Source organism: Adelges cooleyi, unplaced genomic scaffold (genome assembly GCF_023614345.1).
Source record: "Adelges cooleyi isolate 19-005CV unplaced genomic scaffold, UGA_ACOO_1.1 ACOO_flye_CR_arks_rails_tigmint_CR_PRNA_40, whole genome shotgun sequence".
NCBI lineage: Eukaryota > Metazoa > Arthropoda > Insecta > Hemiptera > Adelgidae > Adelges > Adelges cooleyi.
Genome location: NW_026096079.1, coordinates 638,492 through 778,825, shown reverse-complemented (window position 1 = coordinate 778,825; position 140,334 = coordinate 638,492). Strand labels below are relative to the sequence as shown.

The following is a 140,334-nucleotide window of genomic DNA, read 5'->3' as shown; positions in this document are numbered from 1 at the left end:
AAAACCGAACGCCAATATTTTTGCCTTTCTGGTTTATATTTATCCTACTTGGCCCTGTTTGATGGCCTCGACAAACTTATTTTTATATCCGGTATGATAGCAGTGTTTAAGATATTGCGTGCGAATTTATCCAAGGCCAGACAAAATCATGTGGATAAAATGTTAATAATAGATATTTCATGTATTTCGTAACAAATATCGTTGAAAACATACAATTGAATAAATCAAATTATTTTTAGTAGTTGAAATTCTGTTTGAAATTCTGACCACTGAAATATTATGAAAGATATAGATGGTCGATATGAGCTACGGTTTTGCGATACTAGTACACATATTATACAAAACAAATACCTCTATTATCATTGTCCGATCAACGAGTAATTGATAATGTTACAACAACAATCATCTGCACGTTTAACCTTTACACGTCATATCGTCAGATAAAGTGAAAATATAATATCTCTCATAAATAAAGGTGTTCATTTGTTTGTTTTTACCGGTCATGTATGTATCTATTTAGAAGAATTGTAAATAAAAACATCATTTTTTTCGATTACAGCAAAGTAGTTATTTTACAAAACTCCAGCAAGAGCAGCGGCTCTAAATTAGTGAATTTCATGACAGCTTGGTGTGTATTGTGTTTTAAACTTAAAAGGAAAATAATAATTGTAACTTGCACTTTATGACCAGATTTTGACATATTATTAAATACCTTTAATAGGACTAAAAAGTAAAAAATAAAATAAATTAATTTAAAAAAAAACCTTTTTAAAAACATGCTATTGTAAAAAAACACTAAAAAAGTGAACTAAAAATTAAAAAAATAATTTTACTACAAGAAAAATTTACCAATAAGTTGTAGCACATTTTATTTAAAATGCCAATTACTTTGAAAACAACCGAAAATTAACTACAGTTTTAAATAATGTTAAACATTTTTTATTTTTTACTAAAAAGAAAAAGTACAAATTCATTGAGTTAAGTATTATGAAACGTATGTGTCACACACTAAAACTGAACCAAATTTAAATTTTACAAAAAACTTACAATATCAAAACATTATTTGAAATGTTATTTGATAAATTTATTAGGGACTTTGTTGAATAGGGTCCACGCTTTTTTTTTTAGGTAAAAATGTAAAATGTTTAATATTATATATAACTGTAGTTCGTTTTTGGTTGTTTTTAAAGTAATTGACATTTTATTAGATTTTAAACGAGGAGTAAACAGTGGTGGCTATCTTGCAAAATAATGGTGTGTCAATTTTAAAACCATACACCACCCACGCAGCCTAACACAAAATTGTAATTAGCAATGCAATTTTTGTATACTAGTTATAAATACAAAAAAAAAGAAATATATATAAATAGGTAGTTAAAACGATTTTTTCAACTAAGTTTAGTAAAATGATGTTCACTTGCCCAGTTGGCTCTTGTCGTTGAAGTATTGCCTAAACTACATATTATATATGGCCACACACAGAGAAGCATAATTTATACTGACAAAAAAGGGCGTTTTAATTTTTACATACTTCTTATGTATTTTTTTATTAAAACATTTTATACGTAGGGAAAATGATTTAAAAAAAAATTACTGATTTTACTGTAATAAAAACAATAATTACTGATTATATTAAATCCATCGGTCTAATTAACATTATGTGGTGCTTCTACGTCCCCTTCAAATTGAGCGTATGGCCCATCCTTGTCTTCCAAAAAATGAATGGTACTACAGGCGAGGCATGGCATGTTTATAGATCATTATGATTTATGTCACAAAAAAATTAACCTCTATAGACAGGATGTGTGGTTAATCGAATAATATTAAGGCGAGACTAACACCCTTTGTGCACAGGGCTGTGACTACAGGGTCATTCATTAACTACGAACCAGTTTATACTTTAAAAGACATAGCATTTTGAATTCATTATTTTTCATTAATTTCACAGTTAGACCAGATTTGACCAGCAATTTTGGATAAATTTTGAAAAGTAGTTTTTGGCAGGTAAGTAACTTTTACAAGACAGTTTTGTAGGTTTGCTTTTTGGTTCTAACTTAATGTCTTTATTATTACAATATTCAGACTTTTCTAATACAACCTACCGAATCTGTATTATGTTATTATTTCAGTTGACAGTTAGCACGGTAACCGCAGTTCAGGTCAAAGTTGTTTTAATTATTGTACAACGTTTCATTGGAATATAATATTTATCGTGGCACAGAGAATACCTCTGAGGGTAACCAGAGGGTTGTATAAATATTAGTACGGCAATCTGACATGATGATACATAACACATCAACTAAACGTTGACAGCTGTCAACCCTTTTATCTCACCAAAACACTCTCCAGAAATGTATTCCCAGCTATCTGAAACTAATTAACCGAAACCTTCAAACAAATACAAACCAAGCGTTAAACGAGATAAAAATAAAAATACTTGAAAATAAATTTAAACAAAAAAAAAAGCTGTTTCTTTTACACTTACCAACTCATATCGTTGTACCGCAGACATTGTTGTGACTTCCTTCAATAAACTTGACAGTGACCACCCTGTCTTTAATGCTGACTGCTCTGACTTTCGCCATTCACAATAATAATTGTGCTCGACTATTTTAAAGTTTAATTGTAATAAAATAAAAAAAATAATTATTATAAAGTGTAAAATACTTAAACTATATCTATGTACTGAGTGTGTTAAAATAATTTATCAATAAAATATAACAGCATACACATTTTAAAACAAAAATAACTCTATTAATCTTAAAAAAGCCTAAATAAAACATTTAAATGTTGTGTAATTTTCAAAAACATTTTCTAAAATCCTTTTATAAAAAATATCTGAAATGTAGTAACGGTAAGCATTGTGTAATAATATTATTATGTTGTAAAATACCAGAAAATATTATCTCATGAATTGAGTTTTACCAACTAACCACCAGATTACGCTACTTAAACATAAAGTATAAATTATTTATCAACATATCCTTCGTAAGACGAAGAAGTACCATAATAGTTTTTACTAACATTAATTGTTTTTCGTTAAGAGTTTCAAAATACAAGATTTATTAAGTTTGGTAACACATTTGATATGTTTAAAAGAAATTGTCCAAATCCAATGATCCATTTACCTTCAAATTTACCTTTGCCTTTAATTGTATAACTCTCCCATCTGTTCATTACATAAGTATGCATTTTCTTGGTAAAATAATAGTTCTGGACATAGTGATCAATTAGAGAAAATACAAAATAAAGTCCTTAGGTTTATTGTTAGGTACATAAAGTCTACCTAAAGTTTCAGTACAGGGCGATTCATTAAGGATAAGCCACTCTATATATCTCTTAAATGAATTGTAATTTTGTAGTTTCTCTTTATGTTATTTTAAAATATGATAAAATTACTAAATATTTACCTTTTTAGTATTTTCAAAAGCTCTACCGACTTTTAAAACTTAAACGATAACGTATTTAATTAAATTATCAAACTAAATTATATTTAATTAAATTTACCTAATAATTAATCGCACTGCAAAATATAAATTGAAAACAGTACTTAATAATGTTCAATAGGACGTTACAGTTATGTTTTAAATATATTTCAGATTTAATCAGAATACAACTAAACACATATATGAATATATATATAACATACAATACAATAAATCTAGATGTATTTTGTTTGTTGACAAAAACCTAACAGTGAAAAAAGACCAAGTTCCAGTCCATTTCCAAAAAAAGTCAGCCTATCAAAGTAGTGATATCTACATTGTGGCCAAGTCTGTTATTTATTTAATTCACATGACCTCACTTTACTCCTACTTTCATGGGCAACGCTGATCTTTAATTTTTATTGCTTAACACTTGACCAGTTTTTTGACCTTTCTAATCAAGCAATACATTCATGCGGTGTCACACCATATATGTATAAACACCATACGATAGTTAAAAAATATCAAATCAAATATTAATATGATACGATTAAAGAAGTATTGTATAATAAATTGTATTTTTTTTACCTGAGGCATATAGCCAATATCCATTTAGATACTATTTGTACATTTACAGCACCTGAATTCAAAGTTTCTGTACCAATTATTAGATTTAATAATGTAGTTTTGCCACAACCACTTGGATCCAAGAGACCATAACTATTTGAAATTAAAAATTGTATTACATTTTAAAATTTACACACTTAAGAATTGTTTTGAGTTTTGTTTGTAGTTACTTATGTAAAAATATTTTGGAATATTTAATTTAAAAAAAAAAATATGAATACTTGTTTAAATATGAAAATGTTATGCTGTATTTAACCATATTATAATGTAGTAAATTTGAATTTATAAGTACAATGGTGTTTTTATTTTGTGTGTAGTTTATGTATTTTAATTGAAACATGAAAAGTAGCATAATTATAATATTCGAAGGTTTCTATAATTTTTCATAAAGATATAGAATAATTAGAATATTTTTTTTGTTTTATTAAGGATAAAAAAAGAAATAAAGAGGTTTATAAAATATACCCCTTGGCCTTCCTTACACAATTTTAATTAGGGTTTCCACTCTTGAACCGGGTAGGTTGAAAAAATATAATATAATTCCAGAAAACATATTTGAATATATTAAAAAAAGCCTTCATAAAACAAGACAATACTACATAATAATTTATAAATTGGACATTTTAATTAGGTTTACTGTGCAATTCTAAAAAATGTATATTTTGGGCGTAAAGTAAAATAGAGTACATTTTTGTTAAAGCATTTTAAAAAACTAAAACACCGAAAAGCTATATTTTTTTTAATCTTATACCCACTAAGTTTTTTTTTAATCTTTATTTGTGACAAAATGTTAATAATTTTGTCTTTTTTAAATTGATACTTGAATGATAGTAAAAAATTAATGAAGTTATTGTTATTTTCTTTTTATGTAACCAAATAATTAAAAAAATTGTAAACGAAAATGTTAATAAAAAAAAAAAAAAATATATATAAATTAAAAACAAGAAAAATTGACACAGCATATTTTATAACCATTTAATATAGCCTATTTTTGCCACCTATTTTTTTTCACTCTCAGACCAATTTGCTTCCCCAAACTGTACAGTCTGATCCCATCGAATTGGCTTGTATTTTTTTTTTTACCAAGGATTATTTTTTTTCAACAATTATTCGTTTGTAGATAAAATAATTTGTTTCTATGTGTGTGTGTGTGTGTTTGCAATTGATTAAAATGCGTGACCTGACTGCTTGCTGTACACGGGACAGGACAGGATAGGATGGGAAAGGAGAGCAGGTGCACAGCGGATTTGGCATTCCAAACATGACAAGTGCCAGCGACACACACTGACAGCTTTGCGCGGTGCGACCAAACGTCCCGCAGTGGCCGCTGCTGTTGCTGTTGTTGCCCTTGGTTAGCTCGGATGATACCGGTACGGTTGCCATAGTTACTGGCTGCGCGGATCGATATCGCCGGCCGGCCGGCATGCTGCCTATCCCGTCTCTCCCGGCTCTCCACGGTCCGTCCCTACCCTATCCCGGCTCTCCTGCACTCACCCCGTTCCCATCGGTTCCCCACTTGGCCAACGGTTCATTTGCCGTGCTACACTGTTAATCGTTTTCGCTAAATTCGCCATCTGCTCGTAACCGCGTTTTCGGGAATTGTCATAACTGAAATCACTTTCAAACAAAAGTCGCCTCGAAGTGAAACTACTAACGTTGGTAGGAATATCAAGCGTTGTAAATGCTACAATGTGCTAAACATTTTATAGAGGCTCGCAGACGGCTGGAAACGGTTTTAATGTAACATATTGCCTTGGCACATTTCTTAGACAGCCCAGTAGACACTGCAATGGTCATAATTTCTACAAAATGGGCCCTAGAGCGCTGTGAACTAACTTGGGTCTTAATTATCAGAGCTCAGCCACTAACACTTAATTTAAAAAATAAAAATAAGTTTCCACATTCTTCTGGGAGAAAAGGTTTTTCATACTTCGTTTGGTTTATCAACGTATTTTGATAAAATTGTGCTTAAAGAATATGCCATGTAAATTTGGAGTTAATTCGACTATTTTTAAAAAAGTAATAACGCGCCATAATAATTACAAGTTGATAAATATTTATACTTTTTTTTAGTTTATCTCAATTTTTATGGAGAAGGAACGAACTTTATACATATTTGGCTAAATTAAGTACATTTTAAGCAAGATTTCTGATTTAAAAAATTGTGTGTAAGTAATTTTTTTAATAGTACTCTAGCAGTGTAATTAATTAAATTAAATTAAGACCAAAGCAAAGACCAAGACAAAGCGATGCATCAATATTATTTTTATTATTTGTTGTTTATATAGATACAAAAAGGGCTGTACGTTTTTATTTACTTTAGAAGTGACCCTTTATCCTTTATCTGTGTTAAAGCCACGGCCAACGAAACAAAAGAATAACACACCGGCCGGCTACGTTTGTTTTTTTGACTTTGAACTTTCCTTTTTAGCAAAGTACCCACATATTGTACACCTGAACTTTGTCCATTAGGAAATACAAGAATCAAAAAGACTATTATAACTATTATTCTGAAACCAGACCCTGTAATGGGTTCGAAACGGCAGCTAATGGTAACATTGATAGATCCGAAAATGATAAACTAATGGCTTAATCCATCAAAGTCTTAACACATTCATTTACCGAGAATTTATAAACAAGTATACTCAAGGAAGTAAAGGAACTCAAGAGTACAAAACATAAATGAAATGTCTAGAGGTTAAATAGGAAAATAATTGAGGAGTGATAAGTGAGTAAAAATAATTTGTTGAAAATAGTTTTGATTTATGGTTATTCGAGTGTCCTTATAAAGGACAAGGTAGTGCTTATAAAAATTTTCAAAGATAAACGGTTAAATAAAATGTTTTTAGATCTTGACAATTATACTCGTTTCTTGTATTTTCAGATTCGATTGAGGATAATTTCATATTGATATTAATACCTGATTTAGTAAAAATGGGATATTGAACAAATAGTTATTAGAAATGACAATTGGTTAAAATTGTAGCTGAAATCACATTATTTATTTGGCAATATTAAGATAACACTGGTCAATATTAGTAAACTATGAGAATTTTTTACAATAATTAAAAAGGGACTGTTTTTTAAGGTCACAAAATAAAAATGATTACATGGTTATGGAAACAAAAATCTGCATAGAAAGTGTACACCAGAATTGACATAACCTAAAAACCTTATAAATCGCTTATAATATTAGTAACACAATTTAAAATTCTAATAAAATGAACAGAAATTTAAATTTGAAAAAAAACACTATGTAATTAAATGTGGATAATTTTTTTTAGAAAAACGATTAAATGAACCTATTACAACAAAATCAATACCTTTAAATGACCGTTCGACAAAAGTCTTAAATGCAAAAAAACTTAACCGACTTTCTAATATATCACTATCAATTACATCCCAAAAGGGAGCTATATCTTCTAACATATCAAATCTTTCTTTGAAATACGTGTCTGTGAACTTTTTAGTAGAAAAGTTAATTTCGTCAAGTTGAAAATATTTCGAGTTTATTTTTTTTAGTTGTTCAAAAACGGTATTTTCAAGCCCTTTGTATTCTGTTTTGTCGACTAACTTAGATGCAGATGATTCGGCAAAGAGTTCAGGAATAGTTTCTAATTCACCATCTTTTTCCAAATTTAAAATTGTTAAAATTTCATTAAAACAGTCGTACATCTTCTTGCCGATCATCTTTATCTGACTGATAGCAAAATGACAACCAGTTAAAATTGTAGCTATACGCATATTATTTATTTGACATAGTTTATTGTTTTGATGATTTTATTAAAATAAGACTTTTTGGTTGTTAGGTAAACTATGATGATTTTTTTACATTAGTTAAAAGCGGACTAACGTGTAAGATCGCAAAAATAAAATAATGACATGACTATGATAACATAAAACTATACAAAACAATTTACACCAAAATTAATAAAGCCTGATTAACCTTATATAACGTTATTTGTATCACAATTTAACATAACGATATAATTAACCGAAATTTAAATTTAAATACAACACTATGCAATTAATTATAAATTTTTGTTCCCAGAAAAACGGTTAAATGAACGTACTTGAAAATCAATACCTTTAAAAGATTGTTTTATAAATTTCAATTATGTTAATTTAATTTAATCTTAATTGACTCTCTAACATATCGTTATTATCTGTATTCAAAATGCAACTATTATTTTCTAACACACTTATCCTTTTGTTAAAATACCCTTAATAAAAATAAAGTCATCCATTGCAAGGTTGAAGCGCAAATGATCAAGTGTGTGAGTACGATTTACTATTGTCGATGGTCATAATTTCAGTTATTTTAGAGATCCTGTTTTCTTGAGATTGGCCACAGAGTCTTTGATTACCTTCCGGACATTTATAAAAATCAGATTTATCACATTGAAAACAATTTCAAATAAATTTTTACAAATCATTTAGAACTGGAAATTTTACAGTTCAATATAATTTCACCGATGCACATTAAGAGTAAAATATTATAAAAAGAGACATCATTTTGTATTAGGTTTTCTACGGGTATGCTATCACACTAACAAAAAGTTGAGAATTGCAAACTATAATGAAATAAGCTACATCCACATTTTTACTCTCCAAAAAATTCAGAAAACTGTAAATGTCGTGACCATTGAATTACATGGCGACAGTAAATCTTCCCTTTCTTGAATTTTCCATGTGCCGTGGGCTTGCTGCGAATGTAGCCGGCAGTAGGACTAGTTTGTCTTAAGTTTGTCATTTTGTCGTTCGGGCAAGAGTGTCAATAAACGAAATGGTTAAGCCCCGCCGACCGCGTCTACCTGTATCGCCGGAACAGACTCGTGTTTATTAAGAGCTCGGGGATTTTAAAGTCTCCTATTATATGACCTTTTTTGGGTGGGAGGGGGTTAGGGTGAATGAGTATGAAGGGTGAATGGACCTTTATTGGTCCGCAGTTTGCCGGGTAATACCAAAAACGGAACACCGACCTTTTCCTTTTCCTTTGAATCCCCAAGTGGTAGTCGACATGGGCGGGTGATAAATGACTGGATTGGTGCACTCGACGTTATAGCCCACACACACCACACCTTATACTAAAACTGTGGAGTACAATTTATGAACAAAATGTACAACGACGAGGAAAAGAAAAATTACTGCTTTGCGGGTCTTCGTTTAGAGATTTCATTTAAGACATTTAATTGATGGTCCAGTGTTGATACAAGAAGATATACTTAATAAAACCAAATATGCCTAGAGTGATAAAAGCTAAAATGTATTATGTGCCTGACAATAAGATAGTTGCTGTGCACCGCACCGGGTATGTTCTTTTAACGCCCTACACCAGTTTGCTATTAAAATAATTGCCATTTTGTAGTGTTTCTTTTTGAAGACATTTTTATATATGTTACAGCACAATGTTAGATAATATTCAAATTTGTATGTTTTTTAGTAATTGTTAGCGCTTTATCCTTAACTTAATATAATTGAGGGATGTAATGTTTGATATTATTATTATAATGTAATATACGTATAAAATATATTAAATTGTCATTTAATTGTCCATAATAATTTTAGCGGAAGAAATTTGCCCTGTTTGTTGTGTAATACAATTTATTATTATCTAATATTTTTTTACCTAAATAATTAAAAATATCATACATACAATCATAGTTAACATTATTTCGAATGTGTTTAAACTAAAAAGCTATAAATTTATATCGAAGCTAAAACAGGCCATTAAAATCAGACTGAATTTTTACGAGCAAGGGATGAGTAAGAGCTTTATACATTTTTGGCTAAACAAAGTAAATTTTATGCACGATTTCTGATTTATAAAATTGCTACATGAAGAAATCAGTTTGTAAGTATATAAAAAGTAAAATAAATGCATTTTTCTTCCCCTAATTATAGGAAGTTGAAAAAGTCACCGATTCCAAAAACCGTGACTGTTTTACCCAATTGGCTCTTGTTTTCATTTTATTGCCTATACTTCATAGCTTATGGTCACATTAAAAAAGTGTTTATGATAATAAACTAATAGCTTAATCCATCAAAGTCTTAACACATTAACATTAGTGGAAGTGGAAACAACATAACCATCAGACAAGTTTAATGTTGTTAACCTATCATTTTGCTGTTTTTTGTTAATTCTATCATGCAAATAATTCAAATAAGCTATCACGTTGTTTGCAAACAAATAAAAATAAATAATTATTTCAATTTTGTAGTGATTTTTTTAAAAACATTTTTATTCATGTCATAGTACAATACTAGACAGTATTGAAACTTACTTGAAAACACTTATTTTCTTTTTAAACAATTGTACATTTGTAGGTCTTAAAGTAATGCCGTTATAATTCACGGTACCTATAGGCTGTATCTAGTGATCAGAATCCATACTTAGTTTTGGGAAAATATTTTGCAAGCCTAGTACTGATTAAGTGTAGTGGAAATCTAGCTATTTGCCAGATCAGAAACGACCTATTAAAAAAAGCTAATTTAAAATTCTCTAATGATTTGTTTCGCTTTTGATTTCTCTTAAAGATTTAGAATGTTTTTCGATTTCTATGACATGTTTATATATTCAGAGGTTCGGGAAATTTGTAATTCTCTAAAATATCTTGTTCGTCCATGGATAGAGTGTAATTTAATGTAACTAACTGTAACTAACTTTAATGTAAATAAAGATCTTGTGACTTGTATTTTTAACTATGGTTCAGGAAGGTATGAGAATGACCACAAGCGACCCCAAGAAATGAGTCACAACAGCCCAATGCTTATCTATATTTAAATAACAGGAGTAAATTACAAAAAGGCCACAAATTAAACAACAAGTAGTGTTTTTACAACGATTTACTATTTATTATACAAACATTATATATTATTTAATATGATACATTTATTTATAACGATTTTCTTTGACTTCTTTGACAGAAAAAAGATAATAGTTAATGCAGGGTGATTTTTTTAACGCCCTACTCTTAAATGTACAGACATTTCAGATTGATTAAAAATTTTAAAATTTCTAACAATAATATCGATACTACTTATTAGCCAAAATATACGAAATATACGTGTTTTAATTATTTTAAATCAATTTTTTATTTTATAAAAACTAATAAATGTACCTAGTGCGTGTACAAAATTGCAAAATATTTCTTCCCATTATTATTATTATTTATTTTTCTTTTGCATCGCATACAATATCACCGGCTTGAGTAAATTACACATTAAGCTACTACTCCATAGACAACAATTCACTCATGTTTAGATGTTTTAGTTTCAAGCGCGTACCGTGATGTAATCATTTTTTGTTGAATTACTTTCATCGTGTACAGCTCGCTTTTTTTCGACCTCTCGCGATTATTTTCCAGTTTTTAATTTTTATTAAATATTTTTTTACATTCAGCTCGTATTGTGATGACATTTTTTAATGTAGAAAATCATCATTATACAGCCTGCTGACCTCGCTCTTTCTCCTGTAACTATTAGAGTGTTATCATTTTACTATCAACTATTGAAGTAACCATTATAGTTAGCGGTTGCCAATTTTTCGATTAATTTTGCTGAACTTGTCAGTTTGATACTTGAAAACGATAAATTAATACTTAAGCCGATGCAAACGGTAAATTTGAACAGAACAATGCCTTTAATAAATATAAAGTAACTTGACATTGTACTATTTCAGTGTTGAAATACTTTCAAACTAAATTAGAAAAAAGTACTTGACTAAAATATGTTGTTATTAAAGTAAGATTTTATGAAGTGACATTATACACTTAATTTTTAAGCGTATAAACTTGACCATGCATATTGCTTCTTAGTCAACCCATAATGGATTTAAATTGAAACTATTCATGAGTTAATAGTGGAAAAAAGATACTATTTTAGAGAGATTGGCATATCCGTTTTCAAAAAAGTATCCTCAGAAAAAAAGTTATACCGTTATAAAAAAATATTGAAATATCTTTTCAATAATAAAGTATTAATTTCTGTCTAATATACGTGTACAAATTAGTTTTTATCGTTTTGTTTTAAAATCGTCAAAAATAAAATAAAAACTTAAAAACATACAAAAACAATTTTTAAATGAATAATAAAGTTTTTTTTGAAAATAGACCTTTTCTTCGCAGTAGACCAATTTATTCTAGCGATGAACAAAAAGACATAAACATTTTTTTAATACATTTAAATTAGATTTATAGTAAAATATCTTCAGAAAAAAGTTATTACCGTTATGAAAAAATATAGTTAATTTTTAAAAAAACTTATCACTCCTTCAGCTGGTTTCACCAACTATTGTTAAATACACTTTTAACACAATGTTAGTTAATGTTTTATCATTCATCATATGCTTTAGTGAATAACTTTTTTTTCTTATTTTACTTCTACTTCATAGACAATACACTTATGTTTAGATATTTTAGTTGCAAGCGCGTACCGTGATGTAATCATTTTTTATTGAATTACTTTCTTCGGGAACAGCTCGCTTTTTTTTTACCTCTTATAATTACTATCTATTCAGATGACTTAAGTGTCTTCCGAAATGTTTGTGTTAAAAATAATCGCTATTTCTTTGGCGTTGTACACCAATGCAAGAGCAGAGTTGTGTGACCCGAATCAAGTAGTCGAATTTACATGTAAATATTCTTTATGTATAATCATTAAGTAAGATTTTGCCTTAGTACGTTCGACCACAATAACGTACAATTAGCCATCAGAGAAAAATGTTATAAACACAAGGAAAGAATAAAGGAAAGAAAAAAATTTAGTAGATGTAGTGTGCTTATAACGATTTACTATTTATTATACAAACGTCATTAATTATTTAATATAATACATTTATAAAACATTTTTTTAATAAATTTATAGTAAAATATCCTCAGAAAAAAAGGTTATTACCGTTATGAAAAAATATTGAAATATATTTTCAAACAATGTTTTCAATTAGTTTCAAATAGTTTTAAATAGTTTCACCGACTATTGTTAAATACACTTTGAATGTTTTATCATTCATCATATGGTCGGCTTAAGAAAATTACATATATTTGTACCACACCGAGCAATTCAAATGAAAACGTTTTCCTTTAAAAAAAAAAAATCTGTAAACAATAAAAACAAACTTTATGTAATATTAAACATTGCCATCCGCAAATAGAACGTTAAAGAAATTGCCTGTGTATGAAAAAATACAAAAATTACTACTACTTAGCAACGTGATAAATAGCAGCCAGCAAAAAAAATGGTTTGGCTCATCGCTGATATTAATATTGTATTGTATAATTTATACACAAAAGTATGGAACTATTGACAGTTAAAAAAACTTTATTTTTTGTAGATTTTTCTTTATTTTGAAGGGATGAAAGTACTTTTAAGTGAAATTATTAGGTATGATAAAAAAAAACGCTAACTCAGCAATTGAATTTTTCTATCCCTAACTTGATTATATTACCTAATACAAAACTTGCACTTGTAGAACTTGCACCGACATCGTAATGCTATAAAACCACACGGCTACCCGGCTACCGCACGGAGTACAAGTTTTATATTCAATGTTCATCAGATTTGCGACTAACGTTACTTGCCCATAAGAATATTTCACAATGACTTTTTTTATGAAGTCTTTTAAAATCGATAAACCATTATATAGTAATGTTTTGGCATCAGAAGTCAAGGTAATCGTGATACATGAATCCGAAAGAACCAAAAAAAGCACACTTTTCATAATTGATTCAGAACTTTGAATATACAATAGTTATATTAATTTAATTTTTCTAATTTTTTTTTATAGAATTCAACGATTATCCTTATTTTTAATATGAATTGAGTTGTCTTTGGTATATCAGCGATGTTGATCTATATTTATATCAATGCTCTCGAAGAGAAAGAGCCGACAATGTTCGAGTCGTTTTGTGCCTATAATGTTATTTAATCATTCTTTTTAACTTTTAAATGTAAATTATTAAGCTTTTTTTAATAAGGAAATCCCCTTTTTATTGAGGAATAAATCCGGACGTACTGGAAGGTCCAGTGGAACTAATTAGTCAATTATTATTTTTGTTAGCTGTTGTTTTTATAGTTGCCAGTTAATTTTTTGTAATTTTTCTAGTGCACACGTTAATTAACTTGTCAATTCCCAAACCAATTAAAACAGTTATTAATAATAATGTCGAAGTACAGGGTAAGTATCAATCGCCACTACACAGTGTATACTATTTCCTACACATCTTTTATAAATTTGAATTAATTTTAACCATTTTAAGTTACAAACTCGACTAATATTTAAAAACCCATTCGTTGAAGCTACGCCGGATGATCCGGGAAGTCCATTATTGGATATCACGGAAAAGATCATTAACTACTATTTAAGAGACAGATGCTTTAAGGTCTGCTTTACCCTCAATATAACCTAATGACCCGATTCAGTCGCATCCAGGAGAAGCATGAATTGCAGAAACCCAATAACCGTTTAGCTACTTACATCAACCGTGTTAAATAATTGGAATCTCAAAACTCCAAGCTAAGAGACGAGGTAACTAGAGTGGAAATTCTGTTCTAGTGTAATGCCAATAGTCTGACGGATGCTATGGACTGCAAAGCCAAGAAAAAGTCATGATACTTAGGTAGGTGTTATCATGACAAAATAGATAGGCATGATGTCAACTGTCGTGATACGCAGTATCAGCCATCTTGCTTTTCTCCAAACGTTATCAGGCGGTAGTAATCGATATTCATGCTATCACTTATATGTGTTCCGTGAGATGACATTATGTTAAAATAATTTATTTTTAATTAAAATTATAAATCTATTAGTTATTCCATTGATTTTTCCTAATAGACAAAAAACATTTCTTATAGAGTTATGTCTTTAATATCACACATTGTGTAGTTAATGCTCCAATGTATAAAAACCAAAGAATGAGATTATAACAATATACACATTTTATAGATCTTTTCACAATCTAACCCCCGTGGGTTGGGGTTTATTTATTACAAGTAATTGAAAGAAGTCTTTTTTGCATCATTTACCCTGTCTATGGATTTAAAATATATACATGAATACATATTTATTATATATTTAATGGTATAAAAAACTATGTTTTCAGCAGAGCCAAGCAGTTTAAATACTTAGGGTTAGTACTAACTGAAAATAATGATATAGATAAGGAAATTTCATATAAAATATGATGTTCTACTATTAGCTAACCCGTCTTGACTAAAACGATTATTATTAAAAATAAAAATTATTCAAAATGTAATTTAAGTACCATACTTTTCTATTAAAACAAATTACATAATCTAAATTGTAGTTATAGTAAAATGATTATCGGCACCGGTCCAAGGTACGACTCATTATTGTCCAATGTGTGACCTACACTTTTTTATGAACACTTAGGACCGGTGCCTGAGCATCTTACTAATATCATACCTCAATAGTATTGAATTTGGCTCTCCTTGATTTTTGAGGTGAATAGCCTGCTAACTTGTGTATTAAAGTTTTCTCAACAATGTCATTAGCATTGAAATGTAATGAACATACAAAAGCTACAACACCAACTCCTTTTATCTCGAGAAAAACTAAATATTTAATATCTGTTACCTTTATCTACATTTAATAGGTTTATTACTTTGAATTTGCAAAACCCATTTTTTTTTTAATTCCTCATTTTTAGGGAATTTGTGAAGATGGATGTGTGGATTTTTGTTGAGACCTTTGCGCCTACTGCCACTTAAATATCCATCAAAAACACAAGGAGGCATTTTAAATTATATTTAAATAAACAAAATAAATATACTCTTTATACAGTCTTGATAGTTAATTATTCTCTACTTTAGTTCTATTTATTATATACATCATTTACAAACTAAAGTTTTGGCGGGCATATAATTTCCTGATAAGATATAATTTATAGCCAATCACAGGCGGAGAAAAGCTGTCGCCATTTCTGCGCATTCGATTCATAAACTCGTATTTTGCACCATACCTATCTATTTTGTCATGGGTGTTATATTATATTACATATTCAGATATCAATAAATAGGTGTAAAATTTTAAATTATCTAAAACAACGGTTCTACATAATGAATTTGCTATGATGTGTTCTTAAAATTAAAAGGTAATATACTTATTGAAAAACCATTAATCTTTAGGAAACTTATTGAAACTTACCTACACTTAAACAATTGCATAGCTGGAACTGTATATCAGCTACCACCGAGCCTTAGAATTGAAAACCTTTTCTTTTTTTTTTTTAACTGTTAACAAGAAGATATCTTTATGTAATATTAAAACATTGCCATCCGCAAATAGAACGTTAAAGAAATTGCCTGTGTATGAAAAAATACAAAAATTACTACTACTTAGCAACGTGATAAATAGCAGCCAGCAAAAAAAATGGTTTGGCTCATCGCTGATATTAATATTGTATTGTATAATTTATACGCAAAATTATGGAACTATTGACAATTAAAAAAACTTTATTTTTCTTTATATTGTAGGGTGAAAGTACTTTTAAGGTACGATTATTAATCTCAAGATTTGCTACATGATGAAGTCAGTTCAACGGCTTATAAGTTATCTTAGGCCTAGACACTTTAATGGACAAATGAAAATACATAATTGCAAAAACATTATCTTGTCAACCGCTCCGAATCGAAATAAAAAATAAAATAAAAACAAACCCTTCAGTAGGTTAAAAAGTACTTATTATGATCATAGAGAAACATTTAAAAATTCCGTTACAGTTTTTCTGTCCAAAGGTGTAACAGCATGTGTTAAAAACAATTATTACATGTAGAGACTTTATAATACAACGTATTTTAGTCATAAGTAATATTTACAACAAAAATGTTTCACAAAATTATGTAGAACAGTTCAATTGTATAAAGTTTAGTTTAAGATATAATTTCGGTAGAGGTAAACCTGGATGAAGTGAAATTATTAGGTATGATAAAAAAAAACGCTAACTCAGCAATTGAATTTTTCTATCCCTAACTTGATTATATTACCTAATACAAAACTTGCACTTGTAGAACTTGCACCGACATCGTAATGCTATAAAACCACACGGCTACCCGGCTACCGCACGGAGTACAAGTTTTATATTCAATGTTCATCAGATTTGCGACTAACGTTACTTGCCCATAAGAATATTTCACAATGACTTTTTTTATGAAGTCTTTTAAAGTCGGTAAACCATTATATAGTAATGTTTTGGCATCAGAAGTCAAGGTAATCGTGATACATGAATCCGAAAGAACCAAAAAAAGCACACTTTTCATAATTGATTCAGAACTTTGAATATACAATATTTATATTAATTTAATTTTTCTAATTTTTTTTTATAGAATTCAACGATTATCCTTATTTTTAATATGAATTGAGTTGTCTTTGGTATAGCGATGATGATCTATATTTATATCAATGCTCTCGAAGAGAAAGAGCCGACAATGTTCGAGTCGTTTTGTGCCTATACTGTTATTTAATCATTCTTTTTACTTTTAAATGTAAATTATTAAGCTTTTTTTAATAAGGAAATCCCCTTTTTATTGAGGAATAAATCCGGACGTACTGGAAGGTCCAGTGGAACTAATTAGTCAATTATTATTTTTGTTAGCTGTTGTTTTTATAGTTGCCAGTTAATTTTTTGTAATTTTTCTAGTGCACACGTTAATTAACTTGTCAATTCCCAAACCAATTAAATCAGTTATTAATAATAATGTCGAAGTACAGGGTAAGTATCAATCGCCACTACACAGTGTATACTATTTCCTACACATCTTTTATAAATTTGAATTAATTTTAACCATTTTAAGTTACAAACTCGACTAATATTTAAAAACCCATTCGTTGAAGCTACGCCGGATGATCCGGGAAGTCCATTATTGGATATCACGGAAAAGATCATTAACTACTATTTAAGAGACGGATGCTTTAAGGTCTGCTTTACTCTCAATATAACCTAATGACCCGATTCAGTCGCATCCAGGAGAAGCATGAATTGCAGAAACCCAATAACCGTTTAGCTACTTACATCAACCGTGTTAAATAATTGGAATCTCAAAACTCCAAGCTAAGAGACGAGGTAACTAGAGTGGAAATTCTGTTCTAGTGTAATGCTAATAGTCTGACGGATGCCATGGACTGCAAAGCCAAGAAAAAGTCATGATACTAAGGTAGGTGTTATCATGACAAAATGGATAGGCATGATGTCAACTGTCGTGATACGCAGTATCAGCCATCTTGCTTTTCTCCAAACGTTATCAGGCGGTAGTAATCGATATTCATGCTATCACTTATATGTGTTCCGTGAGATGACATTATGTTAAAATAATTTATTTTTAATTAAAATTATAAATCTATTAGTTATTCCATTGATTTTTCCTAATAGACAAAAAACATTTCTTATAGAGTTATGTCTTTAATATCACACATTGTGTAGTTAATGCTCCAATGTATAAAACCAAAGAATGAGATTATAACAATATACACATTTTATAGATCTTTTCACAATCTAACCCCCGTGGGTTGGGGTTTATTTATTACAAGTAATTGAAAGAAGTCTTTTTTGCATCATTTACCCTGTCTATGGATTTAAAATATATACATGAATACATATTTATTATATATTTAATGGTATAAAAAACTATGTTTTCAGCAGAGCCAAGCAGTTTAAATACTTAGGGTTAGTACTAACTGAAAAGAATGATATAGATAAGGAAATTTCATATAAAATATGATGTTCTACTATTAGCTAACCCGTCTTGACTAAAACGATTATTATTAAAAATAAAAATTATTCAAAATGTAATTTAAGTACCATACTTTTCTATTAAAACAAATTACATAATCTAAATTGTAGTTATAGTAAAATGATTATCGGCACCGGTCCAAGGTACGACTCATTATTGTCCAATGTGCGACCTACACTTTTTTATGAACACTTAGACTTGGACCGGTGCCTGAGCATCTTACTAATATCATACCTCAATAGTATTGAATTTGGCTCTCCTTGATTTTTGAGGTGAATAGCCTGCTAATTTGTGTATTAAAGTTTTCTCAACAATGTCATTAGCATTGAAATGTAATGAACATACAAAAGCTACAACACCAACTCCTTTTATCTCGAGAAAAACTAAATATTTAATATCTGTTACCTTTATCTACATTTAATAGGTTTATTACTTTGAATTTGCAAAACCCATTTTTTTTTTAATTCCTCATTTTTAGGGAATTTGTGAAGATGGATGTGTGGATTTTTCTTGAGACCTTTGCGCCTACTGCCACTTAAATATCCATCAAAAACACAAGGAGGCATTTTAAATTATATTTAAATAAACAAAATAAATATACTCTTTATACAGTCTTGATAGTTAATTATTCTCTACTTTAGTTCTATTTATTATATACATCATTTACAAACTAAAGTTTTGGCGGGCACATAATTTCCTGATAAGATATAATTTATAGCCAATCACAGGCGGAGAAAAGCTGTCGCCATTTCTGCGCATTCGATTCATAAACTCGTATTTTGACACCATACCTATCTATTTTGTCATGGGTGTTATATTATATTACATATTCAGATATCAATAAATAGATGTAAAATTTTTAATTATCTAAAACAACGGTTCTACATAATGAATTTGCTATGATGTGTTCTTAAAATTAAAAGGTAATATACTTATTGAAAAACCATTAATCTTTAGGAAACTTACCTACACTTAAACAATTGCATAGCTGGAACTGTATATCAGCTACCGCCGAGCCTTAGAATTGAAAACGTTTTCTTTTTTTTTAACTGTTAACAAGAAGACAACTTTATGTAATATTAAAACATTGCCATCTGCAAATACAACGTTAAAGAAATTGTCGGTGTATTAAAAATTCAAAAATTATTACTACTTAGCAACGTGGGAAATAGCAGCCAGCAAAAAAATTAAATGGTTTCGCTCATCTCTGATAATAATATGTTATTGTATTAATTATATACAAATGTATGATGAAACTATTGACATTTAAAATTACTTTTTATACCTTAGAAAAAAAAACTATCACAATAGGGCCTAAATGTTCATCTCTACTGGAGAATAGAATTTGTTATTATGTTTTTGGTTTTCCTAAGCGTACCGGTAGTATACTACCTAAAGAATAGTCCTAATAAATTATCATCTAATTCGGTTATTAAAAAAAAAGAAATCTAATTAATTTAAAAACAAAAACAAATGCTACAACAGTTCAAAAAATACCTATTATGTTCATAGAGAAACATTTACAAATTTAATTTCGGTTTTTTTTTAAAAGTTAACAACATGTGCTAAAAACAATTATTACATGTTGAGACTTCTTTAAAACAGCCTTCTTTAGTCGTCATAAATAATATTTAGTAAAAATGTTTTGGAAAAATAAAATTGTCAAGCGGTATATCAATAAAATTTAATAAAAAAACGTTTCACAGATTAATGTGAAATTGTATTAAGTTTATTTTCAGATATAGTTTTGGTACGGGAGACCCTGAATTAGGTGTAATTGTAAAGGTGAAATAAAAACTACCGTTCTTATACTACCTAATACAAAACTTGGTCTTTAAGTACTTACATTGACATCATAATGCTGTTGTAAAAAAAAAAAACAAAAAAATCGAAACTCGTTAAGAACTTAAAAACGCACACCGTTTATTGCAAATGAAATGACAATGCAAAATGACAATTGTTAATATAATATTATAACGTAGCAACCGTTGCCATAGACCAGTCAAACCGAACCGACGAGACGTTGTCAAGTCATCGGTAAAGCCCTCCGAAATTCAAATAGGCAAATTAAAAAAAAATTAAATAAAAAAATATATTAGAAACTATTATATGTATATTTTATAAATAGGTAATATCTATAAAAACAACTAAAATGGTTTTTAACACTATTTAATCGCCGTGCTATAACATTATCTTAATATTTTCCCTTGACTTAATGTTATTGAGGAATGTAAATGTATGATGTTATTATTATTATATAGTATGCGTTTAAATAATAAAGTGTTGAAAAAAAGTCTTATTTGATTAGGGTCGACCCCCCCCCCCCCGCCCCCCAATTGTGTCTATTAAATATATTTATATATAAAACTAACCTAAATTATTCCATACAATGATTTTGAAGCGTTGCGTTATAGGTACAATCGGAAAATTGAAGCTAAATACTATTTTCAATAAGTAATCCGTTATTTTTCCTATTGAAAATTGTCCATTTTGTAAAATATCTCTTGTAATAATATCATAAAATCATTATTGTTATTTCTAAATTTGTGCCAACACTTTTAAGGTCCACAATAGTTTTAGTGGAAGAAACTTGGCCAGTTTGTTGTGAATAATTTATTTTAGTACCTAATATTTTTCCACCCGAATAATTCAAAATATCACACATAATCATTTAACAAAATATCTATACCTACTAATCATAGTTAAAAGCTATACATTTAAATCGAATCCTAAAAAAGCCGTTAAAGTCAGGTTTATTTAAAAAATCAATGCACCTACCCAATGTTGTAGTTCAAATTTTAAGAGGTGTCAATTTAGACAAGCTCTAATTTCTTATTGCCATCACTGTGTGGCGACTTAAGAACTGTCCACTAGCACCAATACTTTTCAAGTTAAATCCACCCTCATCCCTCCTTCGATGCCATCATTTTGTTGTTGTGTTAAACAATCAATTTTATTAGCAAAATAATTTCTCCTCTAATTGCACCGAAATCAATTAATAATGTTTTTATACAGAAATAGTGATTTCAATAGCGAGCAGTAAAAAAAATCATAATGACGAATGTTTTGTATTGGTTTCAATAATACAATTATCACTTGTAATGTTTTTTACATGTATTTTTAGTTCCGGTACGAAGCTTTGAAGGTATTGATTTTATTAATGTGTACTGCCTAGCATTAAATATTTATTTTAGGGGAGGAATGTTTTATAATTCATGTGTTATTGTTTTGTGCTTTATAGATCATAATTATTACAACCTGCAAGCAATTATTCGTTTTGTATTTATTTATTTATTATTCGTACACGAATAAGTATAATAAAAAGTGTAATAAAAAAAAATACATTAACTCTTTTTTTTAATAAATCAATATAAATTGAAAATTAACAACATAATAATTTGATTTATTCAATAACTAATTTGGTACCATTCGTGATGACTAGCTTCTTCAAAAAAAGTAAGTACATTTGATTATCATCTATTGCAGCCATTGTTGTTGGCAACAAACATATAGCACTTGCACATCAGTGGGGGGGGGGGCAACTATTTGATGAAGAACATGATTTAGGTACATAAAAAGCTCAGTCAGTTGACCAGCACTAACGAGGTATATTATTATCTTTTTTGTATTGGAAACCTTATTTTTTGCTAAAACTGATATTATTCAAAATGAAACCAACACAGAAAATTGCAGTAGCTGTGGTAAGTGCAGTCATTGGATAAAAATATGCTATTAAGTTCTACAAACGCATTATATCGTGCTAGTCCAGTTAAACGATGATAGTTATTGTGCTGGTCAATTAGTTGACTCGCCATTGCGAATCAGTAATAAAACTAATATGTTATATCGTCCAACTAATATGTTGATTGATATATCAACAGCTACCTGGAGTAAAAACATTACCTGTCGATTGTTGTATAAAAATACATTTCAGCATAGGCACGTGTCTATGCCACGGATCGACAAAAGCCCCTCGAGTTACAATAGCTAATTATTGGAATAACCGAGCAAAAGTCTCTCCGGTATAATATTACCCGTTGCTATAATATTAACGGTAACACGCGTTGTGTTAAACTTCAATTAAATACGGCTTCTCCATACACAACACATTCGTTTGAAACTAATTAGTACAATCACATTTGCCTGGATAATAATTTAAACCGTAAATGCCATAAAAACGCAGCTTGTAGGTACGTTAAACGAGAATTTTATAAAAACCATTCAAACTGAAAAGCTCACGAAACACAAGCGGGCTTAGTTTTTCATTCCTTGTTGACCTCCGTGTGGTGATCCGTAGGAGTGCATTAAAATTCAACTGATTTCCTAATACTTTTATACTTGGTAAACTTACTTATGTTTTCGACGCTTTTATCTGACTTGTTCGTGTATTGGATTTGGAATAATGCACATTTTCAATACCTTAAGCCGATTGTACAGGAATACAATATAGAATTCGACACGACCCATGTCTGTAAGTCGATCGTCGAGTGCTGAAAGATACGCTTTTTTACTCTTCACAAACCGGCATTGCTACACAAAAACATCTTATTTCGTCTAAAATATAGTATTTTTTTTTTTTTTTTGTAAAACCACACGACAATAGAAAGAAATAAACGACCTTTAAAGTGAACTGTCAAAAGCACCACGTACGAGGGTCGAACAATGTCATATTATTATGTTATGTGTGTTGCCGACAAGGGTTACGAAAAATTACAATTCTCTCTGATCTACAGATAATAAGGTCTAAAGATTATTTTGAATTTTGCAAAGTAAATGTAAAAGGATGCGATTTCAAATTCTCACTTCTAGAGTATTAAAATATAGACACAAAATTATGAAATGGCGTACAAACGAGTCGAAACAACAAACCGAATTGAAAATTATTCAGTTACTGAGAATATTGCATTGGTCAAGACTTAAGGATAATATAGTTAATAGATAATATAGATAATAAGATGTTTTAAAAAAGGGAATATTAAATTGTATTTTGTTGCAACACATACTGTGTACTTCTATTATTATTAAAATTCATTTCAATTATTTATGAAAATAAAAAACCCTCAAGCATTGTATTAAGCCAACATAATTAATTAATGGGAACTATTAATGGAAATCATTATTATTCTGCATCTAATTTTTTCAGATTCTTTCTTTTATTGTTTTTAATTGAATTTCTAACACACTCGTACTCTCGACCACTTCAATTAAACTTAACGCATACAAAAGGCACTAAAAGTGCGTCGACATTACTTCCCTTTTAATTCCATCCACGTGTTTCTCAAGTTTAGGTTAGGTTAAGATCTCACTTCTGCTTTTTCTATTGTTTTGTAAGAAACTTAATCTCTAAAATATTCCAATCATGCGAAACCACTCATACTATTCTAGCGTAATTTTATTATAACTTATACAAAATTGTGTTTTTAAAAAAATTTAGTTAAAAAAACGCACTAGAAATTTATTTGAATACATAATGTATAAAACTGATTGGAATAATTTTCATTTGAATCATAATATGTTATCTAGATGACAATTTAGATAACTTTTTATATCCGAATAATGCCCAGCTCTGCTTGCATTTTAGTATTTTAATTTGATGTTTTATTTTATACCAAAAAAAAAAAGAAGTAAATTGTTTATTAGACTTTTGATTTCTTAATATTATTGTTGTCAATACTTTTAAACTATTGAAAAGTATTTATTCAAAGGACTGAAGTTAGTGAGTATATAATTTTTATGGTTAAGGGTTTTTATTATTATTTTATTACATATAACCATATTACCATAAGTACTTAAGTTTTTTCTAGACTGAAGTTGCTTAATAGATAGTATTACTTGCACTGGACTCACTCACAGGTCTTCCTGGAGTTATTAAAACTGAAAGTGGAAAACTGAATGTGTGACTACAGATTTTTAAGAAAACTGTACATTGTATGTTACAGCCCCATTTTATATCTACTTTCGGTCAAATTTTCCCTCCTAAATCACTAAAACTTTGCATAAAAAAGAGAATTGAAGAAAAAAATTCCACCCCTTCTAGGAGAAAGGGTGTACACGATAACTGTTTAGATTTTCTTTGCAGATATTATTTTTCAATTAACGATGCAGACTTTTGTTCGAGCAGAACTTTTGAGTACCGTGATCAGTCATGTATTGTAAGTTAGTTAGTAGCAGGAAACAGGATGGCAGATTTCCCAGATTTTAAAGTCTCTCAAAAGAGAGTTTAAAACAAAATATAATCTGGCACAGGTTTTATCTGTTTGTTAGAAGCCGTTGTATGGTTTTGGCGTTTTGTTTGAAATACTTGTGAAAACTTATTCTACCTAACAGTGAAAAGTTTTTTATCTAAACTCTTGTTTTTGGCAACGATAATGCTTAAATAACGAGTCTTCTCCAAAACTTTTCGAACAAACATGATAATGCATTCCGACCGCGTCTCACCTGAACACGAATATGCATAAGTAGGTGTACAACATATTACTTTGTTGACTTCTACACATATATTATAAGTTTTGTTATTCCCTCTCTCGGTTTCCTTTTATTGTCTGGTTATTATTTTAGATTAGATCAAGCTGTACCTATGCGTGTTGCAGCTGTAACTCACCACCAGTTGAACATGAACAAAATACATATTTTTTACTTTTTATAAGGGACTGTCCCTTAGGGACACAATCGTTATGCCAGTTTTTTTTGTTTTCAAAGCCGTGTCTTAAGGGTGTATATATATATATACCTACTTGTTTGGAAGAGAAACTATTCAAACGTATAACTTTGGAAACACTATTCAGCAAAATATTAGCTTTGGAGCGTTGTCATGAAGTTACCACTGTATCTATTTTAAGTATAATATCACCTATTGAATTTTTGTTGACATTATCTTTCAATTTATAATTACAATTATTACAAGAACAAATTTTTCGCAATGTATTGAGAAGAACATTGTCTATGGAGTAGCGTTTTTATAAGCAAATGAAAAAAAGGGGGGAAAATGAATCTTCACTAATGAATAGTATTTAGATTGTGCTCGATTTATCAAAAAAAAAAAAAACTAAAAACGCTCGATGAAGAGCTGTTCTTCTCTCTCCATTGTAAAAAAAAATTATACGGTTACTGTACACATTTATTTTTTTGAATCGGTCCAGAGCAAAAAAGTTTTCTGTTTACAGACACACACACACACACATCATTGTAAAATAAAAACACCTTCTCGCCGAAGCTAATAAATACAAATATCCCAAGTAATAATAATAATATTGTGTTCATATGATTAATCGGTACTAAATAATTATTGTTGCATTGTAGAAAGTAACAACAAGATATATTGAAAGGCCAACGGGGCGGGTTATTGAAAAAAAATTAAATTATACCAATATTATTATCGCATGTGATGTGTGACGCAAATATATTATTTACTGTAAATAACCACCATTGCGATTTGTATGCTTCGGGATTGTTATTATCGCTTTGTAATAAAAAAAACATTTTTTATTTTCATCATTCTATTATACCAAGTTTATACTATTAGTAGGTAGTGTACTTTTCATCTATAATATCATATATTTTTTTTGTGTGTTATATTTTTATTCCGTTCTTCGATGTGGGACTTTCACTCTGATACACTTGAGCTATACTTATCTTAACAATATGATATGTTTATTAAATTATTGGGAGCTCACGTATGCCAAGACTAGAACGTCAATCTGTTATTGCCATCTCCTAGCTAAGTTAATTAACCGATTTCAACAAAACTTGAAATATAACACAAATAATCGTGATAGCCTAATGTATATTTGTGTACAATACACATTTACCTTGTACTCGAAAACAAATTTCCTTTTAATTTGCTTGCATAAATATTCTTATGTTAGCATTCATCGTCGGTAACATGGAATAACGTTAGACAAAGACAATATAGTTGACATTTTTGGTGACGCCAAGTTCCTAGTTGGGCGGTGTGACATACCTACCTACTTGGCACTTGCACAAGTTATCCGGGTCGTTGCTCAAAACCCAGTAAACTTTGATTTAAAGTTCACCAAAACCTATGTGGTCGGGCTAACAGCTATTTGTTCAACTAGTGTTACTACCCACACTAATCGCGTGGACTGAACGAAAATCAACTAACAAACTACACATTGTGCACCTTGTCGCGAGGGTTAGGTTAGGTAGGATAGGTTAGGTATTACTTGTATTTGACCAGCCGTTGTTTTCAGTTCCATTTTTATAACGTTTTTTTTTTTTGAGATTTACAAAATCGGTAATTAATGGGCTGTGTTTAATAAATCACATTAATACTTTGTTAATTATTTTTATCTAAACTAATTGGGCAAACTATAAAAGTATAAAAAAAGAACAACTTTTGTAAAAACGGATTACTTTCTAAGATTAGTTGAGATACTTTATAAAATGAGTGGGGAGGGCAATGTAGCTGTTAACCAAACATCTTGTATGATAAAAAAAATGTCTTTGTTATAGTTTATACGCTGTAAGGTTGGTTATATTATGTTATTGAATAATGTACGCGTATTGCTTTATGTTATTATATATACTTGATGAACATTACAAAAAGTGAACATGCAAAGATGAAGTGCATTGTTTCCACACGATTATGAATATTTTAAATGTCGTGGCAACTTGTATAGGCAACAGCGGATCGGCTGATTTCCCAAAATTCCTGGTGGTGCACCACTGACGACGGTTTAAATGGAACAAGTGTCCGGCTTAAGTAAATCTACTATAATATTCTACATTGGTCTTAACACAACAGGTGTTGTTCATCTAACAGCGACAGCTAAAAGCAAACCGAGCATAATATTATTCATTTTAAAAACCGTCGATACACGCGTTTGGCTTTTTTTATCACACCACAAAAACGGTATAATTTTTATAACATTAAATTATTACACACACACAAAGGTATATTATATTATATTCTGTTTTCTATTATAGTGCTGTTATTGCCATCGACGATCACGTGTAAGATAATCGGGGAACGCATGTAGGTCTCGTCCGATTTTCGTTACCTATTTTTTTTTTTTTCAAAATCCATATAATATTATATTATCACGGCACGAACATCATCATCGTAGCATAAACGGTTAATTATTATAACACGTGTATATATATATATGTGTATATAATTTATTAATTACTGTTTTCGGTTGCGTTCACGTGCAATCGCGTTGTACGCGGTTTGACGTTTCCAATAGTAGTGGAGTAGTTAAAATATGTAAAAAAAAAACATAGTAGAAGAGTTAAATCTAAACAGAAATGATTGATAATACAATGCACAATACTTTGATATTATGTATTTACCTATACCTATACATTTCTTGGTGTACCTATACTAGTATACCTATAATGTATGTTTCTCAAATGCCGTGACGTCGCTCGACAGATCACACAAACAACCTCTTGGGTATACGAATAACACTAGTGTAATTGCGGTTATCACGCGAAAACAGTTTAATCGGATGATGATGATAATTATAATAATTATTATTATTGCTGTTGCTGCTGCTCGTCCATAGAAGGATCATGACCGGCTTGCGCTGTATTGCACGTGTATTGCACGATAATTTTTGTGAAAAAAAAAATACTTATAAATAACAAGTAAACAACTCGTATTCTTTCTTGGGTTAGTAAGCTTTAATATGGTTAAAAAAAATATACATAATTTCTTTGAAAAATATCGCAGAATGAAAGAAAAAAAAACGCACCAACCGCTTGTTTGCAACAAAGAGACCAAGTAAAAACCACCAAAATGCCATTGTTAAAAACTAGTTTCCAAAGTACAAGTATTTTTAAAAAAAATATGCAAACACCCTTTCTTTTTGCAATGGAAACGTTGGATATTTTTAGGTATACTTGTTTTGTGCGTTTTTTTTTTTTGGCACCCAAATGTGTTACTAGTTTTTCCTAAACAAAAAATATATGAAAATCATGGCGGAATAGAAATTGAAAGCGTTTTAAAGATTTAAAAATGGTTTATTTGTCTCCCCCGGGGAATAAACCCATCTAATTCTAAAAAACTTTATTATTGACACATTTATTATTTAATACGTTTGACGACTACCAATATGGAATTTTCGCAAGCATATTTTCTATTGTCTTTTAAAGTGTTGACTTGTTCCTTGTGATGTACAAACTTATTTTCGTTTCCCTCGACAAAATGTTTTGCCACTGGAAAATCGATTTGTAAAAATTTTGACTTTTTTTTTTCTGTTTAAACAAACGATTAATTTATAATAAAAATTGTTCAAAACAATTGTAACACGTCTCTTTTGCTTTTTTTTTTTGGCATTTGAACAAATCGCTTTATCGAAAATGTAATATAAATTTTTAGATGTTGACAAAAAGTTATACTTTATCCGTTTTTACCTTCGAAAATTGTTCCTTACAGATGTTGACGACAATTTAATTTTACCCATTTTCCCCCTTTAAACATATAAATTAAGTATTCATATTTAAAAATAAGTATTGAAATAATTTTAGGTTATATTATAAATTACCTACATAATTTACAGTGTATTAGTAATGTATTGTTGTATAGTTTTATCCAATTACACATTGCATTTATTTATTTTTAATCACGTCTGAAATTTTTAATTGTATTTCCCTGACAAAAGTATAGATACGGCTAAACACACTAATTGATTTAAAATTAATATTTCTCCATAGTTATTTTTAATTTTTAAACTGTCTCTTTACCAGTCGGTCGCCAAAAGTCACACGATAATATTCTTAAAGACAATATTTGTGTTTATAATCTATACATATATATTTTTAATCCAACCAATATTATAAATTGGGCTTTTAAACAATTTATTTTGAATAATTTTCGGAATTTGTTGTGATTTTATCGTTTTAGGTCAAATATTTAAGAACTACTGTGGTAAAAGTGAAATAAAAATGTATTTTTTTTTTTAAATTATTATTATTAACGCCTATTACTCAAGACCGAGGCCTCATGATGATATTATGATACTGCTGCAAACTTCCAAACTTCCAAACTTTGGTCGTCTTTATGAGACTTTATATTACTTTATGAGTACCTAATAAAAAAATACCGTTATCTTAGCGTTATGCAATATAATTATAATAATATGAGAAATGATATTATTATTATCGTCTGTAATAGTGTGACATAACGTATAAGATACCGAACCGAACCAATTAAATCCGTTTGAAAGGCAAATAAAACAAACAAATTCGGTTACAACCGATTATTATTATTTATTATCGCCATAAAGTTATTACACAAATAAAAATCGTTGTTTAGATCATATTTCTTGTTCTATCTTCTGCCGCCGCTCGTGCTGTGTGTGATATAATAATATTATTGTAATTATTATAATCGTGTCGACTGTACATTTGTTCTTGGCATTCACCGCGTGCCTTATGATAGTCATAATATATTGTACACATAGATGGCAAGCGGCGAATGCGAGGAGCCAAATGTATGCCAGCTGCTGCTGCTGCGGTGAAAACACTGTTGGTTTGTATTTTTACAATTAAAAAATTACCAAAAAAAAAAAAAATTAATAAAATACAATGGTAGTTGTTTTGGGAAAACAAAGTAAGTACTTAGCTTTGCTTTACATACAATAAACAAAAAAAAAAATACTAGTAGTGTATACTACATACTCTACTAAGTATAACAGTGAAGGGCACAGGGGGAAAAAACCGTAAAAATAATTTTTCAAGAAATGGTAATTTTGTTGTTATAAAATATCGTATTTTAAATGTTATTTTTAAGAAACAAAAATTTAAAACATATTTTTAAAAGTTTTAAGTATTGTTTTTTTCAAACATTTTGAATGTTTGAACATGATTAGAAAAAAAGTGACTTTGCCGGGTTTTTTCCCCGTACCCTTCATTAAAGTGTACTATTATACATTAACAACAACGATGCCTATGTTAAGGTAAAAAAAAAAAATTATACAATTTATCATATTTTGATCGAATGCGCGATGACGCAACTTTTACATTCATTGCTTCCGCCGACATGTATATATTATTATTTTAAAATTTTATTACCTACAATTCATCGGACAATTATTATTATAATAATTAATATAATACCATTATCACAGTAAGGCGTGTGTAATGCTGTTTAAACACTACAATACTATGCAAAAACATAATATTGCACTAAGTGTTCATAGACAGGGTATAATATTAAATTAAGAAAAAACACACAAGCTATTTTCCAACTAATGTATAACATTTATAATAGTGGCCATCAAACCTCGGGAAAATATTAATATATTTTTTTCATTTCTCTGTACCTACTGACGTTACCTCGCCAGTCAGAGATTATGAATACATATTGATTTAATATAAAAAAAAAAAATACAAGCACAATAAAAATGAAGGTTCCAAAAAGTTTCTGACTTGTGTCGTTAGCCGAAATTACCATACGATAAAAAAACAATAAATTATTTAAATGTGATGAAAGAGTGAGTTGCTTATGAATACAAATATTGTTATCTACTTGGTCCCGTTTGTCCGTGTATAATTTATACATAATAACATAAGGATCGACACAATTTTTTTTTCAAAAATTTCCTTTACAATTATTATTATTGTTATTATTTATGTAGATAAATTGGGAAATTTTCTGGCTATAAAATAAATGTGTATATATTTGGCCGGTACAAGGGAAGGAATAATACAATGTAATACGATTCATATGGTATTTATTTTTTTTTACCAATTTTCGTCGACTCGTTTGAATTGTGAAAACAGTCAGAATTATTAGAAAACGGTGTATGATACCCCGCCGTCGACCTTTGACCATCAGGCTTTGTCCAACCTATACCTATTATTTATAGAAATGTACGGGTCGATGGCATTAGGATTCGGATAGGGCGTTTTGTTTACATAGAAAATTATTCTTGCAAAATAAAAATCATTATATTGAAGGGAACGTTAGAAAAAAATAGTTTGGTGAATTGTTGTGAGATAAAATACCGGTCAATGGTCATAAAAAAAAACAATTTTCGTTTTTAAACGGTTCTTTTTTTTCCAACCCTTAAGGACTGAACGACCCACAAGTCGGATTCCTGTAATTGGATATTTGTGACAAAAAAAAAATATGACGTTCAATTTCAGCAAAAATTCTCTTTCCTATTGCAATAATTTCCCATTGTAATACAACCATAATATTATATAACCTAACCTGTCGTACCTTGTACACCAAGCAAAACGAATCAAGTCGGGTTATTTTTTTTTTTTTGTATATTTTTCGCACATTTCATCCAAACAACAGTGTAATAGCAATAATTGTGCTCGCTTTGCACAGTCAACTCAACCCGGTGGACGCCCGTCTCTCTCGCCCCGATTACCCAGCGAAAGTTCTCCTTTGTAGTCGTTCAATGTTTTTATCTTGTTATTTAAACGCTATAATTGGAAACACCGGTGAGATTTGTACAGCCGACGTTTAATGAATCGAAAATTTCCACTTTCAAACACACAAGTACAATAATACTAACAGTTTATTCAACGCCGGAAGAGCCGGTTTAATCGTCGTCGCCGGCTTTGCTTTGCTGGAGCAGCTGGAAACAAGGTGGTGGTGGTGGTGGCGGTTAGGGGTGAAAGCGGCGTTTAAAGAAAAATAAAGCTCTCTCTCCGCGGGGGATATTGATCAAAGCCGTCGCCTCTACTAAACAAGACCGCCGCCGAATTGTTAGGATATAATAATAATAACACTTTACCGTAAAAGCCCGTTTGAAAATAATATTATCGTTATTGTATGTCCGTTCCGACAAACTCGATCCGCGCCCCCCCCCCACGCCGCTGCTAACCGATTATATTATTTTACACTACGAGTATTGCCGCCGTTTCTTTGGTATGGCATTCGTCAAAAACACCGTAACATACAAAGCTACAAAGTTTCCAAATAATCCACGAATTTCCTTTGCCTCCCTCCCCCCCCCCCGCACTTCGAATGCCTTTGGGAAAAACAATTTTGAAATTCCCAGCACAAACCCCTCCTGCTGGCACGCAGTACACAATCATAGCTATATAATCGTCGTGAACACCACCACGTTACGACCACAAAGGAATGTCTATATATACCAATATAATATAATTGCGGCCAAAGATATTTGAAATATTTGGCAACTAATACCAAAAATAACACGCATGATGAGGTAAAGTCAAGAATTTCAGCCGCTAATAAAGCGCTTGTTTTGCACTGGGGGAAAACTATTTAAATCAAAGTTACTATGTATAAAAATTCAAAATCCACCCTTTACTCAAGCTATCTACGACAGTGTTCTATCCTATATGGATGCGATACGTTACGAAGGGCGATGAAGAGAAATTGTTGACATTCGAGAGGAAAACACTGCGACGTATCTATGGCCCTATCATAGTAGTAAATGGGTGGTACAGGATAAGAACCAATAGAGATTATTATTTACCGAATGTACCCAAAGCCGTTATTCGCTCATAAGAGGCAAACGCTTCTTGGAACGGGTGGGGGGCATGCACGGAGATCCAGTGGTGTATGGTAAAAGATGCATGGACAGGAACGACTATCAATGGGAAAATACCTAGAGAACGTATCCTAGGCAGAGGTGGGGAAATCGGATCTCGAAAAATGTCGACCAGGATTACAAGAGATACCATTGATGGCATCAAATAGTAGAAGCAGCGAACGCTCTAAACGGGCTGTAGAAGCTAGGGAAAAAATAAATATATATATATTTTTCACAACAGGCACACCACTACTCAACCTAACCCGCCGAGAACAGAAACAAACCAAGGACAGCTGTGTGGGGAAAAGCTGTGTTTAGTTAGTTGGAGTTTTTTTTTTACTTTTAATTTTTTTGTATCAGTGCCGCTATACCGATGCTATTATGTGCAAGTGCTTTATTGGATTTCCAAGAGCGGAAAAGTAATAAAAAAAGTATTCTTTTCTCGTCGCCAACGGTATCGCGTATAATCTTCTCGAACTCAATTATCCGTTTTTTAGTCGTCCCCGGTCGTTTTCAAGATGTCACGATAAATAATTACTTTAACGAGTGACGGGAAAACTTTCCGGAAAACTTTCCAAGAAAATCCCTTTCATAATTAATGATGATGAGCAGTTTACCGTGAACGGCGGGCAGCAGCGGCAGCCCCAATCTGAATTATTGCAAATATTATCATCTCTACAAAAAAAAAAAGCGGCAGACAATATAATATTGTAATGATATTATATTTGCGGTTAGGTTGGTTTTATTTTTAGGGGAAAATAAACGACAACGGGCCGAGATTGATCATTTTTTTTTTTTATTTAAAAAACGGTACAAGAAGTTAAGTACCTAGGCACCTATACCGCCGTCTGGGTTACCTTTGGTATTGATGGGTTTCACACACACACACATGTACAGCAATAATTGTTAAAAATTAATCTAATTATCTTAAATTAAATTAAAAAATATGTATATATATATATATACCACTAAACGGCTGACGATAACGAATAATAATATGTTTATTTGTAACGCGAGTTTTCGATAACAGCTACACGCTGTGCTATAAGCACAATCAATTAATATTAATACTGTTTCATATGTGGTTGTTTGTTGATATTGCACACGTTGCAATATCAGTGGGGGCGTTACTTATCTGGAAATGATTGGAATTTTCGACTCGGCCAAAAGTCCAGAGCGTTCCCGGTCCAGTAGGGAAGAAACTCGCTTGTCAACACAGAAAGAACTTGATATACTTGTGTGTAATCCTATCGTTAATTTGCTCTAGACGGGGATAGGTATTGGTATATATGCCCACATAATACAGGGCACTACTTTCCGGCTATGAATACTCAATGCATGGCAAGTGCCAAAGGAATATGGTTGAAGGTCAGAAGCGCAGAAAAACTGCATTCCTCACAAAACTGTGTCTCGAAATCACTAAAGATAAATGTTTTGGTATAATCCACTACCGCTTTTTACCAATTATTATTATCCAGGGCATATCTGATTATGTTGAGTTAGCTACTTACCTTAAATAATATTGTTGTACTGAACATTATTATGCTGTGTCGGGCGGTGGTGCAGTCTGCCGAATATCTTCTATAAAACCGGCGGGTAGGTTCTCTCTGATGAAAAAATAATGTCATCACCTATATATTTGGAAATGTCCTGTCGTCCATTTGGCGTGCTCGCACCTAAGGGTACAAATTCTTCAAGGTCGGTGGGAATTTTATAACCGGTGAAAAAAAACCCATATTATAGTATCAGTTACCTGAAAAAAAGTGTGTCGTGCATGCGGTGTGTAATGTGAAAATTTGTTACCGCTCTCGTACAATTTAGCCCATGTGATTGAAATCAACATGAACGATATGTAAGATAAGTATGCTAGACAACTGACTCGATTAGAATAAGATACATATATATATCATATTCTTATATATATTTTGTATTTTTTTAGTTTACAATAGAAATAAATAAGTCAGTTTAACAAATGGTTTGTTTTTTTCAATTACAATATTATATTCTTATAGACTGACATTGTGACTTGGGCACATCACCGTCGGACAGTTAACTTGAAAGTTATTTTATTCCCTTTTTCAGAACTGAAATTTAATACTTAAACAAGCAAATAGGATAATGTTACTATTATTATGCTAAAAATGTACTAATAGTTAATAAATTTAAAAAATGTATTTAGTTGAACTTACGCAGTTCCTTTCATGATAATAATAATACTGCGTATGGTAAAGAATTTTTTTTTCAAATTTATCTAGTACAAAATAATATTATATTTTTTTTTACAACTACAGTGGACTGCCCTGACCGGACAGTGCAGCGAAATATTTGCTAAATTAAGCTAATTATTATTTATTTGAATTATTTGCATTTTATTATACACACACGTGTAAATAAGTATTATCTAATATATCATCAAAAGTGTTATTCGGTTAAGTTTGAAGGGGGAAAAAAATTGTTTTCGTTGCATAAAATATAAATCGTTAAAAAAACAGTAATAATAATTATTATGAATATTATTATTTTTTTCATTTTGAAATTTAATTAAGTACTTAATTTCATAACATTATCAGCTAACGGCTGCGATCAAACTGCGTATCGCGGACTAGGATTCCGTTTGATTACATTTTTGTTTAAACACCATTTTTTTTTTTTTATTATTTATAAATAATTATTGTACACATATTTAAAATAATAATTGTTCTGGTGTGTGTGATTTAAGTCGATCGCTTTACAGACAGGAATAACATTAATAATAATATATTGACCAAATAATTATCAAAGTGTCGCGTTTGGTGCTGCAACCTTGCCAATGAAAATTATTATTATTATCTAGATTATCTAGTCGGTTGAACAACGGAAATGATGAGCTGGGCGCGTTTTTTTTTTTGTAAGCTAATCGACTACAAGCATAATATGCGGTAGAGTGGCCTAAAGTCAAATTGCCATTTTTCTAGTATAACACGTGTTGTACACATCGGCATGCAGTTAAACTACACAGAAACTAATAAAAAAGTCACTAAAGAAAGAGCATCGTCATCGTCTTGACGTCATCACCTCTCGGCCGGGGAAATGTATCTTTTTTACAAGGGTGTGGGGGGGTTTAATCGTTCCCTCTAAAGGGAATGGCCAAGTTTTAATTAAAAACAACCGTCCCCCGCCATAATCTGCTCGTCGTTCCGTTGGAATGAAACTTATTTGTATAAGAAATGGTTGGTTTTGTAAGGGAAAAAAAATTGAAATGAAATGAATTGACGGATCTTTCGATCAAAACAAACAGCGCAAACACAAAACTGCTGTTCTTCTGTTGTCCAAAACAACGCTGCTGGCAGTGGGCGTCGTTGACAATATTATTATTAAAAAAAAAATACGCTATTTTTACCGACCGGATATATTTTCAAAAATCTTATTGTTATATTTTTATTTTTGGTATAAAAAGTACACACACAAGAAGTGCGCGAGGTATTGATTGCGCCCCCGACCACCCCACGACGGTTATAATAATCTGTACGTTCCCTCTTCTCCTCTCTGGGCCACCGCGCTGCCTATTTTTTTATTGCCACTTCAATACTAACGCACACCATACACCACCCTCATCACCCCTCGTGTTCGGTGGACGAGATGGATTTTTATTTTTCTTCCTTTGTATCATATTGTCGCTGTTGTCGTTAATAAAAAGAAACGTGCTCGCGATTTTGCATATTGTGGGGGAGCGCGTTCGTTTTGAAATGCATAATTTTAAATATATATATATATATTAATTATAAAAGCTCTGTGCGTGAAAAATGATTACAACGTTTTTGTTCTTATATAATGGTATACAAAGTATTGCGGACCGTCGACCGAATGGAAAAAAAAGAACTACCATTCCCTTGGTTTCTTTCCGGATCAAGTGACGAGAATGGAAAAAAAAAAGAGTTGGTGTGAACAATTTTCCAGGAGAAAAATAGCTACTCTTACACACTGTTGGTTCTCATCACTTCGCACAATATTATTATGGCGAAATTTCACTAAAAGTTCTCCTCATTACTACAATGAATAGTAGGAGGACGGATTACTTTTTTGCACATCTCGACTCTAACTCTGGACACAGTCCAAGTGGAATATTATAAAAAAATAAATGCACAAGTCTTAGATAAAAAATATGCTATACAATGCTTAATGTCTAAACGGTATCAAGTAAAAATAGCATAGCTGCACCGCATCGAAGCCTAAAACTAATTCTATTGAAATTTGTATGTTATTTTTGCTCACACCAAAACGTGTAACCCATACAACAATTTAAAACAAATATTTTTCATTTCAAAGTGAAACTTTACTTTAGTATTTTACCTGAAGTTTGGTGGAAAACGCTTAAAGTGTAATTTTTGTTGTTGACAAAGTCGTGTTTTGGTCATGAATGATTGATTTGTTGTTCGAAAATGATGTGTAAACAAATGTAGTTACCTATTTAGACTGTACCTTTACGGACTTTTTTTTTTTTTTGAAAATAATTAATAAGTACAATAACGTTGTTTGGGTACTGCACGTCGTTATGCACACAGCCAAAAAAAAAAAAAAACAAGCATTTTTAAGCATGAAAAATATGATGTGTGTTTTTAATGTTTGTGCGATTAATTTGTTTTAAACTATTTTACACTTTTTGAGTAGGCTCAAGTATAGAGAGGTAAGGAAATCAATTGTAATATGGACTTACCCGTATGGCGTGTATGACCTGCACGCCGGATGGGATTGGCCCGGTGTTAGCCGCGGACGACCGCCTGTGTGTTGTTGCCGCCGGAGTGGACCAGGAGAGCTTTTGCACGGAGAGGAGCACGTGCCCGGGCCGGTGGTCGTGATAGCACTGCTGCGGCGTGTGTCGCCCTCGGATGCCTGGGATAAGTTGCTGCTCCGCTACCCTCTGCGAACGGTCCCAGCGAAAACTTAACACAGCGGCGGCAGCGGCAGCATCCCTTCGCCGCCGGCCCGTGTACCACATGGTCAGTGACTCCACCCCCGACGGCGTCGGACTGGCTGCCACCGGCGCACACGCTCCCGTGCTGGCGGCCCGTGTTTCCCAGGGGTTGAACGGCTCTTTCCTACGGTCTACGCACACAAATTGCGGGCTACAAACACTCCGTTTCCCTTCGCCACCCCTTGCCCACCCCTTGCCCACCCCTCACCCACCCCTGAACCTACCCTATCCCTTTTAACTAACCCTTCGCGCGCGCGTTCCCTGCGCCCTTTCACATCTCCCCAGGTTCCCCAAAGGGATCGGACGATTTTTACATAAGCAAACAAGGTGTGTGCACGCACGCACGCACAAAGCGATAGAGTCTGCCTCTCCGGCTAAAGCCGGGGACTAAAAAATAATTACACCGACACGAGGATGCGTAGTTTTTGCGTTTGTGTTGTCTTAATAATTGGAATTCTCCTCCGGTGTGGCGAAACTGTGTGTGCTATTGCATTGTCGTCGCAAATAATTAGTTTTCGCCTTAATTAAACATTCCCCGCATAGCTGCCCCTCCCCCCTCCCATCAATAGGGAGTGTTATCTAAGTTTGGGGTAGGATTTCAAACGGTATTCTAGATGTTAAAGCATTCGATTCCGGTGCGCGTTACACACAAAACAGTTCTAGCTGGTATTTAGCTGGATTCAGCGCATAACGTACCGTTACCTACTGTCTTATTTGTACTTGGTCCATTTCTCTTTTGTTAATCCATATTAATGTGTGATCACATATAAGTCATGCAACACGCATCCGCAGTTATCCAGTTGTCTAGAAAGATTGATTCACATTGTGGTTTCTCTTTTGCTAAATGAGTTTTACACAAAATTAAACACAAGGTTTGATAATAACTTTCTAAAAAAATGATGTATTTCAAAATAAAGGCGTTTTTCTATTATTGAATTTGAACACATCTTTATACATCCTTAAAGCTGCGTTAAAACGTTGAACTTGTAGCCGTGTCGGTATTGTCGTTAATTTATAAGACTATAATGGCATGACACACACACACATTTGATAATGCTACAAAAATAATATTATAAATTTTGCTATCATACGTTCCATTTAAAATTATTCTATTAGGGTCGCACTAATAATGTTAAGCCATATTTTAGTCAGTGTTTACTCATCGCGTCGTTTTAAACGACAACTATGAATAGCCTAGTAAAATGTATTTTTTTTTTGTTCAACAAACCACACAGTATACCCATAACCGTTTAGTAGATCTTTGTATCGAAAGTCATAAATCCCAAATTGAAATATAATCAGGCACGCGGTCACACTAGATAGACTAAACTACATAGTATACTAGCCAAACACACACTAACCACCACACTAGATGTAATGATTTATCTTGTTTATTTGTTATAATATTAGATACGTCTTAAATGTTTTTTTTTTTTTTATAATTATTGTGTGTAATAGGGAAAGACAACTTGGTGAGTTGGAGCAAAAACATGCTTAATGTATTTTATTTGTAAATAATTAAGAGTGAGAGCCCCGGCAGATGTATGTATGTATCTGCGAGAATCTTCTAAATAACTAAGGGTGAGAGCCGGTAAACCTGCGAGAATCTGATGAACAGATTAAACGGGGAGAGACAAAAGCGAAATTCAATTATATATACATAGTGGAAGCTTCTAGAGTAGCTGTTTGTCGCCATCGTTTCCGGTGGTACGCGCGCTCAGCGAGTGGAAAATAATTAATACACAGAAATAATGTATAGGTACAGCGGCGACACGACAGTAGTGGAAAATAATATATATATTTTCAAATGTTTTCTCTTGACAAAATTCGAAAGCTTTCAGAAAATAAGAATTTCGTGTACTCGAATCATTTTTTCCCCCATAGTTATTTGAAAGCGTTTGGAAAAAAAAAAAAAAAGACATTCATTATTTTTGCAATTACCGCGCACTTGTGTGTGTGTATAATATAATATAATATAGAGAGTAAAAATCCCTTGTGCACAAAATCAACCAGTATATTGTATACACACAAATGTGTACAAAGTTTCAAAAAGAACTTTTTTTTAAAAAGGCTGACAAGTGGAGTGATGGGGAATGTCTAATAATGGGAGGCCAAAAAGAGAAATGCAATTATAGCGTGCAAAAGTTTTCTTGTGTGTGTGTGTGTGTGTGTGTGCTGCTCTCCCCTTTGTGCAATATTCTCGGAAGGAGAATGTTTGCGATTCCGGAAATAACGCAATAAACATTTTCCCGGGAAATCGCTGATGCAAGAAAAAAAAATATATATATACATAAATAGGTACAAAGCGAAGGAAATGTTAAAAAAAAAAAAATCCAATCGAGAGAGTATTGCCGGTTAAAATAATACCTTCGATAAAAAAACATAAAGTGTTTCGTTCCCTCGTTTATATTAAAAAAAAAAAAAAAAATGCTCTTTATATTAACTCGTTATAAAAAATATACATTTTTTATTAACATTTTTTTTTGTTAAAGTGAAATATATTATGACGCACACCGACGAATACACGTATCCAATACAGGATGATCAATATTGAAGCGATCATTTTCTGGGAAAACAAGTAGCAGTTTATATTGTATTAAATTTAAAAGAAAACAAATTGCTTTCCTTCTTATAAATAGCCACGTACACGCCTAGCCGTTTCAAGAGTCGAAAGAGCTCTGGAAAATGCCCAAAAATAAAGTTAAATATTAAGTAATTCTATAGCATTGTGTAAAAGGCAAATAAAATGGTTTTCAAAAAGATAAACTAAAACAATTTTCATTGTCCGAGTGAGCCTTATAACGAGTGAGTGCTTTTTGGTAAAACGATCACCCTGTATACACGAGGGCGACAATGTAAAATATGTTATTTTGTAATGGAATTTTTTAAATATATACTTAAAAAAATGTATTTTTTGACTTTGCATCGAATCGCTAACGTTATAAAAATAATAGAATTGCCAAAGAAATATTTATCGAATTTGATTTTTGACTTGCACCGCATTGTGAAACTAGTAACTTTCAAATAAAATCTTAAACAATTACAATAGTTTCGAGGTATTTATAATTTAAAAAAAAATTGCAAGTATTTAAAAAACATGTATAAATAAAACTATATTCATTTCTAAGTCGTCTCACACAGATTCCCTCCTCGACTGCACTTGGAAATTAACTTTTACTTATTAATTTTGAGTTTTTTTTTTGTATGTACCGGGGGACAAAAAAAAGATCTATTTAAATACACGTTAAGTACTAAAAAAAAAATGTCTATTTAAATAGTTGTTCAATTCTAAAAAAAATGAATATTTTTTCACGACGTTGGTGCCATCTGTTGGTGTTGTCATGCACAACTCGAGAGAATGTTGCACACGGAAAGATAGCACCATTTTCAAAGAACATAATCATACTATAGTATAGTGGCAAACGATTCTATTCAAAATATAATAACAAATTATATTACATAGAAACATTATGAAATTCGTTTAAATCATAATGGTCTTTAGTATTCGACATATAAATTCGATTAAATTAAAGATAAACGCTTTTGAGTAATACCTACTAAGATATTATATTAAATGGCATTATATTATATTAATAGCGACACTAGACCGGAGGGGAAATCGCAGTAGCCAAAGTCTGAGTTGTATTTTAATTTAGAAAATACATTTCAGTGAAATAATATTTGGGAAATTATGTCAAAGAACAACACTATAGTTTTATAAACATTACAGTTTACAAATAGGATTAAGTACACAATATAGTAATTATTCGAGTTAAAGACAACATTAACGAGATAATAGTAATATTTTATATAATATTATAATAAGTAATTTTCAAGCAGCTGTATGCAGACACATTTAACGTTTTTTTGAAAACAGCGTTTCACCTAATTTAAACTAATGAAAATTTGAAAAAAAGGCAAAAAGAGTTGCATTGTAATGCCTTTTAATCTAAATTCATCACACTATATTATAACATGGTAACAAATAATAAAAATCAGTCAGGTTTCCTACTAGAACAGAGTGGTAAAAGGTGTAAGCTGATAGTTTTAAAAGTCGACATACACACATAATGTACACGTTATAGTATGTACCTATACACTATGGTGTGCATTGCCAGGATGAAACCACCATTGGAGACCAGTCCATTGTCGACTCGGTCAGGTCCTAACCTATGTGTATAGTACCTCCTAAGGTACTATACAAATAACTAATTTATACAATATTGCCCGAATTCATCACTTGCCCGAAAGTCGTTGGTGGCAATCACACACAACAGCCGACAATAATAAATGTAACTTTTCATTTTTTTTTTTTTCCCCAGTCTCCTTTGTCACTCAGGCCTAAGACGTGTAATCCGTCAAATGTACTAATGGAACCCATTAATAATAACACTAATGTAACGTGACGGCGTCGAGTAAAATATGATGTTAACCGCGGCTTTTACTGTAATTATAATTGTTGGCAAACCCGGTTTTCTATAGTAATATTACTACGGTGTAGTACCTTATGGAGCACGGATAAAATCAAATTATCTTTTGAGGCGAATCAAAATAATATTATATCAGAGGTAAAAATCATATTTCCCGAAACACTTAAATTTCATAATATTTCCCAGAGCAGCAGCAGCTGTATACTCGGCTATTCGGTTTCGAGGAATTATTTTCCAGTTGGACCGATTGGGGAATGATTGGTTTTTATTTTTTCCACCCAAGAGAAACGGTGGTAGGCGGTGGTGGTGTAAAGTTTATATGATTACTCGGTTTCGTCGAAATTTAATATGTTATATTATATATTATTTCGTATGAACATATCTTTTTGGAATCAACAACAACAGCTAATCTAGCCCCCCCCCCCAATGGTCGTGTGGATTCGTTTGAAAATATATTATGTGTATATTATTTATATCGTTGTATATTTTACATCAATAACAGCTAGGAGGTTCTTTCAACATTTTATTTTGTGGTATTGAAGTTTGCACAACTGTCGTTTTGTTTGCCGACACTTTTGAAGTAATAATGCAAGAATTTACATTTACTTGACAAGTCCAAGGTTGTTTTATTTACGAGCTCGAAAATAGTTGAACGGAGCAAGGCGAAAAAATACGTACAGGGTGGAAATATCTCTATTTGGACTTTTTGTGACTATTCTTTTATGATCAATAATTCGGCCAATTTCAATTGATTTTCGAAAAATATTGAACCCCATCTCTTGTGTGTTAAACACACATTATAAACTTAAGAATGTTAAACGGTTAGACGTGTATGCTCTATTCAATTTTATAAAGAATAAAATTTACTGAACATTTTGGCTGGTCGATAACCACTTTTGAATAATCACAAGTTATTTAAGTTTTTCAATAATCATAAGTTATTTGAGTTTAAATGACTCAATTTTTGCTTATTTTATGGTATTGGGTTTTATGAGGATGTTTTATTTTTAGCTGATTTTGGAATTGTAGCGTTTTAACAAGATTGTTTTGGATTATTTTATTGGATTGCATTTTATGGGATATTTATAAAGCGTTCTTTTTTGTATAAGTTTAATTATTCGTTTATGTGGGTTTTAGTTTTTTTTTAGGTATATATTATGTTATTTGTTTCAGTGGTCATTTCTTGTGTTTCAGTCGTCTTCTGGCAATACAGGCGGTGCCTCAGCTCTGGTTCTAAGGGTATGTATATTTTTTTAACTTAATTGTTCTTGTTTTATTTGCGTTAATAATCGTTTTTTTTTTTATTCATTTCAAGGTTAATTAATATATTTATTTTTATTTTTATTACTGTCTTAGCCTCTATTGTTAACGGCATCATCTTTAGCCTGAGCGGAAATGAACACCTATGGACACCGGTAGTTAGTCATTTGGTTCAGAGCGTATGTATAATTTTGTTCACCAATTCTCAGTTTTTTCTCTTTTTTTTTTATCTGTTTCCACAACATTGCCTAAGTTAGGTCAGGTTGAGTTATGAATTTTTAGCATAAGTTTGTGTTGATTAGTTTGAGCCATTCACTATACTTGGCCGGGCCCAAATATCGTTTGAAAATGACTTTTGGTTCTCATCTGTAAGTATTATATATTTTGGAACATAAAATAAACATTAAGACGGCAAGAAGAGTGGGATGTATTATTATTTTTATCTCTACTGCTCTAACCTAACCTAAACTGCGCATTACTCTACTGCACTCCACCTTCAGTTTTAAACTTAAACAACTTTTACAATATCATAAAATACATTATCGTGAAGGTAAATTATTTAAAATAATTAGTTGTCCTTACTCTGTAGACACTCACTTAGTTTAGGACTAAGATTATCGCGTTTCAACAGCAATGCAATATTAAGGCGGGTACATTTTTACTCATTTTTACATTTTTACATGTCGCGACACGGCTGGTTGTTTTTGAGTTGTATTTGTGTTTTACAGTCACATCTGAACCCTGTCAAGGTTTTTTTGTTGTACAACGAAAAGTCGGATTCTAATTTTCCAATATCTATCTGTCTCTATTTTGAATCCCAAGACATTATTATATTCCACCCAAGACTGCCGAAACATAATTTAATAATACCGCGAAAGCTTTGTCGTTTGCAATATATGTCCCACGAATGCCTCTCCAAGTTTACGCCCAGTTATTGGTAGAGAAGCACACAGAGGGGAGGAAACGGTTTCCAAAGCGTACTACACAACAATCGGACGGGTTGACGCTTGCACACATCAAAGAGCAAAAGTGTCCCTATTGATCTGCGTTTATTGCACACACACAAAGTTTACCACCCCTTGCCTTGTGCGCGCAATGTACACACTCAATTTCCCTTTGTGCCGGTATATATTAAATTCGTCTTTGCAGCAGCACACAGTTCAAACAATACAAATCAAACGATTCCGCTTGGTAGGAATCGAGTTTGTGGCCAGATCTGGTGACAGGTTGATTGAAATGCACAATCCAAATAATACTGTAGTAATTCGATGAATTCTAGTTACTCGGATCGTTTCAAACAATTCCGTTTGATGGGAGTTTCTCGTTAAACAATGTCGTTGGGCAATGTCGCCCAACAACAAAACAGCAGACAACTATTTGGAAACGATTTGCCAAATCAATGTCTGCGGCGAGGCAGCAGAGGATTTGTACAAATCTATACGCTTCCACCGCTAAATCCAGTAAATTGCCATTAGTTTCTAGCCAGAAGTGTCCATTGTATTACTTTGGATAAATACACATGCATTTAAAGTTTTGTTAAAGATTAAAAAAAAAAGAAAATGTATCTATAATTTAAATAATTTGCCAAATCAATGTCGGCGAGCCAGCAGGATTTGTACAAATCTATATGCTTCTACCGCTAAATCCAGTAAATTTGATCTAGGACACTTTTATCAAAAATATGCTTATTTTGTTATGTTTGTTATACATAAGGTACAGAGAGTGTAATTTTGAGTTCGTTAGTTCAGCAAAAAAATGCACACACTTTTGAAAGTGGATTTTATTTAAAAATTAATTACGGGTGACAGCCGACGTGACGGGTGGAGAAGAGAATAGCTGATTAAACATCACAGAGGCAAATGCGAAATGCAATTACAGTGTATGGACTTTGATGCTTTAATACACTTAGCGAGGGGAAAATTGAAGTACTCAGGAATAATGTATGGAGGGTAACGAAATTATGTTAATACACAATGGAGATATTTCCACAACCTTATAAAAAATGTTTTTAAATAGTACTTTTTATGCATATATTGTTTAAACAAAAATTGCATTATTAACAAAAGCTATCTATTTAGATAACTCTTTTTTCGAATGCATTCATTTTGTAAACAGACTTGAAAACAAGACAATTGTTTAACTGTGAAAGGGCTATTATTATTATACACAATAATTGGAATAACGACTTTTTCACATAGATCAAAAACCCTATTGGAGGGTATAACCTAAAACCCATCCCTTAACAGAGTTGTCAGGTGTTTTTCATTTATTTAAGTTTTCAGAGCAATGCCATAATATGAATTATAATTACAAATTAACTAGTGGAGTGTGGTGGTTGATGGTGCATTTTGTTGACAGTGGTGTGCAAATAGTTTTTATTTTTAAATATAAAAATATTAGTTATTATTTTTTTTCCCTTAAGACATACATTTGGGGTCGATGGCGTTAGGTTCTTCAGTCTGAAACTCTGTCAACAAACACAGGATTGCCAATTTAAAACGACTAAGCAGCAGGACACTTGGTTGATTTTGGTAAATCTTCTGTACAAGGGCTTTTTTTTGTTGACAACTTTTTAGAAAATCCTTCAGCGTGAAACTAGGGGTGGGTTTAAAATCTGCGTTGGCAAAATGTAGTGACAAAATATTATGGATGTGTTTTCGCAGCTATATAAAATATATACTCTATTAGAATAGTCTATACAGGGTGGGCCACTCAATATCTCACCGGGCTTAATTATTAATTACATTTTTATTTTTATATAATGTTTTTCAATTTTCCACAAGTTTTTTTGTTCCTACCACCCACTAAACTAATCATTGTTTTACCAACTTTTAAAACTTAAATGGTTATTGACAACAATGTACCAAAAACGTTGACTGGTCGACGACCAGATTTGAACAACTACTTAAGATTATAAAAGTTTAAAAGTTAGATTGAAACTTAAGTAACTGGTCCTCGGCCAGTCAACATTTTTAGTACGTTATTCTCGATTTAAAAAGTCGATGAAATGTATGCGCTACCGTTTGAGTTTCAAAAGTTGGTATGAGAATAATTAGTTTGATAGATGGGGTAGGAACATAGAAATTCTAGTTATCTGTTCAAAAATCTTAACTAGTACCTTTGATTGAACTAAAAAGTAAAAAATTAAACTAAAAAAAACCCATTTTTGAAACATGCTTTCCTAAAAAACAGTGAAACAGTGAACTATAAGGCAAAAAATAATTTCACTACAAGAACAATTTACCAATAAAATGTTGCACATTTTTATTTTAAAAATGTCAATTACTTTGAAAACAACCGAAAATTAACTAAAATTTTTAAATATTGATAAACATTTTTAATTTTTGGCTAAAAATAATTGCGTGGGCACTATTCAACAAAGTCCAAATTCATTGAGTCAATTATTATTAGGAAATACATGTGTCACACACTGAAATTGAACCAAATTTAAATTACAAAAAAACTTACAATGTAAAACATTTAGTGAAATTTTATCCGATAAATTTGTTAGGCCACCTTAGTTGAATAGGGCCGCCCACGCTTTTCTTTTTTGGTAAAAAATCAAGCAAGTAATATTGTTGTTGTGGTAAAATTATTTTTTTTCTTTTTTTGTAGTTGATTTCTCGAATGTATTCTCTCAATCGTTTTGGTCGAAAGTAGTTTTCGACGATAATATTATTGTCGTGTATTGATTGCCGTATAGGGGGTGGGCAGTGCCGTTATCAATTGGGGTGAACGACTTTTGAACGGCGATGATCGAAAATGGGGGGGGGGGGGGGTGGGTCGGGGTGGGCCTCGTGTACCGAAAAACAAAATTGATACGCTTTGTTCGTTTTTTTTTTATTTTCCCTTTTGGCAGCGTCGCCGAATAACAATTATTGCACACAAACGAGAGAGCCGGTGTGCGCTGTGTGTTTTATCGACGCTCTCCCCGGGGGATGCGGCGGCCACCGCCGACGGGATGGAACGGGAAGAGCAGGATTTTTGGGGTAACAAAAAAAAAAAAAAAAAAAACCAGGCAGTGTCGCGGCGGCGGCGGCGGCGGCGCTGGTGCACAAAAGGGTGTCGATAACTCGGGCCGGGCGACCGCCGTAACCAAGGCAACGACGCTGCCACCCTCCGCCGTCGCACCATCTGTCATCCCTTTTCGGAAATCACGGATTTTCTGATTACACACCGCCGAGAGAGTGTGTCTCTCTCGCTCGCCGCTCTCCCTCCGTCTCTCCCGCCACACGTTTTATTATACATTCGGGTTCCAATGGGCACCGCGGAACGTCCCGAAATATCACCGTAGACCACACGATAATATCGATAGCAGTTTATTATTATTACACGCCACACAAACCGTCGGAAGACTTCGTCCAAAAGCGGCTCGCCGAACGACCGAATTGCAGAGGAGTCGTCGACGTCACACGCGTAGATGACCGCGACTTTTCACCATTGATTCCGCACACAACGGTACAAGTTTTTCCGGGAAAACCGCCGCCGCCGCCGCCGCCAAATCCGAGATACAACAGCCGAGACAGCCGTAAGTACATAATATACCTTGTTCGTTGTTGAATCCACTGTTGTAAACCACAGCAGCCAGGGAAACAAACGCTTAGAGTTTATATTGTTTCCCGGTTTATCTTGGCCGTTGTGTGTTTTTTTTTTGATTAAACCGAATATCAGCACGACGACAGTGAAAAAGTACCACTTTCTCATTGAAATATATGTAAAAAAAAATAGACGGTACTTTCTTAGAATAAAACGATAACTTTATCGTCGAAAACCATTCGAACGCGCGAGTACTTATCGAATGATTTATGTAATAATATGATAAAACAATATGATCAAACGACAATATGTGACAACGTAATAACAATATGATTAAACAAAAATATATTATGACAACGTAATAACAGTATGATTAAACAGCAATATATTATGATAACGTAATAACAATATGATTAAACAACAATATGTGACAACGTAATGACAATATGATAAAAACAGCCAAAACATTATGACTGAAAACGTAGTATGGTTCGGTGATAGTGTTGGCTGTGGTTTTTTAAAAGATAAGTTTGACCGTATTATTAGTGCATTGAGAAAATATGAATAAAAGAAACGGTAGACAGAGTAAAGTTTAGATGTAGTACCTAAGAAAAATTTCAGATTTAATGATTTGTACTCTCTGTAGAAATTCAATTATACTCTTTTAGTATCTCTATCTGAGTTTAACACTTCACACATATCTATACGCCAGTGTTGAGGTGATTTGCTGACAAAATGATTGTGTTTTTCATAACATTATTGATCCAAATATAAGTACAGATACCTATTTCTATCTCTAATTGCTAGGTTTCGTTGAATATTCGCACTAGACAAACATAATGTTAGCCTGGAGTAACATGGTAGGTTAGGTTTTGAATAACATTTTTGTAACAATGCAGCCGCAGAGATTTTTAACATTATTGTTTAATATTTGCTTGCTGCCTGGGTATAACCCAAAATAAACTACAATAGTTTTGCTGAAATACTTTATGCCAATTATTAAAAACACTGTACTACAATTGGGGTTCTTTTTTATTGGAAAGTGACACAAATCGAGTGGCGTTATCATGATGATATCGTTTAATAGATTTCCAAGGTTACCTTAAGTGCCATCAATAGTTTGAAGGACTACGCGTGTAAATCAATTAAACGGATTCAACATTTCTCAATCATTACATTGGCTACTTTTTAAATAATTATGCAGCAATCGCGAGATATTAGTTTTTGTGGGACAATAATAAACGCTATGGTAAAAAACTGGTTTAGAACACACTCGAATTATTCCTCGAGTATACAGTAGTTTGTGTCCGTGTGTTGCTGCTTAAACGAGCAATTGTCGATTTGCTTTTAGGTACCATGGATTTCACCGCTGGGTCGTTGGAAACCAATGCGACATACTTTGCTTGTGAATCAAACCAAGTGCCCGGCCGCCGGACTCCCCTGAGCGCGGTCGGACTAGGCGGGTATTACTATCCTCAGCCGCCGTCGTCCGTGGCTTCGGACGAGAACAGCCCGGGACCGGCCTGCCAACAGTTCAATCACGGATCCAACAATGACAACAGGTTAGAGATAAGATTCCAAACCATCATGTTTTGATTGCTTCTCAGGCACGTTCCCCCTCGGAGGGACGAAAGAAATCTCCTCCTTCTCCTTTATCTTCGCCTTACACTCCCACAACTACATGGGGTCGGCCACCATAGTCCTACACAGCTCCATAGAGCTCGGTCTTCTACAACTCGTTCAATCACCCCAGCTATCCTCGTATCATTCTGTATTCCGTCTCTATATCTTTTCTTTGGTCTTCCTCTTTTTCTCTCTACATAACACCCCTCACTGCCTCTGGCTCATCTCTTCTCATAACATCTCAAACTATTCTCTCTCATTTTCCACACAACTGATGCAACTCTTTTGATTCCCCTTGTACAATCATTTCTTATTCTATCTTCCCCTGTAACTCCACTCATCCATCCTAGCATTGTCACCTATCCTAACCCAGACAGAGTAAATCTATCGTTTCTCGTTTCGTTGTTTTGCAGAATGCCCAGTCTCGGACAGGGGACCTCGGCGGCGATGGCGTCGTCGGCGTCCGGCAAGTCCAAGTCCAAGCAAGGCAAGTCGGTCCGGTTGAACATCAACGCCCGGGAGAGGAGAAGGATGCACGACCTGAACGACGCCCTCGATGAACTGAGAAGCGTCATACCCTACGCTCATTCGCCGTCGGTGCGCAAACTGTCGAAAATCGCCACGCTGCTGTTGGCCAAAAACTACATACTAATGCAGGCCAACGCCCTGGAGGAACTCAGAAGACTGATCACTTACATACAGGTAATTGCAACAATATTATTGGCCGGGAGAGAGAGAGGCAGAGGCAGTGAGAAGAGTTATGTAGAGAGCAAAAGAGGAAGACCAAAGACAAGATATAGAGACGGAATACAGAGTGATATGAGGAGGATAGCCGGTGAGCGATTGAACGAGATGTTGAAGACCGAGATCTATGAAGTGTGTAGGACTAGGGTTGCCGACCCCGTGTAGTTGTGGGAGTGTAAGGCCAAGATAAGAAGAAGATTTGGCCGGGTCATTGTTGGTGTATTAATTTTGCCATCTTTTGTGCGTTTAGGCTCAAGGAACCATGTCGATGCCACCGGGTTTCGACTTGCAAGCGTCCATGTATCCCATCAAACCTTCGTTGCAATCGCCAAACGCATCACCCGACTCGCCGGCGCAGTCCTAACCTCCTGGAAAACCACTCTTCAAAAACTCTACAAAAAAAAAATTAATTTTATATTATATTAAAAAACCCATACTATGGATCTAGTCAATGGTATTATTATTATGATAATTTCTAACGTTTTTATTTTTTATTGTATAGCAATATTTTGATTTTTTTTTTTTTTTTAATCTTTTCCTCGACTTATACAGCACGCACATTTTTCTCACTCAACTTGTTTGTCGCTTTTTCACCAACTTATTATTATTATTATTATTGTAAACGACAACGTGTACTACATTATAAAGCGCGCGCGATAGAATCTTATTTAGTTTATAGGTAGAAAACAATCTAGTCATAATATTTAATATGATACTCATTATACTATGGTTATCCTAAATTAACATATATATTATTATATTTAATACAATTATATTGAACAATTTTTTTTTTAACAAGTAAATAATTTGTTTTTTTTATTTTTATTGTTTACATTTAATATATATATATATTTTTTAAATGTAATTCCCACGAATATAAGTCTAATATATTCATATATGCTGACACACAGCAAATGTAAAACAATAGCGTAATGAGAATAACACTTATTTGTTAACAAAACGATGACATGAAATAAGTACAACAAAAAACTGAATTTTTTTTTTTGCTTATTTTGCAAACCTAATTTCGAAAAACCAGTTTTCGGCTCGTAGCAGTATTAAATAACGATGAATTACCATACAATTGTATACACTGTTGAGAAGTCCCAGTCCAACGTTTCAAAGCCTTGGTACACTTTTTTTTTTTAACACTACTAACCCACTGAATTATTAGTTTTATGATAAAAAATTAAAGTTAGCGATGTACGATTCGATGGAATAGATAAAATAAAATCAAAAGTATTCAGTACACAATAAACGATGGGAACATAATAAGAATAATAATTTCAACCTCAACTAGTGTATAAATAAAAACAATTTCCATCCAGAATTGGATTTTTTTTACTATCTGCTGCTAAAAAATAGAAAAATTAAACAAATTAAAAAATTGAAAAATTGATCAAAACATACTATGACAGTTTTAGTGACCATAGGCGCAATTTCAGTAAAACAGTTTGAGGGTGCTTAAGCTTTGCGTTTTCAAAGTATTTTTTAATTTTAATTAATGAGGTTAACGGTTTTATGTGGGCAAAGATGCGTTGTACATTGATTTAACATTTAACACTTTAATTTGTGTAGCGTTTTAATTGTATAACAAACAAGTTATAAGAGTACACTTCATGCAGATACATCAATAAATGGATATGTCCCCTGTAATATAGTATCTCTAATATCTTATCTCTAATCCAGTTTACAGGTATTTCATACAAGAGTTATGCGCTTTGCTTGTTCTGTAAACGTGTCAATAACTATGTTTATGTGTCAGTATTAAATTTGTCATATCTCTTTCTATACATAATATTATTGGCAAACCGTGTTTCAATAACAATATGATAATATTATTATCTTAATCATGTACAGTGCACGGTTTGTGTGGTGTTCTGGACATTTTCATAGTTGTTATTGTATTTCTAGTTTACAAAATATATATACAGGGTGATCCAACTGATGTGAGATACTCATTTTCTTGGAAATTATTAATATTGTTTTTTTCCTCTTCCTTACGATTTATATTTTACTTTAGTTTTCGAGACTGTGAACATTTTTAACTTCATCCCTTAAACGATTAGTGACTTCATTTTTCCAATTAATGGGATCAAATATTTTTAACTCAATGTATATGTGTGTTGTATAAAACTAAATTATTTTACTATTTTTGTTTGAATTTTTAATTTTCATCAATGGGTTCTGTTACGTTGTACATATCTTTTTTTTTTTTATATTATATGGAGATGTAGAAGAAGGGAACAATTATTATTATTTAATGGCAAATAGAAGTGCTACTAGTTTTAGTAACCTAACCTATCCTAACTGGAACCCAACAAATATTGAAAACTTTATAAAGTCATGGCAAACGAACATGTAGCAATTGAAAGATTACAAATTCAAACGGTACATTTTTTTTAAAATTTTTTGTCTACAAATTTATGTAATTAAAAACATATGTTGCCGTTTAAAAAACCCAAAATCCCCTTTTTTGGCTTATAAGGATTGGTGATAAAAATTCTCAAAATATTCATATTTTCCGAGAAAATGAGTGTCTCGCACCAGTTGGATCACCCTGTATAATACATATACTATTGATATTAAATAATGTTTTAACGTTATCAAAATGAATCCATTGAAAGCGTGTGTGCATTGTAATTTTTATATCTAGGTCGAATATTGACATATAATATAATATTATAACAACTGCGCTGTGGGGTCATATTTTGTACCGGTTAGAGGTGCACAGACAAAAGATCAGAGGCCTTGGTGGTGTCAAAACGCTTTGGGATGTTAGAAACCGTCGTTTCGATAGTAATAATAATAAATAATAATTATTATTATATTCAATAACAAGCTGATAACATCACACTGTGGTAACAATAATAATAATAATATTATTATTATTATTATATTGAAGATTGCCTCCCTACAGGACAGCCCAATGAGACATCCTTGAACGTCAGACAATAATAATAAACTGGCAGACTAGGGGAAAATTGTTTGAGTTTTTCTTTGGGCAATAGTACAAAAACCAAAGGGCATGGTTATTTTTCTTATTTACAAGCATAAGACTACACTGTGGCATATACCTAATTATTATTATTGTTAAAAAAAAAAAGTCCAAAGATCCAATAACAACAAATATTTTTACATGCCTTTTCAGGTCAATCACAGCCGTACAATGACTTTTGATTATTGTATTATTTTCACATTAGCTAATGAGAAAAATGTTAATTTACAAAAAACAAAAATGTATTCAGTGTGTAACGGTTGTTGATGAAATCGTATATACCTAATAATAATAATATACTTGCTCTCTTTGTGGGTTGTATTTTTTTTTCGCTTGTAAATAATTCAACTAGTCGGACCAGTTTACTCATAAATTGTGGTGTAGAGTTTAATTGATTTTTTTCACCTACCCGGGAACAAGCTCTATACAAAAAAAAAATATATAGATTCCAATCAATCTACATGTTACCAAACGTCGACCACATTCGTCATCATCATTCATAGTGTTATTATAATGAAGAGCAAATAAATATACACATATAGAGAAAATTTCCTTCAGATATTGCTTTCTATGTGTTGCATGTATTAAAATATATTATTATCTTTGTTTGGAAAAGAGAAAGTACTTGTTACTTGTTCGATTACCACTTGCCTGTATGATATTCACATTAATAATAATACTTATATATTATTTAGATGATTTTACTATCATATAGTTGATGGAGCTCTGAAAAATGCTCAAAAGGAAATATTGTTATATTTTTTACTGATGTGTCCACAGTGTAAAACAGTTATGATGTTAAACATGTATTTTTTTTTTTTGTTGTAATAATCACTGGCCGTTACAGCTGTTAATAACAATTATTTTATTATTTTACTCAAAAGTAAATGAACAATAACAATTGAATTGAGTTATGTACAAAAATCGGATAGTGCCCAACCGACAGGTGGTTTTGATAATAAACGATAATTAACTTGTCCAAAATTTCAAAGTTAATTAATTAACATTATTAGTTTAATGTACATCAGGTGGTGGTCGTCTGGCCCGTTAACGAGCATATAATATCGTTTAATCCGCCAAGGCACAACCGTATCAGTCATGACCATCTAATCTGGTTAATGTCAATCAAGTAATTGGACACAGTGTATTTTGCTCATTTCGTTGTATCTTCAATATTATTGTGGTTTTTTTTTTCAATAGCATAGAACAAGTTTTGAGTGCACTTTTTTTTCTATTTTTACTTGATGCAGGTACATCAATGATACATGGATATGTCCTACAATCTAGTATCTCTATTCATTCGCCTCCATAAAAGACATCTATTATCTCTAATTTGTATAATCGCGTTCTCATTTGCTCCGTTATAACTTATTTATTTATTTAGTATATACCTAAAAGTCCACCGGTACATCAACGAGGACAAGTCAGTTTGTAATAATTCTACAAACGTTTCCAAGTTTAGCATTAGGTTAGGTTAGGTTAGGTTAGGTTTGGTTAGGTTTGGTTAAGTTACGTTAGGTTACGTTAGGTTAGGTTAAGTTAGGTGTAGGTTAAGTTAGGTTAGGTTAAGACCTCTATAATTAGGACAATAAACAGGGGACCCACCTGTGTTTTTTTTTTCTTTGAATAACTATTTTTTTTCAGCCACTCTCTTCTTGTAACATGACCAAAAACGTTGAGGAATTTGACGCTGTATTTGTATGGAAGGTTAGGTAAGGTTAGGTTAGCTTGGCTTTCTATGACATTCGGTTGTCCTTGATGCTTTTGATCTGTACGCAAAGGATTCACAGAATAATTTTTCTATGCGTTATCCATTAATAACGTTACGCGTTTAAAAATAATATACTTAACTTAACGTTTTTTTTTTATGAGTGAAAAAATTAAAAATATTATCCGTTTGCTTGATGACGAACGGCGCAACAAACATAATGTTTAACACTTTATGTGAATTAATAATCATGGCACCTCGTTGCAATTCATTTTTACTGTTATGTGCACTCTAAGTGAGTACTCTCTCCAAACTGCTGGCGAGTATTCAGAAACTTTAAATAATATAAATATATGCGTTTTAATTTTAATGTCATTTAGAGTTGACCAAAAAAGTCGAGGTTAGACTAGTCAAAGTGTGATGACACTTTTTGATCGCACTAAAAAATAACATATAAGACATAAATCAATTTTTAGCTGAGAAGGTATTGTGTTTACAATGATGTGTTTTTATTTTTGTGTCTGGACCCACGATTTCTTCGTGTAGCAACTTTATAGATCAGAAATCATACCTGGAAGGTACTTTATTGGGCTAAAAATTAAAAAAAAGTCACCCCTTCCCCATCAAAATCGAGAAAAACACCCAAAAAATTACTCTTTTTTTAAAAAAAGTCGAAAAAGTTCCAAATTTTTATGAATTGTTCTTCAAACATAGTACTGTCGATAAACGTTAACAAACCAAAAAAAAATATCATACATATCAAGCCTGTAATTAATGTATAAGCCAATATTAACTAATGATGAGCATTTTTTTTCTTTTACTCCGTTAGATCTTTTAAACTTTTTGTGTTTTTTGCCACCGGCGACCACGTGCTGACCACGTAATATAGGTTTGTATTGAAAACTTGCGCCTAATATAGTATGTAAGAGAGTAGTGGGCAAGGCATGCACACACACACATCAAACGGGATCCGCTTCGGATGTATCAATCGATAAAAATAATACTCAAACAAACACGTCTCGAGACGAAGAAGAAGAGAAAAAAATAGTTCAGACACTGTTTTAACGACCGTATAAAAAAAATAAAACTGTCGGGTTCACACAGCGCACTTCAATGCAACAGGAAATTCGAAACGGCTACATAAAAATAACTATTAAAAAAAAAACGTTTTAATATTATATTTTCAAGTTCCGGATAACATACAACAGCAGTGGTCAAATAAAAAATTACTAACCACGACAGTAGAGACCAGTTCTCGCGCTTTTCTTGAACACTAGCAAGTCGGTTTACTTGCTCAAAGCGCACTTGTATTACCGGTCTGAAATATATGGACTAAATCTAATAAACATACATAATTTGTACATAATTATTAAAAAAAATTCAACCCTGTTACATTAGTAATAGCTCTAATAAAAATGTATACCTAGACACCTCCCTGGGGGAAAAAATGCAATACACAAGACAAAATTGTATTGTATCAAATAAACAACAAATAATTACATTTTTACTTATAATGAAACCACTCATTTAACAATACAAATGCGTCTTGCAGGTTTTACGTGACTTTACAATAAAACTTTCAAAAATATTTTTATTTAAATTATAATGGGCCTCAGCAGTCGGCACCAACATTGGACATTATGAAAATTATTCTAAAGGTAGTCCTAGTAATTGTACAATACCACATATAAAAATGTTTTCACAAATAATAATATTAAAAAAAAGTTAAGAGTATCCACACTTGATGCAAATACATCAATACACGGATATGTCCTGCAAATTAGTATCTCTAATCTGTTATCGCCAATCCACTACCATTATTAATTTACCTCCATAATCATCTTCCATACTCTTCCATAATTCCTCGATACTCCTCCATAATCCATAAGCCATAACACAAATCCATGGTAAAAATAATTTTATAATTTAATTAAATTTAGTTTTGTTATAATAATAAAAATATAATATAAAGAATATAATCTAATATTGTGAGTAATAATCTTTAATTTACAATTATATAAAATATTATATTGTAAACATTTACTAACATAAGTAAGTTGTTAGTGGTCAGCATCGAAGGAGGGGATGGGGGTGGGGGTGGTTTAGATTGAGAGTTAAAAAGAGTAAAAAATATAATAGAATATAGAAATTATGGACAACGGGGTAAGTACAAAAAAAAAAAAAAATTGGAAAACCTCCCAACATTTTTTTTCAAAATAACAGTTTAGTAGATAATGTTTTTTTTCTATCATTAATATTATACTGTAAACGTTTTCGACCAATACATACTACGTGTGCCTATTAATAGTGTCGTACGCAGATTTACTAAACGGGCCGCTGTGCCAAGTGTCATCGCGTTTTGTATTATTAATGTTGTTATTGGTTCTGGGAGTAACTTACCTACCTAGTGTGTAATAAAGGTGACACTTGAACAAATAGCAGCACAACATTTTACCAGGTTTGTCCATTATTTGTGTACACACGCTCCCCTAACCCGCCTCCCCATTTTAAATCCGAGCACAACAATAATCGCCACACGGTGGCTACTATAAGTTTGGTCAAAGTAATCCTGAGATGACCCGACTAACTCCAAATCTGTATTGAATAAAGTACATGTTATACTACTGTTGAAAACGTTGACAAACCAACAAAACATACCAGAAGGGCTGGACACTTTTCCTTTGTTTTTATTTTTTTTCAAATAAACTCTTAGGACTGAAAATTATTCTCAAGGTAGTTCTAGTTATAATTATTATACAGTACCACAAATTACATTGTTTTCAAAAAGAATATTATTTAAAAAAAGTTAAGAGTATCCACACTTGATGCAGATACATCAATACATGGATATGTCCTGCAATCTAGTATCTCTAATATCTGTTATCTCCAATCCACTATCTCTATTAATTCACCTCCATAATCCTCCTCCTTACTCATCCATAATTCCTTAATACTCTTCCATAATTCCTTAATACTCCTCCAAAATCCCTCTATACTCATCCATAACTCCTTAATACTCCTCCGTAGTCTTCCTTACTCCTCCAAAATTCCTCAACACTCCTACTCTGTGACACTTAACAAAATTGTCAAAATTGTAAGTATTTTCCAAGATAATGTGAGTTTTTTATTGTGTATTTTTTATCCATATGTTTGCTATCCATACAACATGCCGTCAGAAACTAGCTGACCGCCTAGGTAACTGCTCAGCCTAACCAGATGTATAATAACGACATTAATAACGATTAAAGTATCATCGACAGCCGTAAATATCACACTTGTGTGTGTGTTTCCTATCTGCGTCATAACACAACACAAAGAGTGTAAAAAAATACACCCATAATTTAATCGTTCGGTGACTATAATAAATATGCAATAGTCGGTCGTTGCTGGTGAACAGCTTATTTTTTTTTTTTTATTCGATTCAAAAAAATATTATAATTAATCGACTGCCAAGAACCTAACCTAACTTGACCGGTCGACTTTTGAGTAGATATAACTGGTTTTTTTTTTATAAAAAAAAAAAAAAACTAATTTTATCACCAATTATCGGATTACATAACTAAACATTGTAGAAATTTGTCAAAAAATATCAAAGCAAGGAATTCGACACCAGCAACTCTGCTAAGATGGCAAGTATGAGTTCAATGTGAAAATAACACAGTTTTGCTAGGCCCAAACCGTGTGAGAAACAGGTAAATATTATTTTGTCTGCAAAACAATATTTTGCTCTAATGTCTAATAAATCATTATCTAATGAACATGTTCATCGGGGAAACGTGAGTCAAGGCCTTCTCGTTGGGCTATTTATAGTGTACATATATACAAATATTATTGTTTATACAATATAATATGTGTTTTTTTATTCAAATTACCCAACGCGCTGCTTGCGACATATCAGATAATGATAATTATAATATTTTTATTGCTTTTATTATACAAAACGGCTAGTTGTCCAAGTCAAAGAAGTTTACCTACACTTGCCGGTGACGTACGAACAGAACTTGTAAGCAAAATTCGAAGAACTCGTTAAAAATTAAAATACATATAATTTATAACAGCTCAAGTACCTACTTGGATAGGAAAAATAAAACAGAAATTTACATATAACCGGCCCGGTTAGGCAACTCTCGAAGGGTTTCGAGTACTTTGGATCATTTATGATGTGTACCAATAATATATAACGGTTTGGCCTAACCTAACCGACACAGTAAACGATGGGATATATTGAACAAACGCCATAAATAATAACGCCGGGCAACTCGAACGTTCATTGTGTGTGCTTAACTAATCGGTAATGTATTTACCGGTCACTTTAGACGACGTTTAATAGCTTTATGCCGGGTTTATTGCATTCGAACGGCCCGTTAAATTAATTAGTTCGGTTATTTGTCCGTTTGTCGTAAATCGTACAAACACAACCGAAATGGTTGAAAAATCCTCCCCCTTTACCCGCCAAGACGGAGAAACCACCCTAAAAAATTCCAACAAATGTTCCAGATTTAGTAGCAAGTAACACTTTTGGTTTATTTTGATTTTTCCCAATGAACGAGGTTTGAAAATTGCTCTGAAGGTAGTTCAAGTAATAATTGTACATTACCGCAAATAAAAATGTTATCAAAAAGAATAATATTGAAATGGGTATGTCCTGCAATCTAGTATCTTTTATCTAATCTATTATCTCTAATCCATTATCTCCATTAATTCACCTCCATAATCCTCCTCCTTCATTCCTTTATACTCATTTATAATTCTTTAATTCTCTTCCATACTCTTCCATAATCCCTCTCAACTCATCTATAATTCCTTGATACTCTTCCATACTCCTACATAATCCTTAAGTAGTCGTAGAGTGGGACTAAAAGGAGGAGCATTTAAGTCAACATAGCACAAAATAAATATCTCTAATTGAGGACCTAAGTAGCACATACGATTGGCTATATGAGCTGTTTATCTCTCTACAAAGGAAATAATTTAGTATCTTTTTTTATTGATGTCTTATTAGTACCTTTTTTGTTAATTTAAAATGCAATTTAATTACGAAATTAATTTAAATTACAACAATAATTATTAACGTGTATTAACGTTAATTAGAAAAAAAAACAAACGTTACATTTTTGTTTTTGTTTAGAGGGCGGGGCGGCGTCGCTGTTGTCCAACTCGATTCCCCTCTTCCTTATTGCGAGCGCCACTGGCCGTCGCCGCCGCCACTAACGGACGTTTCAGTGTCGCAAGCACGCCACAGCCGCAATACTACCGCCGCGCGACGGCCTTGCACGCGTCGTCCAGTGTTTGTTGCGGTTGACAGTGTGTTGCCGCGATGGACGCAGTCAGATTGTGCGTGTTAATAGCGGTGTCCGCGTTGGCGGCCGCCGGTGTCCAGCGCGAAGAACACGACGCCGACGGGCCGCCGTGCTGCAAGACGGCCGGCAGCGAGTTGTCCAGGGCCAGTTGCCTGGGCGCGGTGGCCGCCGACGGGACCATGTGTCGGTTCCACGAGATCGTGCCGCTGAACGGACAACAGGCCCGGGCGACGGGCGGCTGCGAGAACAGTACGGCCGGTCCCGTGCTGGCCGTGCGCAAATGCTGTCCGCCGGGCCAGTGGTACGACGCGACGCTGACGATGTGCCAGCCGCTGCGGCCGTCCGCCGACGACGGTACCGAGTGGCCGTCGCTGGTGGACGCGTTGCTGCGGCTCGACAACGGCACGGCGGCCAGAGTCAACGAAACTTGGTCGGTCGGTTACAATTACGGGCCGCCCAAGTGTAACGATTCCGAAGTGGCCGTCGACTTGAGCGCGATGGACCGTATCGCGGACGACGGCCGGCTGTTCGCCGGCCGACCGGACGACCCTTGCGTGGACTTCCTCAAAGTGACCGATCGGCCGCCCGGCAAACTGGTGGCACGCGCGTGCCTGCCTAGGAAACACCATTGTCGGGTCAACACGTGCGTGAGGAAGTGCTGCCAGTACAACAAACGCATCGCCAACGGGCAAGTGCTTTAAACTTAACCTGACTTCATTTGACTTGGTTTAATTTAATTTGTATTTTTATACAAAACATAAACCCCCAACACGCTTTTACGGCAGCTGATAACATAAAAAAAACCACTTGTAATAAAATTTTTCCATAATTTTGTACTTAAGAAACAGTAGGGTCCAAGTGCAAGTCCAGTACTCAGATCCTTTGTCAATATCAATGTAAAAAGAACTACAAAAATGTATAGTTAAAAATTACCTAAAAAGTAAATATTCATAACTGGCTATCGACCGGTCAACTTTTCGGCGAATTTGTATTGTTTAAAAAAATTAATCATTAACTCATACTTTCCATTTAGGTCTAAAAAGAAAATATTTATATTTATATAGTTTTATAAATGATTGGGGTTTTATTAAACTACTATAAATCGTTATTTGTATTTAGTTTTCAAAAGTGAAATAAATAAAAGTGTTATTAAAGTATAAAATTATCACAATAGCAAAATTAGGTAGGTACTTTTTTTTCCATCACAAAAATACAATGTATAATCAATCATACAAAGTATGTGAAACCAAATAACAGAATTTTCTTATTATATGATATTTAGATTTATTTGTTAGTTGTCAAAAAAAATGTTTTTTTTCCGGGACTATTTAAACCACTGGTGTGCTTTTGGAGTAATAAATCGTCTGCGGTTTAGGCAACGTTAACTGAACTGTTCACTTCAGGTCAGAGACATTAGGCCAGCAACAGCAGATTAATTTCATTGGGAAAAGCGAGCTCAGGTACCTACTTTTGTGTTGCTGAACTATAATAATTCATTATGCTTTATCTCGGGTCTGCAACTGATATCCGTAACAGTGTTTATTAAACCTCATCCAGTTCAGGTTCGAAGTTAGGGGAAGAGCTAGTCACATCCGATTTGGTGGCCACACTCTTTAGCTACCCGGAAAATGGTTTTTCTTGAAAAGTATTTTTTGAAAACCGTAAAACATAAAGAACTCCACTTGGCTTTTCTCCATAAAAAAAAAAACCATTACCAATGTAATGGTGTTTGCGCCAATGATTATTTTCGTTGCTTCGTGTCATAATAATAATAATAATAATATTATATTTCAATGTTCGATGCGGTTTCGTTTATATAAAAAAAAAACAAATAATGATATTTTTTTTTTAATGAGGAAGAATAGACTTGAGTGGGATTTTGGGATTTTAGCCTATTATTGCTTAATTATTTTTAGAGTAAAGTGGAAAATAAATGCTTGAAAGTTAAAATATACCTAAGTGAATACCATTTTCCTTAAAATTGTTTAAACATACTATCTGATTGACTATGTTTTGTCCTGTATGCATTTTTGTTTGATTCATTTCTACTTGGCATGTATTTGTTACATTACACCGTCAACATGGTTAGCAAATGATTTAATAACAGCTGTCGAGCACATCAATGAAAACGCCATTACAGTGACATAATGCATAAAAGTAAGAGGCATCTTGTCCACAAAGTCAAATGGTGTTTCTTTGAATTAGTATAATTTTCTGTGTTGGGCTTGAACATTTTACAAAAAAAAAAAATTGTTCATATGGCTTATTGAATACAAACATTTTTTTTAGCTGTTATTGAACCTCATTAGAACTCAAAAATGATTTAGATGTTTGGTTTTGATCTGGCAATAGTAATATTTAAAAAAAAACGTCGTATAATGTATAAATGTACATTATTTGTCCGCTACACTGTTCTTTAAAAGTACAAAAAAAAAATATACTTAATTATTATTTACCTATTTCACACCGTCCCGACACGTTTAACACACACTTTAATTGGTGTCCGGCGGCTATTTCTCATCAAACCGACACCGACCTAATGTATTATTATTATTATAATTATAATTGCCGGTAAGTAAGTATTGTGTTAAGTATTTTTTTTTTTTTTTTGTTATTAACGTTAGAGACGGTATGGATCGATAACGAAATCGCTCCAGGCGCGACCGCACAGTTTGTCCGATCGGTGGTAATATTAGCTGCAAAACGTCCATTAATAATAACTATTATTAAACCGAATTCGTTGAATGTTTAGTAGGTAAAAAAAAAAAAAAAAAATTATATAAATATCATCTTTCCGTCGAAGCAATGACATTGGATAACGACGTACGTCATGTCTTATGGCCGTATTGAATACAAGTGATCCAAACACTCAATATCACTTAAACTTGTTATAATAATATTGTGTTTGATATTTTTTTTTTTTTAATGTCAAGGGTATTTATTTTTTTATAGAATATTTAATTTAATTGATTGAAAACTAATTTAAAAAAAAAAACCGTCGAATTTAATTATATTATCTCAAAAACAGCTTTGAACAGCTCGAACGTTAATTTCGAAGTTCCCACCTGCTCAAAAAACAATTAGATTTTTTTTTATATTAGTATTAATACAAGTCCGGCACGAAATGGATTTAAAATATATGCATTGTACGTACTACATAATAATATAGATACTGTAATAATAATTTGTCAGAAGAATTTTGAGTTGAAAATGAAATATCCCAATTATGAGCTTATTAAAGAGCTTCATTTGCTTAATTAGTAGTTCATTCAAGGTCAAACTATAACACTTGAAAGAAAAAAAAAATCTCTTCAGTTCAAACACACTGCTAACGTGACAGATGATTCGTTTAGATTAATGAAGGCAATGGGCTTTTTTTTTTGTTAAGAGGTAATATACAAGCGATGACGATGAGTATGAACAATACAAATACGAGGAAAATGACATTTGATAAGTGTGAACCGTGAATCACAGACAAATGAAATATCTGGCATCGTCGGCCAAAATGTCAATATGTCTCTGATAAACTCTGACAAATTGTCTTTTGCTTATTTTGTGGTATTAAAGAACGGGTACGAGTTGTCATCGAGTTATCTAGATACTGTCACCCCAAATATGCTGTTCTTCGGTCTTGTAAACGAATTTATCCGTTGTAATAATATTAATCCGTTTTGTTTTCGTTACAGAACTTGCAAGGCGACCGCGGACGTGCCTTCTTTTCGACCTCCGATTTTTCGCCTGGACGGCAACGACTTGATCCCGGCAAACGGCACCGTGTTGGCGTTGTACCGGTTGGCCTGCGACGAACGGTTCAAAATCGACGGCCCGTTCGCTGTGCTCGCCGAAGACGGCGGCGGTCTGCTGGTGGTGAACAACAAGCGCAGGACATATTCGCCGGACTCGTATTGCGTCGAGTACAACGCCGCCGGTGACCTCGGCTTCCAGTTGGAAGCGTACGTGTGCTACAACGGGCCGCGGGAGCTCGGCACCGAGGCGGACGTCAGGGGCAGCTCGAAGTACGTGCTGAGCTCGTTAGGAATAGTCCCGTCGATCGTCTGCATGGTGATCACTCTGCTCGTGTACGCCACCCTGTCCACCCTCCGCAACGTGCACGGCTTCTACGTGATGTGCTACGTGGCGTGCCTGCTCACGTCCTACGTTTGTCTGTTGATCAGCAGCTGGATGACCGACCACCTGGACCCCGTACAATGCACGGTACTGGGTAAGGCGGGCAATTACCTGATTTGCATATTTTTTAAACGTTCCCCGGGATGTCTCAAAAACAATGTGGTGGGGTTTCAAACGGATGCATCACAGTGGTCTGAAACGCAATTTTAGGTGGAAAAAACTTATATCGATCAAATTTTCCTCAGATTTTGTCCAAAAAATTATAAAAAAAGTGGTACTTAATGTATTCGGGGTCAAAGAGTTGAAAATTTTGTATCAATTTTTAAATTCACGTATAATTGTAAGATGCAAATAAACATAATATTTTGTTTTTAAATTGAAATTTAACTTTCGTAAACTTCATATGTTTCATAACTTAAATTTAATAATGATTTTACGTCATTGTCCAATTCATTTTTTTGGTATGTTGCAAATTGAGGAAATATATGGATCTGAAGTGACAAGTAATAAGTGTAGAACGTCTTCGTTTTGAGCTACTCTACTAATTTTTCGCGAGTGATGTTCGCGATAATTTTTATAGTCTTTATTTCGAGCTTCCTGTGCTTCCTCGGAAAGTTGTCCTTAAAAATGTTCATATTACATTAGTTAATTATAATAAAGTTTATAATGGCTTTTACACCAAAGTCTTTGTAAAACCAAAGTAAACTTTAAAATTGAATGGTTGACTAACTTAATGTGTATTGCGGTTCCCATTTTACATTTTCATACCATGCCCTCGAAATTTCAAATAAATAGTTTCTCGATTTTAAAGAATGGGGATTTAGTGGACCTCTATTTTTTAATAGCTGATAAAAATCATTATAAGAATAATACCGAGAATCAGTGTTATTCCAATACAAATTGTCGTCAATTTCAGAATCATTTATTCCAACACTGCCGCTAGAGCTACCTACAAAAAAAATTATTAAAAATACAGATGCAAATGGATGCAAACCAAATTTTGGGATCTGGTACTGAAGAACAAGTACTATATTGTGTATATATTGAATAACGATTATTATGGGTTATTTTTTAGTTATACGCTTTGAAATATCAATATTAACATTTTTTTACTACTTTTTTAACTTTGTTTCAATAGTAAAATAATAAATATTTATAATATTAATATGAAACACTTACCTAAGTTTTCGAATTCATTACTTATATGAAACTAATTCAAAAAAAAAAAAAAAAAAGTTTACCTGTGTATAATATACTAAAAAAATGTAATGTACAATCGGTGAACGATTCGACGTTTGTGAGCGCGTTATTATGTTTTACTTATCGCTTGCGCCGCTTGGTAATGTTAATATTATCTGAAATTCTATTCTTTTGTTATATAGAACTTATATATAATGGGTTAATAACATAAAATACCTATTTTTATGAATTTTAATAATTGACTTTATTCCACCTAAATTAGCTTTTAGACCACTGTGGGATGTAGGTTGTGAAGTATTGGACCTACAGCGCTCTGGTAGGGTTTGGATGAAAGAGAGAGAGTTTTCAAGTTTCCAACGACTGCCTTGTGGATATCTAGCGACAGAGACATCCAGTGGCAGTCGTTCGACACTTGATCCCACTATTCTTCAAAGCCCACTATTCGTTTCGAGACACCCTGTATATATTGTATATAGCAGCCTAGGTTAAAAAGCGGAGATGAGAATGCCGAGATAGACGAGTGGAGTGACTGGGGAGGATAGAATAAGAAATGAATACACAAAAAGGAGTCTAGGAGTTGCATCAGTTGTGTGGAAAACGAGAGGGAATGGTTTGAGATGGTTCGGTCGTGTAATGGGAAGGGACAGTGAGAGGTGCTGCTATCGTAGCTACTTGTTGATTTACATGATATAATTTTAAAGCAATCGGTGTGTAAAAATATCATGACCAAGTGTTCAATTATTTACTGACGTTGCTGAGTCTTCAGAACTAGTATCCGTATCACTGTCCGTATCCATAAAGATTATCATTCTCCCTTGTGTACTAATAAAGTATATTATTATGTTAGCTCAACATTATTTTAGGAAAATAAAATGTGTAATTAATTTTATCCAACGATTTGAAAACTATTTTTTTTTTTTTTCAGGCTACGTCACTTTGTTCGCGTTCCTAGCGGCGTTCGGTTGGCTTAATGTAATTTGTTTTGATATCTACTGGGTTCTCAGGTACGTTATACGGTTTGCATCAGAATAAAAAAAAAAAAAAAAAAAACGTACAATGTAAACGCTCAGAGCAATTAAACAGAAAGCGTCCGTGCGACTGTGCAATTACTATTGCTGTAGTTTGAACGAAAAAAAAAACTCATTTGCTTATAATAATATGTATACATAATTTTTTTTTTTTAATATAGTAAATACTGCTGCGCTAGTGTCCGTCATAACATAACGGTATAATTATCTAAGTAGAAGCGCAGTGTCTATTTAAATATCCGAGAAATTGAAATAGATAATAGTAGTATTTTCGAAAGTACATCTGGTTCAAAAAATCAAATCCATCGTATAGGTAGTATTTATTTGAATGTCAATCTTGAAAGTAACTAATATTTTTTCGGCTTAAAAAAATGCACAAGTCATTAATAATAGTTTTCGCGGTAGGTAAGATTTAACCGACAAACTACAATAAAATAGGCGCCGGAGTAAATAACATGTCGAAAACAATATTAATAACTAAAATGTTACTATGAATTTGAAGATAACAATGTGTATATGTATATTGTATATACACATCCGACGGGTTACGGATGAGAAAAGATTTTCGCGATAGCCAAAAATGTCTTAATAATAGCCATCACGGTCGATGACTAGCTAATGCATTGGCAATACGTCCTGTATAACACACTGTTATTGTAAAATTAAATAGAGGTTTTCAAGGTTAGGTCACTCGAAAACTAATGTATTTTACCACTTAGGTACGTTTTATCAGTAGGTGTTTTATATTAATTTTACTACACAACCCTGCGTTTTCACATTCAATTAAATACCAAGCGGCGTGCACACGTGCACGCGCAGAAGTCATTTGTCATTTGTTTTAATTGTAATACAGAAATAGTTATGTTAAAGGTATAACATTTTTTTCTCTATTTTATCTCGAGTAGACGTACGTTAGAAAATGATTTACATATATATATACTTAAGCAAAACTACTTACAAAAGTACCGTTTTGTACAACACGTTTGGGTTTCCTTTTATGCGCCATTAGAGAGTAACGAATCTATGTAGTATGAATTATTTATCGGTTTGTAAAATATGCAATACTAGAATATGACAACTTGAAGTTGGACTTGTTGTTTGATTAGGAGACAATATGAAGTTTTTTTAAAATTTCATCGAGTTGGTAACAAATATGGCTTGGGTGGAATTGAGCAGTAAAAATAAATAAACTAAAATTTCACCATTTGACTTTTAGGTACACGAATTCGGTTCACAGGAAAACGTCCATTTCCAAACGGACCATATTTTACAACTTGTACAGCTGGGGATTCGCTTTGGCTTGCACGTGCTTCGCTTTGACCACACAATACTACAAGGATTACATCATTCCCGAGGAGTATTCGCCCGACATAGGCTTGGATAGATGTTGGTTTTCCAGTAAGTATTTCTGTGCTACCATTTTTTCGTTCTTAACTCGTTAAGAAACCAAACGAATTGCAATCCAGTTAAAAATTGCATAAACGACATACAAACATAATTCAAGAGATGTGTACATTTTTCACGTTTATACATAGCTACGCATAGTTACAACTACACTACAACTTTTTTTAAAGATAGGCAAATTAGTTCCAAATTTGTGAAAAAAATATTTTTTAAATAAAGTACTACCTAACGATAAACGTCGACGAACCAAAAAAAAAAAATAATACAAACACTATCCACTTAAAGAGGTGGACAATTTTTCATTTATTTCTCTTTTTGAGTTTTAAGACACGAGGTCTGAAAATTATACTCAAGGTAGATAATATTATGAATTTGGACTATAACATTCTTAAAACTCTGAAGTGAAATGTTTTTTTTACTAAGCAGTGAATTATAATTTGGCAAAAATAGGCCATTAGAAATGTTCAAAAAACAATTTTTTTTTTTAGGATCTCATTAGTATATGATTACTAGTGTAAATGTAAAATTTCAACTTAATAACAAGTGAACTAACCACATATGGGTTTTTCTGTTATTTTGAAAATAAAAATGCCGATAATTCATTCATTTTTTTTTGGCTATTGAAATATATAAAATAAAAAAAATAAAAATGCTTGATTGTTAAGTAACATATAAAGATTATAATATAAAAATAATTTTTTATTTAAGTCCCTAACGGTTATAAATCATAAAAAAAATCTAACGTTTTTTTTCAAAGACTTTAGTTAAAATTTACTCAATTTCGAAAATTCTTCGATTCTTTTTCTTGACAAATTTCTCAGCGATGATATATATGGATCAGATGAAACTAGTAACATATTTAAGAGATCTTCATTGGTGTGTTTTCAGTCTTTCCGCGTTTATGGTGTTCTCGAATATTTGTATAGCCCTTATTCCTGACCCCTGTGATTCTTCAGATCTTATCCGTTTAAATGAAATACTTGATTTCCCAATATAACTTTATATTCACTGATTACCTCCTCAAACATTCATCACGTCTAGTACTTGTAAATAACAATTTTACATATTGTGTTATTGTATATTTATTTAATTGTACACAAATAATTAATTTTCTATACAATTGTTTTAAAAAAACACCATTTTTTTATGGCAATATGATTTTTGTTCGTTGGAGATGCAACGGGACGCAATAAAAAGTTATATATTCTTATAGCTGAGAGCTTCTTCTATAAAATGCATATATTGGGTTTAGGGTGAAATTGAGTGAATTTTAACTGAAGTCTTTGAAAAAAAAAAAAGTTCGATTATTTTAATAATTCCGTTAGGGACTTTAATATAAAAAAAAAATTATTTTTGTTTTATAATCTTTATATGTTACTTAACAATCAAGCATTTTATTTATTTTATATATTTCAATAGCCAAAAAAAATTAATGAATTATCGGCATTTTTATTTTCAAAATAACAGAAAAAACCATTTGTGTTTAGTTCACTTGGCTATAACTCCAGTTAAAAAAAATGTTATTTTGTTGAAATTTTATATTTACACTAATAATCATATACTAATGAGATCCTAGAAAAAAAAATTGATTTTTTGAACATTTTTAATGGCCTATTTTTGCCGCCTAAATTTCATTCTCAGACAAAGACCTAAATTGTGATTTCAATAGTTGTCTGTTGATTGGACGGTGTTTTTCCAAAAACCGTCTTGTAGCAGTCAATGCTGCCATACTATTCCATTGTCGCTTTTCATAAGTAACCTATCACTCTGTCAAAAGTGTCTCTGAAAGAGTTAGCGGTGGACTTAAAGACAAACCAAGTGTGTGATGATAATAGAAGAATTTTGAAACTTTGTCGTTGAAGCATATTGATGATTCTGATTGATACATTTCGTTTTTTAAATGGACACCCTAAATTAATAATTTTAGACATTCCAAAAATAATGATAATGACTCATGATTTGCCATTGACTCCACTTTGCCGCTTTCGACGATACGGCTCAATACTAAGTACAGCTTTTCGTTTGTTTTTGCAGATAATTACCCAAACAGGGGTATTGTGGTGTTTTTTTTGTTACCCTTGACAATCATGTTGTTGGCCAACGTGGTGTTATTTTTGATGACCGCCATACACTGCGTCAGGATAAAATCGGAGCTCAACAAGTTCAAACGGTCCGACACGAAAACCAAGAAGTTCCAAGCCGAAAAAGAAAAGTAAGTCATCCGGATTTGTTTTTTATGTATATATTTTCAACCCGCTTAACGCTGTCTAAACAGGTTTGTGATGAGCATCAAATTATTTTTGGTCATGGGCATATCGTGGATAGCCGAGGTGTTGTCCCGGTCGTTCCCTCAGCTGAATTCCATTTGGGAGATTATGGACTCTGTCAACACCCTGCAGGGCGTGCTGATATTCTTCATTTTCGTGGCCAAACGCAAAGTCCTGAACGACTTGAAAAAGAAACTGCACAAGACATGCGACAGCTCCAAAGACTCGACCAAGGTGTACACGGTTTCGGGTTCGTCGCAGAGCGGTGGCAGCAGTGTAAAAACTAGCTTCAACAACTTTTAAAGCAGCTACGTACAAAGTTACCGCTGGAGAGAAAGCAAATTTCCCTGTCGGCATCAGAGTCTGGATTTAGAGTACTGGATTATCATTCCTTAGTTGGGGGGGGGGGGGTAGCAAATATTATTGTAATCAACCATAACATTTCGCACGAACACGACTTATGGCATAATGCAATTGACTGTTTTATCAGCTGGTTCTCTTGCCAGAGTTATCCAGAGATTATCGATTTTCCAACAACACTATCCCATTCCCATGATATTATCCTATCCCCATGACTATAACCTCGCAAAACCTTAATATGTAAAAACATGTTGATCGGTGTTACTGTTTGAGGCTATTCCAAAAGACAATTCGTAATCGTTCCGTAACCGTTAAATATGTACATATATTTTTTTGAAACAAATACAAGACACGTTGCAAGTAGAGTTCAGGATTGATTTTTTAGAACATTTTTTTTTAGGGACGACTGAATGATCACAATCGTCTAGGTTCATAATCGAAGGAGTTGATAACGTTTATTTAGTTATTCGATGCTAACACAAAAAAAAATAAGCCAATTTATAGTGTTTATTAAAAATTTAAAACGTCCTCTCAACGTTTCTTACAGTGAACCGGTTTCAGGCGTTGACCATCAGCGGTGTTAAACTATTCTAAAAAACTTCAGCTGTTAACTTAGCCAGTCCAAGTAAATAACAAAACCATAGGCCCCCGTCTTAAACAAAAAATAAACTAACCGAGTTGGAATAAAATTGTTTGTGTCACTTTATTGCACCATGTCAGCAACTTGTAAAAATTAAATTCGTATCTCATTTATTTATATTTCTTCGAACATTGTGTGGATAATGTTTGCTTACTTCTTTTTTTTTTTTAAGTCTTGTATTTTTTTATAATAATTTTGTATGCATATAAAATAGCTTAACTTTATTGTATTTCTAACCATTCCGCTTATGATTACTGTACACCGATAGTGTTAAATTATAAAATAACATATTGTATACACAATTACATGCACTGTGCAACATTAGTATTATTGTTATACAGTTATTATAAATCACAAGTTTGTTTTTTTTTTATCAAATTCACTCACTATTATTGGGTTCTAGTAACTACTATTACTATTTTTGTATTTACCTACCTATACATAATTTTTATATTTATACTTATATATCAAGTGCACGTTTGTTTATGCACCAAATTTTTAAATTATATTTTATCTTATACTATATGTATGTCGGTAGCTAGTCATTATTGAAAATAAATATGTGTGTGTATAAAAAAAAAATGTATTTTAAATTAACTTCAGTCGATTGAAGGGTTGCATTAGTGGAACTCCATATATTTTTATATTTTTACTAAGTTAAAAGTCCAATGGAAGTTGTATAAAAAAAAAACAGATAAATGAGGAAATAATCTCATAAATAACTATTTGTAAAGAAATTCTTTTATGCCTCGCCCAAAAAAGGAATATTGATTTTTCTTATTGTTTATTGGCATACTAAATAAAGTTTATATTAAGTGTCGCCGAATATTTTAAAGCTTCTTATATCATATAGTTTTGATTTGTTATACTGCATATAAACAAAAAAAAACCTATTTGTTAGTTATAATGTGTAAGCTTTATAAACTGAGATATATTTACACAGGTTTTTACTAAGGGATGATGCCACATTGTTATGTTCCTACATTATAACAAAGCTTTTATTATTATTACATATTATAATTATGTATTTATAGCCTATTTTTGTTTTAATCTATTTTTTTTATTATGTTTGCAAATTTAAATAATACGTTTATCATATTATTATACGTTATATTTTAATGTAATCATTTTTATGTTTTAAAATGATATATTTAACTAATAATCTGATGAAAAAAACCTGAAGTAAGTGAAATGTATATTGACCAAAAAGTAAGTTACTGCTGAAATACACGGACTTATTGGGGGGGTGGAAATAAAATATTGCACAGGCGAAAGATACGCCCCCTGAGGGTTAGGTAGATAGCAGGACGGTTATGTGATTTATGTAAACAACAGCTGTTGGATAGGTCCAAGAGGGTTGTTGTGTACAAGTAATAAAGTACTATATGCAATGAATATTTCCCATGGCCGAAAGAATAATAATTATTGTGGCACAATATTTTCATGCTTTTCAGGTGAAAAATAAAAACCGTTAATTATAATTAATTTCAAACCGCTTCATTATGATATTATTTGTATCTGCATGTCGTTTAACATTTGGGTGTGGCGCCCATTGCGACGTTATAAAAACGTCACCCCAAATAATGTAAGCAAGGTAAAATAAATCTATTTTCGTGTCAACGTTCTACGTTAGTTAAAATTAATTGAAAAAACGTTATATTTTCACGGTATCTTCATACTTAAATCTATAGTGACCTGTCTGTCCTTGCCTTCGTGTTACAGAAACCGTTATAATGTTTTGGACAACTTTCTTCACATAATATTATTGTACATAAATTAGCGTATTGAACCAAATACAGTTGAAATGTGTAAAGAGAAATAATTACAGTGAGAATACACACACTGCTATTCCCAAATTAGAACTTCAATTTATTATTGTCTATCTCTTCCTAAACAGCTAATGAAACGATTTCAATAAAACTTGAAATATATAATTGTGATAGTCTGTAGCCACACCTGTGGGGGTTATCTTTATCTAAATAAAAACTCAATCTATTATTCCAAGGTCGACGTTTTAATAACACCTAGCTGGTTCATAGAACGATGAACCTAATATTTTTTTTTTCGTATAAACGACAAACACAATTTATTGTTAATATTACTAACAATCAACCTAACCTTTCTACTTTATTGTTATCATTACCAGCATCGTGTTTCTGTAGTAACTGTTTCTCGCTAACTGTAATTATTGTAACAACATAAAACAAATTACCGTTATGATACAAACTATTTTATTAATGGTAAATAAATATAATTTAACCTATTGTACGAGAAACGTTCATAATTTTCCGGTTATTTATTTAAAAATTACTATTCTTTTAATATACATTCTTTTTTTTTTTTTTTTGAGAGCTCTTAAGTTTAAAAAAAAAATATTCCGCCCATCAACAACCAGGTATTATAGTATTTATATTTCTTTATTTTATCTGTATGTTATGAATGTTAGAATAAATTTACTTTACAAAACATCACTTTTATTAAACTTTTTGTTGTACAGTTATTGTGTTTTCAAGCCGATTTTGTTACTGTAACATTTTAGCCAGTGGAGGCTTTAGATTTCTAATTGATAATTAAAATTTGCCACAAAAAAAAAGGCATACAGTAAGGTTAATGTTATATTATTTATATTATATTTTAAGTGATTAGTGACCATTGTTTAGTAGTATGGGTGAGATGTACCTGTGCCAAAAGATACAGATCTTTTGGCAATTTTTGATTTCAAGTTATTCCAATAATTATTGCTCTCTATGCCTACCGACTTAAGTAATTAAGTTACTTTTAATTTTAGGCTATTTTCAATATCGTGTCCCTACCTCCTCGACAGCATCATCCGCCACCTGATGATCGGCCAAACCAATATAAATTATGCATAACAGACCGCCATATAGTCCAGAAATTGCATCCAATCCGCTGGTATACTCTCCACAAGACTATGATCCAGTAATTCAACAACAACCCAGCGCTGATCAACCTTTTCCTGTCGCTGCAACCGGTAACAGTTTCGTTTTATAATAATGATTTTTTAATACCTAATTTGTGTATCCAAAAAATACAAAAATATACCATAAAGTGTATGGTTCAGTTAATCTCAATTAATTAACAAACCTTAATTATCCTCTGTTAATCAATTGCACCACTAAGCGCTTGCTTGAAAGTAAAAAAATAAAAGGTTCCATTTAAAATTTCCCCCCCAACAAAAAAACATTAAATACATCAATTAAAACTGATTTGTATCTAACACTATTAGATGGTTGGACGGTAATGCCAGCTGCTATTACACAAGGCTGGAGCGACGGCATTCAAAAGCTGAACTATGTTAATAAGTTACTTATAAAGCAGAAAGTGGACTTGTTGGAACGTAACTATATTACGATTAATTGATCTGAAGTTTTCACATGCCATTGCTGTATATAAATATAAATAAAATACAAATTTAATGTGTAGTTTTTGTGGGATTTGAATCGAAAAACAAATATACCATCATAAACGGTGTCGGCGAGGAGGTGTTTTACGCTATCGAGAACAATGGTTGTCTGGTGAGAAATTGTTGTGGAAAAGCAAGACCGTTCAAAATGAAAATATTTGATCAATATAGAAATGAAATCATTCGTTTATCGAGACCGCTCAGATGCCAATCGTGTTGCTGTCCATGCTGTTTACAGGTAAAAAAAAAACAACTGCAGTAGATTTGTAAGATAATTAATAATAGTCTATGATTTTATTTCGGTTAGAATATTTGGGTTAAAAAAAAATACTTACTGTGCAAAGTTGTACAGATTGAATATATTAAAATAAAGATTATTACTATAATTAGAGAAAAGAAAAATGATTAAAAAATACTTGGCATATTTATAATATATAGTATTTGAGAGTTTTCTAAAATAAAATTTAGTAGATGGATAAACATCTATTCTTAGAAAATTTCAAGGGCTTTTCACATATTTTGATTCAATGTCCACCGGTGCTTGCGTTGTCAATATCTCCAGTTGAATGTACTGTTAATAATTATTCATATTTGACTTATTGATTTATGTATGTATTTATTTTTATTAAAAAAAAACCAAATCGTGTGAAATTGTTTTGGTAGTTTTAATTTTGGTTTTGTTTTTAGAGAATTGAAGTATTTTCGCCTCCGGGGCGGCTAGTCGGATCAGTCGATCAAGAATGGTCTATTTGTTGTCCATCATTTGCCGTGCGCAACGCAGCTAATGAAGAAGTTTTCAAAATCAAAGAAATCAAAGGTCAAATTTGTAGTTTTCCATTGTGTAGTCATGACAATTTTAAAGTAATACAAACGTTATTGTCATTTTTGAAATCTTTAAATGTACTCATATTCGGTAATTAGAACGCGAACCAAAACTTGTGAAATTTATATTGTATTACAGGAGTATTATAGGGTTGGAGATAAAAGTATTCTAAAAAAAATAAAGTAAAATATGAACTATAAAGAATGGGAAATTTTTTTTTTTTTAAATATTAATATTTTCCGAGAAAATCAGTGTTTTACGTTGTTTGGATCACCCTGTATACAACACAGTATTTTTTAGTGTAAAACTAGCAGTTCCTTAAGCCATCCTACCTTTTTTTTTTGTTGGACTTAAAGTTTTGGAGTTTTGGAAACATATTTAAAAAACAATATTATTCAACATGTAACGCGTTGAATTTCGTTAATAGCAAAACTTTCATATTTTTTTTTTTAGTTACCTAAATAAAATTGGACGGTTATAACTGACCAAAAGTTCAGAAAACAATTTTAGAAACGCACTTCTCGTGGCATTTTCTTAGATGAGCTGATTAAAGAGTGCAAAACTATGTTATGTTTCTTTAAAACTTTTGCTCCAAAAACTCTTTTGTTTTAATAATTGGTTTAATAAATTAGCGTATCAACAAAAAGTTCACGTTTTTTTTTTCTATTCCTGTTGTATTGTAATATTTTCTATTTTATTTTACTTTTACTTTTCAGATTATATCCAAAGACACGTCGACCGAAGTCGGTCGTATATCGAAACAATGGTCCGGACTTTTAAGAGAAGCCTTTACGGATGCTGACCACTTTGGAATAAGTTTTCCAATGGGACTCGATGTCCGTATGAAAGCAGTTATGATAGGAGCGTGCTTTTTAATAGTAAATACAACGTTATAATACAAATTTCTATATTATTCATATATTACTTTATTTTTTCTTTTAGGATTTCATGTTTTTCGAAAAGAGTTGCGACGAAGACTGCAACCCAGAGTGATACCCAGTTGGAATGGGCCATTTTATACATAAATTCATAACCTAATCTTAACCAATTTATTAACCAGCTCTTTATTACCTTGGTTTTAATTATTTACTCGGAGTCAACTCCTAAATTGCTGTACTACAGTTTGGCCGGATTGACCAGTAGAAAAACAGACAATATTACCGCAAAGTTATTTAAAATTATTCGTCCAGCGAACGAAAAGTTATTTTCATTCTGAATTGAAATTAAAAAAAAAAAGAAAAAGCTAGTACAGTGGGGTCGGAGCATAGTGGTGGGGATAGAGAGGTCACCGATTTTGAAGGGGAAGAGATGAAATTTTCAAAATTTTTAGTCCAATAAATTTCAGGTGCGATTTCTGATCTTAAGAGTTGTAAAATATATCGTGGTACAGACACAAAAATAATAAAAAAAAATATCATTGTAAATACAATACCTATTCTCAGGTATCGCATCGAAGCTAGCTAGAAGTTTTGTCGTTCTTACTTGTCATAACGATAACAAATAAAGATTTACATAAAAGCAAATACAGTAATATATAATATGAACACACCACATATTACTATAACACACCAATATTGGAATAACTAAATGACTAGTTTGCCAACTAAATGTTTAGTGAACACAATTAAGGCATTTTAAAACACCAAAAAGATCTTACTGGTATATTGGCTTTTAATAAACTTTTTTTAATAGACGTTTATTATCAATTCTCAAGGAGAAGGGGTGAACTGCTTAATTTGTTGGACCAGAAGTAGTAAAAAAAAAAACTTGGAAAAACTTGACTAAATCACTAAAAACTCATAAAAACATTAAAGTCTTACAAACGCAAAATATAACTGCATCGGTAAACAACTCCAATGTCTATTGATAAACTTGATCGTAAACCTGAAGAAAACAGTAAAGATTAATCAATGGATCTCTTTTCAGATATTGACTTGTTTTACACAAGGAGTAATGTTTTATTTTCATTTTTATGTTATGCTTTACAGGTTGTTAATTGACTAATCAAAGTAAACAAAAACCCCAGAATAAAGTATACCATATTTAATTTTTGTTTACAATGCTTTTTTTTTATATTAAGAGGAAAGGAAAGCGCTATTTATTAAGCGGCAAAGAAATGACAATATTCGACTAAAATTGAACTAGTAACCATCTTAGGTAAGCCGACTACTTTTAATGTTGTAGTGAGCACGTTAAAGATTATTTTTATCTCATCAGTTATTAACGAAAAAGATAAAACATACTTGTATTGCAATACGTTAATGACTATAAATATAATTATTCGAAATTGGTTTTTGAAACAGTCTAGTATTGCAGTAAATTAAGTGAGTTAATAATTTTCAACATATTTATTGACAGACAACCATTATAATGTAACATGAAAGAGTATACCGTATACGATAATTTTAACAAATACAACCGTAATTACTGTACATATAGCCATTGATTGTTAGTACCCCGAAACCAGCCCATAACAAACTTGATTGTGTTAATTTTAGTAAATATCCATTCCGAATAATTATAAACAATAATGATTTTGACAACACATTGAACCATTATAAAATACACCGCTCTAACTACTCACCCCTATGTACAATAATGTTAACTCACGACAATACACAGAGAAACAAATCTCTATTATAATAACACTCTCTGTGTATTGTGTTTTGTTAATAACTGGAAAAAAAAAATGTATTTAAATTTGGTTTGCGAACGGTAGACTAATTTTCAGTGAACTGTACCTTTAAATTAAAACGGTTCTGAACGTTTTAAATTACACATAACGTTCGTGATTCAATTTTAACGTGACATCCATCGGCAAACTTAAATATTATGTTACACGAAAGTTTAAGATCCTTCTGCGTAGGGCATTTTGCCGACGGTGAAAAACGATAGGACCTCACAAGAGTAGATACAGTGATTTTCATTTGAAGCATTGCGTATTTCATTCCAACACAGTTCCTCGAGCCACCGCTAAAGGGAATGTACGCAAAAGGATGACGACTGCGACACACCTCGGGCAAGAAGTTGTCAGGATTAAATTGTTCCGGATCCTTATAGTATTTGGCATTTAAATGCAAACATTGAATAGGAATGGCAATAATTGTGTCTATAACCCGAAAAAAAAAAATTCATGTAACTATTAATCGAGTACCCCGTTGAGCATTGCAGTTTGACACTTTACCTGCTGGGATTTGATATTTTCCAATGGTCATTCCGTTTTCTACTGTTCTGGCCACAATGGGCGCAGAAGGATAAAGCCGCATGGTCTCTTTGATCACGCGTTCTAAGTAGTCCATTTTTTGTATATCCTCGTACGTAGGTGGTCGGTTAGAATCGCCAGACGAAAATATCGAATTTATTTCATTAAACACCTAGTTATAAGAAGAAAAAAAATATGTTTAAGTAGGTTAAATTATTTCAAATACATTTTTTTGCAATCGTTGTTTACTTTGTTTTGCACGTCTTCGTGATGAGCCAGTATGAATATGACTAATGTGTTTGTTAGTGCTGTCAGGTCGTGTCCGGCTATAATACATATATATTACATTAAAGTTACTATTAACACAATAAAACAACATTTAAATACAAATAAATGGTTAAAAAAAAAAATAGTAAATATCGTCAGATATTAACTTATTCTTTTTGGACAGTCAGTTTTCATGTTTCTTTCAGTATAAGAAAACCTATATTTTATGATTGCTAATTACATTTTTTCGGTGTCTTAATTTTAAAGGGTATTTTTTGTGTTGAAAATTAAAGGGTTATGTTACATACATTTTTAGCAAACCATTTTTACTAAGTAGCAATGTTAATATGAAACGTTTTCTTATTATTGGTTTGGACTACTGTTCCTAAAACTACCCCTAAAAGTTAATATTGGTCCGATAAAGAGAAAGTGACTATAATTCTTTAACTGATATATTTTACAAAAAAAAAAGAAGTTTCCACACGTTCTGTTTGAGAAGTTCGTTAATTTTTTTTTTGTTTTCGAATGTTTACCCGAATTTTTGTGTCAAATTAAAAACTTATTTAAATTTGAAAGGCTAGAATTGAACTTTTTTTTCAAATATAGCTTGCCCAAAATTTAAATTGAAAAGTGGGTGATTTTTCGGTAAGATTTCACAGTTTCCAATGGGAAATATTTTAACATAAAAAATTATTTTTGGGTACAATATATTATAATGTGTTGACTCATCTATAAAAAAAATCACTGTTATTTAAGAAACATCTTGGTTTCAGATACAAACGGTAAATTAAAAATAAATGTAAAGCAACATCGAAACTAAACCACATCAATGTTTAAGCCGACTTAATATTATGTTTTACTTACCAATCATAATGGTCATTAATTCGTCCCGTATTTCTTTACTTGACATCCGATGATGGTTTGCTAATAAAATTTCAATTAGCGTTTTAGGTTTTTGATAACAGCTAAAATCTGCGTCACCGCTGCCGGTAATTGTAGTTTTATCAATTTCATTGAGTTCGACTTGTTTGTTCTGGATTAAATCGTCTACAAATTTGTGTATTGAATGTTGACTGTTTCGTTGTTGCTCTTTTTTCGATGATAGTGAAAATAATCTCGAAATGAAAAACCACGGACGCTCAAATTTGTATGCAAACATCTGAAATCGAACAATTAGAAACAGTAAGCTGGGCGACAAATATGTCAAATATTTTACTCAAAATATTCACTTCTAATAGATGCTCATAGTTGTTTAGAAATACATGATTTTCTGTTTGTTGTGAATTAAATTTTTCTCCCATAGCAGTTCTTCCAATTGTGTCCATCGACGCTAGTTCGAAAGCTCGGCTTATATCACATTCGAATGATTTACTTTCGCGTCTTTTAGCAAGTATGCGATCTAGAAGTTTGGATTCCTCGTAGAAAACGGGTGTTAATGATTTTAAATTTGTATACTTTAGCCATTCGGATACTATTTTCCTGAAAAAACATATTTTATTAATGCTCGGCTATAAACTATTTCAATATGTATCTCTTTCTTTTAAATTGGAATACATTATTCTAAAATGTTCATGTTTATACCTTTTTTCTATTCTATCTAAACCTTATTATATAAGCTATGTTTTTCTATAAATATTATTAAATTAAATAATGTAAGTATAAGTATTTTCAGTGGAAACCGAGCTGAAGCAGGGGGACGCTCTGTCCCCAGTACTTTTCAATCTTGCCCTAGAGAAAGTAGTAAGGATACTACAGGACAATGAAGGTGGTTTATTAATTGGTCAGAATAAGATACGGCTCCTCGGTTCGCTGACGATTTAGACATAATAGGTGATTCGCTTGCAGACACAGCTAACGCGGCCAGAGTGTTAGAAGAAGCAGCGAAGAAGATAGGTCTTGAACTAAATAATGAGAAAACAAACATAATGGAACTCATTGAGAGTGGGGAGGGACCCAATGAGATGGAGCACTTAATCTATGAAAAGGTTAGCGATTTTAAATAATTGGGAGCAACGTTAAGCACAGAGAATTACTGGGCAAAGGAAATAAGTATTCGGATAAATAAAGCCCAAAAAGCCTTCTACGCACTGACAAAATTCTTAACATCCAAAATGATTTCTAGGAAAACAAAAGTAAGACTGTACGTGGCTGTTATAAAATCTGAGGACTTTCGAGAATAGAGTATGGAGAAAAATATGGGAGCCTATCATCGATGAAACCACGGGGAACTTGCGGAGGAGTCATAACTAAGGGTTGTACGATATGCTAGAACTAGCAACAGTAACAAGCTTTATTAAGGGCCAATGGATACAATGGTTAGGCCATATAATGAGAAGAGGAGAGGACGAAACAGTTAGAGGAGTATTGGAATGGAAACCACAAGGGAAAACACCTAGAGGAAGACCTAGGAAAAGATGGATTGACGTGATGGAAGAAAATCTAAAAATTCTTGGAGTTGAGAATTGGAGAGAGGCAGTATAAGATAGAGATAGGTGGCTAAGTGTAGTAATGGCAGCAACAACTCTTAGAGAGTAGACATGCCAGAGGAAGAAGAAGTATAAGTATTAGCCATATAACCGAAGTGCCGTTTATATATATTGCAACCACATACAAAATATATGCTTATGCCTCTGACCTAAATATTACATATTAATTACAATTATAATCATTAAAACGTGTACGAATATACAATTACATTGTACCTGTTTTTTTTATAGTTTTGTGTATTGTTTGTTAAGACTAGTCCCTCTACTGAAAATGTGTCTTGTATTGTAGAGTGAAAAATTGTTTTTTTAAAACAATTAGGACTGTTCATAACTTCTTCTATATCTCCGGGATTGGATACCCAAACAATCAGCTTGTGAAAAAACCAAATTTTAAATATTGAATAATCGTACCTAAAACATATTAAGGTCAATTTACAAAACTATTATATTGCCCTTGATTGCAGAAAAATATAATACACAATTAAACAAATAATTACAAATAAGAATAAACATATTTTACAAGTTACAATTTATGGTTTAAAAATAGTATGGTGGTGGAATGGGGACCAAAAAAAGGAGCAGAAAACCGAGAAGATCGTCGAGGAACCTTAAAACATAAAAGGAGATAAGAGGAATATATGTTATTACTTAACAGACCATTTAAGAATGATATGCCCACAGAACAAAATATACAATGAATATATGCATGTAAAATATGAGTATTTACTTCTTGCATAATATATCTTACCATCTTAGGTTGTACTATATTAACTTCAAACATTTGTTCGATAACTAGGCCACAAAACATAAATTATGCATATTTAATCACGATTACTTACTTTGGACATAGTAGTTTTATATTCTCTAATAGCTTTTCTGCTCCTTGAGTTACAATCGTTGGACTTCCAACAATAAAATTACCATTTGGACCAGGTATTTGAGCAGCTAAAGAGTATTGTTTTTTTATCCTTTGAAAAATTACTATCGTTATAATTAACACAAGTGTCAGTAGAATGGAGCGAAAATAACTCATATAATATATCTGAAAAATAAGCAAAAGGCAGAACTTTAAACATTTAACTCACAATGTTTTAGGCTCGAATTAATTAAAAATAGATTATAAATAATAAATATTTGAATATTCTGTAGTTCTCTTTTAATATATTTCATTGCTCCATGTAGTTGTACAGAGCGATTCATTTAGAAAAGGCATATAAATTATCTAAATTTAATGATAATTTTGTATTTCTTTATTTTGTGTAAACTATAGTTTACATTGTTTTACATTATTACATTTTAGTAATGTAAACACAATACCTCACTCAAGTTTCATTAATATTTTCCACTGCACAATCAACTTTTAAAATTCAAGAGTTAACGAATACTTTTTATATAATATGTAATTAACTTATTATAAGAAAACAAATTTACTAAAATCTTTGCTTGTTCGCCAAACAGCTTTAAATAATCATTTTTTAAGTTATTTCATTTTAAAATTTCATTATAAATTATATAGGTATAAAGTAAAATAGCATTATGTACTTTTTAATGATATTATCGTTTCACTGTTATTAGTTTGAAACACAAATAGTAAATTTCTCATAACTAGGTTCCTTATATATACACTTTAGCTTCGATGCAAAGTGAGAAGGTATTGGTTTTTTAAATTAAACTTCTGTAATGGTCGACCACCAGCTTTAAATAATTGTTTTTTAAGTTATTTTATTTTAGAAATTTCGAGAGGTGGAGTTTCTTCGAGTATTGCTTACAGGTTAGGTACAGATAGTTATAATACTTTACTCCATCTTTCTACCCATCTTAAGTTTAAACTTTAATACTAAAATACTATTGATGATATACTATGTGTGGCAATAAACCACGTAACTGTAAAAAAATTAAGGTTTTTAATTGAACAGATTTTATTTAACGCTAAAATTAGTTTCCAATAAAGGTTAACTACTTAAAGCACTCAAACATTAAATTGATAGTGAAACTTACTTGTTGAAATAAAAGCATCATGTTTTTGGAAGCCGACAATATAATACAGTAAAATAATACTATGTACTCTGTGATGATATTTTGATTTCACTGGTGGAAGTTTAAAACCCAAATAGTAAATTCCTGACATTTTGGTTCCTTTTATATGTTTTTATTTGAATTTAAATTAGCGTACCTTATTAAATTACGCTTCAATCATATTTCCATATTTAATTATTGCCTGTAAAAAATTGTTTTTTTTTCCCACGTTTTTGTATGATTTATTGCACATAACGACTTTGAAACATTCTTAATTATACTACTGTTTTCAAACAACAACTTTTATGACTTTTCGGATTTTCGAAAGATAAGCATTATTTTAGAATACAAAGAGAGTAATAAAATTAGCCAAATGTATTATTCATATAATGGTATTATTGTTTCACTGTTTGAAACACAAATATTAAATTTCTCATAAATTGGTTCCTTATAATATCTTAATAAACTTACATATCGATATCATTTGTACCGGGTCATCCAACTAACGTAAGACATCATTTTCTCGGAAATATGAATATTTTGAAAACTATTTTTTTCCTATACTTTTTGATAAACGTTTTACTATGTTTTTCAATACTTTGAAAATGTTTATCTCCATCCTTTATACGATAAAAAGGGTTTAGTTCACGTTTTCAAATGGCAACATATGTTTATAATTCCATAAATTTGTGGGCAAAAATGTTTAAATTATGTTATCGTTTGAATTTTTTATTTTTATCCATCGAGTCGTTAGCTATGACTTTGTAAAGATATTAAATTTTCTCTTAAATATTATTACATTTCTTTGGTTTCCGAAGACCGGGAGCCAATAAAATACTTATTTATGATCGCATTGTCCGATAGGTGAGTACAGGTAACCAAACACAATCAAATGTTTTGTGATAGTCTGGTTGACCAGCGATTCATATCTACAGATCACCGACTTTTCGACATTTACCGAGTTTCGTTGCGTTTTACTTTAGTTTGTATATATTATGTAAAATGTATTAAAAATAGCTCACAGAATATATCTGTAAATTAAGCGAAGTATGAATTGGAATTTTTTAACTTAAAATTTTTTTTATGGCTCCAATCAATTTAAATATATTATAAATATTAACTATTTTAATACATTGCAGTAAAGAAGAAGACGGTAGAAATGATTAAAGGTAATAAGACTTTCTTCGCCTAGACAGACACTTAGCATTTATAGCTATAAATATAATTTGATACGGTCGAGCTTGCTGATTCAGGGTTACCTGTTACAAAATATTATTACTATTAAACAATAGTGTGCATATGTGATAAACTATTTTATCAACTGATTACATTTTAAAAGGTATATTTTTGTACTAAAAAATATAGTTTAATAATATTCAGCTAAACATACACAATTGTGATTAATTTTTTATGTCATTCTTTTATATTTGCTATTGTGTGTTTGTACACTAAATTAAAGTTAGTATTCCATTTGAATTCTTATTTTAAAAATCACAAAATAGTACATGTTTTCAAAACATATTACATTTTAAATTATAATCTGATTATCTGATTATAGTTATTATCTGATTTGAATATTCCTAAAAATGCTTCTGTATAGAGCACTAACAAAAACTTTTGAACAGTATGTTATTAAAAAGTCGTTTAACATTTTTGGGTTTAAAATATTATTTACTTAAATAATATCCCAAAAAATATAGAGGTTCCGGTTTAAATTTAAAAAGTTACAATAAGTTAAAACTACTGGTAAGATTTAAGAGTTAAGCGTTATAAAATAACACCTAACATCTAAAAGTCAAAAAAACTTATAGTGTCTCAAAAATTGTCCTTTGTCTAACATTTTGAACTAACTTACAATGTTTATTGGCACAATAAAATTTAAATATAATACCAAAAATATATATTTTAACATTGTGTATTTAAGAAAGTGACCTAAGGCGTGAAATGATTGCTATAATTTTAAAAATTTGACGTTTCGTTGAGTATTGCTTAAGGTAATAATAATCTTTCTATACGTCTTAAGTTTAAACTTTAATCCTAGAATAATATAAAAAATATAATATTTGAGGCAATGAAACTCTTTAAAAAAAAAATGGTTTTAACAGAAGATATTTAATGCCAACTTAAGTGTCTTGTAAAGAATAACTACATAAAGTACAAAATCAATAAAATGTTTTTAATTTTGGTAGTGAAACTTACCTGTTGAAATGGAAAGTTCATAATTTTGGTTGCTGATGAACTTATATAGCTATACAGTGTGTAATTTATGATGATATTATGGATTCACTGATGTATGTTTAAAACACAAATAGTACTATTCTGATACTCTGGTTCCTTTTATACATTTTTCCTTAAATTTAATTTAGTGTATATTTTATGTCAGTTGTTTTTTTTATCATTGATTGTAATCTTAATTTTTACATAAAATTTACATTCATTATTTCTTTTACCGACTGGTCAACAAACATTTCAAATAACAATGGAAAAAAAAATACGTCGGCCAGCGGTCCTCTGCAAGTAAAACAAATGAACACAACAAATAACCTCCGACAACTTAATCAACACAAGTATTGATAATAATATTAACATGGAAATCGAACAAACTAGTGATTCACTAGATCCAAAAAAACCAACCCCCCCCACCAATATTCATAAATCATATTTAAAGATTAAGGCTTTTGCGGAGCTGTTCAAAAGACAGTCGTTTCGAAGGAGTTTAGTTGTAAAAGCATTATTAAAGGCTTAAACTACAAACCAACTTATCAGACGACTACCGTAAAATTGTGAGTGTATTTATAAAAGAAAATGTTGATTTTCATACTTTCCAAATGCAACAAGACAAACCGTTTACAGTGGTTTTTCGAGACCTACATCATACCACTCCGATTGACGATATAAAACAAGAGTTATCATTTCTTGGTTTCAACGCTCTACAAGTAGTAAATGTACTATAGGGTCGAACTAAATTACCACTGCGGCACTACCCTTATTCTTTATCGACTTAGAACCAAGCGAGCATAACACTAATATTTTTTTAATTAAGCTACATTTGTTATACCAAAAAAAACTTGAAACTGTTTTTTTAATTAACGTTAGAAATCAGCGTGTTATTGAAAATTTCCCAGTAGGGAATGTTTACATTTTTCTATTATACTTTTTTAGTTAATTGACAAGCTAATTCTAAAAAGACTGAGTTGGTAGTCATTTGTTTAAAAAAAAAACTATAATTTTAATGACCAAAAAAAATGTGTTAAAGAGTTTGTATTTTAGGTGAGTTCATTCGGCCAACGCAGAGCTCGCTAAGGCAACTACACTTGTTTACTACTGTCTGATCGCCTGGCAGTGCGTCAGCCTAAGTTCCAGCAATGCCAGTGTATCTTTACACGAACCAATTACCCAGTTTTTTTAACCCGCTTAAATCTGGTTTCTCTTAAGATGAGCTTTTGAAATGTGAAACATAGAGTAGTTTAAGAGTTTGAGTAGCTTAAGATATTGTAAAAATTTGAGCCTGAATATTAAGCCTTGTCAAAGAGGAACAATTTTAAAGTTTTTATTTTTGTTACTGACTGACTCCTCACTCATCATCAAAATTATAAAACACTTTCTGTGTAGGCAGACACGTAACGTTTGGCACAAAGGTAGGTCTTATAGTGTAACTAATAGTATAACTAAAGGAAAAAATCTGAAAATTGCAAATTTCTCAAAATGATTGCAGTTTTAGGGAGCGTAGTTCTAAATGCATGCTGTGACGCGCATGAACATTGCTTGATTCGGTTATTATGGGTTTCGGTTAGCATGGGTGATTAATAAATCACCGATTCCCGACAATATGACAATAAGCAATTGTTTGTAATTGACAGAAACTACTTATCAAACATTATCATGAACCAGCTAGTATCCCACTGGGTTTAATTAATAATTAAATTAATTTTTTCATTTTGTTTTTATACAATGTGATCTCAATTTTTAATTTTTTTTTTGTTTTGACATCCCTCCCAACTTAAATTTTTTGATAGCAAATTTTGTATCTGAGATGGTAACGTACATATTTTATTACCTTTTTAAATAGAGAATAATGTATTACAAATTTCGACTGGTCGATAACCAGTTTCGGATAACTATTTTTGAAGTTATAAGAGCTTAAAAATTAGAATGGGAAGGGAAGTGGAGTGTAGTAGTATTTTTATCTGCGTGCATTTTCCAACCTCACATATCACCTAAAGAAATACGGGACAAACTTATAACCATTATAAGTAGTAAGCAATATATTTATATTCCATAGCGGTAATAGGCAAGTTTTAACAATGTTTTCAAATATATTTTTGGGAATTAAAAAGTAAAGATACCTTACGTCGAAGGATCTCAGAGTTTCGTTTAAAGATGGTTGAAGGATGTTAAGTTCAATTAGAACCAAGAACTTAACTCGAAATTAAGGATATTGAAAACTATATATTTATCTAGAATGATTTACTGAAATTTTTGTACAAAATAAAATCTATATCAGAAGCCAATATATTAGAAAGTTACGGTTTGAGAAGCTATTGGTTAGGTTAGGTTTATAAAATAGTATGTGAATTTCTAGTCGAATCTTAACTAATTAATATCTACTTTCTTCGAGCAATACTGAGCTCTTGCACAAAAGGAACTCAAACGAAAGAGACAAAAGTCTTTATATGCTTTATATTAATTGATTAACATGTTATAAATTTAAACAAATAATAATTATTATTTGGTTATTAAAATGTTTGAAGGTAATATTACTAAAAATTCAAATATTTTCTCGAGGGCTTGTAAAAAATAATTGCATCTCATAGTATTACTAAAATGTTTCGCAATTACATATTCATTTTGAATTATAACAAATTTACCTGCGTATGTTAAATTTTTTTCGAAAATAGGTAATTCAAGAAATTAATTCAATTTTTTCAGAAAAAAAAACCTACGTACGATGATTTACAAAAAATGATATACTTATAAAATTTGTTTTAATAAAACAAACGGTTTTATGTAGCCGCAACCCTGGTGACCAAGAAAGTAGAAAATGAAACGACGATAGGAAACATGTAATCACAACAGATAACACCAAAGAAAAGAAAATAATTATTCAAATTTCTTTGCTTGTCGATATTTAATAATAACCATAATTATCTATTTAATACTAAATATAAATATAAATATCTGTTATACACACTATTATCGTGATTCCTATTTATTTATTACACTTGTATCGTCAATAATTACTTGATTGAAAACTATTAAAATAATAGGATTCATAATAATGTGTCTAATATATATTTAAATATTAATGAAAATAAAATACTTAGCAAACAGTTATTTTTAGATTTAGCTACATTTATTATCCAATTAAACTATAATATAAATAGATGGTATTGGTTTTTCCCCTCAGGGGAACACTTAGTGTTACGGGTTTAGCGAAACCGGGGCCCTGAGCTGAGGCGTAGGGAAAGTAGCGCTCCCATCGCTCAATGTACTTAGAGTACATTGCAATAGCTCTACTCTGACCTTCATTGGTTGGGGTAGCCTGGTCCTCCAGATTGGGGGTTAAGCGCAGGGCTAACAACCCTGCCTTGTAAAAAAATCATATGTTCAGGATTCACACACCAAGCCTCGGGATAGAGATAAGGGAAAAAGAACTGGAAACCGGAATTTGGACTTGCTTTGTGGTACATGGAACGTAAGGACCATGTACAAACCTGGTGCGGCTTTGGAATTAGTAAGGGAAGTGGAGAAATATAGAATGAAGTGTGTGGCCTCGCAAGAGGTGGGATGGGAAGGTGTCATGACAACTAAGATATCACAAACAACCATATTAAATGGTAACTGTGAGCGTGGCCACAGTTTAGGAACGGGCTATGCTGTACATGAGTCAATTATCCGTGCAGTAAAAGACTTCAAAGATATTAACCCAAGACTTTCAACATTAACTCTAAAACAGAGAATGCCGATATTGTATTAATTAATGTACATGCACCCACTGAAGAGAAGGAGGAGGAGGAGAAAGAATATTTTTATGCCACACTAGCCAATGTATATGATTCATCAGAGGGAAGTTTAAGAATAGTGCTGGGAGATTTAAATGCAAAATTAGGTCAAGAAGCAGAATACAGGAATTATATTGGATCCCAGAGCTTATACGCAATTACTAATGATAATGGAACAAAATTAATTGACTTCGCGGTAGGAAAAGTGCTAGTAATAAAAAGTACCATGTTTCCGAGAAAAGATATACATAAGTACACGTGGATCTTTCCGAACGGAAGACACAGAAATAAAATTGACCATGTGTTAGTCTCAAATAGGTTTAAAAATAGCATAGTAAATATAAGAACCCTACGTGGTGCGGATATAGGCTCCGACCACCTATTACTTGGTATATGGATAAAAGTGAAACTCAAGAGATTATTTAAAATTGACAAAAGAAAGACAGGGCGATATGATATAAATAAACTAGAGGACCCGGTCATAAGCAAAGTTTTTGAAGACAATATTAAGAACGAGTTGCAAAATAAACAGAGGTTATCCAACGATGCAGTGGATAGAGAATGGGAACAAATAAAGGAGACGGTAAATAACGTGGCAACAAGGACCCTAGGGAATAAAAAACTGAAATCTAAGCCATGGTTCAATGAGATCTGTGAGGCAGCAGTACATAGAAGAAACCTTGCAAGGCAACAATGGTTAAATGATACAAGCAAGGAAAACTTGTTTACAAGCTTTAGAACTCGACAGAGGGAAGCAAGCAATATAATAAGATGCGAAAAAATGAAATACATACAGAATATAATGAACAGCGCGGAACAAGATTACAGAACACATAGGACCAGGGACATGTACAGTCGGGTAAATATTTTAAGAGGAAAGTACAAAAAGAAAGAAAGGTTCCTAAGACACGACGAGCTAGCAAAAAAAGTGGGGTAACTACTTCAGAGAACTGTTGAATTGTGAAGAACCAGAAGTAAACCTTTATTATTTGATCTAGCCAATAGGGATATTATAGATTGCACAGAACCCACGCTAGATGAGGTAAAAAGTCAAATAAACAATTTGGAGAATCACAAGTCACCAGGGGAGGATGAGATCCAAGCAGAGCACTTAAAAAAGGAGGAGAAGAAGTCTCATTTAGAGTGTAGAAACTGATCTGCCGAATATGGTCAAATGAGGAATTACCAACAGAATAGAAGACAGCAGTGCTATGTCCAATTCACAAGAAAGGGAATAAACAGGACTGCAATAATTATAAGGGAATAGCTCTCCTAAATGTAACATACAAAGTCTTTTCGAACTGCATACTATCAAGGTTAAAGAGTAAAGCAGAAGAAACTATAGGTGACTATCAGGGAGGATTCAGACCAGGAAGGTCGACAGTAGATCAGATAAAGAGATACATGTTCTTTTTTTCGACTACAAAAATGCATACGATAGCGTACATAGAGCAAGCCTAATTAATTGCCTGAAAGAATTTAAGTTACCACAAAAATTAATAAGACTTATTGGGATAAGCATCACAGAAACATTCGTAAAAATTAAGGTAGCAAGTGCAGAAACAGAGCCAATACTAATAAAATCTGGGTTAAGACAGGGAGACTCAATATCACCGATTCTATTTAACTTAATTTTAGAGAAAGTAGTAAAAGAAATGTATATTCAACCACATGAAGGTGTTATGTTACAAGAATCGACTATAGCAATTTTAGCATATGCAGATGATGTGGTACTAATGAGCAAATCACAAGATAATTTAAGATCACTATTCACTCGTTTGGAGGAAAAGGAAATTTCCAAGAACACATTGTATATCGCTAGTAGGAAACCCCAAGGTTAATTAAAACGATTGTTTTATATTATTAAAATGTAGAACAATATACAATAGTTTTTAAAATTAGCAACTTGGTAGTTCACATTATTTTTTATTAAACATACTTTTTATTTATTCCGCGTATTTGTATTATATTTTAAAAAGTAAATTAACAGGCTAAAGAGCTAAACTTAATATTTAATTAAAAAAAACCAAAGTGTAGTATAATAAGGTATCTTGAGTAAAATTAAACAAAACCGTTTTTTAAGAAAATATTATAACAGAAAGTTACTATTGCTTCTCAAATATTAAGTTCTTTAAAACTATTTAAATTTGTAAATGGTTTTATGCTATGGTTAGTATCCAACAATTGTTTCGAAACAGGAGATTTGTGTGCTTCTTGTTCAGAATAAAATTGATTTGATTTTAAGGATAATTTTGCTAATACATTTAAAATTATGTCGCTCTACATAGGTGTATTCATTTTAGAAGTATAAAAATAAAAGTTAATGTTTGACACAAGCCAGTAATAATCCCTTTGAAAAAATAGCAAAATTATCATAATAATAATAACATCTTATATTGTTTTTATGATATTAGTATATTAATGATCCTTAATTTTTAGTTCAGAATACATTTGATTTGATTTTAAGAAGAATTTGATTATTAATTTTAATTAGCTAATAAAAACAGACGTGTGCAATTTTTATTGTAATTTGTAATACATTTTTTTAGTATAGTTATTTTTTTAATATATCGCAGCCACGCTTAAAAAGTGACACAACTGGAAAATTTTTTTAGTAAAGTCATTTAAAAAAGGACAACATAATGTAAAATAATGTTATACCAAAAGTGACGTGTGCCATCTATCGGTGAAAAATAATAATAGACTTATGACGTTTTTACACAATAATGATATGATATTTATTTAAAATATGCTATAATCTCAAAAATCATGTTTTTTGAGTTATGTTACTTTTTAAGCGGGGATGCGATATGGTTATGTATAGGTTTTAGTATGAAACAATGAAAGTCCTTTAGTATAGTGTAGTATGTGTCATTGAAATTCCTCATTTAAAAGTTAAATGTACAAATTCATTATGAGAAAAAAATATAATGAAGAATACTACATTTATAACAAAAATTATTAAATATGTACATTCAATTACTGACTGAATCGAAGAAAAACAATAGAAATAAAAATTTACTGATAAAATATATATAGAAAACTAAATTCTAAGAAAAACGTATAAAAGGAACAAGAATACCAGGAATTTACTATTTATGTTTAAGACTTACACACACTGTATAACTATATAATTTCATCAGCAACCAAAAACATGAATTTTCCATTTCAACAAGTAATGTTTACTACAAAAAATAAATACATTTAATGTTTTAGTAATTCATATAGTTAATCTTTACAATACACTAAATATAGTATTAAAATATAGTATTTAAATACCATAACCTTTAATATACCTATAAACCTATTAACCTAAATATACTTATATGTACAAATTATAAATGCATATTTAAACAGAGTAATGAAAGTTAAAAACTAACATTATCTATCTAAACATAATGTTTGTTTTTAGCTAAGGTCAAATTAAAATGGATTTGATAACATTTGCATTTATAAATTAGTTTTATTTAAATAATTATAACAGACCACACGTTGATGCGCAGGCTAAATTTCAACAATGTAAGTGTAACATTTACGAACCAATTCCCATGGTTTTTTAAACATTCAAAAAACTATACTAAACTAAAAAAATATATTTTATTTTGTATAGGTATATTAAAGGTTATGGTATTTAAATTTACTGTTTTTTTGTACTCAGATAAAAATAATTCAACATTCCACCCATCCATCAGATATAAGTTTTAGTTTTAAATAACTTTTAAAGTAACTATCCAAAACTTATTTTCAACCACTAAACTTCCAAACTGTCGCAAATTAAGAATCTTGTTGGCGGTTGAGCCGCGGTTTTACACCACTTCTTATTATGGCCTAAAAAAATGTATTACTTTTGTTCGCCTATTTAGTTGATAATCGATCAACTAGAGAACAGCGATAGTTACACGGCTGACCTCACATGTTCAAATGCATTGCATTCAATTAAAACTTAAAGGCCTAAGGCGTCCTAAAAAGATCGTAAAAGAATTTTTAGTAATATTACCTTCAAACATTTTAATAACCAAATAATAATTATTATTTGTTTAAATTTATAACATGTTAATCAATTAATATAAAGCATATAAAGACTTTTGTCTCTTTCGTTTGAGTTTCTTTTGTGCAAGAGCTCAGTATTGCTCGAAGAAAGTAGATATTAATTAGTTAAGATTCGACTAGAAATTCACATACTATTTTATAAACCTAACCTAACCAATAGCTTCTCAAACCGTAACTTTCTAATATATTGGCTTCTGATATAGATTTTATTTTGTACAAAAATTTCAGTAAATCATTCTAGATAAATATATAGTTTTCAATATCCTTAATTTCGAGTTAAGTTCTTGGTTCTAATTGAACTTAACATCCTTCAACAATCTTTAAACGAAACTCTGAGATCCTTCGACGTAAGGTATCTTTACTTTTTAATTCCCAAAAATATATTTGAAAACATTGTTAAAACTTGCCTATTACCGCTATGGAATATAAATATATTGCTTACTACTTATAATGGTTATAAGTTTGTCCCGTATTTCTTTAGGTGATATGTGAGGTTGGAAAATGCACGCAGATAAAAATACTACTACACTCCACTTCCCTTCCCATTCTAATTTTTAAGCTCTTATAACTTCAAAAATAGTTATCCGAAACTGGTTATCGACCAGTCGAAATTTGTAATACATTATTCTCTATTTAAAAAGGTAATAAAATATGTACGTTACCATCTCAGATACAAAATTTGCTATCAAAAAATTTAAGTTGGGAGGGATGTCAAAACAAAAAAAAAATTAAAAATTGAGATCACATTGTATAAAAACAAAATGAAAAAATTAATTTAATTATTAATTAAACCCAGTGGGATACTAGCTGGTTCATGATAATGTTTGATAAGTAGTTTCTGTCAATTACAAACAATTGCTTATTGTCATATTGTCGGGAATCGGTGATTTATTAATCACCCATGCTAACCGAAACCCATAATAACCGAATCAAGCAATGTTCATGCGCGTCACAGCATGCATTTAGAACTACGCTCCCTAAAACTGCAATCATTTTGAGAAATTTGCAATTTTCAGATTTTTTCCTTTAGTTATACTATTAGTTACACTATAAGACCTACCTTTGTGCCAAACGTTACGTGTCTGCCTACACAGAAAGTGTTTTATAATTTTGATGATGAGTGAGGAGTCAGTCAGTAACAAAAATAAAAACTTTAAAATTGTTCCTCTTTGACAAGGCTTAATATTCAGGCTCAAATTTTTACAATATCTTAAGCTACTCAAACTCTTAAACTACTCTATGTTTCACATTTCAAAAGCTCATCTTAAGAGAAACCAGATTTAAGCGGGTTAAAAAAACTGGGTAATTGGTTCGTGTAAAGATACACTGGCATTGCTGGAACTTAGGCTGACGCACTGCCAGGCGATCAGACAGTAGTAAACAAGTGTAGTTGCCTTAGCGAGCTCTGCGTTGGCCGAATGAACTCACCTAAAATACAAACTCTTTAACACATTTTTTTTGGTCATTAAAATTATAGTTTTTTTTTTAAACAAATGACTACCAACTCAGTCTTTTTAGAATTAGCTTGTCAATTAACTAAAAAAGTATAATAGAAAAATGTAAACATTCCCTACTGGGAAATTTTCAATAACACGCTGATTTCTAACGTTAATTAAAAAAACAGTTTCAAGTTTTTTTTGGTATAACAAATGTAGCTTAATTAAAAAAATATTAGTGTTATGCTCGCTTGGTTCTAAGTCGATAAAGAATAAGGGTAGTGCCGCAGTGGTAATTTAGTTCGACCCTATAGTACATTTACTACTTGTAGAGCGTTGAAACCAAGAAATGATAACTCTTGTTTTATATCGTCAATCGGAGTGGTATGATGTAGGTCTCGAAAAACCACTGTAAACGGTTTGTCTTGTTGCATTTGGAAAGTATGAAAATCAACATTTTCTTTTATAAATACACTCACAATTTTACGGTAGTCGTCTGATAAGTTGGTTTGTAGTTTAAGCCTTTAATAATGCTTTTACAACTAAACTCCTTCGAAACGACTGTCTTTTGAACAGCTCCGCAAAAGCCTTAATCTTTAAATATGATTTATGAATATTGGTGGGGGGGGTTGGTTTTTTTGGATCTAGTGAATCACTAGTTTGTTCGATTTCCATGTTAATATTATTATCAATACTTGTGTTGATTAAGTTGTCGGAGGTTATTTGTTGTGTTCATTTGTTTTACTTGCAGAGGACCGCTGGCCGACGTATTTTTTTTTCCCCTGTTATTTGAAATGTTTGTTGACCAGTCGGTAAAAGAAATAATGAATGTAAATTTTATGTAAAAATTAAGATTACAATCAATGATAAAAAAAACAACTGACATAAAATATACACTAAATTAAATTTAAGGAAAAATGTATAAAAGGAACCAGAGTATCAGAATAGTACTATTTGTGTTTTAAACATACATCAGTGAATCCATAATATCATCATAAATTACACACTGTATAGCTATATAAGTTCATCAGCAACCAAAATTATGAACTTTCCATTTCAACAGGTAAGTTTCACTACCAAAATTAAAAACATTTTATTGATTTTGTACTTTATGTAGTTATTCTTTACAAGACACTTAAGTTGGCATTAAATATCTTCTGTTAAAACCATTTTTTTTTTAAAGAGTTTCATTGCCTCAAATATTATATTTTTTATATTATTCAAGGATTAAAGTTTAAACTTAAGACGTATAGAAAGATTATTATTACCTTAAGCAATACTCAACGAAACGTCAAATTTTTAAAATTATAGCAATCATTTCACGCTTTAGGTCACTTTCTTAAATACACAATGTTAAAATATATATTTTTGGTATTATATTTAAATTTTATTGTGCCAATAAACATTGTAAGTTAGCTCAAAATGTTAGACAAAGGACATATTTTGAGACACTATAAGTTTTTTTGACTTTTAGATGTTAGGTGTTATTTTATAACGCTTAACTCTTACCAGTAGTTTTAACTTATTGTAACTTTTTAAATTTAAACCGGAACCTCTATATTTTTTGGGATATTATTTAAGTAAATAATATTTTAAACCCAAAAATGTTAAACGACTTTTTAATAACATACTGTTCAAAAGTTTTTGTTAGTGCTCTATACAGAAGCATTTTTAGGAATATTCAAATCAGATAATAACTATAATCAGATAATCAGATTATAATTTAAAATGTAATATGTTTTGAAAACATGTACTATTTTGTGATTTTTAAAATAAGAATTCAAATGGAATACTAACTTTAATTTAGTGTACAAACACACAATAGCAAATATAAAAGAATGACATAAAAAATTAATCACAATTGTGTATGTTTAGCTGAATATTATTAAACTATATTTTTTAGTACAAAAATATACCTTTTAAAATGTAATCAGTTGATAAAATAGTTTATCACATATGCACACTATTGTTTAATAGTAATAATATTTTGTAACAGGTAACCCTGAATCAGCAAGCTCGACCGTATCAAATTATATTTATAGCTATAAATGCTAAGTGTCTGTCTAGGCGAAGAAAGTCTTATTACCTTTAATCATTTCTACCGTCTTCTTCTTTACTGCAATGTATTAAAATAGTTAATATTTATAATATATTTAAATTGATTGGAGCCATAAAAAAAATTTTAAGTTAAAAAATTCCAATTCATACTTCGCTTAATTTACAGATATATTCTGTGAGCTATTTTTAATACATTTTACATAATATATACAAACTAAAGTAAAACGCAACGAAACTCGGTAAATGTCGAAAAGTCGGTGATCTGTAGATATGAATCGCTGGTCAACCAGACTATCACAAAACATTTGATTGTGTTTGGTTACCTGTACTCACCTATCGGACAATGCGATCATAAATAAGTATTTTATTGGCTCCCGGTCTTCGGAAACCAAAGAAATGTAATAATATTTAAGAGAAAATTTAATATCTTTACAAAGTCATAGCTAACGACTCGATGGATAAAAATAAAAAATTCAAACGATAACATAATTTAAAAATTTTTGCCCACAAATTTATGGAATTATAAACATATGTTGCCATTTGAAAACGTGAACTAAACCCTTTTTATCGTATAAAGGATGGAGATAAACATTTTCAAAGTATTGAAAAACATAGTAAAACGTTTATCAAAAAGTATAGGAAAAAAATAGTTTTCAAAATATTCATATTTCCGAGAAAATGATGTCTTACGTTAGTTGGATGACCCGGTACAAATGATATCGATATGTAAGTTTATTAAGATATTATAAGGAACCAATTTATGAGAAATTTACTATTTGTGTTTCAAACAGTGAAACAATAATACCATTATATGAATAATACATTTGGCTAATTTTATTACTCTCTTTGTATTCTAAAATAATGCTTATCTTTCGAAAATCCGAAAAGTCATAAAAGTTGTTGTTTGAAAACAGTAGTATAATTAAGAATGTTTCAAAGTCGTTATGTGCAATAAATCATACAAAAACGTGGGAAAAAAAAACAATTTTTTACAGGCAATAATTAAATATGGAAATATGATTGAAGCGTAATTTAATAAGGTACGCTAATTTAAATTCAAATAAAAACATATAAAAGGAACCAAAATGTCAGAAATTTACTATTTGGGTTTTAAACTTCCACCAGTGAAATCAAAATATCATCACAGAGTACATAGTATTATTTTACTGTATTATATTGTCGGCTTCCAAAAACATGATGCTTTTATTTCAACAAGTAAGTTTCACTATCAACTTAATGTTTGAGTGCTTTAAGTAGTTAACCTTTATTAGAAACTAATTTTAGCGTTAAATAAAATCTGTTCAATTAAAAACCTTAATTTTTTTACAGTTACGTGGTTTATTGCCACACATAGTATATCATCAATAGTATTTTAGTATTAAAGTTTAAACTTAAGATGGGTAGAAAGATGGAGTAAAGTATTATAACTATCTGTACCGAACCTGTAAGCAATACTCGAAGAAACTCCACCTCTCGAAATTTTAAAATAAAATAACTTAAAAAACAATTATTTAAAGCTGGTGGTCGACCATTACAGAAGTTTAATTTAAAAAATATGTATATAAGGAACCTAATTATGAGAATTTTACTATTTGTATTTCAAACTGATAACAGTGAAACGATTATATCATTAAAAAGTACATAATGTTATTTTACTTTATACCTATATAATTTCATTCCATATCAACCATATCATTCCTTTGGTCTCTTCCTTGAATACACAATGATAAAATATGTTTTATTTATATTATATTTAGATTGACTTGAGCAATAAAAAATTGTAAGTTAAATATTTTCAATTCATATTTTTCTTAAATTTCAGATTTATTATATGAGTTATTTTCAATCCATTATACTTACACTTGTATTAGTTACAACGATAGTAATTTTTCTAACAAAAAAAATACAAAGACAAATTACTTTGGCTGCTCAAATACCTGGTCCAAAAGGTCATTTTATTGTTGGAATTCCAACGATTGCAACTCGAGGACCAGAAAAGTTATTAGAAAATATGAATTTGTTATGCATGAAGTAAGTTATCGTGAATAAGCATGTAAAGTTTTGTGGTATATTGTTGTCTAATTACTGAAAACATTTTAAAGCTAATATACAATTAATACGGGTGTAATCTAATTTGTTAAATATTATAAAGACAACATAGCAAAACCAGCTTATAATTATGCAAGAAGTTAATACTTGTATTTAACATGCCTTTATTTTGTGGAATATAAGCCTTAAGCCAAACAAAAACCAAATTTCGAGATAATTAACAATTTTAACTAATACCCATAAAATTACATGAGAATCACATACATGCTCCAGAACGTTAAGTTAGAAACTATTCATATAAATACAATCAGTCAATCCTTGACTGTTATTATTTTGTGAATTATTTAAATTTGTAACATAAGTACTTATCGACGAAATTTAAAACAAGTTCATTATGTTTAAGGTACAAGTATTCATTATTTAAATTTTGGTTTTTTAACAAGCTGATTGTTTGTATATCTAACGCCGAAGATATGGAAGAAGTAATGAAAAGTTTAAATTGTTTTCAAAAGGATACACCTTATCCGGTAATTGAAGATGTTTTCTCGGTTAAGGGGGTACTTACAACTAATAATGTACATGACTATAAAAAAAACAGGTAAATTATTGTTATATATAGTACCTATAATATTATGATTATAGATATTTTGTAAGAAACTAATAAAAAAAAATGTTCCTATTTAAAAAAGATGAATAATTTATTAATAAAACGTACGTTATTTAGGAAAATAATATCGCAATGGTTAAAGTATTCAAATTTAAAATCAATGATAACTTCTTTCTACGATGAATCCAAAATTCTTGCACACATATTGAGTGAAAAGAGTAAAGGAAAGCCATTTGAACTTGAAATAGGCCGCCTTTTCGACCTAGCGTCGATGGACACTATTGGGAGAACAGCGCTGGGAGAAGAATTTAACTCACAAAACAAAGAAAACCATGATTTCCAAAAAAGTTATGAACGTATAGCAAAAGTAAAACTTTTTTTTTCCTTCATTTTTATAGTAACAGAAGAACATTACACGAAACTAAGAATATAATATCCGCTAAGAAGTTAATTGTTTTTACTTTTTAATTACAGATGTTTGCATACAGACTTTCGAACCCATGGTTTTTAATTTCGACTTTATTTTCACTGTCATCGAAAAAACATGAACAACGAAATAGTCAACATTTAATGCATAAATTTGTTAATGACTTAATTCAGAAAAAACAAGTCGAACTCAATGAAAAAGCGAAAACTACAATTATTGGGAGTTATGACACAGATTGTGTTTCTCAAAAACCTAAATCTTTAATTGAAATTCTATTAGCAAGCGAACAACAAATAACACCTAAAGAAATACGGGACGAACTTATAACCATTATTAGTGGTAAGAATTATATTTAAATTCTATAGCTGTAAAAAGTTTTAACAATGTTTTCAAACTAATTTTTTTAGTTAAAAATTTCGGTATTTCAATGATGTATTATTTAATACTTATGTCATTAAATACATCATCAAAAAAATTCACCTCATTCTCTTTAACGTCAAAAAATCACTGCTTTTTATCTAAGAATTTAAGCATGCTACATTTTAAAAAATATAAAGTATAATTTCCAAAATTGTAATAGAAATTCTACTAAATAACGTTATTTAAATGTACTTTATGTTTAAGCGGGACATGAAACAACTGCAAAATCAAATTCATTAATTATATTTATGCTGGCTCATCATCAAGATGTTCAACAAAATGTAATTTTTTCTGAAATAAACTACAATTCCATGTTTGTTTGAATATCAAATTCCCTATTTTTGACCCTAGGTATATCAAGAAATAAATTCAATATTTTCGGCTGGCGACTTTAACCGATCACCTACACACGAAGATTTACAGAAAATGGAATACTTAGAACGAGTAATCAAAGAAACTATGCGGCTTTGTTCAACTGTACCCTTAATTACCAGAAAAGTAGAAAACGAAATGATGATTGGAAAACACATAATCCCGGCAGGTAGAACCCATTAAGAAAAATATTTTTTCAATTTGTACAGCGAAATGTTAGTTAATTAATAGTTATCGAATATTATTATTTTACAGACACAATTCTTCTGATTTGTATTCAATGTTTGCATTTGAATCCCAAGTACTATAAGGATCCTGAACAATTTAATCCTGACAACTTCTTACCTGACGTGTGTCGCAATCGTCATCCTTTTGCGTACGTTCCTTTTAGTGGTGGCTCAAGGAACTGTATTGGAATGAAATACGCAATGCTTCAAGTGAAGACTACGATATCTACTCTTGTGAGGTCCTATCGTTTTTCACCGTCGGCAAAATGCCCTACGCCGAAGGATCTCAAATTATCTTTTACTATAGCAGTGGAATTTATCAATGGATGTTACGTTAAAATAGAACCGAGAACATAATAGCTTGTAAATTTAAATGTTTAGGTGGGTTTTATTTAATTAAAGTTTAATGAAATTGTTTAGTGTTCGATAATCAAATTAAAAAGAATTTTATCTAGTTATTAACAGAAAAATACTTAAAAAAACAAAATTCTACGTTATTAGGTAGATTTTTCATTCTTAGTGGATTATTTTGTTAATTACAAAAATTATTATACTTAATAAAATTAAAATGTATTTAACTTTGGTTTTCGAACACTAAAAAATTTCAGTAGTTTAGTTTTAAATATTGTATATTAGAGTATATTGTTAACGCAAGTCATTTTGTAATGCATTGATAATAATCATTACGATATTATGAGATTTATTATGTTGTCAAAATCATTATTATGTTTAAATTTCTTAAAAGGGTATACACTGGAATTAAAACAATTAAGTGTCATGGGCTAAAAATTGTTTAAGCGTACAAAAAAGCACTGGTGATCTTAATATTTTTTGTGTTTATTGTTATTGGTGTACCAAATCAAACTATTTCTACGATTTTTATTTATGATCAATTATAAAAATAATTCATATTATTTAATATTAAATCAAATATTGTCTATCTACTTGTTTTTTTGTCAGATAGTGTTTCTATTGTTGTGACTGGACAACGTGTAGATACAATTTCTATTGATATTAAAAAAAAAAAAGCTTGAATTAGTAAATCATGCTGTGCTTAATGATAAATTAAAAAATAACGAAGAAAAAAACATTTAAATTATGTGGTTTAATTCATAACTTTTAATCGGCATGAAATTAGGATAACTAATGTTAGTTCTTCTGGTATTCATGTCACCTCTGTATTCCTCTACATTGGTATAACTTGCACTACATGTATTCTTTGCCTCTTTAGGCCGTTTATTTATAAATAATTAAATTTTAAAAAATGAGTCAGAAGAAGAACTGAGTTTATTTAGTTTTCTTAAAACAGTTTTTCAAACGATTTCAAGCTCTACAAAACATATCAACAAAGACACTGTCTCCAAGTAAGGTTTATAATTAAAAAAAAAAAATTTATAAAATGTTAATCAATGCTGACAAAAATAACAAGCTTGTTACTTAAGGCTGTCTAAATTTTAACCAATATCTATATTGAGCTATTTAAAATGTCATTTATAATTTATCACATGTGCGGTATTCGCAATTAGGCACAAGTTCTTATGACACATAGTAGATAATTAAAAGAAAAAACGTATATAACAATAGGTCTAATGACATGCCCACTTGTCTCTGATTTTTGTCATTAAAACATAATATTGATATAACTAACACAAGTGTCAGTATAATGGATTAAATTAAGCAAAATATGAATTGGAAACTTTTAACTTATCATTTTTTTTATGGCTTGAATCAAATTAAATATATTTTAAATAATAACTATTTTAATACATCGCAGTAAGGAGAAAGACGGTAGAAATTATTTTAAGGCAATAAGACTTTCTTCGCCTAGACAGACACTTAGCATTTATAGCTATACATATATTTTGTAACAGGGACGAGCTTGCTGATTCAGGGTTAACTGATACAAAATATTAATCTTAGTGTTCATATGTGATAAACAATTTTATCAACTGATTACATTTTAAGAGGCATATAATTATTGTACTAAAAAATACAGTTTAATAACATATAAAATAAACATACACAATTGTGATTAATTTTTTTTTATTTACTTTAAGGTGTCATTCTTTTATATTTGATAATGTGTGTTTGTACACTAAATTAAAGTTAGTTTTCCATTTGAATTTTTATTTTAAAAATCACAAATTAGTGCATGTTTCCAGAATATAGCTAATGACTAGATGGATAAAAATAAAAAATTCAAACGATAACATATTTTAAAAAATTTTGCCCACAAATTTATGGAAATATAAACATATGTTGCCATTTGAAAACGTGAACTAAACCCTTTTTATCGTATAAGGGATGGAGATAAACATTTTCAAAGTATTGAAAAACATAGTAAAACATATATCAAAAAGAACAGGAAAAAATAATTTTCAAAATATTCATATTTCCGAGAAAATGGTGTCTTACGTTAGTTGGATGACCCTGTACAAATGATATCGATATGCGAGTTGGATCTATCGATATATGCTGTTTACGACAATATGCAAAAAAGTCAATTTTGAAAAAATTGTCGCTTACGCCCTTTTACCTTCTAACCATCGAAATGTTAAACGAATTTATAGTACTGTACATACTGTACAAAAGTTTTTGCTTTTTAAAGTTTATGTTCGTGCTGTTTATTGAAGCATTTTTTTAGAATATTCAAGTCAGACAATCAGAATATAATTTAAAATGTATTATATTTTATACACATTCACTATTTTGTAGTTTTTTAAAAATTAATAATTCTAATGGAATAACTCTCTTTAATTTAGTGTATAAAGTACAAACACACAATAACAAATGAAAAAGCATTACACCTTTAAGTTATTTAAAAATAATAAACATAACAATTTTATATGTATTATTCTTTTTAAAATTTGAGATTTTTTTACGACTTTATAGGTCGCCTTACGCCTTTACGTCTTTACTGAATGTAATGTACTTAAACATGTGAGGTCAGCCTGCTGTAACTTTCGCTGTTCTCTAGTTGATAGATTATCAACACAGTAGGTGAAAGAAAAAAAAATTTCTTGGGCCATAATAGGAAGTGGTGTTAACACCGCGGCTCAACCACCAACGAGATTCCTAAAGGCGCGACTGCTCGGAAGTTAAGTGGTTGAAAACTAGTTTTGGATAATTATTTTTTAAGTTATTTAAGTGTCTGGAGGAAGGGTGGAATATTGAGTTATTTTTAGCTAAGCACAAAAAAACAGTAAATTTAAATACTTTAACCTTTAATATAACTACCTTTACAAAATAAAATGAATGCATTTAATTTGTTAATGATGCCTCATCATAAGAATAACTACGTATTATAATAGGTAATTATAATAGTAAGTATATAGTTGTGTTATTCAAAAAGTATGAGTAATTTTTGTCTGTAATCTAAAAATTATAATAATATAATTATAATAATCATTAATTTTTTATTTAAAATAGTTTTGATGTAATTATAATAAGAATTGTGTTAATATGTTTAAATTATATCGTGGAAAGCTTAATAGTCATTGAAGTGGTTTTTTCACAACAGTATTAACAACAATAGATTATTATACCTAGAGTCTTTCAAAGTACTTATGTAAAAAAAAAAAATATAAAAACGAGAAATTTTTTTTTTTTTAAATTATTGCCATGCAATAATTTAAAGTGAATAAATGAATGTTAAAATTAGTGTAAACCCAAATTAATAACCAGGGTTTATAATGTAATCGGTAATAAAAATTGTACTCGACAGAAAAAAAAACGTAACATAATAAGGTACTAAAAATTAAATTTAAATAAAAACATATATAAAGAAGTATATAAATCTAAATTAGAATATCAAAAATTTACTATTTGTGTTTAAAACTTACACACTGTACAACTATATAATTTCATCAGCACCGAAAACATGGTTTTCGTATTTCAAAAAGTAAGTTTTACTACCAAAACTAAATACACTTAATGTTTAGTACTTTATGTAGTTAACCATAACTAATTACAAGACACTAATGTTGGCATTAAAATATACCACCTGTAAATATTTAAAAATCCTGATTTTTTTACAGTGTTTTATCGTCTCAAATAATAAAGCATTAATATTATTTAAGTATTAAAGTTTAAACTTAAAACGGGCAGAAACATTATTATTTCCTTTAAGCAATAATCAACAAAACTCCACTTATTATTCAAAATGTTTAAATTATAACAATCATTTCATGCCTTAGAAATTTTCTTAAAATATACATAATGATAAAATATTTAACTTTTGTATTGTATTGTTGAATGTTGAATTATTTATATCTGAGATAGATAGATAAAAATTAAATATAGTATACTTTATTCTGGGTTTTTTGTTTACTTTGATAGTCAATTAACAACCTGTAAAGCATAACATAAAAATGAAAATAAAACATTACTCCTTGTGTAAAACAAGTCAATATCTGAAAAGAGATCCATTGATTAATCTTTACTGTTTTCTTCAGGTTTACGATCAAGTTTATCAATAGACATTGGAGTTGTTTACCGATGCAGTTATATTTTGCGTTTGTAAGACATTAATGTTTTTATGAGTTTTTAGTGATTTAGTCAAGTTTCTCCAAATTTTTTTTTTTTACTACTTCTGGTCCAACAAATTAAGCAGTTCACCCCTTCTCCTTGAGAATTGATAATAAACGTCTATTAAAAAAAGTTTATTAAAAGCCAATATACCAGTAAGATCTTTTTGGTGTTTTAAAATGCCTAAATTGTGTTTACTAAACATTTAGTTGGCAAACTAGTCATTTAGTTATTCCAATATTGGTGTTAATAATATGTGGTGTGTTCATATTTATATTACTGTATTTGCTTTTATGTAAATCTTACTATTATTTGTTATCGTTATGACAAGTAAGAACGACAAAACTTCTAGCTAGCTTCGATGCGATACCTCAGAATAGGTATTGTATTTACAATGATTTTTTTTTTATTATTTTTGTGTCTGTACCACGATATATTTTACAACTCTTAAGATCAGAAATCGCACCTGTAAGGTAATTTATTGGACTAAACATTTTGAAAATTTCTTCTCTTCCCCTTCAAAATCGGTGACTTCTCTATCCCCACCTCTATGCTCCGACCCCACTGTACTAGCTTTTTCTTTTTTTTTTAATTTCAATTCAGAATGAAAATAACTTTTCGTTCGCTGGACGAATAATTTTAAATAACTTTGAGGTAATATTGTCTGTTTTTCTACTGGTCAATCCGGCCAAACTGTAGTACAACAATTTAGGAGTTGACTCCGAGTAAATAATTAAAACCAAGGTAATAAAGAGCTGGTTAATAAATAGGTTAAGATTAGGTTAATATATTATGAATAATATAGAAATTTGTATTATAACGTTGTATTTACTATTAAAAAGCACGCTCCTATCATAACTGCTTTCATACGGACATCGAGTCCCATTGGACAACTTATTCCAAAGTGGTCAGCATCCGTAAAGGCTTCTCTTAAAAGTCCGGACCATTGTTTCGATATACGACCGACTTCGGTCGACGTGTCTTTGGATATAATCTGAAAAGTAAAAGTAAAATAAAATAGAAAATATTACAATACAACAGGAATAGAAAAAAAAACGTGAACTTTTTGTTGATACGCTAATTTATTAAACCAATTATTAAAACAAAAGAGTTTTTGGAGCAAAAGTTTTAAAGAAACATAACATAGTTTTGCACTCTTTAATCTCATCTAAGAAAATGCCACGAGAAATGCGTTTCTAAAATTGTTTTCTGAACTTTTGGTCAGTTACAACCGTCCAATTTTATTTAAGTAACTAAAAAAAAAATATGAAAGTTTTGCTATTAACAAAATTCAACGCGTTACATGTTGAATAATATTGTTTTTTAAATATGTTTCCAAAATTCCAAAACTTTAAGTCTACTAAAAAAAAAAGGTAGGATGGCTTAAGGAACTGCTAGTTTTACACTAAACAATACTGTGTTGTATACAGGGTGATCCAAACAACGTAAAACACTGATTTTCTCGGATAATATTAATATTTAAAAAAAAAAATTTTCCCATTCTTTATAGTTCATATTTTACTTTATTTTTTTTAGAATACTTTTATCTCCAACCCTATAATACCCCTAAAATACAATATAAATTTCACAAGTTTTGGTTCGCGTTCTAATTACCGAATATGAGTACATTTAAAGATTTTAAAAATGACAATAACGTTTGTATTACTTTAAAATCGTCATGACCACACTATGGAAAACTACAAATTGGACCTTTGATTTTTTGATTTTGAAAACTTCTTCATTAGCTGCGTTGCGCACGGCAAATGATGGACAACAAATAGACCATTCTTGATCGACTGATCCGACTAGCCGCCCCGGAGGCGAAAATACTTCAATTCTCTAAAAAAAAAACCAAAATTAAAACTACCAAAACAATTTCACACGATTTGGTTTTTTTTTTAATAAAAATAAATACATACATAAATTAATAAGTAAGATATGAGTAATTATTAACAGTACATTAAACTGGAAATATTGACAACGCAAGCACCGGTGGACATTGAAACAAAATATGTGAAAAGCCCTTGAAATTTTCTAAGAATAGATGTTTATCCATCTTTATCCATTTCCATTATCCATTTTTTATCTTTATCCAAGGGGAAATTGAACTTTGTTCGTAGCCAATTACTGGGTTGCTTAGTGTAATTGAATAATGAGTCAACAGGGTTTTAAAAAACCTTTCTAATATACCTATGTTAGTTAAGATATATTATGGCTATCAACTAGTTATGGACATAAATGATTAAACAATTAAAGGACTTCTGGTTTTTTTCTAGTTTAAAATAATTTGTCAGTGGTTTCTCTTTGGATATAATGGTATACACAAAGATGATTTTCATTGGAATAATTATCATTGAAATATTATAAACTATACCTCCGATTATGTATATTAGTTTTATAAAAACTAAGGCCATTAGGTTTTTAGCATCAATATGAAACGATAAAGTCGCCTATAATATAAAGAGATAGTTAAACTTTGACCATTTTCGTTTTTTTTTCTATGCTCATGATACACTAAATTTTATCAACGAAAGCAGCTGCAGCGTATCATGACAAATCGTGACATGAATCATGATACCGATAAATGATATGAAAATCTTTTTATATAGTTTGATATTATACTTATTAATTTTAGCTTCTATGCAAAGCGAGAAGGTATGGGTTTTACTCTGACGTGGGCTTTTTTTTATCTGTATACACTGTAACTTTTTTAATACTGGACCAATTCCTTCGAATAGCAACTCTATAAACCACAAATTTTTTCTAGTTGGTATTTTGGGAAGGGGGGGGGGAAATTAAAAAAGTTTACTTCTTCACAGTCGAAATATGAAAAAAAAACGTACGAGTTTTTTAGTTAGAACTTTAACTGGCTATAATTTCAAGAAAAAGAGTCGGATCGAAATGAAATTTATTAGGAATATTTATTTGTTATGCCAGCACACGTCCGTTGTATCAAATTTAAATTATACCCATTTGTTTTTTGGGGTTTTTAGCCGTAATTTTAAAACTTTTAAGTTGAATATTTGCCAGTAGATGGAACTGATATGTATCCATAACCTATTAAACGCAATCTGCGAAAACACAGTTTGCCGGCAGTTAAAAAAAAACTGTGGTGCCGAATTTGTTTTCCGTTTGAAATCCAGTTTTCGGATTTCGAAAATAATCCGGATCAGCGGTGCCAAACTTGCTCCTCAGGGAAGGTGGCGAAAGCCTCCTCGTTATAGAGTGGTGGTGGGAAAATTGGATGGTCGGTTGATCATTAAAATAGACTCGACGATGCTTTTTTTACCTAACCTCACCTTGAGGTTGGTGTCCATTATATTGTTTTGCCCCTCCAATTAAATTTTAGCTTGTTGCCAAAGATCTAGTTTTATAATATACCGTGAAAATAATAAAATAAATTTAACTTTTAAGAATTACTACCAATGTAAATGGCAACTGGGTGTTTTTTATTTTTTGAATACCAAAAAACCCTTCATCTTTTATTTAGACTAATTAGTATTTTGAGGTATGGAAGACGAACAACGCGACTTCTATTTAATATGTCTTGAATGAACATATTTTAACATTTTACAAACATTCAGTCATTGTAATTATATTTTGTTATTGTCTTTATATGGAGGAGCTTTGACTAATCAATGTTGTAGAAATAGATCCGTTTTGTTTTTGTGAACACTTCATACTTGCGTTATACATAATATACAATTATTAACGTGTATTCTTATTTTGTTATTGGAATACATTTAAGTCTAATCTAAGTTCATTTGTTACAATGACCTTCATAAATTTGCTTGATAAAATAATTTTTTTGCATCACAGCCTAAAGTGTTCTCAATCTAAATTCAGGTAGGTGTTGTTAAAAACTGACGGGACACCCTGTATCGATAAGAGCAACACGAGCTTAGAAAAACATGTGGCTATATATTGGTTTCTTCGCACAAATCGTTAAATACTATTTGAACTATTGCTAAGAAAAAATTCTTACTGACTACTGTACAAACACCTAACAAAAAAACACAAACATGGAAAAATATATTTTTGTGAAGAAACCAATGTGTAACAGGTTTTTCTACGCTCGTGTCGCTCTTATCGATACAGAGTGTCCCGTCAGGATTTAACAACGCCTCCTTGAATTTAGATTGAGAACACTTCGTATGATGTACAAAAAATATTTTATCAAACAAATGTATGTTGGTCATTGTAAGACTAGGAGCAAATAAACTTATTGTTAGAGTAGACTTTAATGTATTTCGATAGCAAAGTTATTATTATACTAGAGAAATAACTGAATTTTTGTAAAATGTTAAAATATGTTCAATTAAGACTTATTAAACAGAAGTCGCGATGTTCGTCTTCCATATCTTAAAATACTAAATACTAGAAATATAAGATGAAGGGTTTTTTTGATTCTTTGTTTTAAGTTTGTTATAGGTAAGCCCACCGCATACTTAATAACACCAAAAAAAAAAACCAGTGCAGTGGGGTCGGGGCATAGTGAGGACGGGGAGGTCACAGGCTTACAGGAATTTTTAAATCTGAAAGTGATAAAATCACTTTCGAAAAAAAGCTTCGATGCAAATCGGTAGTTAGTATTTTCAAGCCAGTACAATCCAAACCAAGCACAGTATAAACCAGCAAAGTTAGAAAGTTTTAAATTGAGGTTTTGTATTTACAAATAAGCATTAGAGCGTTTATTTGAAAGTGATTTTATTCAATTTTATCACTTTTATTTATAGTAATTCCTGTAGACCTGTGACCTCTCCGTCCCCAATATGCCCCGACCCAACTATGTTCCGTCCCCACTATGCACCGACCCCACTGTACTGGTTTTTTTTTTTTTGCAAAAACTTAGTGGACCAAATAACACATATACTATGTCTTGTTATATTTTGTTGGAATGGTCGACGATTCATGTTCCAATCGTTTGTACTCCATAGTTTAAATTATAATCGCTTATTCTCAATAAAATTAATATTTATGTATTATATACTTCCATTAAAGCAATCTCACACAAACTATTTATACTGCATAGATTATATTATTTCAAAGCTATATTATACTTCTATTTTACTAGATTGACAATGTACAAAATAAAATGCAACTAAAAAAACCTTTTCATAGATCCTTAAAATGTAAAGGGTGGGATAGTGGAACGGGTTTTACCATTTGAATACATTAGAAAATCGCCGTTTTACTGCCTCATCCTGTATATTAATTTCTTGTTATTTTCTAAAGAAAAATCGATTTTCTTATATTTAAATTAAAATAAATTGTATACTGGTACTGTGATGGAGAAAACAATACATTTTACCTACATATATTACTTATTAGTTAAATATTACTAACGTGTATAGCCACTAGCGGTCGGCTGTTGCCTGTTATTTAACAATAACCTTTTATGGAGATTTTAAAAATTGTGTTTTTTTAATAATAGCATAAGAGCAGTATCATGATGTTAAACGTTCACGAGATTTCATCTAATCATAAAATAAAGTATTATCATTTATGACTTAATTATTATTAAAATTTATCTTAATAGTAATAGTACATAGTAATAAAATAATGAAATATTTTATACAAAATTAGAGCTACAAGTTGATAAACTAAAAAATTAAAATTAGCACTAAGCAGATTATCTAATATTAGACAATTCAAACAATCAAGCGTGAATCTCTTTAAATGAATAACAGTATAACAATATACAAAACATAAGTTTTCCTTTAAAAAAATTGTGTAATAAAAAATACATTTTGAGGCGGTATACTGCATAAAAAGCAACACTTAATCTGAATCCAAAAAACAACAGTCCTCTTCATAATTTGCAGGTAGTTGGACCTTATATATTCATAGTTAACCTTCGGTAAGGTTATATAACACAGGCTATAAAAAAACGGGATAACGACAGTGATTTTGTCGTATCAGAACCATTAAGTGTCTTAATAAGTACAAGGATAGGTTTTTTTCCCAGTAAATCGAGTGTCTACTAAAATCAGTTACACGATTTAGTCGTTTTTGATATCATGTAATAAACACAATATTATGATACCGATCATTGGGCCCTAACCTAATCTAACACGGATAGACGTTACCAACTAATAGTTGTTAGTGTCTGTTCGTTTCTCCCATCTGGTACACCGGGTTTTTAGTTAAAAAAAAAAAAAAATTGAATTTGTGTAAACTTAAAGTCAAAAGTGGTACTTGAGCACAAAACCCAAGAGTATCATTCTGCATAGACATACATAAAATTTTTTTAATGATTTGATCAATTTTTTTTAAAGATTTTAGGTGTTTTTGTTCAAATATACGCAATCTGCGAAAACGCAGTTTCCCGGCAATTAAAAAAAAACTGTAGTGCCGAATTTTTCACCCGTTTAATATGTTATGGATACATATGAGTTCCAACTACTGGCAAATTTTCAACCCAAAAGTTTTAAAATTACGGCTAAAAACCCCCAAAAAACAAAAAAACTTGTACCCCCCCCTAGGGGGGTGGGAAATGGGTATAGTTTAAATTTGACACAACTGTCGTGTGCGAGCATACCAAATAATTATTTCTTATACGTTTCAACTATATCCGACTCTTTTTCTCGAAATTATAGCCAATAAAAGTTCTAACTTAAAAACTCGTACGGTTGTTTTTTTGTTTTTTCAACTTTCGTCTGTGAAGACTTAAACTTTTTCAACTTTTACTCCCCCAAAGTACAAACTAGATAAAATTTGTGATTTATAGAATTGCTATTCAAAGGAATTGGTCTAGTATTAAATAAGTTACAGTGTATACAGCGAAAAAAAAAGCCCACATCAGAGTAAAACCAATACCTTCTCGCTTTGCATCGCAGCTAAAAACAACTGCAGTAGATTTGTAAGATAATTAATAATAGTCTATGACTTTATTTCGGTTAGAATATTTGGGTTAAAAAAAAAATACTTACTGTGCAAAGTTGTACAGATTGAATATATTAAAATAAAGATTATTACTATAATTAGAGAAAAGAAAAATGATTAAAAAATACTTGGCATATTTATAATATACAGTATTTGAGAGTTTTCTAAAATAAAATTTAGTAGATGGATAAACATCTATTCTTAGAAAATTTCAAGGGCTTTTCACATATTTTGTTTCAATGTCCACCGGTGCTTGCGCTGTCAATATTTCCAGTTGAATGTACTGTTAATAATTATTCATATTTGTCTTATTAATTTATGTATGTATTTATTTTTATTAAAAAAAAACCAAATCGTGTGAAATTGTTTTGGTAGTTTTAATTTTGGTTTTTTTTTTAGAGAATTGAAGTATTTTCGCCTCCGGGGCGGCTAGTCGGATCAGTCGATCAAGAATGGTCCATTTGTTGTCCATCATTTGCCATGCGCACCGCAGCTAATGAAGAAGTTTTCAAAATCAAAGAAATCAAAGGTCAAATTTGTAGTTTTCCATTGTGTAGTCATGACGATTTTAAAGTAATACAAACGTTATTGTCATTTTTGAAATCTTTAAATGTACTCATATTCGGTAATTAGAACGCGAACCAAAACTTGTGAAATTTATATTGTATTTTAGGGGTATTATAGGGTTGGAGATAAAAGTATTCTAAAAAAAATAAAGTAAAATATGAACTATAAAGAATGGGAAAATTTTTTTTTTTTAAATATTAATATTATCCGAGAAAATCAGTGTTTTACGTTGTTTGGATCACCCTGTATACAACACAGTATTGTTTAGTGTAAAACTAGCAGTTCCTTAAGCCATCCTACCTTTTTTTTTTAGTAGACTTAAAGTTTTGGAATTTTGGAAACATATTTAAAAAACAATATTATTCAACATGTAACGCGTTGAATAGCAAAACTTTCATATTTTTTTTTTAGTTACTTAAATAAAATTGGACGGTTATAACTGACCAAAAGTTCAGAAAACAATTTTAGAAACGCACTTCTCGTGGCATTTTCTTAGATGAGATTAAAGAGTGCAAAACTATGTTATGTTTCTTTAAAACTTTTGCTCCAAAAACTCTTTTGTTTTAATAATTGGTTTAATAAATTAGCGAATCAACAAAAAGTTCACGTTTTTTTTTCTATTCCTGTTGTATTGTAATATTTTCTATTTTATTTTACTTTTACTTTTCAGATTATATCCAAAGACACGTCGACCGAAGTCGGTCGTATATCGAAACAATGGTCCGGACTTTTAAGAGAAGCCTTTACGGATGCTGACCACTTTGGAATAAGTTTTCCAATGGGACTCGATGTCCGTATGAAAGCAGTTATGATAGGAGCGTGCTTTTTAATAGTAAATACAACGTTATAATACAAATTTCTATATTATTCATATATTACTTTATTTTTTCTTTTAGGATTTCATGTTTTTCGAAAAGAGTTGCGACGAAGACTGCAACCCAGAGTGATACCCAGTTGGAATGGGCCATTTTATACATAAACTCATAACCTAATCTTAACCAATTTATTAACCAGCTCTTTATTACCTTGGTTTTAATTATTTACTCGGAGTCAACTCCTAAATTGCTGTACTACAGTTTGGCCGGATTGACCAGTAGAAAAACAGACAATATTACCGCAAAGTTATTTAAAATTATTCGTCCAGCGAACGAAAAGTTATTTTCATTCTGAATTGAAATTAAAAAAAAAAAGAAAAAGCTAGTACAGTGGGGTCGGAGCATAGTGGTGGGGATAGAGAGGTCACCGATTTTGAAGGGGAAGAGATGAAATTTTCAAAATTTTTAGTCCAATAAATTACCTTACAGGTGCGATTTCTGATCTTAAGAGTTGTAAAATATATCGTGGTACAGACACAAAAATAATAAAAAAAAATATCATTGTAAATACAATACCTATTCTCAGGTATCGCATCGAAGCTAGCTAGAAGTTTTGTCGTTCTTACTTGTCATAACGATAACAAATAAAAGCAAATACAGTAATATATAATATGAACACACCACATATTATTATAACACACCAATATTGGAATAACTAAATGACTAGTTTGCCAACTAAATGTTTAGTAAACACAATTTAGGCATTTTAAAACACCAAAAAGATCTTACTGGTATATTGGCTTTTAATAAACTTTTTTTAATAGACGTTTATTATCAATTCTCAAGGAGAAGGGGTGAACTGCTTAATTTGTTGGACCAGAAGTAGTAAAAAAAAAAAATTTGGAGAAACTTGACTAAATCACTAAAAACTCATAAAAACATTAATGTCTTACAAACGCAAAATATAACTGCATCGGTAAACAACTCCAATGTCTATTGATAAACTTGATCGTAAACCTGAAGAAAACAGTAAAGATTAATCAATGGATCTCTTTTCAGATATTGACTTGTTTTACACAAGGAGTAATGTTTTATTTTCATTTTTATGTTATGCTTTACAGGTTGTTAATTGACTAATCAAAGTAAACAAAAAACCCAGAATAAAGTATACCATATTTAATTTTTGTTTACAATGCTTTTTTTTTATATTAAGAGGAAAGGAAAGCGCTATTTATTAAGCGGCAAAGAAATGACAATATTCGACTAAAATTGAACTAGTAACCATCTTAGGTAAGCCGACTACTTTTAATGTTGTGGTGAGCACGTTAAAGATTATTTTTATCTCATCAGTTATTAACGAAAAGATAAAACATACTTATATTGCAATACGTTAATGACTATAAATATAATTATTCTAAATTGGTTTTTGAAACAGTCTAGTATTGCAGTAAATCATTGTAAATTAAAATAATTTTCAACATTTTTATTGACAGACAACCATTCAAATGTAACATGAAAGAGTATACCGTATACGATAATTTTAACAAATACATCTACATTAACCGTAATTACTGTACATATAGCCATTGATTGTTAGTACCCCGAAACCAGCCCACAACAAACTTGATTGTGTTAATTTCAGTAAATATCCATTCCGAATAATTATAAACAATAATGATTTTGACAACACATTGAACCATTATAAAATACACCGCTCTAACTACTCACCCCTATGTACAATAATGTTAACTCACGACATTACACAGAGAAACAAATCTCTATTACAATAACACTCTCTGTGTATTGTGTTTTGTTAATAACTGGAAAAAAAAATGTATTTAAATTTGGTTTGCGAACGGTAGACTAATTTTCAGTGAACTGTACCTTTAAATTAAAACGGTTCTGAACGTTTTAAATTACACATAACGTTCGTGATTCAATTTTAACGTGACATCCGTCGGCAAACTTAAATATTATGTTACACGAAAGTTTAAGATCCTTCTGCGTAGGGCATTTTGCCGACGGTGAAAAACGATAGGACCTCACAAGAGTAGATACAGTGATTTTCATTTGAAGCATTGCGTATTTCATTCCAACACAGTTCCTCGAGCCACCGCTAAAGGGAATGTACGCAAAAGGATGACGACTGCGACACACCTCGGGCAAGAAGTTGTCAGGATTAAATTGTTCCGGATCCTTATAGTATTTGGCATTTAAATGCAAACATTGAATAGGAATGGCAATAATTGTGTCTATAACCCGAAAAAAAAAAATTCATATAACTATTAATCGAGTACCCCGTTGAGTATTGCAGTTTGACACTTTACCTGCTGGGATTTGATATTTTCCAATGGTCATTCCGTTTTCTACTGTTCTGGCCACAATGGGCGCAGAAGGATAAAGCCGCATGGTCTCTTTGATCACGCGTTCTAAGTAGTCCATTTTTTGTATATCCTCGTACGTAGGTGGTCGGTTAGAATCGCCAGACGAAAATATCGAATTTATTTCATTAAACACCTAGTTATAAGAAGAAAAAAAGTATGTTTAAGTAGGTTAAATTATTTCAAATACATTTTTTTGCAATCGTTGTTTACTTTGTTTTGCACGTCTTCGTGATGAGCCAGTATGAATATGACTAATGTGTTTGTTAGTGCTGTCAGGTCGTGTCCAGCTATAATACATATATATTACATTAAAGTTACTATTAACACAATAAAACATTTAAATACAAATAAATGGTTAAAAAAAAAAAATAGTAAATATCGTCAGATATTAACTTATTCTTTTTGGACAGTCAGTTTTCATGTTTCTTTCAGTATAAGAAAACCTATATTTTATGATTGCTAATTACATTTTTTCGGTGTCTTACTTTTAAAGGGTAGTTTTTGTGTTGAAAACTAAAGGGTTATGTTACATACATTTTTAGCAAAACCATTTTTACTAAGTAGCAATGATAATATGAAACGTTTTCTTGTTATTGGTTTGGACTACTGTTCCTAAAACTACCCCTAAAAGTTAATATTGGCCCGATAAAGAGAAAGTGACTATAATTCTTTAACTGATATATTTTACAAAAAAAAAAGAAGTTTCCACACGTTCTGTTTGAGAAGTTCGTTAATTTTTTTTTTGTTTTCGAATGTTTACCCGAATTTTTGTGTCAAATTAAAAACTTATTTAAATTTGAAAGGCTAGAATTGAACTTTTTTTTCAAATATAAACTTTGCATAAACTTTAAATTGAAAATTTGGTGATTTTTCGGTAAGATTTCACAGTTTCCAATGGGAAAGGGGGGAAATATTTTAACATAAAAAATTGTTTTTGGGTACAATATATTATAATTTGTTTACTTACCAATCATAATGGTCATTAATTCGTCCCGTATTTCTTTACTTGACATCCGATGATGGTTTGCTAATAAAATTTCAATTAGCGTTTTAGGTTTTTGATAACAGCTAAAATCTGCGTCACCGCTGCCGGTAATTGTAGTTTTATCAATTTCATTGAGTTCGACTTGTTTGTTCTGGATTAAATCGTCTACAAATTTGTGTATTGAATGTTGACTGTTTCGTTGTTGCTCTTTTTTCGATGATAGTGAAAATAATCTCGAAATGAAAAACCACGGACGCTCAAATTTGTATGCAAACAACTGAAATCGAACAATTAGAAACAGTAAACTGGGCGACAAATATGTCAAATATTTTACTCAAAATATTCACTTCTAATAGATGCTCATAGTTGTTTAGAAATACATGATTTTCTGTTTGTTGTGAATTAAATTTTTCTCCCATAGCAGTTCTTCCAATTGTGTCCATCGACGCTAGTTCGAAAGCTCGGCTTATATCACATTCGAGTGATTTACTTTCGCGTCTTTTAGCAAGTATGCGATCTAGAAGTTTGGATTCCTCGTAGAAAACGGGTGTTAATGATTTTAAATTTGTATACTTTAGCCATTCGGATACTATTTTCCTGAAAAAACATATTTTATTAATGCTCGGCTATAAACTATTTCATTATGTATCTCTTTCTTTTAAATTGGAATAAATTATTCTAAAATGTTCACGTTTATACCTTTTTTCTATTCTATCTAAACCTTATTATATAAGCTATGTTTTTCTATAAATATTATTAAATTAAATAATGTAAGTATAAGTATTTTCAGTGGAAACCGAGCTGAAGCAGGGGGACGCTCTGTCCCCAGTACTTTCCAATCTTGCCCTGGAGAAGGTAGTAAGGATACTACAGGACAATGAAGGTGGTTTATTAATTGGTCAGAATAAGATACGGCTCCTCGGTTCGCTGACGATTTAGACATAATAGGTGATTCGCTTGCAGACACAGCTAACGCGGCCGGACTGTTAGAAGAAGCAGCGAAGAAGATGGGTCTTGAAATAAATAATGAGAAAACAAAGATAATGGAACTCATTGAGAGTGGGGAGGACCCCAATGAGATGGAGCACTTAATCTATGAAAAGGTTAGCGATTTTAAATAATTGGGAGCAACGTTAAGCACAGAGAATTACTGGGCAAAGGAAATAAGTATTCGGATAAATAAAGCCCAAAAAGCCTTCTACGCACTGACAAAATTCTTAACATCCAAAATGATTTCTAGGAAAACAAAAGTAAGACTGTACGTGGCTGTTATAAAATCTGAGGACTTTCGAGAATAGAATATGGAGAAAAATATGGGAGCCTATCATCGATGAAACCACAGGGAACTTGCGGAGGAGTCATAACTAAGGGTTGTACGATATGCTAGAACTAGCAACAGTAACAATCTTTATTAAGGGCCAATGGATACAATGGTTAGGCCATATAATGAGAAGAGGAGAGGACGAAACAGTTAGAGGAGCATTGGAATGGAAACCACAAGGGAAAACACCTAGAGGAAGACCTAGGAAAAGATGGATTGACGTGATGGAAGAAAATCTAAAAATTCTTGGAGTTGAGAATTGGAGAGAGGCAGTATAAGATAGAGATAGGTGGCTAAGTGTAGTAATGGCAGCAACAACTCTTAGAGAGTAGACATGCCAGAGGAAGAAGAAGTATAAGTATTAGCCATATAACCGAAGTGCCGTTTATATATATTGCAACCACATACAAAATATATGCTTATGCCTCTGACCTAAATATTACATATTAATTACAATTATAATCATTAAAACGTGTACGAATATACAATTACATTGTACCTGTTTTTTTTATAGTTTTGTGTATTGTTTGTTAAGACTAGTCCCTCTACTGAAAATGTGTCTTGTATTGTAGAGTGAAAAATTGTTTTTTTAAAACAATTAGGACTGTTCATAACTTCTTCTATATCTCCGGGATTGGATACCCAAACTATCAGCTTGTGAAAAAACCAAATTTTAAATATTGAATAATCGTACCTAAAACATATTAAGGTCAATTTACAAAACTATTATATTGCCCTTGATTGCAGAAAAATATAATACACAATTAAACAAATAATTACAAATAAGAATAAACATATTTTACAAGTTACAATTTATGGTTTAAAAATAGTATGGTGGTGGAATGGGGACCAAAAAAAGGAGCAGAAAACCGAGAAGATCGTCGAGGAACCTTAAAACATAAAAGGAGATAAGAGGAATATATGTTATTACTTAACAGACCATTTAAGAATGATATGCTCACAGAACAAAATATACAATGAATATATGCATGTAAAATATGAGTATTTACTTCTTGCATAATATATCTTACCATCTTAGGTTGTACTATATTAACTTCAAACATTTGTTCGATAACTAGGCCACAAAACATAAATTATGCATATTTAATCACGATTACTTACTTTGGACATAGTAGTTTTATATTCTCTAATAGCTTTTCTGCTCCTTGAGTTACAATCGTTGGACTTCCAACAATAAAATTACCATTTGGACCAGGTATTTGAGCAGCTAAAGAGTATTGTTTTTTTATCCTTTGAAAAATTACTATCGTTATAATTAACACAAGTGTCAGTAGAATTGAGCGAAAATAACTCATATAATATATCTGAAAAATAAGCAAAAGGCAGAACTTTAAACATTTAACTCACAATGTTTTAGGCTCGAATTAATTAAAAATAGATTATAAATAATAAATATTTGAATATTCTGTAGTTCTCTTTTAATATATTTCATTGCTCCATGTAGTTGTACAGAGTGATTCATTTAGAAAAGGCATATAAATTATCTAAATTTAATGATAATTTTGTATTTCTTTATTTTGTGTAAACTATAGTTTACATTGTTTTACATTATTACATTTTAGTAATGTAAACACAATACCTCTCTCAAGTTTCATTAATTTTTTCCAGAGCACAATCAACTTTTAAAATTCAAGAGTTAACGAATACTTTTTATATGATATGTAATTAACTTATTATAAGAAAACAAATTTACTAAAATCTTTGCTTGTTCGCCAAACAGCTTTAAATAATCATTTTTTAAGTTATTTCATTTTAAAATTTCATTATAAATTATATAGGTATAATGTAAAATAACATTATGTACTTTTTAATGATATTATCGTTTCGCTGTTATTAGTTTGAAACACAAATAGTAAATTTCTCATAACTAGGTTCCTTATATATACACTTTAGCTTCGATGCAAAGCGAGAAGGTATTGGTTTTTTAAATTAAACTTCTGTAATGATCGACTACCAGCTTTTAATAATAATTTTTTAAGTTATTTTATTTTAAAATTTCGAGAGGTGGAGTTTCTTCGAGTATTGCTTACAGGTTAGGTACAGATAGTTATAATACTTTACTCCATCTTTCTACCCATCTTAAGTTTAAACTTTAATACTAAAATACTATTGATGATATACTATGTGTGGCAATAAACCACGTAACTGTAAAAAAATTAAGGTTTTTAATTGAACAGATTTTATTTAACGCTAAAATTAGTTTCTAATAAAGGTTAACTACTTAAAGCACTCAAACATTAAATTGATAGTGAAACTTACTTGTTGAAATAAAAGCATCATGTTTCTGGAAGCCGAAAAAATAATACAGTAAAATAATACTATGTACTCTGTGGATATTTCGATTTCACTGATGGAAGTTTAAAACACAAATAGTGAATTTCTGACATTTTGGTTCCTTATATATGTTTTTATTTGAATTTAAATTAGCGTACTTTATTAAATTACGCTTCAATCATATTTCCACTTTTAATTATTGCATGTCAAAAATTGTTTTTTTCCCTTTTTTTGTGTATGATTTATTGCACATAACGACTTTGAAACATTCTTAATTATAGTACTGTTTTCAAACCACAAGTTTTATGACTTTTCGAATTTCGTAAGATAACCATTATATTAGAATATAATAAAGAATATTACATATATAATAAATAATGTACCTGTGTACATTTAATTACTGACTGAATCGAAGGAAAACAATGGGAATAAAAATTAATTAACATAATATATACAATAAATTAAATTCCAAGGAAAACTTTATATAAGGAACCAGATCATCAGAAATTTACTATTTGTGTTTAAAACTTACACACTGTACAACTATACAATTTCATCAGCACCGAAAATATGGTTTTCGTATTTCAACAAGTAAGTTTTACTACCAAAATTTGGCATTAAAATATTCCACCTGTTAATATTTAAAAATCCTGATTTTTTTACAGTGTTTTATTGTCTCAAATATTAAATCATGCATATTATTTAAGTATTAAAGTTTAAACTTAAAACGGGCAGGAGCGTTAATATTTCCTTTAAGCAATAATCAACAAAACTCCACTAATTATTTAAAATTTTTAAATTATAACAATCATTTCATGCCTTAGGTCACTTTCTTAAATACATAATGTTAAAATATTTAATTTTTGTATTATATTTTTGAATGTTGAATTATTTTTATCTGAGCACAGGAAAAATAGTCTTGATCATCAATTTAAATAACCTTTTATAAATCTATACCAAATAAAATATATGCATTAAGTTAATGATGCCTCATTTTAAGAATAAGAACAATTACGTATTATAATTCAATTGAAAGTTATTTTAAGTTTAAGTTATATTAACTGTAAATATGCACATGTACAAATTATAAAAGAATACTTTAATAAAATAATGAAGTTTAAAAAATAACATTATCTATCTAAACTTTATTTTTGTTTTTAAAATATTTCATCAAGATCGGTTAAGTAGTTTCAGAGTTCATCGCAAACAAACATTGTGACTGGAGATTTTTATATAATATATAAAGATAGATAACTTATTTTCTTAAACATTTAAATATTCAAAAGTAATTATAAAAATTAGAAATTTAAAGGTTTTTTTTAAGTAGGGATGTTTGCATATTTTATTAAGTAAGTATATAGTTGTGTTTAATCCAAAAGTATGATTATTTTTTGTCTTTAATATAAAAATTATAATACTCGTAATAATATTATAGTCCATTATTATTATGGTAACTAATATACCATCATAATCCTTAATTTTCTTTAAAAATAATTTTGATGGAATTATAAAAATAATTGAGTTAATTATATATAAGTTATATCGTGGAAAGCTAACCTGACCTAACAAGTAAGTTTCACTACCAATTTAATGTTTGAGTGCTTTATGTAGTTAACCTTTATTAGAAACTAATTTTAGCGTTAAATAAAATCTGTTCAATTAAAAACGTTAATTTTTTTACAGTTACGTGGTTTATTGCCACACATAGTATACTCGTATCATCAATAGTATTTTAGTATTAAAGTTTAAACTTAAGATGGGTAGAAAAATGGAGTATAGTATTATAATTATCTGTACCAAACCTGTGTGAGCATTACTCAACGAAACTCCACCTCCCATTAGAAATTTTAAAGTGAAATAACTTAAAAAATGATTATTTAAACTGGTTGTCGACCATTACACAAATTTAATTTAAAAAAAAAAAAAAATTTTTAAGAAACCAAATTATGAGAAATTTACTATTTGTGTTTCAAACTGATAACAGCGAAACGATAATATCATTAAAAAGTACATAATGTTATTTTACTTTATACCTATATAATTTCATTAGCAATCATATCATTCCTTTGGTCTCTTTCTTGAATACAAATGATAAAATATGTTTTATCTATATTATATTTAGATTGACTTGAGCAATAAAAAATTGTAAGTTAAATATTTTCAATTCATATTTTTCTTAAATTTCAAATTTATTATATGAGTTATTTTCAATCCATTATACTTACACTTGTATTAGTTACAACGATAGTAATTTTTCTAACAAAAAAAATACAAAGACAAATTACTTTGGCTGCTCAAATACCTGGTCCAAAAGGTCATTTTATTGTTGGAATTCCAACGATTGCAACTCGAGGACCAGAAAAGTTATTAGAGAATATGAAATTGTTATGCAAGAAGTAAGTTATCGTGAATAAGCATGTAAAGTTTTGTGGTATATTGTTGTCTAATTACTGAAAACATTTTAAAGCTAATATACAATTTATACGGGTGTAATCTAATTTGTTAAATATTATAAAGACAACATAGCAAAACCAGCTTATAATTATGCAAGAAGTAAATACTTGTAGTTAACATGCCTTTATTTTGTGGAATATAAGCCTTAAGCCAAACAAAAACCAAATTTCGAGATAATTAACAATTTTAACTATTACCCATAAAATTACATGAGAATCACATACATGCTCCAGAACGTTAAGTTAGAAACTATTCATATAAATACAAATGCAGGAATCCTTGACTGTTATTATTTTGTGAATTATTTAAATTTGTAACATAAGTACTTATGGACAAAATTTAAAACAAGTTCATTATGTTTAAGGTACAAGTATTCATTATTTAAATTTTGGTTTTTTAACAAGCTGATTGTTTGTATATCTAACGCCGAAGATATGGAAGAAGTAATGAAAAGTTTAAATTGTTTTCAAAAGGATACACCTTATCCGGTAATTGAAGATGTTTTCTCGGTTAAGGGGGTACTTACAACTAATAATGTACATGACTATAAAAAAAACAGGTAAATTATTGTTATATATAGTACCTATAATATTATGATTATAGACATTTTGTAAGAAACTAAAAAAAAAAAAAATGTTTCTATTTAAAGGAGATGAAAAATGTATTAATAAAACGTACGTTATTTAGGAAAATAATTTCTCAATGGTTAAAGTATTCAAATTTAAAATCAATGATAACTTCTTTCTACGATGAATCCAAAATTCTTGCACACATATTGAGTGAAAAGAGTAAAGGAAAACCATTTGAACTTGAAATAGGGCGCCTTTTCGACCTAGCGTCGATGGACACTATTGGGATAACAGCGCTGGGAGAAGAATTTAACTCACAAAACAAAGAAAACCATGATTTCCAAAAAAGTTATGAACGTATAGCAAAAGTAAAACTTTTTTTTTCCATCATTTTTATAGTAACAGAAGAACATTACACGGCACTAAGAATATAATATCCGCTAAGAAGTTAATTGTTTTTACTTTTTAATTACAGATGTTTGCATACAGACTTTCGAACCCATGGTTTTTAATTTCGACTTTATTTTCACTGTCATCGAAAAAACATGAACAATGAAATAGTCAACATTTAATGCATAAATTTGTTAATGACTTAATTCAGAAAAAACAAGTCGAACTCAATGAAAAAGCGAAAACTACAATTATTGGGAGTTATGACACAGATTGTGTTTCTCAAAAACCTAAATCTCTAACTGAAATTCTATTAGCAAGCGAACAACAAAAAACACCTAAAGAAATACGGGACGAACTTATAACCATTATTAGTGGTAAGCATTATATTGAAATCCTATAGCTGTAAAAAGTTTTAACAATGTTTTCAAACTAATTTTTTTAGTTAAAAATTTCGGTATTTCAATGATGTATTATTTAATACTTATGTCATTAAATACATCATGAAAAAAATTCACCTCATTCTCTTTAACGTCAAAAAATCACTGCTTTTTATTTAAGAATTTAAGCATGCTACATTTAAAAAAAATATAAAGTATAATTTCCAAAATTGTAATAGAAATTCTACTAAATAACGTTATTTAAATGTATTTTATGTTTAAGCGGGACATGAAACAACTGCAAAATCAAATTCATTAATTATATTTATGCTGGCTCATCATCAAGATGTTCAACAAAATGTAATTTTTTCTAAAATAAATTACAATTCCATGTATATTTAAATATAAAATTCCTTATTTTTGACCCTAGGTTTATCAAGAATCAAATTCAATATTTTCGGCTGGCGACTTTAACCGATCACCTACACACGAAGATTTACAGAAAATGGAATACTTAGAACGAGTAATCAAAGAAACTCTGCGGCTTTGTTCATCTGTACCCTTAATTACCAGAAAAGTAGAAAACGAAATGATGATTGGAAAACACATAATCCCGGCAGGTAGAACCCATTAAGAAAAATATTTTTTCAAATTGTACAGCAAAATGTTAGTTAATTAATAGTTATCGAATATTATTATTTTACAGACACAATTCTTCTGATTTGTATTCAATGTTTGCATTTGAATCCCAAGTACTATAAGGATCCTGAACAATTTAATCCTGACAACTTCTTACCTGACGTGTGTCGCAATCGTCATCCTTTTGCGTACGTTCCTTTTAGTGGTGGCTCAAGGAACTGTATTGGAATGAAATACGCAATGCTTCAAGTGAAGACTACGATATCTACTCTTGTGAGGTCCTATTGGTTTTCGCCATCGGAAAAATGCCTTACGCCGATGGATCTCAAATTATCTTTTACTATAGCAGTGGAATTTATCAATGGATGTTACGTTAAAATAGAACCGAGAACATAATAGCTTGTAAATTTAAATGTTTAGGTGGGTTTTATTTAATTAAAGTTTAATGAAATTGTTTAGTGTTCGATAATAAAATTAAAAAGAATTTTATCTAGTTATTAACAGAATAATACTTAAAGAAACAAAATTCTATGTTATTAGGCAGTGTTTTCATTCTTAGTGGATTATTTTGTTAATTACAAAAATTATTATATTTAATAAAATTAAAATGTCTGAATGTCTGAAATTAAAATGTAAAATTAAACTTCTGTAATGGTCAACCACCAGCTTTAAATAATTATTTTTTAAGTTATTTTATTTTAAAATTTCGAGAGGTGGAGTTTCGTCGAGTATTGCTTACAGGTTAGGTACAGATTGAGTTTAAACTTTAATACTAAAATACTATTGGTGATAGACTATGTGTGGCAATAAACCACGTAACTGTAAACAAATTAAGGTTTTTAACTGAACAGATCTTATTTAACGCCAAAATTATTTTGTAATAAAAGTTAACTACTTAAAGCACTCAAACATTAAATTGATAGTGAAACTTACTTGTTGAAATTTTTTTTTTTCGTTTTTTATATATTTGTTTTTTTCATAAGTACTTTGAAAGACTCTAGGTATAATACTGTTGTGAAAAAACCACTTCAATGACTATTAAGTATTCCACGATTTTTATTTAAATATATTAATGCCAACTTGTAACAGTGTCTTGTAATTAGTTATGGTTAACTACATAAAGTACTAAACATTAATTGTATTTAATTTTGTTAGTTAAACTTACTTGTTGAAATACGAAAACCATGTTTTTGGTGCTGATGAAATTACACAGTTGTACAGTGTGTAAGTTTTAAACACAAATAGTAAATTTCTGATAATCTGGTTCCTTATATAAGTTTTTCTTGGAATTTAATTTAGTGTATATATTATTATGTCAATTAGTTTTTATTCCCACAGTTTCTCTTCGATAAGAATTCTACAATACTTAAAAGTATACAATAATTTGATTATTTTTAATATAAATGTAAATATTTCATCCTAAATTTAATATAATATGCTTCGTTAAATTTTAATAACTTGAAACAATTGTTTTAATTAAATTTGGAAACTAGCGTTTGGCAATGATTTATTTAAAATTACCTAGTAGGAAATTTTTACATAATTAAATTATAATTTTTTTAATTAATTAGCAAGCTAAAAAACGTTGCGTAATAATACACAATAAATAACTTAACCTCCGAGCAGTGGCGCCTTTAAAAATCTAGTTGGCGGTTGAGCAGCGGTGTTAACACCGCTTCCTATTATGGCCCATGAAAGTATATTTTATTTTTTTACCTACTATGTTGATAATCTATCAACTAAAGAATAGGGAAAATTACACAAGGTTGACCTCACATGTTCAAATTAATTGCATTCAGTAAAGGCATAAAGGCCTAAGGCTACCTATAAAGGTGGTAAAATAATATCAAATTTGAAAAAGAATAATACACACACAATTATGTTTAATTTTTTTTAAATAACTTGAAATTGTAATTCTATTAATTTTGTATTTTGTGCTTGTACTTTATGCACTAAGTTATTCCATTAGATTTTGCTGTAAAAGTTTTATCTTATTATATTATGCATATTGATAATACTTAATTGTTCTTATTCTTAAGAAGAGGCATCATTAACCATCTAAATACATATATTTTATTTTGTATAGGTATTTTAAATGTATTAGCAAAATTATCCTTAAAATCAAATCAATTTCATTCTGAGCAAGAAGCACACAAATCTCCTGTTTCGGAACAATTATTGGATACTAACCATAGCATAAAACCATTTACAAATTGAAATAGTTCTAAAGAACTTAATATTTGAGAAGCAATAGTAACTTTCTGTTATAACATTTTCTTAAAAAACGATTTTGTTTAATTTTACTGACGATACCTTGTTATACTACACTTTGGTGTTTTTTAATTTAATATTAAGTTTGGCTCTTTAGCCTGTTAATTTACTTTTTAAAATATAGTACAATTAATACGCATAATGAATATAAAGTATGTTTAGTAAAAAATAATGTGAACTACCAAGTTGCTAATTTTAAAAATTACGTTTGTATAGTTGTATATTGCTCTGCATTTTAATAAAATAAAACAATTGTTTTAATTAACCTTGGGGTTTCCTACTAGCGATATACAATGTGTTTTTGGAAATTTCCTAGTGGAAATTAAATTTTACCTTCCTAGTGGGAAATTTTCAAATATATATTTTAACAACCAATCGAATTTTAATAAAAACCAATCTTCTTCTTCTTCTTGGGTTTTCCGGCCATCAAGACCATCCCATCACACATCCAATCCTCCAGTCTTCCCTATCCACCGCTCTTGTTTTCTAATCCCGTCCTTCGTTCAGTGTTTCCACGTCTTTTCTTATCACATCTTCCCACCTCAATCGTGGTCTTCCCAGTGGTCTCCTGCCTACTGGGTTCTCGTCCATGATCATCCTTATGAGATGGTTCTGGCTTCGCATAGCATGTCCAGCCCATTAAAGTCTTCGGCTTTTGATTACGCTTAATATATTTTCTTTCCGGAACATCCTTTCCAGTTCCTCATTTTTTCTCGTTTTCCACTCTCCCGTTTCTCTGTCCATAACAGGTCCAAAAATCTTCCTTAAAACTTTCCTTTCAAAAACCAGTAATTTCCTTTCCTCAGTCTTTCTCAATGGCCAGGCCTCAGCCCCATAAGTGACAACTGGGCGTATTAAGGTTATGTATAGTTGTATCTTCATTTCTATTGACAGAGATCGTGATCCTAATATTTTTGTGAGTCCATAGAAACATTTATTTCCTGATAGGATTCTTGATGCTATTTCTTTTTCAGTCTCATTTTTTTCTGTTAATATTGAACCCAAGTACTTAAACTGTTTGACTCTACTGAACTCATATCTACCAAATTTCAGGTGTGGAAAAACGGCCACACTATCTCTTCTACCAACAATCATGTATTCGGTTTTTTCCTCGTTTACTTGTAACCCTACTTTTTTTGCCTTTTCCTCCAAACGAGTGAATAGTGATCTTAAATTATCTTATGATTTGCTCATTAGTACCACATCATCTGCATATGCTAAAATTGCTATAGTCGATTCTTGTAACATAACACCTTCATGTGGTTGAATATACATTTCTTTTACTACTTTCTCTAAAATTAAGTTAAATAGAATCGGTGATATTGAGTCTCCCTGTCTTAACCCAGATTTTATTAGTATTGGCTCTGTTTCTGCACTTCCTACCTTAATTTTTACGAATGTTTCTGTGATGCTTATCCCAATAAGTCTTATTAATTTTTGTGATAACTTAAATTCTTTCAGGCAATTAATTAGGCTTGCTCTATGTACGCTATCGTATGCCTTTTTGTAGTCGAAAAAAAGAACATGTATCTCTTTGTCGAACTCCCAAGTTTTTTGGAACAGTTGTCTGAGGATAAATATCTGATCTACTGTCGACCTTCCTGGTCTGAATCCTCCCTGATAGTCACCTATAGTTTCTTCTGCTTTACTCTTTAACCTTGATAGTATGCAGTTCGAAAAGACTTTGTATGTTACATTTAGGAGAGCTATTCCCCTATAATTATTGCAGTCCTGTTTATTCCCTTTCTTGTGAATTGGACATAGCACTGCTGTCTTCTATTCTGTTGGTAATTCCTCATTTGACCATATTCGGCAGATCAGTTTCTACACTCTAAATGAGACTTCTTCTCCTCCTTTTTTTAAGTGCTCTGCTTGGATCTCATCCTCCCCTGGTGACTTGTGATTCTTCAAATTGTTTATTTGACTTTTTACCTCATCTAGCGTGGGTTCTGTGCAATCTATAATATCCCTATTGGCTAGATCAAAAAATAAAGGTTTCTTCTGGTTCTTCACAATTCAACAGTTCTCTGAAGTAGTTACCCCACTTTTTTTGCTAGCTCGTCGTGTCTTAGGAACCTTTCTTTCTTTTTGTACTTTCCTCTTAAAATATTTACCCGACTGTACATGTCCCTGGTCCTATGTGTTCTGTAATCTTGTTCCGCGCTGTTCATTATATTCTGTATGTATTTCATTTTTTCGCATCTTATTATATTGCTTGCTTCCCTCTGTCGAGTTCTAAAGCTTGTAAACAAGTTTTCCTTGCTTGTATCATTTAACCATTGTTGCCTTGCAAGGTTTCTTCTATGTACTGCTGCCTCACAGATCTCATTGAACCATGGCTTAGATTTCAGTTTTTTATTCCCTAGGGTCCTTGTTGCCACGTTATTTACAGTCTCCTTTATTTGTTCCCATTCTCTATCCACTGCATCGTTGGATAACCTCTGTTTATTTTGCAACTCGTTCTTAATATTGTCTTCAAAAACTTTGCTTATGACCGGGTCCTCTAGTTTATTTATATCATATCGCCCTGTCTTTCTTTTGTCAATTTTAAATAATCTCTTGAGTTTCACTTTTATCCATATACCAAGTAATAGGTGGTCGGAGCCTATATCCGCACCACGTAGGGTTCTTATATTTACTATGCTATTTTTAAACCTATTTGAGACTAACACATGGTCAATTTTATTTCTGTGTCTTCCGTTCGGAAAGATCCACGTGTACTTATGTATATCTTTTCTCGGAAACATGGTACTTTTTATTACTAGCCCTTTTCCTACCGCGAAGTCAATTAATTTTGTTCCATTATCATTAGTAATTGCGTATAAGCTCTGGGATCCAATATAATTCCTGTATTCTGCTTCTTGACCTAATTTTGCATTTAAATCTCCCAGCACTATTCTTAAACTTCCCTCTGATGAATCATATACATTGGCTAGTGTGGCATAAAAATATTCTTTCTCCTCCTCCTCCTTCTCTTCAGTGGGTGCATGTACATTAATTAATACAATATCGGCATTCTCTGTTTTAGAGTTAATGTTGAAAGTCTTGGGTTAATATCTTTGAAGTCTTTTACTGCACGGATAATTGACTCATGTACAGCAAAGCCCGTTCCTAAACTGTGGCCACGCTCACAGTTACCATTTAATATGGTTGTTTGTGATATCTTAGTTGTCATGACACCTTCCCATCTCACCTCTTGTGAGGCCACACACTTCATTCTATATTTCTCCACTTCCCTTACTAATTCCAAAGCCGCACCAGGTTTGTACATGGTCCTTACGTTCCATGTACCACAAAGCAAGTCCAAATTCCGGTTTCCAAATCCCGAGGCTTGGTGTGTGAATCCTGAACATATGATTTTTTTACAAGGCAGGGTTGTTAGCCCTGCGCTTAACCCCCAATCTGGAGGACCAGGCTACCCCAACCAATGAAGGTCAGAGTAGAGCTATTGCAATGTACTCTAAGTACATTGGGCGATGGGAGCGCTACTTTCCCTACGCCTCAGCTCAGGGCCCCGGGTTCGCTAAACCCGTAACACTAAGTGTTCCCCTGAGGGGAAAAACCAATACCATCTATTTATATTATAGTTTAATTGGATAATAAATGTAGCTAAATCTAAAAATAACTGTTTGCTAAGTATTTTATTTTCATTAATATTTAAATATATATTATAGACACATTATTATGATTCCTATTATTTTAATAGTTTTCAATCAAGTAATTATTGACGATACAAGTGTAATAAATAAATAGGAATCACGATAATAGTGTGTATAACAGATATTTATATTTATGTTTAATATTAAATAGATAATTATGATTATTATTAAATATCGACAAGCAAAGAAATTTGAATAATTATTTTCTTTTCTTTGGTGTTATCTGTTGTGATTACATATTTCCTATCGTCGTTTCATTTTCTACTTTCTTGGTCACCAGGGTTGCGGCTACATAAAACCGTTTGTTTTATTAAAACACATTTTATAAGTATATCATTTTTTGTAAATCATCGTACGTAGGTTTTTTTTTCTGAAAAAATTGAATTAATTTCTTGAATTACCTATTTTCGAAAAAAATTTAACATACGCAGGTAAATTTGTTATAATTCAGAATGAATATGTAATTGCGAAACATTTTAGTAATACTATGAGATGCAATTATTTTTTACAAGCCCTCGAGAAAATATTTGAATTTTTAGTAATATTACCTTCAAACATTTTAATAACCAAATAATAATTATTATTTGTTTAAATTTATAACATGTTAATCAATTAATATAAAGCATATAAAGACTTTTGTCTCTTTCGTTTGAGTTCCTTTTGCGCAAGAGCTCAGTATTGCTCGAAGAAAGTAGATATTAATTAGTTCAGATTCGACTAGAAATTCACATACTATTTTTCTAAAAAAGTATTTTATAAACCTGACCTAGCCAATAGCTTCTCAAACCGTAACTTTCTAATATATTGGCTTCTGATATAGATTTTATTTTGTACAAAAATTTCAGTAAATCATTCTAGATAAATATATAGTTTTCAATATCCTTAATTTCGAGTTAAGTTATTGATTCTAATTGAACTTAACATCCTTCAACAATCTTTAAACGAAACTCTGAGATCCTTCGACGTAAGGCATCTTTACTTTTTAATTCCCAAAAATATATTTGAAAACATTGTTAAAACTTGCCTATTACCGCTATGGAATATAAATATATTGCTTACTACTTATAATGGTTATAAGTTTGTCCCGTATTTCTTTAGGTGATATGTGAAGTTGGAAATTGCACGCAGATAAAAATACTACTACACACCACTTCCCTTCCCATTCTAATTTTTAAGCTCTTATAACTTCAAAAATAGTTATCCGAAACTGGTTATCGACCAGTCGAAATTTGTAATACATTATTCTCTATTTAAAAAGGTAATAAAATATGTACGTTACCATCTCAGGTACAAAATTTGCTATCAAAAAATTTAAGTTGGGAGGGATGTCAAAACAAAAAAAAAATTAAAAATTGAGATCACATTGTATAAAAACAATATGAAAAAATTAATTTAATTATTAATTAAACCCAGTGAGATACTAGCTGGTTCATGATAATGTTTGATGTTTATGAATATGTTTGATAAGTAGTTTCTGTCAATTACAAACAATTGCTTATTGTCATATTGTCGGGAATCGGTGATTTATTAATCACCCATGCTAACCGAAACCCATAATAACCGAATCAAGCAATGTTCATGCGCGTCACAGCATGCATTTAGAACTACGCTCCCTAAAACTGCATTCATTTTGAGAAAATTGCAATTTTCAGATTTTTTCCTTTAGTTATACTATTAGTTACACTATAAGACCTACCTTTGTGCCAAACGTTACGTGTCTGCCTACACAGAAAGTGTTTTATAATTTTGATGATGAGTGAGGAGTCAGTCAGTAACAAAAATAAAAACTTTAAAATTGTTCCTCTTTGACAAGGCTTAATATTCAGGCTCAAATTTTTACAATATCTTAAGCTACTCAAACTCTTAAACTACTCTATGTTTCACATTTCAAAAGCTCATCTTAAGAGAAACCAGATTTAAGCGGGTTAAAAAAACTGGGTAATTGGTTCGTGTAATGATACACTGGCATTGCTGGAACTTAGGCTGACGCACTGCCAGGCGATCAGACAGTAGTAAACAAGTGTAGTTGCCTTAGCGAGCTCTGCGTTGGCCGAATGAACTCACCTAAAATACAAACTCTTTAACACATTTTTTTTGGTCATTAAAATTATAGTTTTTTTTTTAAACAAATGACTACCAACTCAGTCTTTTTAGAATTAGCTTGCCAATTAACTAAAAAAGTATAATAGAAAAATGTAAACATTCCTTACTGGGAAATTTTCAATAACACGCAGATTTCTAACGTTAATTAAAAAAACAGTTTCAAGTTTTTTTTGGTATAACAAATGTAGCTTAATTAAAAAAATATTAGTGTTATGCTCGCTTGGTTCTAAGTCGATAAAGAATAAGGGTAGTGCCGCAGTGGTAATTTAGTTCGACCCTATAGTACATTTACTACTTGTAGAGCGTTGAAACCAAGAAATGATAACTCTTGTTTTATATCGTCAATCGGAGTGGTATGATGTAGGTCTCGAAAAACCACTGTAAACGGTTTGTCTTGTTGCATTTGGAAAGTATGAAAATCAACATTTTCTTTTATAAATACACTCACAATTTTACGGTAGGCGTCTGATAAGTTGGTTTGTAGTTTAAGCCTTTAATAATGCTTTTACAACTAAACTCCTTCGAAATCCTTTTAATGAATGTAAATTTGATGTACATTTTATGTAAAAATTAAGATTAAAATCAATGATAAAAAAAAAAAACAACTGACATAAAATATACACTAAATTAAATTTAAGGAAAAATATATAAAAGGAACCAGAGTATCAGAATAGTACTATTTGTGTTTTAAACATACATCAGTGAATCCATAATATCATCATAAATTACACACTGTATAGCTATATAAGTTCATCAGCAACCAAAATTATGAACTTTCCATTTCAACAGGTAAGTTTCACTACCAAAATTAAAATATTTTATTGATTTTGTACTTTATGTAGTTATTCTTTACAAGACACTTAAGTTGGCATTAAATATTATCTGTTAAAACCATTTTTTTTTTTAAAGAGTTTCATTGCCTCAAATATTATATTTTTTATATTATTCAAGGATTAAAGTTTAAACTTAAGACGTATAGAAAGATTATTATTACCTTAAGCAATACTCAACGAAACGTCAAATTTTTAAAATTATAGCAATCATTTCACGCTTTAGGTCACTTTCTTAAATACACAATGTTAAAATATATATTTTTGGTATTATATTTAAATTTTATTGTGCCAATAAACATTGTAAGTTAGCTCAAAATGTTAGACAAAGGACATATTTTGAGACACTATAAGTTTTTTTGACTTTTAGATGTTAGGTGTTATTTTATAACGCTTAACTCTTAAATCTTACCAGTAGTTTTAACTTATTGTAACTTTTTAAATTTAAACCGGAACCTCTATATTTTTTGGGATATTATTTAAGTAAATAATATTTTAAACCCAAAAATGTTAAACGACTTTTTAATAACATACTGTTCAAAAGTTTTTGTTAGTGCTCTATACAGAAGCATTTTTAGGAATATTCAAATCAGATAATAACTATAATCAGATAATCAGATTATAATTTAAAATGTAATATGTTTTGAAAACATGTACTATTTTGTGATTTTTAAAATAAGAATTCAAATGGAATACTAACTTTAATTTAGTGTACAAACACACAATAGCAAATATAAAAGAATGACATAAAAAATTAATCACAATTGTGTATGTTTAGCTGAATATTATTAACCGTCTTCTTCTTTACTGCAATGTATTAAAATAGTTAATATTTATAATATATTTAAATTGATTGGAGCCATAAAAAAAATTATAAGTTAAAAAATTCCAATTCATACTTCGCTTAATTTACAGATATATTCTGTGAGCTATTTTTAATACATTTTACATAATATATACAAACTAAAGTAAAACGCAACGAAACTCGGTAAATGTCGAAAATTCATAAAAGTTGTTGTTTGAAAACAGTAGTATAATTAAGAATGTTTCAAAGTCGTTATGTGCAATAAATCATACACAAACGTGGGAAAAAAAACAATTTTTTACAGGCAATAATTAAATATGGAAATATGATTGAAGCGTAATTTAATAAGGTACGCTAATTTAAATTCAAATAAAAAAATATAAAAAAAACCAAAATGTCAGAAATTTACTTTTTGGGTTTTAAACTTCCACCAGTGAAATCAAAATATCATCACAGAGTACATAGTATTATTTTACTGTATTATATTGTCGGCTTCCAAAAACATGATGCTTTTATTTCAACAAGTAAGTTTCACTATCAATTTAATGTTTGAGTGCTTTAAGTAGTTAACCTTTATAAGAAACTAATTTAAGCGTTAAATAAAATCTGTTCAATTAAAAACCTTAATTTTTTTTACAGTTACGTGGTTTATTGCCACACATAGTATATCATCAATAGTATTTTAGTATTAAAGTTTAAACTTAAGATGGGTAGAAAGATGGAGTAAAGTATTATAACTATCTGTACCTAACCTGTAAGCAATACTCGAAGAAACTCCACCTCTCGAAATTTTAAAATAAAATAACTTAAAAAACAATTATTTAAAGCTGGTGGTCGACCATTACAGAAGTTTAATTTAAAAAATATGTATATAAGGAACCTATTTATGAGAAATTTACTATTTGTGTTTCAAACTGATAACAGTGAAACGATTATATCATTAAAAAGTACATAATGTTATTTTACTTTATACCTATATAATTTCATTCCATATCAACCATATCATTCCTTTGGTCTCTTCCTTGAATACACAATGATAAAATATGTTTTATTTATATTATATTTAGATTGACTTGAGCAATAAAAAATTGTAAGTTAAATATTTTCAATTCATATTTTTCTTAAATTTCAGATTTATTATATGAGTTATTTTCAATCCATTATACTTACACTTGTATTAGTTACAACGATAGTAATTTTTCTAACAAAAAAAATACAAAGACAAATTACTTTGGCTGCTCAAATACCTGGTCCAAAAGGTCATTTTATTGTTGGAATTCCAACGATTGCAACTCGAGGACCAGAAAAGTTATTAGAGAATATGAAATTGTTATGCAAGAAGTAAGTTATCGTGAATAAGCATGTAAAGTTTTGTGGTATATTGTTGTCTAATTACTGAAAACATTTTAAAGCTAATATACAATTTATACGGGTGTAATCTAATTTGTTAAATATTATAAAGACAACATAGCAAAACCAGCTTATAATTATGCAAGAAGTAAATACTTGTAGTTAACATGCCTTTATTTTGTGGAATATAAGCCTTAAGCCAAACAAAAACCAAATTTCGAGATAATTAACAATTTTAACTATTACCCATAAAATTACATGAGAATCACATACATGCTCCAGAACGTTAAGTTAGAAACTATTCATATAAATACAAATGCAGGAATCCTTGACTGTTATTATTTTGTGAATTATTTAAATTTGTAACATAAGTACTTATGGACAAAATTTAAAACAAGTTCATTATGTTTAAGGTACAAGTATTCATTATTTAAATTTTGGTTTTTTAACAAGCTGATTGTTTGTATATCTAACGCCGAAGATATGGAAGAAGTAATGAAAAGTTTAAATTGTTTTCAAAAGGATACACCTTATCCGGTAATTGAAGATGTTTTCTCGGTTAAGGGGGTACTTACAACTAATAATGTACATGACTATAAAAAAAACAGGTAAATTATTGTTATATATAGTACCTATAATATTATGATTATAGACATTTTGTAAGAAACTAAAAAAAAAAAAAATGTTTCTATTTAAAGGAGATGAAAAATGTATTAATAAAACGTACGTTATTTAGGAAAATAATTTCTCAATGGTTAAAGTATTCAAATTTAAAATCAATGATAACTTCTTTCTACGATGAATCCAAAATTCTTGCACACATATTGAGTGAAAAGAGTAAAGGAAAACCATTTGAAATTGAAATAGGCCGACTTTTCGACCTAGCGTCGATGGACACTATTGGGAGAACAGCGCTGGGAGAAGAATTTAACTCACAAAACAAAGAAAACCATGATTTCCAAAAAAGTTATGAACGTATAGCAAAAGTAAAACTTTTTTTTTCCTTCATTTTTATAGTAACAGAAGAACATTACACGGCACTAAGAATATAATATCCGCTAATAAATTAATTGTTTTTACTTTTTAATTACAGATGTTTGCATACAGACTTTCGAACCCATGGTTTTTAATTTCGACTTTATTTTCACTGTCATCGAAAAAACATGAACAACGAAATAGTCAACATTTAATGCATAAATTTGTTAATGACTTAATTCAGAAAAAACAAGTCGAACTCAATGAAAAAGCGAAAACTACAATTATTGGGAGTTATGTCACAGATTGTGTTTCTCAAAAACCTAAATCTCTAATTGAAATTCTATTAGCAAGCGAACAACAAATATCACCCAAAGAAATACGGGACGAACTTATAACCATTATTAGTGGTAAGCATTATATTTAAACTCTATAGCTGTAAAAAGTTTTCAAACTAATTTTTTTAGTTAAAAATTTCGGTATTTCAATGATGTATTATTTAATACTTATGTCATTAAATACATCATGAAAAAAATTCACCTCATTCTCTTCAAAGTCAAAAAATCACTGCTTATTATCTAAGAATTTAAGCATGCTACATTTAAAAAAATTTAAAATATAATTTCCAAAATTGTAATAGAAATTCTACTAAATAACGTTATTTAAATGTATTTTATGTTTAAGCGGGACATGAAACAACTGCAAAATCAAATTCATTAATTATATTTATGCTGGCTCATCATCAAGATGTTCAACAAAATGTAATTTTTTCTGAAATAAACTACAATTCCATGTTTGTTTAAATATAAAATTCCTTACTTTTGACCCTAGGTATATCAAGAAATAAATTCAATATTTTCGGCTGGCGACTTTAACCGATCACCTACACACGAAGATTTACAGAAAATGGAATACTTAGAACGAGTAATCAAAGAAACTATGCGGCTTTGTTCAACTGTACCCTTAATTACCAGAAAAGTAGAAAACGAAATGATGATTGGAAAACACATAATCCCGGCAGGTAGAACCCATTAAGAAAAATATTTTTTCAATTTGTACAGCGAAATGTTAGTTAATTAATAGTTATCGAATATTATTATTTTACAGACACAATTCTTCTGATTTGTATTCAATGTTTGCATTTGAATCCCAAGTACTATAAGGATCCTGAACAATTTAATCCTGACAACTTCTTACCTGACGTGTGTCGCAATCGTCATCCTTTTGCGTACGTTCCTTTTAGTGGTGGCTCAAGGAACTGTATTGGAATTAAATACGCAATGCTTCAAGTGAAGACTACGATATCTACTCTTGTGAGGTCCTATCGGTTTTCGCCATCGGAAAAATGCCTTACGCCGAAGGATCTCAAATTATCTTTTACTATAGCAGTGGAATTTATCAATGGATGTTACGTTAAAATAGAACCGAGAACATAATAGCTTGTAAATTTAAATGTTTAGGTGGGTTTTATTTAATTAAAGTTTAATGAAATTGTTTAGTGTTCGATAACCAAATTAAAAAGAATTTTATCTAGTTATTAACAGAATAATACTTAAAGAAACAAAATTCTACGTTATTAGGTAGTGTTTTGATTCTTAGTGGATTTTTATTGTAATTACAAAAATTATTATATTTAATAAAATTAAAATGTATTTAACTTTGGTTTTCGAACACTAAAAAATTTCAGTAGTTTAGTTTTAAATATTGTAAATTAGGGTATATTGTTAACGCAAGTCATTTTGTAATGCATTGATAATAATCATTACGATATTGTGAGATTTATTATGTTGTCAAAATCATTATTATGTTTAAATTTCTTAAATGGGTATACACTGGAATTAAAACAATTAAGTGTCATGGGCTAAAAAATTGTTTAAGCGTACAAAAAAGCACTGGCGATCTTAATATTTTTTGTGTTTATTGTTAATGGTGTACCAAAAAAAACTATTTTTACGATTTTTATTTATGATCAATTATAAAAATAATTCATATTATTTAATATTAAATCAAATATTGTCTATCTACTTGTTTTTTTGTCAGATAGTGTTTCTACTGTTGTGACTGGACAACGTGTAGATACAATTTAATATTAAAAAAAAAAAGCTTGAATTAGTAAATCATGCTGTGCTTAATGATAAATTAAAAAATAACGAAGAAAAAAACATTTAAATTATGTGGTTTAATTCATAACTTTTAATCGGCATGAAATTAGGATAACTAATGTTAGTTCTTCTGGTATTCATGTCACCTCTGTATTCCTCTACATTGGTATAACTTGCACTACATGTATTCTTTGCCTCTTTAGGCCGTTTATTTATAAATAATTAAATTTAAAAAAATGAGTCAGAAGAAGAACTGAGTTTATTTAGTTTTCCTAAAACAGTTTTTCAAACGATTTCAAGCTCTA

At 30.7% G+C, this 140,334-nt stretch overlaps 5 protein-coding genes, 1 long non-coding RNA gene and 1 pseudogene across 6 annotated transcripts; 5 read left to right on the top strand and 2 right to left on the bottom strand.

Annotated features, from left to right (window-relative positions):
• Positions 1-48,067: 48,067 nt before the first annotated feature.
• LOC126841655 (class E basic helix-loop-helix protein 22) lies at positions 48,068-51,599 on the top strand. Its single transcript, XM_050578243.1, has 4 exons — positions 48,068-48,449; positions 49,809-50,019; positions 50,494-50,782; positions 51,075-51,599. The coding sequence occupies exons 2-4, from the start codon at positions 49,814-49,816 to the stop codon at positions 51,186-51,188; spliced, it is 609 nt and encodes a 202-aa protein (XP_050434200.1). The 5' UTR covers positions 48,068-48,449; positions 49,809-49,813; the 3' UTR covers positions 51,189-51,599.
• Positions 51,600-60,770: 9,171 nt separating this feature from the next.
• On the top strand, positions 60,771-72,886 carry LOC126841643 (G-protein coupled receptor Mth-like). Its single transcript, XM_050578224.1, has 6 exons — positions 60,771-61,518; positions 64,517-65,052; positions 67,084-67,162; positions 68,403-68,584; positions 70,625-70,802; positions 70,866-72,886. The coding sequence occupies exons 1-6, from the start codon at positions 60,848-60,850 to the stop codon at positions 71,158-71,160; spliced, it is 1,941 nt and encodes a 646-aa protein (XP_050434181.1). The 5' UTR covers positions 60,771-60,847; the 3' UTR covers positions 71,161-72,886.
• Positions 72,887-75,118: 2,232 nt separating this feature from the next.
• LOC126841642 (phospholipid scramblase 1-like) lies at positions 75,119-77,097 on the top strand. Its single transcript, XM_050578223.1, has 5 exons — positions 75,119-75,215; positions 75,302-75,519; positions 75,969-76,142; positions 76,821-76,982; positions 77,047-77,097. Exons 1-5 carry the CDS (start codon positions 75,119-75,121, stop codon positions 77,095-77,097), a joined length of 702 nt encoding a protein of 233 aa, XP_050434180.1.
• A 1,775-nt stretch (positions 77,098-78,872) lies between these two features.
• Positions 78,873-80,444, bottom strand: LOC126841641 (cytochrome P450 4g15-like). The gene is made up of 4 exons (XM_050578221.1): positions 80,438-80,444; positions 79,556-79,632; positions 79,289-79,478; positions 78,873-79,213 (listed from the first exon to the last, which is right to left on the bottom strand). The coding sequence occupies exons 1-4, from the start codon at positions 80,442-80,444 to the stop codon at positions 78,873-78,875; spliced, it is 615 nt and encodes a 204-aa protein (XP_050434178.1).
• A 190-nt stretch (positions 80,445-80,634) lies between these two features.
• LOC126841653 (uncharacterized) lies at positions 80,635-82,356 on the bottom strand. The gene is made up of 3 exons (XR_007686216.1): positions 82,276-82,356; positions 80,803-81,052; positions 80,635-80,732 (listed from the first exon to the last, which is right to left on the bottom strand). It is a non-coding gene; the product is annotated as an uncharacterized LOC126841653 (long non-coding RNA).
• Positions 82,357-89,779: 7,423 nt separating this feature from the next.
• LOC126841640 (craniofacial development protein 2-like) lies at positions 89,780-91,918 on the top strand (annotated as a pseudogene).
• Positions 91,919-98,815: 6,897 nt separating this feature from the next.
• Positions 98,816-139,409, top strand: LOC126841639 (cytochrome P450 4C1-like). Its single transcript, XM_050578220.1, has 7 exons — positions 98,816-98,836; positions 100,114-100,268; positions 100,395-100,644; positions 100,752-101,043; positions 101,329-101,405; positions 138,759-138,948; positions 139,035-139,409. The coding sequence occupies exons 1-7, from the start codon at positions 98,816-98,818 to the stop codon at positions 139,361-139,363; spliced, it is 1,314 nt and encodes a 437-aa protein (XP_050434177.1). The 3' UTR covers positions 139,364-139,409.
• Positions 139,410-140,334: the final 925 nt, after the last annotated feature.

What these genes read in the sequence shown, in the direction of transcription:
- LOC126841641 (XM_050578221.1), bottom strand. An exon ending in ACGAAGACGTGCAAAACAAA is followed by an intron (nt 79,479 to 79,555) that starts GTAAACAACGAT and finishes TCTTATAACTAG; the next exon opens with GTGTTTAATGAAATAAATTC. An exon ending in AAAATATCAAATCCCAGCAG is followed by an intron (nt 79,214 to 79,288) that starts GTAAAGTGTCAA and finishes TTCGGGTTATAG; the next exon opens with ACACAATTATTGCCATTCCT.
- LOC126841642 (XM_050578223.1), top strand. Translation starts at nt 75,119, where the DNA reads ATGCCAGCTGCTATTACACAAGGCTGGAGCGACGGCATTCAAAAGCTG. An exon ending in GCTGTCCATGCTGTTTACAG is followed by an intron (nt 75,520 to 75,968) that starts GTAAAAAAAAAA and finishes TTTTGTTTTTAG; the next exon opens with AGAATTGAAGTATTTTCGCC. An exon ending in TAGGAGCGTGCTTTTTAATA is followed by an intron (nt 76,983 to 77,046) that starts GTAAATACAACG and finishes TTTTTCTTTTAG; the next exon opens with GATTTCATGTTTTTCGAAAA.
- LOC126841655 (XM_050578243.1), top strand. Translation starts at nt 49,814, where the DNA reads ATGGATTTCACCGCTGGGTCGTTGGAAACCAATGCGACATACTTTGCT. An exon ending in GGATCCAACAATGACAACAG is followed by an intron (nt 50,020 to 50,493) that starts GTTAGAGATAAG and finishes GTTGTTTTGCAG; the next exon opens with AATGCCCAGTCTCGGACAGG. An exon ending in GACTGATCACTTACATACAG is followed by an intron (nt 50,783 to 51,074) that starts GTAATTGCAACA and finishes TTGTGCGTTTAG; the next exon opens with GCTCAAGGAACCATGTCGAT.
- LOC126841643 (XM_050578224.1), top strand. Translation starts at nt 60,848, where the DNA reads ATGGACGCAGTCAGATTGTGCGTGTTAATAGCGGTGTCCGCGTTGGCG. An exon ending in GGATAGATGTTGGTTTTCCA is followed by an intron (nt 68,585 to 70,624) that starts GTAAGTATTTCT and finishes TTGTTTTTGCAG; the next exon opens with ATAATTACCCAAACAGGGGT. An exon ending in TTCCAAGCCGAAAAAGAAAA is followed by an intron (nt 70,803 to 70,865) that starts GTAAGTCATCCG and finishes CTGTCTAAACAG; the next exon opens with GTTTGTGATGAGCATCAAAT.
- LOC126841639 (XM_050578220.1), top strand. Translation starts at nt 98,816, where the DNA reads ATGATGCTTTTATTTCAACAA. An exon ending in TGATGCTTTTATTTCAACAA is followed by an intron (nt 98,837 to 100,113) that starts GTAAGTTTCACT and finishes TTTTTTAACAAG; the next exon opens with CTGATTGTTTGTATATCTAA. An exon ending in ATCAAGATGTTCAACAAAAT is followed by an intron (nt 101,406 to 138,758) that starts GTAATTTTTTCT and finishes TTTTGACCCTAG; the next exon opens with GTATATCAAGAAATAAATTC.